This window comes from Rhizophagus irregularis, chromosome 2, assembly GCF_026210795.1.
Source record: "Rhizophagus irregularis chromosome 2, complete sequence".
Taxonomy (NCBI): domain Eukaryota; kingdom Fungi; phylum Glomeromycota; class Glomeromycetes; order Glomerales; family Glomeraceae; genus Rhizophagus; species Rhizophagus irregularis.
The window spans coordinates 970492-1114670 of NC_089430.1; the positions used below are offsets into that span (position 1 = coordinate 970492).

The window sequence follows — 144179 nt, forward strand, 5'->3', positions numbered from 1 at the left end:
ATTGTCCGATTTAGCAAATTTTATGAAAATTTGGGAAAATGCTACATTATATCTCAAATGTAACATTTCGTAACATTTCATAACATTGTTATAACATTGTCATTAAAATCAAATTTTGCTTTTTTTTTGTCAAATGTTCCAATTTTCTTGCAAATGGTGCATTTTTATGAAAATTCCACATTTTATTTCAAATGTAATAACATTTCATAAAATTGTTATAACATTGTCAATTAAAATTAAATTTTGCTTTTTTTTTGTCAAATGTTCCAATTTTCTTGCAAATGGTGCATTTTTATGAAAATGCCACATTTTATCTTCAATGTGATATCATTGTAACAACATTTCATAAAATTGTTGTAACATTGTCAATTAAAATCAAATTTTGTCAAATATTCCGATTTTCTGGCAAATGGTGCATTTTTTTTATGAAAATTCTATATTTTTTGTCAAATGTTGCATATTTTCAGCAAATTTTATGTTTTTTTGGTCAAATGTTTCATTTTCGTCAGAATGTTAAAATGTTACATTTTTTTTTGAAAAATGCTCAATAATATGGCATTACACTGGAAAATGTAGCATTTCACCAAATTACACTAAAAAGCATCACAATTATCACATTTTTTGGAAAATTCCACATTACACTAAAAAATGTAGCAATATACTAGATTATGTAGCATTACACTAAAAAATACCGCAATTACACTAGACGATGTAGCATTATACTAAAAAGTACCACAATTATCATATTTTTTAGAAAATTTCGCGTTATACTGGAAAATGTAACATTATGCTAGAAAATGCAAAATTGCACTAAAAAACGCGGAATTGCACTAAAAAACACAAAAAAAATACTACAATTACACAGGATAACGTAGCATTACACTTAATTACATTAGATAATTTTTTATTTATTTGTAAAATTACAGACATTATTAAATTTATAATATTTATATTCTAACGTATTATTTAACATTAAATTCACATTGTTAATATTAACAATGTATCAACACGATGTGTTGTTTAATTTATATATACGAAACCTTATTACTGAAGACTCCCTCTTTTTGTCACTATAAACAGGCGGAGGGAGCAGCAATGGCTCTCCCCCTATAGGTACTTTATGGCCTCTACCTGTTTACAGAGAAGGGGCTTTTCGTAAAGTTATTAGATAGATATATATATATGTATATATATAAGTATATATATACATCTATCAAAAATTATAATAAAAAAAAAAAATTATTTCGGGGAAAAAGCCCCTATTTATATAAATTTTATATCACGTGCATCACGTGATATTACTTAATAATTACCGCAGCTTAGCTGCGATATAACGAAAAAAAAAATTAAGCTTTTTTTAGCAAAAGCTTAATTTTTTTCTCTTTTTTTTACGGCCTTAACCTTTACTTCCCTTCTTTCGCCATTTCACCTTCCCTGTTTCTCTCACCTTCCCCTTCCCCCTTTCCCTTTCGTTCTCCCCCTCCCTTTTCGTTCCATTTCCCTTTCCTTTTCGTTCTCCCCTCCCTTTTCGTTCCATTTCCCTTTCCCTTTCGTTCTTTTCGTTCCATTTCCTTTCCCCTTTCCTTTTTGTTTCCCCCTCCCTTTTTGTTTCATTTTCCCCTTTCCCCTTTTGTTCTTCCTCCCTTTTCGTCCTTTTCCCTTTCGTTTTCCCCTTTCCCTTTTCGTTCTTCTTTTTCCCTTCCCTTCCCCTTTTACTGTAAATTAGAAATATTGGAAATTTCCTTTCAGAAAAACAAAAGGGTAAGTTTCGAATTGTTCGATTCGAAACTTTAATATTTTTTTTATTTTTTAGGAAACGTTTCTAACGTTTCCTATATCTTCTTTATTTGGAATTACATGAGGTAAATTTTATTACACAAAAATTTACAAGAATTCATTGCAAGTTTTTAATTTTATTTTATTTTATCAAAGGCATTGGATAATATAGCAATAGCAGATAGAGATTTACAACAATGAGAATTAATTGATGCTCTTTTTTTTATAGGTCTTTTCGCCGTATTCAACTTGGAAAAATGAAACGGTAAGTTTCGAGGCGTTCGCCTCGAAACTTTTTTTAAAAAAATCTTTTATTAGGAAACATTACTAATGTTTCCAATAATTCTTTTTTTTTGTAGGTTTTTTTGGCGTACTCGACTTAGAAAACGAAATGGTAAGTTTCGAGGTGTTCGCCTCGAAACTTTTTTTCTAAATTCTTTTTAGGAAACATACTGACGTTTCCTTTCTTTTTTTTTTATAGATTTTTCGGTGGTTTGACTTTGGGAAACGAGAAACCGAAAGGTAAGTTTCGAAGCATTTCGCTTCGAAACTTTTTTTTAAAAAAAAAATTTTTTAATTTTTTGTAAGGAAACGTTTCTAAGTTTCCTTTTCCTTTTTCTTTTTGTAGGAACGCCGGACGTTTGGATAATGTATTTCGAAACGAACGGTAAGTTTTGCAACGAATCGTTGTGAAACTTAATTAATTATTTTTTTTTTTTATTAAAAGAAACGATTAACTAACGTTTCTTTCTTTTACTTTTGTAGGTTCCGGACGTTTGGATAATAAATTTTGAAACGAGCCGGTAAGTTTCGCAACATGTGTTGCGAAACTTTATTTTATTAATTTTTTTTTAAAGAAACGATACTAACATTTCTTTTTTTTTCCTTTTTTTAGATTCCGGACGTTTGGATGATGAATTTCGAAACGAACCGGTAAGTTTCGCAACATTGTGTTGCGAAACTTTATTTTATTAATTTTTTTTTTAAAGAAACGATACTAACGTTTCTTTTTTCCTTTTTTAGATTCCGGACGTTTGGATGATGAATTTCAAAATGAACTGGTAAGTTTCGCAACATTGTGTTGCGAAACTTTATTTTATTAATTTTTTTTTTTAAAGAAACGATACTAACGTTTCTTTTTTCCTTTTTTTAGATTCCGGACGTTTGGATGATGGAATTCGAAACGAACTGGTAAGTTTCGCAACATTGTGTTGCGAAACTTTATTTTTATTTATTTTTTTTAAGAAACGTTAACTAATGTTTCTTTTCTTATTTTTGTAGGAACGCCGGACGAAATTTTTGGGCGAAAGGTAATATTTTCGTTTTTTTTGTTAATAATTTTTTTCTACGAAACGTTAACTAACGTTTCAGTTTTTTTTTATAGATCCATGGCTTCGCCTCCAGGACGAGATTTCGAAGGTAAATATTTACCTTCGAATCAATTTTGTTTTTTTTTTGTTTAACGAAACGTTAGTAAATGTTTACTAACGTTTCGTTTATCTTTATTTTTGTAGTTTATTTTCCGGTCGCCTTCTGTACGGAAGAATTTTGAAGGTAAATATAAGAACCTTCGAAGTTTATTTGTTTTATTTACAATGAAATGTTTACTAACTTTCGGTTTTCATTTTTTAGGTTCCAGGATGCCGTTTCAACATTTCAAAGGTATTAGAACTTCGAAATTATTGGATTTTTGTTATGTAACGAAACATTGTTTAAAGTTTCGTTTATTTATTTATTTTTTTTGTAGGTTAAAGGAACGGAAAAATGAAAGGGAAAGGTGAAGACGAAAGGGGAAAGAGAAAGGGGAAAGAGAAAGGGAAAACCGAAATGGAGTGGAACATTTCGAAGGTATACTTCGAAATGTTTGTTATACCTTCGAAATGTTTTTTTTTTTTAGGTTTGGACATACCGGAATTCAATATTTTGAAGGTATATTATACTTCGAAATATCTTTTATTTTGATTTTTTTCAACGAAACATATATTAACGTTTCGTTTTTTTTCTTTTTTTAGGTTCGGCGGTCCTTGTATGGAATTTAACATTTCAAAGGTATATAACTTCGAAATGTTTTTTATTTTGATTTTTTTCAACGAAACGTATATTAATGTTTCGTTTTTTTTCTTTTTTAAGTTTTCACCAGCTTTTACTTCGGCACTGGACATTTGATACATGAATGAATTAGAGGTGTGGATTATCCATAGATCATCGGATATCTGATGAATATAGATCAATATAGATTCTCATCGTTAAATAATAATTGTGCATTTGTTAATAAATAATATTGTAATAAATTATGTAAAATTATTAAATCAGTGTTTTAAATTGTCACAGCGCTTATACTAAATTGTTTAAAATTATTACTAAATTTCACACAATTGTCCAAAATTATTGCAAAATTTCACTAAATTGTCTCCGAAAATGTTGCATTTTATACCGTTTACACTCAATTGTCCAAAATCGGTAAAACATTTTCACTCAATTGTCCGAAATTATCCTAAATTTCACTAAATTATTCAAAGATTTAACTAACATTTACCGAAAATATGCAAAATTCACCACAATTTTCCACAATTTGCATTACGTTTGCACAACATTGCTAAAAATTCGCCTAAATTTTCAACAATTTACATAACATTACTAAAAATACACTACAATTTACCACCATTTGCATTACGTTTGCATAAAATTACTAAAAATTCACTATAATTCACCACAATTTGCATTACGTTTACTAAAAATTTGACTAAATTTACCACAATTTGCATTATGTTTACATAAAATTACTAAAAATTTGACTAAATTTACTACAATTCGTATTACGTTTACATAAAATTACTAAAAATTTGACTAAATTTACCACAATTCGTATTACGTTTACATAAAATTACTAAAAATTTGACTAAATTTACCACAATTCGTATTACGTTTATATAAAATTACTAAAAATTTGACTAAATTTACTACAATTTGCATTACGTTCACTGGTAAAAAAATGATTTATCCTACATATATCTTACACATATTGGGTACTCAAAATGTAGAAAATCATACACAAATAATACACATATCATACACATATCGGGTACTAATATATATATCATACATATATCAGGTACCTGATAGGTATACTATATATATAAGTACCCGATATGTGTATGATATGTGTATTATTTGTGTATGATTTTCTACATTTTGAGTACCTGATATATGTAAGATATGTGTAGGATATGTGTAGGATAGACCATTTTTTTACCAGTGGTTTACATAAAATTACTAAAAATTTGCCTAAAATTCACCTCAATTTACATTACGTTTGCATAAAATTACTAAAAATTTAACTAAATTCACCACAATTTGCACTTCGTTTGCATATCATTACTAAAAATTTGCCTAAAATTTCCCACAATTTAATGATAATTTACTGAAAAATTTCTCAACATTTGAATTAGGAATTCTGTAGGAATTCCGCCATTTTGACAAAATTTGCCAAATTGTAAGTCCTCCATTATCCCAAAATTGTAACACAATTTACCCCAATTTACTGGGATAATTCTCAATTTGCCAGAAAAATTCCAGGCAAATTTTGCGACAATGACATCTGTTTGACCTGTGTAACGGAATTCCACTTAATGAGTTACCTTGTTCTTTCCCTTCGGATTGTAGTTCAGACATATTTAGTTACAAAGCGTAATGTATGCGGTTGTTAAAAAATGAATATACTCTCTGTTCGGCGACTATAATCTATAAGTGGCAAGAAATCTCGATGACCGTCCGTTAAATTTTCTTGGTATAAAGATATTCAACTAATGACACAAAGTACCAAATTGTTATACACAGACAGAACACACGATAAACGGAAAGTAGTAGACTATTTATTCGTAGGCTCTGCTAGATGCAATAAAAATTGTGCTTGTGACCCTATTAACATAATTAAATTCTGGAGAAAATCTCTCCTGTTGATTTTAGTGCTAATCTATTTATAAAGTATAAAACGGTGACATGTCACATAGTTGCATACTGCTTATGGCATGTTACTTCAGAATGATGGTGTGTATACAAAAAATACAACAAAATCAAACAAAGAAAAACCATTAGTATGAAATCAAGTTGCGCAACGTGTTCCATATGGGACTGATTTCTTCTCGTAGATTTGATACTTCTTGTCATAGAAGTTTTGTCCTTTATAATTTCCTTCGCTTAACTCACGCTTTAGCGCCTTACAGGGGAGCGTGGTCTGACAAATCCATCCTGCCTTTTGTTTTGCATAGGTGTAGTGTCAGTCCTTCTCATTATAGATTTGTAATACAGTCTCGTGTTTTTTATAGACTTCTGGTCGTTCAAGTTACAAATTTGTGAGGATAGTGATAAAAACTCGTGAAATTTAGAATCTTAATCGCTAATATGCTAACTGTGTTATATCACGCAATTGTGGACACGTTTTTCGTATCCATGCGAGCTAGAAATGATCTAACATGCGGCTATCAACAATGATGCACAAAGATATATCGAAGATATTAATCGATAACACTGCAGGTTCCTTTGTGTGTTAATTCCTTCAATGAGCTAAACTAGAACAAGAATTCTCAGCTTTTTTTGGAAACAATGATGACATGAGATAAAAATATCCTTGGTTATTCATCCGTAACTCAAAACTTCAAACGAATAAAAAGCAAACTGATGTTACATTTGGGCTTAATTCAACTGCATTTATGGTCATTGACGGCAGTAAGTGATTCTTTACTAAGCTTATACGGGATCCCGTTTACTAGTAAGAACCCACCAGCTAAGTGAGAGGATGTATGAGTCATTACTTTTCAGTAACGATGACAAAAATAATACTACATATATTATACTATACAATAGTTCCATATTAGTTACTATTCCTCGGTAACGACAGAAACATTTTATACAATACCATTACACGGTATGCGATGCAGGGTCTACTTGGGTTATTACTTTTCACTACATAATATTCTATACAAGTTATCTCAATAGTTACTTCCTCGGTAATAATAGACTGGAGGTATTACTACCTTCGTAATGAAAAATATACAGATATACCGTTGCATAATATATCGGTGCTATCCGTGTTCTGCATAAGTTTTACTCATCAATAACGATATGGAAATTGTTACTACATAACAAGTAATGTTCCACACAATGGATACGTTAGTTTAGGGATGGTAAATTAACCGTTAATTAACTGTTAATTAACCCAATTATAATTTCTGGTCTATTATAACAAATTTTTATAATTTTTATAATTTATTTAATTAAACTTATATTTTTATTTTATATTTATCAAAATTTATTTATTATTCAGTTGCTAAATCCGTAATATTTAATTCTAACCCGAATATTCTATCATCATCATCATTATTGTTATCGTTACCAGTATTATTATTATTATTTATATCATTATTGTTATTATCATTACGCCGATCATGTATTAATTTTCTTTTTAACCCCTTTTCGTACAACTGAAGATTTCCGTAAATATAAACCAACTTCTTAACACGTTCATTTTGCAATCGATTACAGATTTTATTATTAATAAACCCAAACGTAGAAAAATTTCTTTCAGCGGCGGCAGATGACGTTAGAATTGAAAGAATCTTAATAGCTAGTTGTTGAAGGCTACTATTTGGCCAAGATTGCCACCATACAGACGGACTAAGGTTAGTAGATGATAACCAAATCGTTTTATTATCATATGGTGAATTTTTTTGACGAAATTTTACTAATTCTGTAAACATAATCACAGATTCCTCTTGACCGAACCTTTTACTTGTGAATTCTGTGAATTCTCTATATCTCGTTGCCTCTATATCAGTATTTTTGCTTTCTTCTAAAAAACATGGATCTAACATATAAGCAGCCATCATAACAGGATGGTATGTATAATCCCACCGTTTTTGAACAAGTTGTTGAATATTGTTGGAAAAATTACAAGAGATTTCACTAACTCAATGCATTAATTTTTTGAAGTGAAAATAAACAGTTGAAAGAGTAGATGTGTCTGATTCAAACAATTTTAACGCTATAACTATTGGCTCTAAAAATTTTATAATTGTGTCCAACATATCCCAAAAATTTTCTGATAATACAAAATTTCTTACTGTATTATTTATTTTTTTACAGATATCAGGATCCATTAATGTTTGTTCAAGAGCAGTTTTTGATTTTTGAAGTGACTGAAAGCAGCTAAGATGTGATCCCCATCGTGTAAGTACTGGTAAAACCAACGCAATCTCTTTATTATAATTTTCACCTTGAATACGTTTTAATTTTGCTGCTGCTTGTACATGAGACTTAAAATAATTTACTATCATTTTAGAATTTTCAACTATGGGTTTAATTTCATTAATCTTTAAAACATCCCCAATTAAAAGATTAATAACATGAGAGTTACACCCAAGACAAACAACATTGGAATATTTTTCCTCAATTCGTCTCCATGCTGATTTCATTACACTAGCTGTATCCATAATAACAGCTGAAAATTTTTGAACACCAATAGCTTCTATTTGTTGAATAATTTCATTTAAAATCCATTCTCCTGTATGGGATTCTTCACCTGAAAATGTAGCATTAAAAAAAACTGGTTTAGGAGTACAAATGATAAAATTTTGTACTGATTCTTGATTAATATTAGACCAACCATCAGAAACCATATAAAGAGTATTTGCTTTGGAAATTTGTTCATCAGTTTGTAATTTTACTTCATCGTAAACATCATTTAATAAATCTCCAGCAAGTTTTCTCCTATTTGGCAACTTGAAGGATGGCCGAAGACATTTAAAAAATTGAATGACAAGCGGATTTTCAACAAAGGCAAATGGTACTCCAGCTGAAAATAATGCTTGTGCTAGTTGAAATTCAAGGTCGTCTTGTTCTTCTTCGCTTATACGATCAACGAAATTCTCAATCTTAGATGTTTTAGTTATTTTAATTCGTTTTACAGGTATATTTGTATGAGTAGTATTTGGAGTAATAGTTGGAGTGTGAATAGTGCTAGTTGTGGAACCTTGTAAATTAATATTTTTTTTAGACTTTGCATTATCCGGTGCTCCTAGACATTCTTTATCAAGATGATTTTGCATTCGTGCAGGAACAGCTCTATTCAAAACTTTAGAACAATAATTACATTGTACAGTAGGATGGGAGTTGTTTTTATTACTTTCTGTTTGGTTTTGTGTAATAATAGTCCAATGTTTCCAAACAGCACCTTTTTTTTTAGTCATTGTTAAATTGAAAAATAAAAAAAATTATTGAAAAAAAGATCGATAAAAATCAGAAAATCGGTCACGTGACTGTGATCACTTCTTTTAATTGGCTAATTTATAATTAACCAAATTAACCGTTAATTAACCAAATTTGCTTAATTATAATTAACCGTTAATTAACCGCAGTTAATTAACCATGGTTAATTAACCCCCATCCCTACGTTAGTTACTATTCCTTGGTAACGATGCAAAATAATACATAGGATATCCTTAATTCCGCACGTATCCATTCCGCATGAAATAATATTGTTTGGTAATGATTACAAATATTCTGTAATTATCACTAAATATTATCCGCTGTAATAGTTACTACTTTTATCAACGATTGTTATATAATACTGTCACAATGTGTCTCGTCTTCATCTACGAAAGTTATTGCAATGATAGAATGCGACTGCAATTTACTATATGACAGATAAACCCTCATCACTATGGATCCTTACATAAAAATATGAACGACCTGGTCGTGAATGCTAGTTAATATAGTAAATAGATAGTAAATGGATAGAAGTAGAGCAAATAGGGCTTTTTCTCCTGACTGATTAAATGGTAACTATATTTTGTATGTGCATTTTCGGGCTTTTTGGGTATTTCCTAAATACTAATGTTTTTAAAATTGAAGTCAGGAACCTTATTATAAATCAATGGACGATTTTACAATACTTTTAGTGAAATTAAAGGATTTGATCGACTTATCGACTGGCAATGGGAGTCCCAAGAGTAATACCTCTTCGAATAACTTTTCATTGCCAAATTCCGACGAGTTCAGTGAGGTAGTTTAATGGTTGACGTTACTATTGGCTAGAAAACCACAATTATGTAAGCAAATATGGAAATCAATAACTGAAAAAAAAACGTACTTTCTGCTAGTGACAAAAAATCCAATGAAACAAAAGGACGAGATAGTTTTAAGATGTTGACCGAAATGATAGTACACATTTGCTTCACAGCAAGCAACATGTTACCTGATGATGTAGAATCCACGAATACTGATGCACTGATGGAAGTTGCCCTACTGCGAGATACAAGTGAACAATTTGGAAAAATTCTGTTAAAATGGACGGAAAATAACAAAAGGGAATATATGGATGAACTTAAATGCGAATCCCTTATCAAAATGATCAGCTCTCAGATAAACAAACCCATCTGTGATTCATCAAAATTATCACTGAAGAATAGATTAACACAACTGACAGAGGTTATCCAACAGATCTACCATCATTGTATACTACATGAAATATTAGTCGACAACACAAAAAACAAAGTATGAATTCCCTACTTCATAATAGTGTGGCAATCAACAGGGTCATGCTGTAAAATACTGCCGAAGCAAATGGAAAAAGAAATGACGTATTTGTCATTACCAGGACTACACCTCCTTATCCCAGAGGGTAAATGACTTTTCCGCTTCTCTGTGTTTTTGTCCTTAGTATTAACCTATGCTACTTGCCGAAAAAAATATCAGCGTACACGAGACTTATGATAATAAAGGTGGTATCGTTATCAGCCTCCTTTTGTTCCAACCTAGTATTCCTTTTATGGAATTACGTATTCGTCGTTCAAGTGCAACTGTTCATTTTTTAAGAATCTCGCTAAATTACTTGTTTTAGTCCAACTGCAATAACCGGTTAATAAACGTATATAAGCCAGATCATGATCTTGGATTGTCTGTTCAGTGAAACTGATTATACACACAGTACGAATTCATAAGACTTTCGAATCCTACTAACATGCGTAGTAACGGATATGTGACCTCAGGTGGAAGCCCCCATAGACAATTTTCTTCGCTTAGCTCAGAACGCCTTGCCACTCTATTGCACCTTGTTTATAACGTATAATTATTGTTATCGACAACAAAATATTTTATGACGACGATTACATTTTTTCTAGAACGTATCCCTAGTCATTCCAGTTCTACTTCGTACCTAGAGGTACTACGTAGTATAATCCGGATTAATTACGTTCATCAGTTATTTTTTACCATTTATCAGCATAATCAATTATGTAGAAGAATATTATGCGAAATAGTAAGATGCTTATATATGACTTATGTTCTTACGCTTTAGTGCCTTCAGGCATAATAGTGCTCACATTTTTTACGAGACCAGCACATACGAAAATACATTAATCATGAACGCAGAAAAATCCCTGAAAGGGCTATTCCGGAAGAACTCTTCAGAGTAGCATGCATGATTTTCTGAACAGAGTAAAAGATTCTTTAGCCTGTTTCATAGGGAAAACCATGGAGGTTATTTCGTATACAATCTGTCTCTACAGTAAGAAACTTGTATATTAATATGTATGCGAGCGACATGAGAAATTTTATACAGAAGCAAAGCCCAGAAAATCAGTCCATGGATAGACCTTCCAAACTAGAAACGTAGTTTCTAAGACTTCCTCTCGAGTTATAAACCATTTGGTTTTATGGAAAGTGAGTCGAAGAGATGGAAGAAAATACGGTCTGCATAAAAAAAACCATGATCTTGTGAAATTTTTTACCTAGTTTGGAAACATCGTATGAAGTCATCAAAGTTTAACATTTCAGAGTTATAGTATTCACCAATCTGTTTGGCATGACCTTCTACGGGTGTCTTCTGCTTTAACAGAGGACGAATCAGTCGTATTTGTTATATGCAAAACGCATCCCATTTGCTCGCACAGTATATCGGTATCGTTTACTAGTGTTATCAAGAGAGGACAGGCTTTTAACTAGTGTCACCAACAAGTACACATCTTATGCTTTAGCCGAATTCAGGGTTCGGAACAGGATATACTACATCGTCTATGGTTACTGCCACTGGTCGAATGAAGGGCTACCGGGTAAATTTCATATACCCGATAGCCCTATTATATGTTTTCGATTTTAACCTGAATGGCAGCTGATCGATCCACCCGATTTGTGACCGGTTCTCGGCGCAGATCAGGTATAAGTCATGTGACTTTCAGGTTAGAACATAACGGTAAAGTGCTATATGAATATCGGGAGAATTTCAGCAATCCGATATTTCTCCGAACTATTTATAATATTAGATGTATATTTGCTACATCGAAACCCGAAACTTATTATTTATTCATTTATATATACTATATATTATTCATTTATTTATTTATTTAACATAATAACATATATATATATTTATTTTATTTATTATATTTTTAAAAATTATTTTTAAAAATTCGTTAATTTATCCTATTCTATCTATCTACATTATGTTGTTAATGGTTTGGAATATTATTCCAGTTGGTTCGATTCCAACAAACAACTATTTTTCCCAAAGTTTTTATGCCAACTCTTCCGAACTATTGCCTACTAATACCAAACGAATTAAGCAGAAGATGGATATTAGATTGTGGTGGATTAGGTTGATTTTGACTTGGTAAAATTGTGAGTGAAATATTATTTCGTTCTCTATAAAAAAAAAGAACGTTTAGTAAACGTTCTTAACGAAAAATATTAAAAAAAATAAGTTCTGGTACCTTGTGTCAATTTCATCTTGAGCGAATTACCTACAAGAAAACGAAAAAAGTAACGTTAAAAATGTTACAAAAAAAAATAGAAAAACCCTTCTATTTACCTTTCGTCCAAAGTCCAGTTCGTAATCTTGTCTGGCGTTCCTACTAAAAAAGAAAGAAACGTTAGTACGTTTCTTTAAAACAATTAAACACCATACACCGCATTATCCCATATACCTAAGTCCAGGTTCTCCCAAATTCCTAGGAGTCCGGTAATCTAAAAAACAAAAAAAGAAACGTTAATACGTTTCTTTAACATAATTAAACACCAACGCTATACACTTCCCCATATACTTTACCGGGTTCTTCCAAATTCCTAGGAGTCCGGTAACCTAAAAAAATGAAAAAAAGAAACGTTAATACGTTTCTTTAATACAATTAACGCCATACACTCCTCCCATATATTTTACCGGATTCTTCCAAGTCCGGTAACCTAAGAAAATGAAAAAAGAAACGTTAGTACGTTTCTTTAACACAATCAAACGTCATACGCCACCCATATATTATACCGAGACTTCCAAGTTCCTAGGAGTCCGGTAACCTAAAAAAATTGAAAAAAAGAACGTTCGATACGTTTCTTTAACAGCCCCCATATATCTAAATCCGATTTATTGAAAAAAAATATTTAGTTTCGACAAAAAAACTTACCGAATTTAAATACCGAGCTCAACAAATCCTACAAAAAAAGAAAAAGAAACGTTAAAACGTTTCTTAATAAAAATAAAGTTTCGTAACGATTTTCGTTACGAAACTTACCATTTCGACCTTAGAGTACCGGAGCGGCGGAGCCTACAGATTCTACAAAAAAAATAATAAGAACGTTAGAAACGTTCTTTGAAAAATAAAAAAAATATTGAAAGTTTGAAACTTACCCTCTCTTAGGCCTTAGCATCCCAGTCCGGTATAAAAGTCGAAGGGAGCCTACAAAAATAAATAAAGAAACATTAGTAACGTTTCTTTAAAAAAAAAATAAAAAAAAGAATCGAAGTTTCAAAACGAAACTTCGAAACCTAACCGAAATCCAATATCCAGAGAGTATCTACAAAAAAAGAAGAAACGTTAATATAACGTTTCTTACAAAAAAAAGAATAAAAAAAGATTGTTTCGCAACGTTTAAACTTACCGTTTCGAAACACCGAGCCGAACACTTGAACCTACAAAAAAGAGAGAAACGTTAATATAACGTTTCTCAAAGAAAAAAATTTTTTAAGTTTCGTAACGTAACTAAACGTCGCGAAACTCACCGTCATTTCGAATTTCACAAGGCCGAAATACTTGAACCTACAAAAAAAGAGAGAAACGTTAATATAACGTTTCTTACAAAAAAATAAATAAAAAATAAGTTTCGCGTTGTGAAACTTACCATTCGAGGTTTGCCATTTCGAAGCTCCCCACTTGAACCTACAAAAAAAGAGAGAAACGTCAGAATAACGTTTCTCAAACTCTCAAAGAAAAAAATTGTAAGTTTCGCAACGCGCTGCGAAACTTACCGTTCGTTTCGTTGAAAAATGAAAAAAGATATTTTGAAGTATACTTGAAGTATATCTTCGAAATGTCGAATTTAATTTCGTCCGTCTAAGGAGCCGCCCAAAAGAAACCGAACCTAAAAGAAAAAAAACGAAACGTTAATAAACGTTTCGTTGAAAAAAAAACAAAAAAAAATATATTTCGAAGTATACTTCAAGTATACCTTCGAAATGTCGAGTAAGGAGCCGCCCAAAGAAGTCGAACCTAAAAAAGCAAAAAAAACGAAGCGTTAATAAACGTTTCGTTGAAAAAAAAAACCCAAAAAGAAAGACATTTTGAAGTATATATACCTTCAAAATGTCTTATTGATTTCCGTCCGTCCAAGAAGCCAAGAAGCCGCCCAAAGAAGCCGAACCTAAAAGAAAAGAAACGAAACGTTAATAAACGTTTCGTTAGTCGAAAAACAAAAAAATAATTATTTCGAAGTATACTCGAAGTATACCTTCGAAATATCGAGTTCCGTCTCCAAGGAGCTGCCCAGCCGAACCTAAAAAAGCAAAAAAAACGAAGCGTTAATAAACGTTTCGCTAGTCGAAAAAATAAAAAAATAAATTATTTCGAAGAAGTATACCTTCGAAATGTCAAATTCCGAACCTATACCTTCGGCGTTCTGGACCTAAAAAATAAAAAAGAATATTAGTGCTAACGTTCATTAAAACAAATAAAAAAAAATTTTTTGCTTACTCCGGAAGACTGGAACTAATTTAGATACCGGTATATGTCTTCGGCTTCCTTAAAGTCTCCAAGAGTCCGGCATTTCCTTCAAAAGAAAAGAAGTCCGGAGACTACTAAAGTGAAACTTTTTAATCCGTTTCTGCATGTTGCAGATTATATTCCGAACGTTGGACGAGCTTGCCAGAAGTTAGAAATTTGATTTCGAGTTAAATATTTGGTTCTTCAAAAGGTGTGATAAAAATTTATTTATTTAAAGTATTGTAAGAAAAAAGTTAAAAAAAAATTAACTTTAAAGTGTAAAAAAAAAAAGTTTATCAATTAAAAAAAAGATCGAAGATTTTTGTGGGAATAGAAATAATTACATGCCGTAAATTATTCCAATGACCTATCAGACTACTGATAGGTATAATAAAATTTTCTGATATTTTAATGATATGTCTTTAAAAAATCAGATTTTTTTCATAAAATATTATTAAACATTTCAGATTACCGATACTTGTAAATGTTTAATATTGCCTATCATGCCATATCGGGTTTCTGATTATTTCCTGATATTTGACCAATACGTTATTACCCGATATTTCATCATTTGACCAGTGTGCCCTATCATCGTTTGTCAAACTACCGGTCACTTTAATGCTTACCTTGGGTTTAGAAGAGAAATTGACAGGTTCGAGTTGCTCTCCTATAATACAGGCGATTGTGTTTAGTTCTACGTCTGTGTCAGAACTCTTTTTGGTACTTTGAGTACTTACGTGATTAGATGAATTATTTGGCGCCGAGTTGTCATTCTCATCGTCCTCCACATTGTCTAATACATCCTCTGGGTGGACTTCAGTGGGTGTAACATTCCAGAGGTCGAACATGTCCAAGTTTTCCCTGTCGATGGTCGAGCTGAGAGAGAGATAGGCCCAGAAGACTTGGTGGTGTCTGACATTACTTTTCATTCGTCATACGACTATAACCTGTTCTACAAATTCTAGACCATGTAACATGGTCGCTGCTTTGTATGTGGTATGTTTCCTGGAATCTGTGAAGTCATATTTTAGTACTATCTCATCAGTAGCTTGGAAGTCCGTGAAAGCCTTTTTATCAGTATGCTGCATACTATTTGTTCCTCTGGGGTCAGTTACTGAAGAGGCTGAACTATTTTGTCTCGGAGAGTTGGCACTATTCTGGTGGGGGCATTTTGTTTTCGATGAGTTTGGATCGTTTGTTTTCTCAGTCTGCGTTTTATCTGAATTTCCCATTAAGTCGTGTATCGCATTCCCAAAAGACTATCTTTTGTAGTCTGGTATTTTTTGGGAGGTTAGACACGGGTTTATTTTTTTCGTCAGTGTTTGGTGGACCATCACCTTCTGGCTCCGTTGCTGACGGATTGGAGATGTTATCGTTTTTTACATTTTTTTCAGGGTGCTTTGTTGGACGATTTCCAGGCATGTACTTATCTAGCAAATGATTGTGGCATGTGTTCAATTGCCTGTCAAAAAATTTTATGTCCCCGCCTGCTTTCGAAATCTATCTATAACAGGTAGCATTGCTATGTTGGAAGCGGACGAGGAAAAAAAAATAATTATGTCTGATGCCCGTGGAAGGCGTAAATTGACAGCTTTCTTCTAGTTCAACAGAACTGTTACCGAAATATAGTTGCTGAGAAACTGCTAGGAACATGATGTGAAATGAAATTGACCACGGCAATACAAGCGAGCATTTGTTTTAGCCTATCGATTTGATAGAATACGCAGTGTATTGTTGAGTCCAAGGAGGATCAAAACAGACCATTGACAGCACTAAATACGCAAACCTTGTGTCTATTAAGAACTCATAGTACGGTGGTGATCAGTCCTCCATTATTTCATGGAATGGGCCAAAGGCCCCTCGTTCCTCGAAAAATCATTTCCCTTGGAAGGTCCATACATGGACTGGAGATTAATTGGTATACAAGTCGTCAGGCTGGATGTGGGAGGTGCAAGCACCACCCACCTCCAGGTCTACGACCCGTCGCAGTACCTATATGGCCCCTACGGGGCTCAGGAATCCCCTATATCTGTCACCATCTGTCATTAACATCTGTCATATAACAATATACTAAAAAAGGATAAAATAAGGGAAAAGAGAGGAAAATACAATAGAATCAGAGAGGTATGACAGATATGACGGATATGACAGATGTTTCAGAAAAATTGGGAGAGGATATCTCCAGAAAAAAGTTTTGATTTTACCCCCAGATCTGTCATTCTGTCATAGTTCTGGGATTCAGTCTATTCATCTGTCGGAAGCAGTGAGATAGCAAACCAGGTAAGTTAGCAGGTAAGCCCCTAGAAGGTTTATAGAGCCAGTAAGACCAACCCTGTCCCGCCCCCATCAGAAAAAATAAGTAATTGAACAATGGGTATAATATAAGTAACCTATAAGGACAGATAACATGTATACCCCGCACGCAGTATCAGTAATTCCCGAACTTGTAGGCCATATCCCGGAACTCATTCCAAGTAGCAATTTTGGGTCACATCTTTTAGAAGTCAGCCCAATCTGGAAAGCCGAAGCTGAACGAGTACTCTGGAAGCGGCATAAAAAAGCCAAGGAGGCATACGACAGGGCAGTAGAAAAGAAGGAAAAAGCAAATGATGCTCTTGGTCGATCGGAGGAGGAGGATAATAGAAATCGTGACCTCCGTGAACTTGAATGGATGGCGTATCAAAAGGCTTGTAAAGAGTTAACGGACACTAGAAAAGAGCTAACTATAGTAAAAGGAGCTCTTGAGCGGTTTGGATTTCAGATATATGTAGTTTGAAAAAGGGGAAGGGAAGATTTAGAGCAGTCGTAAAGGTTCGTGGTTTATAATTTTTTTTTACCCCTAGAAGATAACCAGATATGACCGGAGGACCACAGAACCGCAGGACTATAGGACTACAGGAGGTAACCAAGTAGGAGTGCAGATCTTTGGAAAAATTATTCGGCAATTGAAGATTAGGTAACTATAAATTAGTACTTGATTTGATAGAACAAAAAATGACTGCCCAAACTAGCACTCAAGCTCAAGTTATCCCCAAGTTCAGTGAACAAAAGAAGGCTTTTAGTATTGATGAGCTTAAACGGCTCATTAACGCTGCAAAGAATATAAGGGATCTCAATCAAGCTAAAGGTTATCTTTGCAGTTACTTTATCCCCTGCTCCAACCCGCATGGAGTCTTCAAGTGGCGATCAGAAATCAAAAACCTTGAGCACATCCCTGATAAAAATATTAATAAACTTATCCGTCCAATTACCAAAGTCTTTTACACACAATCTGAACAGGGTCCTTCACAAAAGGTTGAATTTAATATCAACAAATGGTTTATGATCGAATATAGTACTGTATGTGTAGCTACCTGTGACCCTCAAAAATTCCGTATCTTTAAACTAGGTGGCCAACTTTATCTCAATATCTTTCCAGGATTCCTCCATATCCTGCGTCCGATATCTACTTTTGAATCTACAACCCACCTCGCGGTTAAATTTATCTTCTCTCACATTCAGGATATCTGGTGTTCAGGCGATTGGAATCTTACTGAGTATATCATAAAGTGGTTGGCCGGTGTGGCAGCTGGAAGGAAAATGTATTCGATTCTCTACCTGAAATCTGGACAGGGTTGGGGTAAGAGTATTATAACAGATTTCATTCAACGTAGTGTCTTAGGTACTCAACTTGTTTATAAGACCAGCGATCTTCAAACGATTCTTGGAAGTTTCAATGGGCAATTACAAGGTAAGGTTCTTCTCCTTCTCGAGAAAATGCCTACAGAAAAAAGCCAGTGGAATAATCTGTATCGATCGTTAAAGGATAAGGTAACAGGTGACATAATGGAAATCCATGAAAAATACAAGACGCCAACACATTACAAAAACTTTATATCCACCATTGTACTCACTAATGAAAATGCTCTCAGAGTGGAGAATGACGATAGGCGCACAGTGTTCTTGGATGTGTCACCATCCCGCAAGGGAGACCTCAACTACTTTAAGAAACTCAGTGACGCTATGAAATACCTAGGCGCCAGTGAGGCATTCTATGCTTACTTGAGAGCCATTGCAGATGCTTACCCAGACTTCAATGGGAGTCGTCGGGCTGGATGTGGGAGGTGCAAGCACCACCCACCTCCGGGTCTACGACCCGTCGCAGTACCTATATCCCCCCTACGGGGGATCAGGAATCCCCCATATATACTACTACCATGGCCACAGTGGCCATGGCTGGTCACACTACTTTCCAACTCCTTTTTTTTATCCATTTTTTCTTATATATAAAACTACTATGACCACTATGACCACTATGACCAGACTACTAAAAAGTGGATAAAAACGCGAATAAAGCTGAAATCAGACAGAATATCCGGTCATAGTACTGGCCACAGTTCAAAAAACTTATGATAATACTATGGCCACCTTAGTTAGCCCCTCAGGCTCCAAAACCCGATTTAAGCTATGACCACCCTTTATCTACTTACCTGAGACACCGAACTATGCCACCGAACTATGACCGCCGAACTATGACCACCGAACTATGACCGCCGAACTATGACCACCCTTTATCTACATACCTGGGACACCAAACTATGACCGCCGAACTATGACCACTTTCCCCGTCAGAAAAAATAAGTAATTGAACAATGGGTATACCATAAGTAATATACAATGATGAACTTACACGCAGCCACTTATCTTGCCGAAGACCTCGGACTTGATCTTGTAGACATCTATGGAATCCGTAAATGGATCCAAATGCGGGCATCGCCCCTCAACGACCCGGATATAGTAGCAGAAATAGTCAGAAACCTTCCGGCCAAAGAATTCGGAAAGCACCTCAAGATAAACAGACTCTGGTACAACTGTTGTAAAGCCGAGTTGTGGAAGCGATATGAGAAAGCCGAGGAGGCATACGACAGGGCAGTAGAAAAGAAGGAAAAAGCGGGGGATGCTCTTGGTCAATCATTTGAGGAAGAGGGTATTGGAAATCGTGAACTTCATGAGCTTAATTGGAAGGAGTATCAAAAGACTTGTAAAGAGTTAACGGACGCTAGAAAAGAGCAAATAATGGTAAGGTGGGCTCTTGAGCGGTGTGGATTTCATTAGATATACGTGGATTGAAAAGGGGAAGGGAAGATTTAGAGCAGTCGTAAAGGTTCGTGGTTTATAGTTTTTTTTTACCCCTAGAAGATAACCAGATATAACCGGAGGATCGCAGAACCGCAGGACCATAGGACTACAGGAGGGTAAATTGGTAGGAGTGCAGATCTTTGGAAAAAATATTCGGCAATTGAAGATTAGGTAACTATAAATTAGTACTCGATTTGATAGAACAAAAAATGGCCGCTCAAGTTTCAGCAATCTTTAACCCCAACAACCGTTTCTTCTACGATGACCTTCTTAAAAAGTGTATAGGTACACACACAAAAGAAAGCATCAATTCAGCAATCTCAGCTTCTGTGGCTTTCATCACCACGAAGTCCGGCATGTGGATCAGAAAAAAGAAGGCTTATAATGGAAGCATATACTTCGAGTTTGCTGCAGATCTCAAGGAAATTTCTACTAAGCACAAGGTAAGTATTTGGTCAGATGCAGGAGAAGATGATGGTATGACCACATCCATCAAGTTAAAGGACCTTCTTATCCAAGCCTCAGTCACAAAGATCTGTTATACAGATGTTAATTTCATGCCTTATCCCCCAAATGCACTAAAGTATAATCCTGAATTCTTCAATCTCTTTCTAGGTTTCAGGGCTCAACCCGCTGAGCACATCAAACCGAACCTAGTTAATCCAATCATTCGACATGTTCATGAGGTATGGTGTGCAGAGGACAAGCAGTTAACCACGTACATCCTCAACTGGCTCGCATTTCTGGTTCAAAATCCTGACAAAAAACCCAGTACAGCAATTATTATGCGCAGTCCCCCCAGATGTGGTAAGAATATCTTAACCGATTTTATCGGAGAACATATTCTTGGTCGTGAAAACTTTCTCTCCACTACCCGTCTTGAAGATGTAATGGGAAGGTTCAATGCAGCTGTTCGTGCCAAAAAACTCATTATCCTCAATGAATGTGATATGACAGGAAAGGAATGGCATGGAGCAAATAACCGACTTAAGAGTTTAATCACTGAGCTTTACATCTCTATCAAGGAAAAGGGAATAGATGTGAAGGTTATTGATGACTTTGCTGGCTACATGATCCTGAGTAATCATGCTATGCCAATCCGCATAGAAATGGGAGATGAAAGATTTGTAGCTCTTAACGTCTCAGCCAAATATAAGGGCAATCGAGAATACTTCAGTTCTCTAGTAAAAGTATTAGAAAACACAGATACAGCCAGTTCCTTCATGTCCTATTTACTTAGCCGAGACTTAACTAGCTTCAATCCCCGATCTATTCCTGATACTCAAATGAAACAGGAGCTAATCGAAGCAAGTATTCCAAATCCCCAGCGTTTCATACAATATTACCTTGAAATGATGTGGCCCGACAATTGTGATACACTTGAAATTCCTTGTACAAATTTCTATAGCACTTACCAGAATTGGTGCAGTGAGAAGGGCGAAAACAAAACACTTAGTGATAATAAGTTTGGTATGGAGATTAAGCAATTCATTCCTAAAACTCGCCCAAGACGTTCAGGTGCTAGAATAAACTATTACATACTAGATAAAGCAAAAATTGCAAAGAATTTTAGTAGAGTAATCCAGGAGACACAAGACATACAGGAAGCACAGGTAGATCAAGAGGAAGTGGAGCCAGTTGTTGAGAAACCTGCTGAGGAAAAACCCGCTCCTGTTGAGAAGAAGCCTACTGAAGAGACCAAAAAGACTCCACCACCAGTACCACTTAAGCCCGATTGCTTGAAGGTAAAACCCGCACCTGTCATCAAAGAGGATCCTATTCCTGAGGAATCTCCAGCTCCTATAGAATCAGATACTGATGAACCTATAGATAGCTTCTCGAACTGTTATCTATCTGATGAGGAACCTGATCAAGAAAATGAGCCGCCTGCTGAGGAACCTGCATTTAAAGCTGATGATGACTATGACGTTTTAGATGACTTGCTATCTGACTCAGATTTTACAACTGTGAACCCAGCTCCTGAACAACAACCCGAGTCTCCCGCAGAATTTTCTGCATCTGTCACTAAGCCTGACCCAGAACCGGCTCCTGAAAAACAATACGAGTCTCCCGCAGAATTTTCTGCATCTGTCACTAAGCCTGACCCAGAACCGGCTCCTGAAGAACAACCTATCCCAGAACACGACACAGAACTAGAAGTTGACTGGGACCCTGAACCAAAGGAAGGTACTCGAGCACACTGGGCTTGGCATGAAAGGCACCGATGGGATCGTAAGCCATGGGTCAAGAATTCAAAGGACCAGGTCTTCAATGATCTCTACAATACAGGTAAGGATTTATGGGCTAAGTACCAAGACGTGTCAGACGACTATGACTGGGAAATACTCGCGTTTGAAGTAGAGGAATGTCCCACAACACGTATTGAGGACGAGTACCAGTACTACCTTAGGGAGGTAGTAGACCGCTTCAAGGACTGGATAGAATATAATGGGTACTTACCTAAAACACCTAGCCGTAAAGAACTCACAGATCTAATAAGAGCATATAAGGAGGATCATGATGCCGAGATTATCCCTACCACCTCCGGTTATGAAACTATGAAGATGAATAAGGGTAAAGCACGAGAGATCCCTGAGGAACGTCCAAAAACTGATATGGAACGTGAATGGGAAGCCGCCAATGGAATTGTCGACGACTGGGATGAAGAGGATCTTGATCGTGTATGCAGCAAGATTGACTCCTTTTAATAAGATAAGCACTTCTTAGTTATCTTATATTTTTTGTATAAATAACCTATATTACAACTGAACACAATTCATAAATACATCAAATGGTTTATTCAGAGATTGTCCGTGCTTTACCTACAAGACCGGATATCAAAGAATTACAGTATTCAGGCGCAAGATTTTCCAGAGGAGCAATAGCAAGACTTGGACAGCGACTCCAATCCCGGTATCCGACACATAAATTTCAGATTCTGCTCCCCTATGAAGACTGGAAACCCGGTGGATGGACATCAGGAAACCAACCAGCCAGCCTCTTCTCACTCTTGGACCACTACGACGAAGCACAACTACCGGATGACGCAGACCCTGATTATTTTGAACGATTCATAATTTATGTGAGAGATGCCCCACCGGTTGCAGATGGTTGCAACGGGGAGCTAAATGATTGCCTGTATGAATGCCTAAAATATATCTACGGCACATTCTCTAAAATGCCAAAGTCAATCGAAAAGCCCGAGTATATCAAAAAGGCATTAGGTCTCAATCGTGATGCTCCAGTTCCAGTCTCATATATGGATAAGGTTGAACAACTTGCAGGAAGCCTTGCACTTAATATTGTAGGGGATTCCACTCGAATTTCCAAGAGCAAATCTGACAGACGTGCAACACTTATCCTGTCTGAAGGCCACTACTCTCTTGCACTGAATCCCGGAAGACTCCACCCTAGCAAATTAGATAGAAAACAAAAGTCTCCCTTTGTTTATCGTGAAGATGGGGTTAATAATGTAGTAACAATATACAATGGTAAGACAGTTAAGTCTCTTACAGTTGGACAGTTTCAGAAAGGTAAGAACTCTGATAGTTACTCCTTCATCCCTATCGAGAAGAATTGTAAAACTGGAATATATGAAACACTTGAGGAAACATACCAGAGGATCCATGAAGAGCGGGATTCCTTCCTACAGGCTACAAAGAAGTTCGGTCTAGGAATCGACTTATCTTACCACAACTGGTCGTACAAGAGAACTGCACTCTGGCTTTTTGAACGGTTTAGTGTAGGGGTTCCAGCCAATGATCCTCTTGACCCAGTCGAAGCAGAGTGGATAAGTGATGCAATGATGGGAGGTCTTATCTGGGCAGATAATGAATGGAAGGGCTATGGAAGGCAATACGACGTGACAAGTTTGTATCCAAGTATTCAGCAATCAAATGCAAACTTTCCAATCTGACAAGGTAAGTTTCAAATACTCAAAGACTTTGTAGACCATAGAGGTTATGCCTTGTATGGATTATTTCGTGCTAGCTCCCAGGAGCGCCCAAGGGCAAGATAAGTGGTAATGACATTCTCTTCCGACAGAATAAGAGGGGAGTCTATACATTCATTGACTTACAACGAGCAAAGAAACTTGGACTCGATATACAGTTAATCCAGGATGGAAAGCCAAATGCCTTGATATATGACAGAGAAGCAAGAATTCCTGGGACTGTAATATTTGGTGAGTATGTCCACTTTCTCTTTAATATAAAGAACCAGGGTGGCGTGGCCGGTCGTGTTGCAAAGAGAGTTCTCAATACACTATGGGGAGCATTCTGCCAGAGGAAACGCAATTACAAGACACTCACCACAGATCAAACAGATCCATTCAAGTTTCCAGAAGGCCACACACTTGACTCCATCGTACCAGTAGGATCTGACCAGTGGCGATTCCAGTTCACAAACCCAGGTAGTCCCTTCAAGGATGAGTATCCTAGGATCGCTCCATTCTTATTAGCACATGGACGGAAGATGACTTCAGAGTTATTAGAACCATATAAGGATAAAGTACGACGCATCCATACAGATGGATTTATTCTAGAGGAACAGCCGAGTAGTCCTACACTTATCACTTGTCCAGAAAATGCATCCAAAGCATTGAAAGCTCTCAAGTTTGAAACCGCAGGATACTGCCATGTGAAAAATGCAAACAAGGTTATCTGGATATGATTGCCAAGAATGCGGTTGGGTTTACAGTAGGTATATATATTTTTTCTTGCTTGAATGTAAAGTCAATTTGAAGATTCCTATTTATTACAAAGTACAAAAAAGTATAAGGAATTATGTCAACATATACCGAATTAGCAAGCATTATTAACAGCACTGACAGCATTAGTGATAAAGTTATTTATGATGCATCATGCAATCAGTTCACCATTGTTTCTGATGAAACTGTCTTCAAGATTATCCGTGCATTGAAAGACACTATAGTAGTCGCATTAGTATCTGGGTTTAGCAAAACCAGCTACCTTGTCCAGGATCATGTGAAGTATATCAAGCGAATCCAGACGGCAAATTCTCCTGTATCATATGTGAAGTTCGTGGCCAGAAAACTCTTCCCAGATAATGCGGCATATACTGCTAAGATAGCAAAAATCTGTGAATCATACAAGAATAAACAAGCTCTCCTAGATAAGCTTGAGGTCCTCTTCGAATTGTATTATAATGCGACTAAGGACTCATCAACCGGTCCCCCAAAGCGAGCTATTACTAAAAACGAGGCTGAGAAAACCTTAGCAGAACTTCTTGCATAAGCGGCTCCTGTACGAATTTAGTTTATATTTTTTATCCATTTGTAATGTGCATACAGTAATTGAAGATGGCTATAGTATAAGTAACATAACATCATGTTGGACCGATTACCAGTAGAAATAGTCGAACGTATTGTTGCAAAGATCCCAGATACTGACCTTATTGCAGCGAGTAAAGTAGATAGTGTGTGGTGGCAGGAGGTTCGTCAAGAAGCATATAAGAGATGGAAAAATTACGCTACTACGATCGGGGATGTGTACTGGGAAATCCAGGCTCTTGGAAAGCGGTTTGAAAAGAGGGATATTGAGTGGATGACATTTGAAGATGTAAACGACACCTATAAAAACTGGATAGACCGCCTCACCGAGGATCAGCTTTATATTATGGAGAAAATGCTTAGGAATGAGATGGTTGTGAACCCCCAAGAAAGGGAAACCATAGAGCATGCATTAAGTGAACATAGATGGGGAGGCGATCCTTGGGGAGTGGAATGATTGGACTCAACAGGAGTAAGCATTTTGTACTTGACTTTCGTAGGAATTACCCTGCAGAGTCATATTTTTTAGATCCGGCCGGCATTACCGCGTAATCCCAAATTACCTAAAAAGGAAATTTATGTTACACAGGGTTCCAAACGCATTCTTACCAAATCGATTTTTTGTGGAACGGGTATCGCCCAAAAAGGAAATGATCTACGTACCGCATGAAATCACGTGACACTCTACACATTTGTTCAGGGTATCACGTGACATGAACTCCGTTCACATTTTCTGTAATACTGTATAATCCATAGTTTTTCCATGAATGCATTCTAGGCCAATAACCCAGTAACCTTATCATCAGGTATCCTTGCATTTTTTCGACAAGGACTGATGACCATGTAACCTTATCATCAGGTATCCTTTCATTTTTTCGACAAGGATTGATGACCATGTAACCTTATCATCAGGTATCCTTGCATTTTTTAATAAGGACTGATGACCGTGTCACTTGGTTATTGTAAATTGAAGAAAACTATTAGGTATGTAGACACGTACAGAAAAAAGACATGTCTTACCCTTATATAGCTAACCCTATAACTGGATGTCCAATTATTATCGGTGGAGATACCTTTAATCGAATAGTTATGGAATCCCATGATTATATTGATGGAAGGCTTGTCCGTAGACAAACTGCACCTCCACCTGAAGAGCAACCTGTATATTTGAATACAGATACAGGACGTTATGTTCGACGTGGTACTAGAACATATCATAGACTGATTGAGAGTGACTATGAGGTAGTTGAGGATTACTACCTTGTCCATTATGAAGAAGAGGCGCTTATAAAGGAAATCATCAATGAAACACGCTATAATGAGGAAAATCTTGATGGGCAGCGGTTAACTTTCAATGATATACAACAAATCAGGGCCGCTATTCAGGCTGACCAAGATGAATATAATGATTTTATCTTACAGCAAGATATGACTAACGGGACACCTTCCTCTGGTCCTTCCGGTCGTCCACGAACTTTGGAGGACCATACCCCGAGACTTGCAGAGCTTAATATTGAGTTGTGTAGGGAATGTCTCATGCCTGTAAGCCCAAGTGACTTAACGGACAAGTTGTGCAAGGACTGCTCCGAATAGTTACTTAATTTTGAATAATTCTTTTTTACATAAAGAAAGATAGCCATGTCAACATCAATCGTAATAAACCAATGCCAAAACTGTGGAGTAATCACTCCAAAAACAGCATATAGAGGATTATCCAGCGTGTTGTATAGACAGATTATAAAGAAGATTGGCGACGAGAGTGAACCTTTACAAGCCTTGGGACTTGCTAGGGATAAGTTAGTTCAGATCATTCGTCGGGGAAGTAATGTGGACTTTACACAATTGTTTACACAAAAACTGGATATGAATATTATGGATGGAGAGCCATATGAAGATATTAGGAAGTGGCTTCTCGAACAGCTTATAGCCATAGGTTATGACAGTGGAGAAATTGCTTTATATCAATTTCTAAGGGATACATATCCAGATGGTATTGACAAGCCTTTCACTACATTCTATGAGAACTATGTAAATCATATAAGTAATCCAATGACTAAGAACTTTGCTTCTCGTGCTTTAGGAGCAATAGGGTTGAAGGCTAAGATGTTAAGGATTGACTTTGAAGGCCGTAAAAAAAGTGCTATGATTCTTAGAGCTTCTGCAGACGAATTACTTGATATTCTCACAAGATACTATTAATCCCTACTTGTAATGCTCGATGGTCCATGTGGCTCTTAGAAAAGATTTGTAGAAGGACTTCAATACCTTCTATTATTTGTTTATTATCCAGAGGGCAACTAGACTTCAGGGCTTCATATCGGGAGAATAACTCCTTCACATTCTCAGTTTTCAGAGTTTCAGTCTTTGCAGTCCTACCCTGTACTTTTGCTAAGAAATCCTGAAAGTCAGCTCCTAGGGTCTTACCAGAGAGTCCATAAGCTTCCCGAAAGACATATTTAATCCAGGTATCTGCATTCTTGGCTAAGACACCAGGTACAAGTAAATGTTGACATTCTTTAGGGGATGGAAATACCCGAGCAAATTCAATCAAGTGTCCACCTTTTTTTGCTTCAAATACAGCTTTCTGACCATAGGGACTAAACTTGGATCGAACTGTGATTGAACTGGGTTCAGACTGAGATCGAACTGGATTCAAACTTGGATCAAACTGAGATTGAACTGAGATCGAACTAGGATTGAACTGAGATTGCTCTGTGATCGAACTGAGACTAGTATCCCATCTTACTCGAATGGACAGTGGATCACTTTTGGACCGTCTAAGATCAAACACTACAAATTCACGTTGCAGAGTAAGATCATCAATTACTGGTGCTAATGACTCTGATTCTTCTGTATATAGGCGGATGATTCTCTTGGTATCTGTAAGGCTCCCATGACCTCCATGCAGTGAGATGTAGTTAACATTTTCTCGAATAGCCTTCACTGGTCAAAATCTATGCTATCGGGTATATATCGGGCACCTATATATCGGTAATAAATCGGATATATATCGGGCAGTTACATATATCGGGTACACATCGGGTACCCAATATATCACCGATACACACTTGTCAAAATCTATGCTATCGGGTATATATCGGGCACCTATATATCGGTAATAAATCGGATATATATCGGGCAGTTACATATATCGGGTACACATCGGGTACCCAATATATTACCGATACACACTGGTCAAAATCTATGCTATCGGTTATATATCGGGCATCTATATATCGGTGAAAAGTGAAATGTTTCGGCATAGTATGTCATATATATGACTTACAGTACGGTATAGGTATGCCCCGAAATCCATCAGAAAATTGGGATTGAATCCGTTCAATCCGATAATTTTTTTATTATTATACCGAATTTTTTTTTCGGATTTTAATTCAAGCCATAATATATTCATTAGTTTATAGTTTATTATATAGTAATATGAAATTATTTATTAATTTGAACCAAAATAAAATTATTATGTTTGTTTAAAGTAAACCCACCCCACACACTACCCATATCCCAATAAAAAAGAAACATTAGTATGTTTCTTCAAAGTAAATTCCGAAACTCCCTACACATTTACCCAATATCCCAAATAATCCAGGAAGCTGAAATCTACAAAAAAGAATAAAAAAAGAAACGTTAGTATGTTTCTTCAAAGTAAATTCCAAAAGAACCCACCCTCACACACTTACCCAATATCCCAAATAATCCAAGAATCCAAAATCTACAATTGTAAAAAATAAAAAAAGAAACGTTAGTACGTTTCTTCAAAGTAAATTCCGAAAAAACCCACCCCCACACACTTACAAAGAACCCGGAAAGACGAAATCTACAAAAAAGAATAAAAAAAGAAACGTTAGTACATTTCTTCAAAGTAAATTCCGAAAAAACCCACCCCCACACACTTACAAAGAACCCGGGAAGATGAAATCTACAAAAAAAGAATAAAAAGAAACGTAAGTTCGTTTCTTCAAAGTAAATTCTGAAAGAACTCCCACACATTTACCTAATATCCCAAATAATCCAGGAAGCCGAAATCTACAATAAAGAATAAAAAAGGAAACGTTAGTATGTTTCTTCAAAGTAAATTCCGAAAAAACCCACCCCCACACACTTACAAAGAACCCGGGAAGACGAAATCTACAAAAAAGAATAAAAAAAGAAACGTTAGTACGTTTCTTCAAAGTAAATTCCAAAAGAACCCACCCCACACACTTACCCAATATCCCAAATAATCCAAGAAGCCGAAGTCTACAAAAAAGAATAAAGAGAAACGTTAGAAAAATAAATAAATAAATAAAAACAAAAAAGAAACGAAATCCCCTCCTCCTAACTTACCTTCAAGCCGAAATCCAGTTCCAGGAAGGTGTTCCCTTAGAAAAACGAACGTCCTAAGCCGTTTAAGCCGAATTCCGAAGGGGAAGACCGAAGGAGAATAAAAAATATTTTTTTTTAAAAAAAAAATAAAAAAAAATAGGATTTGACCAGATTATCTGATCAATCCGGTCAATCCAGTCATCCGTGTAACATCCGATCTAGGATTGCTTGCCGAAACTAGGGTTTCGCAAAATCACCCGAAGTTTCGGTTAGGATCCAATCATTTATTGATCGTTGATAATCTAATAAAAATCAATACTTAAAAAAAAAATATTTTATTTTTTATTTTTTTTTGTAGGTCGGACTCCTATTTTTTGTAGAATGCCGGACCTTGGAGACCAGGACGAACCGTCGAACCAATAAAGGTAATGTGGGAGAAGGAGACCGGGGTTATGTGTTTTACTGTAATTAAGAAACGTTTTTAACGTTTCTTTCTTTTTTTTGTAGAACTAGGACGCCGGACTCTTGGAAACGAACCCGGACTTGGAATGTGTGTAAGGAAAGAGGAAGGGTTAATATTAAAGAAACATTTTTAACGTTTCTAAAAACGTTTCTTTCTTAATTTTTTTTATAGAACTAGGACGCCGGACTCTTGGAAGCGAACCCGGACTTGGATAATGTAAGGAATGGGAAGAGGGGAAATGTTTTTTTAATATTATGTAAAGAAACGTACTTACGTTTCTTTCTTTATTTTTTTGTAGGGCTAGGACGCCGGACTCTTGAAAATGAATCCGGACTTGGATAATGTTAGGAATAGGGGAGGGAATTGGTTTTTTGAATATTAAAGAAACGTACTAACGTTTCTTTCTTTGTTTTTTTGTAGGACTAGGACGCCGGACTCTTAGAAGGTGGACTTACACTTGATGTAAGTTGGGTGGGTGTAATGTGTCATGTGTGTTAAATAAGAAACGTTTCTAACGTTTCTTTCTTCTTTTTGTAGGAAAGCCAGACGAAATTACGAACCGAACTTTTGAGTGAAGGTATTAATGGGAGAGAAATTTACTTCTCTTAGTAATATTACTAATGTTACATTTTTTTCTTTTATTGTAGGAACGCCAGACGAATTATACGAACCGGACTTTAGTGAAAGGTAAATGGGGAAGGGGAGTTTCACGTTTATTTTTTTTCCTTAGTAACATTACTTTTTTTTTCTTTTGTAGGTTCTTGGAGTTTCTAAATAAATATTTATTATTTGATATTACGAAAAATCAGTGATTTTACCATGTTGACTGGTATGCATGATAGGTGACAAATAGGCTACCGATAGGTACCCGATTTGTGACTAATTGGTATATTTAAGTAGGGTTTTGTATTATTTAAAGCGATAAAGAGTTTAACTTGCAGTGTAATTCTAGTATAAATAGTATAAATGCATTTTTTTTATTAATTATAATAATCCGGTTAAAATCCATGGCCCAATCAGAATTTGTTATTGTAATCAGGCGATTGATCACATGATTTCGGTATTTATATTTCGCACTTTGTTTATTTTTTTTTTCTTTCGTAAAAGCCCTTTCTCTTAAACTTTTTATTTAAAACAAACTCTTTACTTAGTTATTATGAAATAATATTAATATATATTTTTTTTTTATTTTTATATTTAGAAATAAACATAAAGGTATATTTTCATTATGCTTGTTTTTTTCTTTTTATATATACATTTTCTATTGACGTTCTAATACTTTTTTTTCTTTTCTCTCACTAATGTTTTCTACCACTTAACATTTTCTATTAATATTAAATACTACTAACATGTTTTTATTAACATTCTCCTATTAACATTTTCTATTTTACTAACTTTTCTTTCTTCCTACTAACATTTTTACTAATATTTTCTATATTTACCACTAACGTTTTTATTAACATTTCTATTTTATTTTCTCCTATTAATTAATATACTTACTAATATTTTCACTGATATTTCTTTTAAATAATAAACAGATATAACAAAACAAGCAAAGAGGTAATTTTATTATCATTGCTACTTTCAGTAGAACTTAACATATTACATAGTATAATTATGTTCAACTTTATTTGATTTTACGTAGCAGATAGTGTAAGATTTGTATTATTGCTTTTATGTAAATAAATTTATAAATTTTAATAAAATTGAATTTCATTTAGCCCAAATTAAAATAAAAAAAAGAGATATAAATCTATTAGTTTTAATATGAAATTGTCAAACGTATACAATAAAAATATATATTACCAATATTTTACATATTTTACTACCCGATATATGTGTGTTAAATGTATGATATCTATAATATATATCACTGATATTTTACTACACGATATGTGTGTGTTAAATGTATGATATCTATAAGATATGTCACTGATATTTTACTACCCGATATGTGTGTGTTAAATGTATGATATCTATAAGATATGTCACTGATATTTGACTACCCGATATGTGTAAGATGTATATATGATGTTTACATGATGTGTCACCGATTTTCTACATTTATACTACACATATCAGGTACCAGATATGTGTAGTATTGTTAAATATCATACACATATATTACATATATTATACACATATCAGGTACCCGATATGTATCCAATAGCACCAATTTTGACCAGTGCTTAGGAATGGCAAAGAATCTTTGAGCTACATAAATACATGAAATATTTTTGTGTCGTCCATGTGTAAAGTAACCAGTGATGAGATCCTGGATTTTTTTAGGTGCATCCATCAGATCCTCGAAGATTACCACAGTAGCTTGAGTAGGGTCAAAGGAGTCAATCTCTGGAATCTCACTATGGGTTACTGCAGTGAATGGGATCTTCTCCTCTTCGAAAAAAATCATGTACAACTGCCCACTTCGGCTCGTCAAGATATCTGCCAACTAAAAGTACTGCATCACATAGTACATACCGATTACCATCCTCCTTTGCTTTCTTGTCACCCATTAACAAATTAATGATCATAGTTGTCTTACCTGAGTCTGAGCTACCTGCTACGGCTAATCGAAAGGGCCATGATGGAGCAAACTCATTGCCTTGTCTTGAGTCGGTCGTGTATTCGTCCAAATTGTATACATAAAGATCCATTTGAATTTTATTCTAACTTAGTTTAAATACTATGTCGACATCAACACCAATTCCAGTTTATACTCCTTCAGAACCTACTGGACCGCCTCCTGCACACTTGGTCAATGAAAAAGACGATGATGAATTAGTTAGAATACTAAAGGCTCATGCAAATTTATTGACTACCAGGGGTCGTTTAACTGTTGATTCAGAGATACAGGAGGCAAATAATCAAATCAAACATATTATTAATATATTAATGTATCGCTGTAAAGCAAAACATGAAGAACTTGGTATTACAAAAGATTTGTTAGTTTTTGCACAAGGTAAGATAAATGCATTTGATGAAACGTTTACTAATTTAGAACGTCAATTAGTTATTATACGTGCTGCCAATGATAATTTCATAGAAGAAAACCATAACCTGCAAAGAGATTATGATACTATGGTAGAGCTTCGTCGACGGGCTATAGGTGAACGTAATCAGGCACGACATGAACGTAATGTATTACAAGCAGATTATACTCAAGCAGTAAGGGATCGTAATGAGGCTCAAAATGCTGTGAATCGTGGTAATATCCTTTTAAATCATTGGCGGCTGAGGGCTACTCGGACTGGAGGATAACTTGTATTGGTTAATGCGCAACTTGGACAGGTTAATGCACAGCTAGCACATGCTAATAATAGGGTGCGTTTTGGGATTCAGACATTAGGGAGACTTAGAAATAGACTTTTCCAACAGATAGCTGCTCTTAGAATTCAGGTACAATGGTTTCGAATTAGACAATTGAACCCTCCTCCACCTATATTAAACAATCCACTAGAGACGATATGGCTACCACTGCGATAGGATTGCCGATTTTTGAGGGTAAAGCTACTGATGATATTGATACATTTGTTAGGCTTTATATGGGTTATCTTGATACTATTAATCTTAACCCATATGCTGCTGGAGGGCCACCAGAGTCTTGGAAAAGAGCTATGGGTATACTTAGAAGCTGCATGGCTGGTGAAGCGGCTGAATGGTTTGATCGAGAAATTACAGGAAAAAATTGGGAACTTTCTGGTATCACTTCAGCTGGTGGAGCTAATTTAGCTGCTTTTGTAGCATTAGTAATACCAGAAGCTGCAGGAGGACCAAATGCAGGTACCTATGTAAATGGGTCTGAAGCACAAATCTATTCAAGAGATCCAGTTAATGCATTAGTAACTATTAGAGCAGCATTTATTCCTACTCATGATTTAATGGGTGGAGATGAAGCTTGGAAAAGAGCTGGTGCTCGTTTGACAGATAGAGCTGCTCCGGCTACTGCAGATGCTGGTGTTGCTGTTAATAATAATCATCCTATAGTTTTTCCAGGTATTAAACCTAATCAGGCACTTTATTGGCTTAGAACACAATTTCCAACTGTTTTAGATGAAAAGAAACGTATCCGTTTTAACAGTCTTTACCAGGAAAATGAGCCAGTTGATGCATTTTATAGAACTGTAAAGAGGGCTGGAAAATTATTAAGACTAACTGATGATCTTATTATCGACCAGTTCTTTAGAGGTCTTTCGGCTGATAATATTTTTGAAGCAGAAAGGTTTCACAATCTTAATCCTGATGACTTGGTTAAACATCTGAGAAATTTAAAACGGAGAAGGGCTGAAATGCGCTTGGGGTTACAAGATAGAAATCGGCGACTTTGAGCAGATTACAGTAATGCAACTCAACCTCCATTAGGAAAACAGGAACCTGTCGTACTGACATCAAAGTCAACTGAGGTTACTCAAGAACAATTACAAGAGTTGCTTAAGGCTCAGGCTGAAGAACTTACCAAGAATTTTCAGGTGCAATTTAAACAATTACAGGCTCGGCCAGTTCGTAATCCACCAGTCTATAGACAGCAGATTAAACCTGTTCGACCAAAACCACAGAGACGTGTTATTCAGGATCCTCAGGATCCTGATTGGGATGATGGTTATGTAGATCATGATGTTGGTGATGATCCTGATGCTCCTGAGTGGACTTTGGATGATCATCAAAATGCTATTGATCTTATTATGGGATATAAACGTGGGACGTCTAAAATACTTACAAAACAACTTCAGAAGGCTAAAGATAGACGTGATGATCTGGATTTGGCCTGAGCAATGAGAAACCTCGATCTTAATGATGATGCTATGGACATTGATACTGCGAGTTTTGGTGAAAAGGTAGAATTGAGAGAAAAAGATGGTGATGTCTATATGGTTCGTGTTGGGTCAAAAAAAAAGTAGGTTCGAGTATCTCAAAACTTCTTAAGTCGTCCCCAAATAAGACAGCAGTTAGCTCTTCTAGTGTGCCATTGAAAGGCAAAGCAACCCCTGTTAAGATTCCTGTGAAAGTTACTGGTAGTAAGTCTACACCTGCAAAAGCTGTTACTAAGAATGACTTATTAAGCCTGTTAAGGTCTGCAGACTTTAGGAAATTACTCCGTGAGATTCTTCAGGAGGAGTTATTGTCTGCTAGAAAAGTCACAGAGATTCCGGAGGACCTAGTTGAGGAGGAACAAGAAGAGGATATCAGGGTAGACGATCCTATGGATATTGACATAGCTCGTTTAGAGAATACTAAAGATCTTTTAGCACTGGATGGGGAGGTTAATGGAATAGCAATTCAGTGTTTAGCAGACACTTGTGCTAATGCGTCTTTTATTCAGAGAGAAGCTACTGAGGAATTAGGGTTGGATATCGACAAGAGTATTACATACAACATATTTGGTGCTTCAGGAACAGGTAGGACATTCAGCATGGTAAAGGGAGTGTTAATCAAACTTACCCCTGATTATGCTATCACTGAGGATCTTGCAGTCTTAAGTGGTTACAAGCATAGGGAAATTGGGTTAAGCCGAACGTGTCTGAAACGTTACAATTATAATATCCATGAATCACGTAAACATATAGCCTTTACCTGTGATGGGAAGAATGTTTTTATCCCGATAGTTCCTGATGCTAATCGAGAGGATAAAAAATAAGACCCTTTAATTCTTCTATTTTTTTTATTCCCAAAATTTGCAAATTAAGTCAGGGACATCCTCCTTCAATTGGTCAGCAGGTTCCCAAGTAGCCTCAGTGTCTGGATAGCGCTCCCACTTAACCAAATACTGGTCTTGACCTTTTCTAATGCGATGCCGAAGTATCTGCTCAGGAACAAATCTTTCAGGTTGTCCTCTTATCACAGAGTCAGGTGGAGGCTTTTCATTAATAGGAACTACTTGCAATTCCTTTCGGGTATATGCACATCTGGATACACCTAATCGACCATGTGGTCCATTAAGGAGATATGTAGGAGGCTGTTCGGGTGAGAGTATCATTTTTTTGATTACACGAATGTTTGGGTTCCATCTTATGTCTCCTGTACGGAATTTTCCGTGAAGTTTATTACCAAGTACTGAGATAGGTTCATCTAACTTGACTCTGACACGTGCTCCTTCAGAGAGGAGATCCGTCTTTTTTGACACTTTGGGTGACCCTGTCGGAATGTCTGGGGGATTTCTCTGCCAGAGTTCATTTACTTTACTCACTATATTATGGAAATCTTCTGACCATTCCACGGATGTCACCCCAATTTTCAACTCCTGTGCTACCATTCGTTTAAGAAGGGGTTCTTGGATGGCTTGGATAGCTCTTTCAGCATAAGATTGCTGTTTATGCCTTCCTGGCTCTCCGAACCTCATCATTACCCCTAGGCTGTTCAGGAAAAAATCACGTACCTGGTCGTTAGTGAATTCTGATCTGGAGTCTGTCTCCAGTCGGTGTGTTGGAGGCTTGATACGATTTCTTTTGTAGATTTTGACAAACCCGTTTAGAACTCTATTTGCAGTCTTATCCTTTAGGGGTTCTGCATCAACTCTCTTTCCTGCAACTTCTACCACTACGAGAAAATAGTGGAATCCTTTGGGGTCAACTGGCATCTCTGCAAGATCTGCCTGATGTGTTGCATTTGGTTTCCATACAATTACCTTTGGGCGTTCTGTTGACTTCTCCTTTAGGGGCTTTTTGTATAGGTTGTAGTGCTCCTCACCTTTTAGAATTCGTGCTGGTACTCCAGAGAGATTGTAGTATTTGTAATAATTCTCTAAATGCGACATATTACGACAAATTAAAGGAATGGTTTTAGACTTCAAATCTTAAAATGACACGTTTTTACTGCCTAAAGTGCAAGAAGGAAACTGAGACGGCTAGTGAAATACAAGATATGACTACAAATGGGCGTTACCGGCTGCATAATGACTGCACAATTTGTGGTATGCATAAGAATACTTTTACTGGAATAGACTGGGTGATCAAGAAGAAGACTAAGGAGAAAAGGAAAGAAACCGCTGCTAAGAGACAGCAGACGGCTTATAATCGGCAATGCAAAAAACTTGGACAGAAAATCTTAGATTCTGATGACGCGTGTAAACAGTGTATTGATAAATGCCTTAAGGAGGCAAAAAAGAGGAAGACGGATTAGTACTGTCTTCTAAACTTATCTGGATATGCTCTATTCTCAATACCCATTGTTCAATTACTTATTTTTTCTGACGGGGAAAGTGGCCATAGTTCGGTGGTCATAGTTCGGCGGTCATAGTTTGGTGTCCCAGGTATGTAGATAAAGGGTGGTCATAGTTCGGCGGTCATAGTTCGGTGGTCATAGTTCGGCGGTCATAGTTCGGTGGCATAGTTCGGTGTCTCAGGTAAGTAGATAAAGGGTGGTCATAGCTTAAATCGGGTTTTGGAGCCTGAGGGGCTAACTAAGGTGGCCATAGTATTATCATAAGTTTTTTGAACTGTGGCCAGTACTATGACCGGATATTCTGTCTGATTTCAGCTTTATTCGCGTTTTTATCCACTTTTTAGTAGTCTGGTCATAGTGGTCATAGTGGTCATAGTAGTTTTATATATAAGAAAAAATGGATAAAAAAAAGGAGTTGGAAAGTAGTGTGACCAGCCATGGCCACTGTGGCCATGGTAGTAGTATATATGGGGGATTCCTGATCCCCCGTAGGGGGGATATAGGTACTGCGACGGGTCGTAGACCCGGAGGTGGGTGGTGCTTGCACCTCCCACATCCAGCCTGATGACTGGGAATCCACCACCTATGACAACATCTAAGCAGGATCACATTATATCGACTCTTCCACCCCTATTTCAATTCATAAAGGACACTTACCTCATAGTAAAAAATCATATAACCGACCTACCTGTTCAAGAATTTTATAGGGTATATACTTCATACTGTGAAACTCATTGCATCTCACCATTATCAAAGATAAACGCTTCTAGAATCCTATCAAATGAGTTGAGTATAAATAGTAATCGGACTTATATAAATAAAAAGTTAACCCGAGTATATAGCATATCCAGGGAGGATCTTTACAAGAAATATCTCGGCAAAAAATGGATCCACGAAACAGATGAAATCAATATAGAAGGAATAGATGTAGAAACTCCTGAGAAGCCCGCATCTGATCCAAATGCCTTGGTGAAATTCTTGGCAAATATATATAATCCAGCTAGTAAATCACAAGTAGATCAAGAGGAAGTGGAGCTAGTTGTTGAGAAACCTGCTGAGGAAAAACCCGCTCCTGTTGAAGAAAAACCTACTGAAAAGCAACCAGTTGCTCAAAAGGCTCCTCCACCAGTACCACCTAAACCTGATTACTTGAAGGTAAAACCTGCACCTGTCATTAAAGAGGATCCTATTCCTGAGGAATCTCCAGCTCCCATAGAGTCAGATACTAATGAAATTATAGACAGTTTCTCAGACTGTTATCTATCTGATGAGAAACCTGATCAAGAAAATGAACCGCCTGCTGAGGAACCTGCATTTGAAGCTGATGATGACTACGACGTTTTAGATGACTTGCTATCTAACTCAGATCCTACAACTGCAGACCAAGTTCCTGAGCAACAACCCGAGTCTCCTGCAGAATCTTCAGCAAAATCCAAATCTCTCGCAGATTCCAAATCTTCAACAGAACCTTTAGTAGAACTGACTCTCAAAGAGCAACCTATCCCAGAACCCAACACAGAACTAGAAGTTGACTGGGATCCTGAACCAAAGGAAGGTACTCGAGCACACTGGGCTTGGCATGAAAGGCACCGATGGGATCATAAGCCATGGGTCAAGAATTCAAAGGACCAGGTCTTCAATGATCTCTACAATACAGGTAAGGATTTATGGGCTAAGTACCAAAACGCGTCAGATGAGTATGACTGGGAAATACTTGCGTTTGAAGTAGAGGAATGTCCCACAACGCGTATTGAGGACGAGTACCAGTACTACTTTAGGGAGGTAGTAGACCACTTCAAGGACTGGATCGAATATAATGGGAACTCACCTAAAACACCTAGCCGTAAAGAACTCGCAAATCTAATAAGAGTATACAAGGAGGATCGTGATGCCGAGATTATCCCTACTACTTCTGGTTATGAAACTATGAAGATGAATAAAGGTAAGGCACGAGAAATCCCAGAGGAACATCCAAAAACTGATATGGAACGTGAATGGGAGGCCGCCAATGGAATCATCGATGACTGGGACGAAGAGGATACTGAGGGCGCTATCAACGACATATTGTAAGTGCTATTTGAGATTATTTCTTTTTTTTTCGTATATATATAGAAAGATATTATTTATAGTTGAAAACAAATCATATACATAAAAATGCAATACTCAAGAATCGCCCGCACTTTACCAACACGACCTGACATCAAGGAACTTCAGTATTCCGGTACCCGCTTTTCCAGAGGAGCTATTGCCAGACTCAGTCAGACTCTCCAGGCGCGATTTCCAGATAGAAAGTTCCAGATCCTACTTCCTTATGAAAACTGGAAACCCGGTGGATGAACATCAGGAAACCAACCAGCCAGCCTCTTCTCACTCTTGGACCACTATGATGAAGTACAACTACCGGATGATGCAGATTCTGATTACTTTGAACGATTCATAATTTATGTGAGACATGCTCCACCGGTTGCAGGGGGATGCAATGGGGAGCTAAATGATTGCCTGTATGAATGCCTGAAGCATATCTATGGTATATTCTCTAAAATACCTGAGACTATAAAAAAGCCTGAATATATCAAAAAGGCATTAGGTCTCAATCGTGATGCTCCAGTTCCAGTCTCATATATGGATAAGATTGAACAACTTGCAGGAAGCCTTGCACTTAATATTGTAGGGGATTCCACTCAAATTTCCAAGAGCAAATCTGACAGACGTGCAACCCTCATCCTGTCTGAAGGCCACTACTCTCTTGCACTGAATCCTGGAAGACTTCACCCTAGTAAATTAGATAGAAAACAAAAGTCTCCCTTTGTTTATCGTGAAGATGGGGTTAATAATGTAGTGACAATATACAATGGTAAGACAGTTAAGTCTCTTACAGTTGGACAGTTTCAGAAAGGTAAGAACTCTGATAGTTACTCCTTCATCCCTATTGAGAAGAATCGTAAAACTGGAATATATGAAACACTTGAGGAAACATACCAGAGGATCCATGAAGAGCGGGATTCCTTTCTACAAGCTACAAAGAAGTTCAGTCTAGGAATCGACTTATCTTACCACAACTGGTCGTACAAGAGAACTGCTCTCTGGCTTTTTGAACGGTTTAGTGTAAGTGTTCCAGCTAATGATCCTCTTGATCCAGTCGAAGCAGAGTGGATAAGTGATGCAATGATGGGAGGTCTTATCTGGGCAGATAATGAATGGAAGGGCTATGGAAGACAATACAACGTGACAAGTTTGTATCCAAGTATTCAGCAATCGAATGCTAACTTTCCAATCCAACAAGGTAAGTTTCAAATACTCAAAGACTTTGTAGACCACAGAGGTTATGCCTTGTATGAATTATTTCGTGCTAAGGTAAGTGGTAATGACATTCTCTTCTGACATAATAAGAGGGGAGTCTATACATTCATTGACTTACAACGAGCAAAGAAACTTGGTCTTGATATACAGTTAATCCAGGATGGAAAGCCAAATGCCTTGATATATGACAGAGAAGCAAGAATTCCTGGGACTGTAATATTTGGTGAGTATGTTCACTTTCTCTTCAATATAAAGAACCAGGGTGGCGTGGCTAGTCGTATTGCAAAGAGAGTTCTCAATACATTATGGGGAGCACTCTGCCAGAGGAAACGCAATTACAAGACACTCACCACAGATCAAACAGATCCATTCAAGTTTCCGGAAGGCCACACACTTGACTCCATCATACCAGTAGGATCTGACTAGTGGCAATTCCAATTCACAAACCCAGGTAGTCCCTTCAAGGGTGAGTATCCTAGGATTGCTCCATTCTTATTAGCACATGGACGGAAGATGACTTCAGAGTTATTAGAACCATATAAGGATAAAGTACGACGCATCCATACAGATGGATTTATTCTAGAGGAACAGCCGAGTAGTCCTACACTTATCACTTGTCCAGAAAATGCATCCAAAGCATTGAAAGCTCTCAAGTTTGAAACCGCAGGATACTGCCATGTGAAAAATGCAAACAAGGTTATCTGGACATGATTGCCAAGAATGCAGTTGGATTTACAGTAGGTATATATATTTTTTCTTGCTTGAATGTAAAGTCAATTTGAAGATTCCTATTTATTACAAAGTACAAAAAAGTATAAGGAATCATGTCAACATATGGGGACACGCACAGCAAAACAAGGGGATAGGATTTAAAAATTTTTTTTTGAGACTTCATTACAACTGTAATTTTTGGATAAATTGGAGCATAATTATCATATAAACTTAAGAAATTTTTTTTTGAGGCTATCCCCTTGTTTTGCTGTGCTTATCCCCATATACTGAATTAGCAAGCATTATTAACCGCACTGACAGCATTAGTGATGAAGTTATTTATGATGCATCATGCAATCAGTTCACTATTGTTTCTGATGAAACTGTCCTCAAGATTATCCATGCATTAAAAGACACTATAGTAGTCACATTAGTATCTGGGTTTAGCAAAACCAGCTACCTTGTCCAGGATCATGTGAAGTATATCAAGAGAATCCAGACAGCAAAGTCTCCTGTATCATATGTGAAGTTCGTGGCCAGAAAACTCTTTCCAGATAATGCAGCATATACTGCTAAGATAGCAAAGATTCGTGAATCATACAAGAATAAACAAGCTCTTTTAAACAAACTTGAGGCCCTCTTCGAGTTGTATTATAATGTAACTAAGGACTCATTAACAGGTCCCCCAAAGCAAGCTGTCACTATGAATGAGGCTGAGAAAACCTTAGCAGAACTTCTTGCATAAGCGGCTCCCCGTACGAATTTAGTTTATATTTTTTATCCATTTGTAATGGGCATACAGTAATTGAAGATGGCTATAGTATAAGTAACATAACATCATGTTGGACCGATTACCAGTAGAAATAGTTGAACGCATTGTTGCAAAGATCCCAGATACTGACCTTATTGCAGCGAGTAAAGTAGATAGTGTGTGGTGGCAGGAGGTTCGTCAAGAAGCATATAAGAGATGGAAAAATTACGCTACTACAATTGGGCATGTCCAAGCTCTTGGAAAGCCGTTTGAAAAAGGGAATATTGACTGGATATCATTTGAAGATGTAAACGACTTCTATAAAAGATGGATAGACCGCCTCACCGAGGATCAGCTTTATATTATGGAGAAAATGCTTAGGAATGGGATGGTTGTGAACCCCCAGGAAAGGGAAACTATAGAGCATGCATTAAGTGAACATAGATGGGGAGGCGATCCTTGGAGATTGGACTGGAAGTGGAATGATTGGACTCAACAGGAGTAAGCATTTTGTACTTGACTTTCGTAGGAATTACCCTGCAGAGTCATATTTTTTAGATCCGGCCGGCATTACCGCGTAATCCCGAATTACCGAAAAAGGAAATTTATGTTACACAAGGTTCCAAACGCATTCTTACCAAATCGATTTTTTGTGGAACGGGTATCGCCCAAAAAGGAAATGATCTACGTACCGCATGAAATCACGTGACACTCTACACATTTGTTCAGGGTATCACGTGGCATGAACTCCGTTCACATTTTCTGTAATATAATCCATAGTTTTTCCATGAATGCATTCTAGGCCAATAACCCAGTAACTTATTTATCAGGTATCCTTGCATTTTTTCGACAAGGATTAATGACCATGTAACCTTATCATCAGGTATCCTTGCATTTTTGATAAGGACTGATGACCATGTAACCTCATCATCAGGTATTCTTGTATTTTTTGATAAGGACTGATGACCATGTCACTTGGTTATTATAAATTGAAGAAAACTATTAGATATGTAGACACATACAGAAAAAAAGACATGTCTTATCCTTATATAGCTAACCCTATAACTGGACGTCCTATTATTATCGGTGGAGATACCTTTAATCGAATAGTTATGGAATCCCATGATTATATTGATGGAAGGCTTGTCCGTAGACAAACTGCACCTCCACCTGAAGAGCAACCTGTATATTTAAATACAGATACAGGACGTTATGTTCGACGTGGTACTAGAACATATCATAGACTGATTGAGAGTGACGACTATGAGGTAGTTGAGGATTACTACCTTGTCCATTATGAAGAAGAGGCGCTTATAGAGGAAATCATCAATGAAACACGCTATAATGAGGAAAATCTTGATGGGCAGTGGTTAACTTTCAATGATATACAACAAATCAGGGCCGCTATTCAGGCTGACCAAGATGAATATGATGATTTTATCTTACAGCAAGATACGACTAACGGGACACCTTCCTCTGGTCCTTCCGGTCATCCACGAACTTTGGAGGACCATACCCTGAGACTTGCAGAGCTTAATATTGAGTTGTGTAGGGAATGTCTCATGCCTGTAAGCCCAAGTGACTTAACGGACAAGTTGTGCAAGGACTGCTCCGAATAGTTACTTAATTTTGAATAATTCTTTTTTACATAAAGAAAGATAGCCATGTCAACATCAATCGTAATAAACCAGTGCCAAAACTGTGGAGTAATCACTCCAAAAACAGCACATAGAGGATTATCCAGTGTATTATACAGACAGATTATAAAGAAGATTAGTAATGAGAATGACCCTCTACAAGCCTTGGGACTTGCTAGGGATAAGTTAGTTCAGATCATTCGTCGGGCAAGTAATGTGGATTTTACACAATTGTTTACACAAAGACTGGATATGAAAATTATGGATGGAGAGCCATATGAAGATATTAGGAAGTGTCTTCTTGAACAGCTTATAGCCATAGGTTGTGATAGTGGAGAAATTGCCTTATATCAATTTCTAAGGGATACATATCCAGATGGTATCGACGAGCCTTTCAATACATTCTATGAGAACTATGTAAATCATATAAGTAATTCAATGACTAAGAACTTTGCTTCTCGTGCTTTAGGAGTAATAGGGTTGAAGGCTAAGATGTTAAGGATTGACTTTGAAGGCCGTAAAAAAAGTGCTATGATTCTTAGAGCTTCTGCAGACGAATTACTTGATATTCTCACAAGATACTATTAATCCCTACTTGTAATGCTCGACGGTCCATGTGGCTCTTAGAAAAGATCTGTAGAAGGACTTCAATACCTTCTATTATTTTTTTATTATCCAGAGGGCGACTAGACTTCAGGGCTTCATATCGGGAGAATAACTCCTTCACATTTTCAGTTTTCAGAGTTTCAGTCTTTGCAGTCCTACCCTGTACTTTTGCTAAGAAGTCCTGAAAGTCAGCTCCTAGGGTCTTACCAGAGAATCCATAAGCTTCCCGAAAGATAAATTTAATCCAGGTATCTGTATTCTTGGCTAAAACACCAGGTACAAGTAAATGTTGACGCTCTTTAGGGGATGGAAATACCCGAGCAAATTCAATCAAGTGTCCACCTTTTTTTGCTTCAGATACAGCTTTCTGACCATAGGGACTAAACTTGGATCGAACTGTGATTGAACTGGATTCAGACTGAGATCGAACTGGGTTCAAACTTGGATCAAACTGAGATTGAACTGAGATTGAACTAGGATTGAACTGAGATTGCTCTGTGATCGAACTGAGACTAGTATCCCATCTTACTCGAATAGACAGTGGATCACTCTTGGACCATCTAAGATCAAACACTACAAATTCACGTTGCAGAGTAAGATCATCAATTACTGGTGCTAATGATTCTGATTCTTCTGTATATAGGCGGATGATTCTCTTAGTATCTGTAAGGCTCCCATGACCTCCATGCAGTAAGATGTAGTTAACATTTTCTCGAATAGCCTTAGGAATGGCAAAGAATCTTTGGGCTACATAAATACATGAAATATTTTTGTGTCGTCCATGTGTAAAGTAACCAGTGATGAGATCCTGGATTTTTTTAGGTGCATCCATCAGATCCTCGAAGATTACCACAGTAGCTTGAGTAGGATCGAAGGAGTCAATCTCTGGAATCTCACTATGGGTTACTGCAGTGAATGGGATCTTTTCCTCTTCGAAAAAATCATGTACAACTGCCCACTTCAGCTCGTCAAGATATCTGCCAACTAAAAGTACTGCATCACATAGTACATACCGATTACCATCCTCCTTTGCCTTCTTGTCACCCATTAACAAGTTAATGATCATAGTTGTTTTACCTGAGTCTGAGCTACCTGCTACGGCTAATCGAAAGGGCCATGATGGAGCAAACTCATTGCCTTGTCTTGAGTCGGTCGTGTACTCGTCCAAATTGTATACATAAAGATCCATTTGAATTTTATTCTAACTTAGTTTAAATACTATGTCAACATCAACACCAATTCCAGTTTATATTCCTTCAGAACCTACTGGACCGCCTCCTGCACACTTGGCCAATGAAGAAGACGATGATGAATTAGTTAGAATACTAAAGGCTCATGCAAATTTATTGACTACCAGGGGTCGTTTAACTGTTGATTCAGAGATACAGGAGGCAAATAATCAAATCAAACATATTATTAATATATTAATGTATCGCTGTAAAGCAAAACATGAAGAACTTGGTATTACAAAAGATTTGTTAGTTTTTGCACAAGGTAAGATAAATGCATTTGATGAAACATTTACTAATTTAGAATAACAATTAGTTATTATACGTGCTGCCAATGATAATTTCATAGAAGAAAACCATAACCTGCAAAGAGATTATGATACTATGGTAGAGCTTCGTCAACGGGCTATAGGTGAATGTAATCAGGCATGACATGAACGTAATGTATTACAAGCAGATTATACTCAAGCAGTAAGGGATCGTAATGAGGCTCAAAATGCTGTGAATCGTGGTAATATCCTTCTAAATCATTGGCGGCTGAGGGCTACTTGGACTGGAGGACAACTTGTATTGGCTAATGTGCAACTTGGACAGGTTAATGCATAGCTAGCACATGCTAATAATAGGGTGCGTTTTGGGATTCAGACATTAGGGAGACTTAGGAATAGACTTTTCCAACAGATAGCTGCTCTTAGAATTCAGGTACAATGGTTTCGAATTAGACAATTGAACCCTCCTCCACCTCTTTTAAACAATCCACTAGAGACGTTATGGCTACCACTGCGATAGGATTGCCAATTTTTGAGGGTAAAGCTACTAATGATATTGATACATTTGTTAGGCTTTATATGGGTTATCTTGATACTATCAATCTTAACCCATACGCTGCTGGAGGGCCACCAGAGTCTTAGAAAAGAGCTATGGGTATACTTAGAAGCTGCATGGCTGGTGAAGCGGCTGAATGGTTTGATCGAGAAATTACAGGAAAAAATTGGGAACTTTCTGGTATCACTTCAGCTGGTGGAGCTAATTTAGCTGCTTTTGTAGCATTAGTAATACCAGAAGCTGCAGGAGGACCAAATGCAGGTACCTATGTAAATGGGTCTGAAGCACAAATCTATTCAAGAGATCCAGTTAATGCATTAGTAACTATTAGAGCAGCATTTATTCCTACTCATGATTTAATGGGTGGAGATGAAGCTTGGAAAAGAGCTGGTACTCGTCCGACAGATAGAGCTGCTCTGGCTACTGCAGATGCTGGTGTTGCTGCTAATAATAATCATCCTATAGTTTTTCCAGGTATTAAACCTAACCAGGCGCTTTATTGGCTTAGAACACAATTTCCAACTGTTTTAGATGAAAAGAAACGTATCCGTTTTAACAGTCTTTACCAGGAAAATGAGCCAGTTGATGCATTTTATAGAACTGTAAAGAGGGCTGGAAAATTACTAAGACTAACTGATGATTTTATTATCGACCAGTTCTTTAGAGGTCTTTCAGCTGATAATATTTTTGAAGCAGAAAGGTTTCACAATCTTAATCCTGATGACTTGGTTAAATATCTGAGAAATTTAGAACAGAGAAGGGCTGAAATGCGCTTGGGGTTACAAGATAGAAATCGGCGACTTCAAGCAGATTACAGTGATGTAACTCAACCTCCGTTAGGAAAACAGGAACCTGTCGTACTGACATCAAAGTCAACTGGGGTTACTCAAGAACAATTACAAGAGTTGCTTAAGGCTCAGGCTGAAGAACTTACCAAGAATTTCCAGGTGCAATTTAAACAATTACAGGCTCGACCAGTTTGTAATCTACCAGTCTATAGACAGCAGATTAAACCTGTTCGACCAAAACCACAGAGACGTGTTGTTCATGATCATCAGGATCCTGATTGGGATGATGGTTATGTAGATCATGATGTTGGTGATGACCCTGATGCTCCTGAGTGGACTTTGGATGATCATCAAAATGCTATTGATCTTATTATGGGATATAAACGTGGGACGTCTAAAATACTTACAAATCAACTTCAGAAGGCTAAAGATAGACGTGATGATCTGGATTTGGCCCGAGCAATGAAAAACCTTGATCTTAACGATGATGCTATGGACATTGATACTGTGAGTTTTGGTGAAAAGGTAGAATTGAGAGAAAAAGATGGTGATGTCTATATGGTTCGTGTTGGGTCAAAAAAAAGTAGGTTCGAGTATCTCAAAACTTCTTAAGTCTTCCCCAAATAAGACAGCAGTTAGCTCTTCTAGTGTGCCCTTAAAAGGCAAAGCAACCCCTGTTAAGATTCCTGTGAAAGTTACTGGTAGTAAGTCTACACCTGCAAAAGCTGTTACTAAGAATGACTTATTAAGCCTGTTAAAGTCTGCAGACTTTAGGAAATTACTCTGTGAGATTCTTCAGGAGGAGTTGATGTCTGCTAGAAAAGTCACAGAGATTTCAGATGACTTAGCTGAGGAGGAACAAGAAGAGGATATCAGGGAATACGATCCTATGGATATTAATATAGTTCGTTTGGAGAATATTAAAGATCTATTAGCACTTAATGGGGAGGTTAATGGAATAGCAATTCAGTGTTTAGCAGACACTTGTGCTAATGCGTCTTTTATTCAGAGAGAAGCTGCTGAGGAATTAGGGTTGGATATCGACAAGAGTATTACATACAACATATCTGGTGCTCCAGGAACAGGTAGGACATTCGGCATGGTAAAGGGAGTGTTAATCAAACTTACCCCTGATTATGCTATCACTGAGGATCTTGCAGTTTTAGATGGATACAAGCATAGGGAAATTGGATTGAGCCAGACGTGTCTGAAACGTTACAATTATAATGTCCATGAATCACGTGAACATGTCGCCCTTACCTGTGATGGGAAGAATGTTTTTATCCCGATAGTTCCTGATGTGAATAGAGGAGACAAAAAATAAGACCCTTTAATTCTTCTATTTTTTTTTATTCCCAAAATTTGCGAATTAAGTCAGGGACATCTTCCTTCAACTGGTCAGCAGGTTCCCAAGTGGCTTCTGTATCTGGGTATCTCTCCCACTTAACCAAATACTGGTCTTGACCTTTTCTAATGCGATGCCGAAGTATCTGCTCAGGTACAAATCTTTTGGGTTGTCCTCTTATCACAGAGTCAGGTAGAGGCTTTTCATTAATAGAAACTACTTGCAATTCCTTTCGGGTATATGCACATCTGGATACACCTAATCGACCATGTGGTCCGTTAAGAAGATATGTAGGAGGTTGTTCAGGTGAGAGTATCATTTTTTTGATTACACGAATGTTTGGGTTCCATCTTATGTCTCCTGTACGGAATTTTTCGTGAAATTTGTTACCTAGTACAGAAATAGGTTCATCTAACTTGACTCTGACACGTGTTCCTTCAGAAAGGAGGTCTGTCTTTTTTGATACTTTAGGTGATCCTGTCGGAATGTCTGGGAGATTTCTCTGCCAGAGTTCATTTACTTTACTCACTATATTATGGAAATCTTCTGACCATTCCACAGATGTCACCCCGGTTTTCAACTCTTGTGCAACCATTCGTTTTAGGAGAGGTTCTTGGATTGCTTGGATGGCTCGTTCGGCATATGACTGCTGTTTATGTCTACCTGGTTCGCTGAACCTCATCATTACCCCTAGGCTGTTCAGGAAAAAATCACGTACCTGGTCGTTAGTGAATTCTGATCCGGAGTCCGTTTCCAGTCGGTGTGTTAGTGGCTTGATACGATTTCTTCTGTAGATTTTGACAAACCCGTTTAGAACTCTATTTGCAGTCTTATCCTTTAGGGGTTCTGCATCAACTCTCTTTCCTGCAACTTCCACCACTATGAGAAAATAGTGGAATCCTTTGGGGTCAACTGGCATCTCTGCAAGATCTGCCTGATGTGTTGCATTTGGTTTCCATACAATTACCTTTGGGTGTTCTGTTGACTTTTCCTTTAAAGGCTTTTTGTATAGGTTGTAGTGCTCTTTACCTTTTAAAATTCGTGCTGGTACTCTGGATAGACTGTAGTACTTGTAGTAATTCTCTAATTGTGACATATTACGACAAATTAAAGGAAAGATTTCAGACTTCAAATCTCAAGATAACACGATTTTACTGTCTAAAGTGCAAGAAGGAAACTGAGACTGCTAGTGAAATACAAGATATGACTACAAATGGGCGTTACCGGCTGCATGGTGACTGCACAATTTGTGGTATGCATAAGAATACTTTTACTGGAGTAGACTGGGTGATCAAGAAGAAGACTAAAGAGAAAAAGAAAGAACCCGCTGCTAAGAGACATCAGACGGCTTACAATTGGCAATGCAAAAAACTTGGACAGAAAATCTTAGATTCTGATGACGCGTGTAAACAGTAAGGTTGCTTGTTAAACCTCTTCAAAATCCTACGATTAGTTTCGTCAAAATTTTACTATAGATTTATTATAGTTTTGGCAGAGTTTCGGCAGTTTCGGCATTTATAATAAGTTTTGGCATTTTCACCTTTCTCCAAAGTTTCGCCAGTTTTTTAATATAACTTTAATATAGTTTCAGCAGAATTTCGCTTTTCGGCAAAACGCCATCTTGCCTAAACCCCTAGGTTTCGGCAAGCAACCTTAGTAAACAGTGTATTGATAAATGCCTTAAGGAGGCAAAAAAGAGGAAGACGGATTAGTACTGCCTTCTAAAAGTATTCTTTATCATCTGAATCGTCTTGGTATACCCATTGTTCAATTACTTATTTTTTCTGACGGGGGCGGGACGGAGTTGGTCTTACTGGCTCTATAGACCTTCTAGGGGCTTACCTGCTAACTTACCTGGTTTGCTATCTCACTGCTTCCGACAGATGAATAGACTGAATCCTGATCATATGATAGAACTATGACAGAATGACAGATCTGGGGGGTAAAATCAAAACTTTTTTCTGGAGATATCCTCTCCCGATTTTTCTGAAACATCTGTCATATCTGTCATATCTGTCATGCCTCTCTGATTCTATCGTATTTTCCTCTCTTTTCCCTTATTTTATCCTTTTTTAGTATATTGTTATATGACAGATGTTAATGACAGATGGTGACAGATATAGGGGATTCCTGAGCCCCGTAGGGGCCATATAGGTACTGCGACGGGTCGTAGACCCGGAGGTGGGTGGTGCTTGCACCTCCCACATCCAGCCTGACGACTACAATTTGTCTATTAATCCTTTACGGTAAGAAATTTGTGAATCCGGATAGTACGAAATAATGTGTTTTAGAGGAGGTTCTAGAAACCTACGTTCATAGGCTTGAAGAGCAAAATTATTCTCCTTTCGGGAGGTTCTACTGGAATGACGAATGTGGGAAAATGGCTTTATTAGACGGTTTTTTATGCCTAGATTCCATCTAGAACTGGAGTAACTAGGACTTCGTCCTAGAAGAGATGCACCCATTAATGGGTTTGTGATAACCATCATTTATATGTTATGATTAATAAATCAATGGTTGCAAAAAAATCTCTATGATTTTTCGAGGAACGAGGAAAATTATAGAGGGTGGATCCTTTTTGCCTATGAAAAGTAAACAGGTTTAATAGGGTAGTTTTCTCTAACACAAAAGCTAGTAACAGTATTATACCTGCATCAGTAAATTTTTTGGAATATGGATCCTTAAAGATTCCATAAATTGCTTTAGAATCCTTAAGGATCTGTAATTTTATGGATTCTTTAAAAATCCATACTGATTTGTAAAATACCCTTAAGGAATCTATAAGTTTACAGATCCTTAAAGATTCTTTAAAGATTCCATATAAAAAATCCTTATATATTCCTTATATCTAAATCTTTAAAAAATTTTATTTTTATTTTAAAATTAAAAAATTACGTGTATCACGTGTTATAATCTTAATGTTTAATGATCAGCCATCTGATATCTTGATATGGAATTTTTTTTTACATAACTTTCGTCTTTATTCCCTCTCTCACCTTTTCCCTTTCTCGTTCTATTTCTTTACCCTATTCTTTCCCCTCTTTCTACAAAATCCATAATGAAACATTAAATAATGTTTCGCTATTTTTTTAGTTAGCAGTCAGATTTTGGTAAGGTTTTTTTTTATATATTTATCAGGTTCTAATTCATTTTTTTGTTTTTTTTTTCTAGACAGTTCTTTTGGATTACTTTGAAGGTGATAGGGATTGAAATCGATTATCATTATTAGAATCGATTTTAAAATCGATTAATCGCGATTAATCATTTCGCAAAATTTTGATTCTATAATTTGATTTTCGATTTTTGATAATCGGATTTATACTTCAAAAACAATACTATTTTATGTCGCTAGCATCTTGTTAAACGTTTTAATGAACTTTTTATTTTCTATAATTTGTAATTATAGAATTTTTTTATACTTAAAATAATGTATTTTTTATATTTTAAATTTAAAATAATGAATTTTAAAACTTATTTTTCGGTGTAACAGATAAATTTGATGATGATCATTTAATAAACTACTTTTATTATCAATACTGCTATAGGTGTCATCGAAATTAATTACGGATTTTACCACGATTACGGCACGTGCCGCATTGCCAACTGTAAAAACCGTAAAATTTTATTACAGCAAAATTCAAAATATACGGGACACTTGAGAATTTTGATTGTTGGGTTGTCGGGTAGCCGGGTTACTCGGCAGTAGGTTATTATATAATCTGATATACTACTATTACACTCATGTCACGTGTTATTTATAAAATAACCTATTGCTGAGTAACCCGGCTACCCGACAACCCGACAATCAAAATTCTTAAGTGTCCCATATATTTTGAATTTTGCTGTAAGGCATTAAGTTCGGCCAGAGTTAAATGATCTTCATGATAATTTCCTTTTTTGGAATATGGTGTAACCATTGTGTAACTCGATTCTCCATTTTTGATGGAAAGCAAAATTTCCTTTTTTGGAATTTTGTGTAATGTCACGTAATATAACAACAAAAATTCGGCCGGCATTACTGGCATTACCGGCATTATAAACTTATTTACGGCATTACAGATAATTTACGGATTTCGCCGAATTAATTACGGTATAGCCAAAATGCCAAAATTCATGAATTTCGACGACAAGTATAAATTTCGATTTTTGTTCAATAATCGATTTAAAATCGATTCTTATCAATTTTCGATAAATTCGATTATTGTAAAATCGATTCCGATCCCTAGAAGGTGATATTCTGGTAAGTTTTAAACTTTTTTTTTCTTTCTTTTAATGAATGGTTTCTAACAGTTATTTCTTTTTTAGACGGTTCTTTCAGATTTTCTTGCGGCAAGTTTTTTTTTACAATTTTTTTTATTTTAACGGAACATTAACTAATGTTTCATTTTCATTTTTCTTTTTTTAGATAGTCGGGTCTTTTCTTTTTAGGTTCTTTCAGATTTCCTTTGCATGTGGCATTTCGGTAAGCTTACACTTTAATTTTTTATTTATTTTAATGATATGTTGCCTTAACTAACGTTTCATTTTATTTCCTTTTTTTAGACGTCCTTTTTTTCAGGTACTTGAACATGGATTTCGGCAAGTAAAAAAATATTATTCATTTTTTCATATTAATGAATATTATTAACTATTCTATTTTTTCTTTTTTGGGTTTGGATATTCGAATAGGACTTTTACAAGTAAACAAAAAAAATTTCATTTTTTTATATTAACGAACATTACTAACTGTTCGTTTTCTTTTTTAGGTGATTTTGAGCCTTTTTGGACGTGAAATACTGGCAAGTAAGAAAAAAAAATTATTTTTTTTCTTTTTATTTATTTTAATGAACATCACTAACTGTTCGTTTTCTTTTTTTTAGGTGGTTTTGAGCCTTTCTAGACGCAGAATACCGGTGTGTAAAAAAAATTATTTTTTTTCTTTTTGTTTATTTTAACAAACATTGCTAATTGTTCGTTTTTTCTCTTTTTTAGGAATTTTTTTGATGTGGGATACCAGTAAGTTTCATAAAAAATTTGTTTCAATTTTTTTTTTTATTTTGACGAATACTAAATATTCATTTTTTTTTCTTTTTTAGGTGTTTTTTTCAACTTGGATACTGGTAAGTAACAAAAAAAGAAGTTATTTCAGATTTTTTTATATTAATGAGCATTACTAACTGCTCATTTTCATTTTTTTTAGGCGTTTTTTTTTTAAATATCTCTGGACGTAAAATACTTACAGAATAACGGCAAAGGAAAAAAGATATTGAAGATGACATCTTTCGGATTAATTTCAGTATTAGACACGCACTATAAGTTATTTCAACAAGTGTATTGAAAACAAAAAAAATCAATTTTTTCTTTTCTTTAGATGGAATGGGTCATTAATGCGTTAGAAACTGGTGGGGAATTATTTAAATTTTTATTTTACTGTAGCGAAATATCTACTAATGTTTAATTTTTTTCTTTTTAGATGGCCATTTCTTTTGATTTCTTTAGACGTGTGGGAACTTGGTAAGTGAAGACTTCTTTAAATTATTTATTTTAATAAAATGTTTATTAACGTTTCAATCTTTCTCTTTTTTTTAGACGAGTAGGTTTCAATAGAGGAATACTATCGCTTGCTATAGATCAGCTATTAGTGAATCCACAAACAGATTGATACTTTTTCAATTGGAAATCACCCGGATATTGTAAAAGCCATGCAAGCAATTAGGATTGATAACCCTCCTGCTTCAAAATCAAATGACGCTATTGACATTATACTATGATCTGGGGTATCGATTAGAGAGAAAATAATTTAATAATAGGTAAGTTTCATTGCGAAACTTCAATTGCTTCCTTTTTAATAAAAGCGTTAAATAATGTTTAATTTTTTTTAGGTTGTCTGGATATCAACAGAAGAATTAAGGAAAAGCAATAAGTTTCATTGTGAAACTTACATAATTATTTTTTTTTAACTTTATTTATTAGTTGTTTTTGTATTTTATATTTAAATTATTGTTTTATTTTTATTAACTGGAGAAATACATAATATATACAATAATATTAAAGATAAATAAATACACATTAAATATATAAATTAATAAATAGATTTTAATAAAAATCAATAAATAATATATTAATAAAAATTAAATAAATATCCCTAAGGATTCTTTCCTATCCTTAGGGATTCTTTAAACTTTTTAATTCCAAGGATCCGTTGAGGTGGGGAAGGATCCACGCAAATCTTTACTATTTACGGAAAATAAGGATTTCACGTGGATCCTGACTCCTAAAACATTACCGATGTGGAGGTACCTTTGGTGTGTTCGTATGGAGGCACAGATATCACTGGTATAATTGTTTACGCTGTTTATTATGTCAGAAGACAAAAGCCTATCTAGTCAAGTATTTACCTTCTCATGTGCACAATAGTATGTACAATGCATTACTCTCCAGGTTTTTTGCTCTATTCCTCTGGGTAGCATTAACACATGAATCCATTACCATGGACATCTAACTCATCGGTACCACGTATTGCCAAACGGTTCAGCTGATCTATTATATCCTGATTGATCTGATTCATTTTAGCTAATTCCCTATTTATAGATAGAAGCAAGGAATCAACGATAACATGTGTACAGCCTTCTTTTGGTAGCCTTTCTTCGTCATCCCAAAAATCTTCAACCTTTCCTCGAAGCTTTATCATATTTTTCATTTTATCGTTATTCAAGACAAGATAAGAATATTCTTCACCGTTATTATCAATTTCTACCTTTCACAAACTTAAGTCATCGGCTTCAATATCAAGGAAATCATTATTTGTCATCTTGACTTTTCGTAAATTTTCTCTTTAAGATCATCAATATAATTGGTGGTGTGGATAAGAACGGTGAACGCTTTAGAATTTTTTTCGATACATTTGAAGAGTCAGCAGATCAACTTGACGTCCACCATGATTCTGTAATTATTGCCCATGATTAATGCTACTTATTTATGATTCAATTATCAATCACCCATTTCACCAAGTGATCTGCTAATCACTGCGGTTAATGATATGGGAAAATTATGGTACTTTCATAGGGAGTAAAAGATTGTAGACCCTGATACAATTGTAGGGTTTCCACACACTAACAACATATGATTTTTTATTACTAATATCATCAAGAACTGATAAACCCTTCCCTTTTATAGAATACTCAGGTTGCCTTCTGCGAATGTCCTCATTGAAAAAAATTATGTGTATTTCTTTGAAAGAGTAATAAATGTATGTGAAAATTAATATCACATCACACAGGACAGATGATTTTGGTAAAAAATTATCCAACTGATGGAGTCACTTTGGACTAGCTGGTTGAATGACCCTTAATACTGCACATAAAACATATTGCGGTAGAATACCCTCTATTTCATCTATTGAATCGATAATGAATCGCACATGTTGGGATATATTCCTATTCAAAAGTGGATCAACGAGTGATTAGCCTATACACGTAATTTACATGCACTAATATTAATAGGATGGTAAAATCTACCGTTTATCTGGGATCTAGATTCTAATAGCATAATTTCCTTTTTCGATTAATTCTATCAACACAATCGATCTACAAATGTAAAACGACATGTCTTTATTAAAGCTCTGAACGGTTCTGGTTTGAACCGGGAACCGATCCGGAACCGGCAAAAAATTCAGTTCGGTTCTCGGTTCGGTTTTGGACTTGGAACTGTCCGGTTCAGTTCAGTTCTATCCGAAATTAAGAAAAAATGCGAAAAAACGAATATGCGACTATCCAGTGATCGTACAAGGACGAGCCATAGCTCGTTGGAATCCTCTCATCAAGACGCGTCGAATAATGGTAAAATCAAGTCTCTAGCATCGATAGATCACGAGATAGCATATGATGAGTGTTTCTTAAAAAATTTGCATTAGAAAACGATCCATTGATGCTAGAGACATGAATATACCACCATTCGACGCATCTCGACGAGACGAATCTAATGAGCTATAATTCGTCTTTTTACAATCACTGGATGGTCGTGTATTCGTTTTTTCGCATTTTTTTTTAAATTTTCGAACGTCAAAAATTAAAATTCCGATACAAGCGATTAAACGCTATCTATTGATCACACAAAGACGAATTTTAGCTCATTGGATTCGTCTCACTGAGACGAGTCGAATGGTGGTAAAATGATGTCACTAGCATCGATAGATCGTTTTCTAATGCGAATTGTTTAAGAAACACTCATTATGGGCTATCTTACGATCTATCGATGCTAGAGACTTGTCTTACCACCATTCGACTCGTCTCAGTGAGACGAATCCAATGAGCTAAAATTCGTCTTTGTGTGATCAATATATAGCGTTTAATCGCTTGTATTGGAATTTTAATTTTTGACGTTCGAAAATTTAAAAAAAATGCGAAAAAACGAATACACGACCATCCAGTGATTGTAAAAAGATGAATTATAGCTCATTAGATTCGACTCGTTGAGATGCATCGAATGGTGGTAAATTCATGTCTCTAGCATCAATGGATCGTTTTGTAATACAAATTTTTTAAGAAACACTCACCATGTTCTATCTCGTGAACTATCGATGGTAGAGACTTGGTTTTACCACCATTCGACGCGTCTCGATGAGAGGATTCCAACGAGCTATGGCTCGTCACTGGATGGTCGTATATTCATTTTTTCGCATTTTTATTAATTTTGGATAGAACCGAACTGAACCGGACGGTTCCGGTTCGGTTCCATTTCGGTTTTCGTTCTACCCGAACCGCAAAAAAACCGAACCGACCCGACCCATTCAGAGCTTTAGTCTTTATTAGTTATGTAAAACTGTTGCTAGAACCTTCGAGTAAAAATGGCTTCATACAGTATGACGAAATTCTTACATCTTTACTTCTACCTAATTTATGTGCATAATATATACGAAGTGCCTTTCAGCTAAACCGTGTGATACGGACTCATAAAAAAGAAGCAGCCAGAAAAAAGGTTGGGCAAGAATTTTCCCGATATTGCCTGCGCATCTTCAGGTGATCGATTCCGCATGATGAAGTTTCTTTCGCATAAATTACCACGTCATTCAGAAAAAAAGATACGATGATCCAGTATATGAGTGCGATCCACCAGATAATTCACCGACAGTTACTGGGAGATAATAGGACTCATCTTTGGTGAAACTTTCTTTTCATATCTTCTGTCACGATAATAATAACCTCTATTATACCTATTATATCTATTGTATCTATTATACTCATAATGGATCACAGTCTAGTAGTTTGACTATTTTTTCTGTAACTTTCTTTCACTATATGTGGAATATGCATTTCTTCCGTAATCTCCAAGCGACACTTTATTCCCTTTAGAGTTCACTAAAAAACTAAAACAATACTCTCAGTAGATTATATGTTCTCGAAATTGGTTGTCTTTAACTGTTCACAAAAATGGAAAGAGAAGAGTTCCCAGTTCCCACTAATGTTAAAACATTTATTACTAGAAAACGGAAACAGCAAAGCGAAAAAGATTTTTTTCATAAATCTTGTTCGTATGTTGTTATATGATCTATGTGTCTAAAATATTTATTTAGTATATTACAGGGGTATAATTATAGTAGTATTACATATAATCGTGATACTGTAATACACAATTAGTATAAAAAAAAAATAAACTCGATTGTGACAGGGTTAAAACAAATGCTAGTTCAGTACGGTAAATATTCCTTTGGGACGAAACAATTCAGGCATGGAATTTCTATAACTAGTGTTACATGAGATAATCGACACAGTTGGCACATGTCAAATTGACTTTCTTGATCGTTCCATTCCTGTTATGTGAAGAAATAATAAACCTATTAATGTAATGTTGCTCTATAATAAAATAGAGATAAGCAAAAGTTGTGTAGTTATTTTTGTTACGTGTGTGTCTTAAAAAATCCTCTAGTACTATAGTATACTTTTTTCGGAGCAGAAAGCTTTAACTGGAACATTTGACACTATGTTAATAACAGAGTGGAATCGAACGGGAAGATAGTCAAAACTATTAAGAATCTAATGACATTCACTATCTACTAATACCTACTGTTTGTTTTTTATCTGTTGTTCATTATTGTAACAAGATAAACATCTGTCGTTACAAACTATAGACATCTACCGACTTTATCGTTACCAAAAACATGGAGGCTTTATTATCATCATACATATTCGTATTATAATGGAATTAATATGTCATCAACACAAATCATTACGATATTGAGCATTATTTTATAGGCGAAGCCAGTTTCGATATCACTATGGGACATGTTTACGGTCTTACATTGTAACGATGGAATGGGTGAAACTAGTTAAAGCTACAGTTGTTATATTTATTGATCTCATTACGTGCAGGAATCGCAAACATATGATTGGTTCTAGAAACTTTAGTAGAGAATATATCTGGAGGGTATCCTTTGAGATGTATACGAAAAATCCTTGGTCTATGAAATGGTAGCACTCTCCCGCAGTTACTCAAACCTGTTACCATTGGTAACAAGTTTTCCATGTAGACAGTGCCCTCTGAGCACCCTGCAGCACAGCTGTCTACGTTCTTCTTTCGCATGAGCGTCTTGCCCTATGAACTAACCGTCTTGTTCTAGATTCCATCTACCCTTTGGGTACAAAGTAGAACTGGAGTAACTAGGACTTTATCCTAGAAGGATATACCCATTAATTGGTTTTTGATAACTATTATTTATACGTTATGATTAACACAGGTCGAATGAAAAAAAATCGGATTTTGACCCTTTTAAAATAGTTTTGCCGATATTAGCATATACATGCCGATTTTTCGCGTATTTATGTATAGATTTGCCCATTTATGCCAATTTTTAATAAAATCTGATACATCAGTCGGAAATACCAATTTTTAATGGCCGATCTTTGTTAATATTAAATTCGGATGTTGTTATTATTATATAGTATTGTCCGCTTTTCATATCGGAGGTTTGATGTACAAATCGGAATTTGCTCCTTTAAATATAGCCATGCCAATTTCAGTATAGCTTTCGATGAAATCCGATAATTCAGTCGGAAATACCAATTTTTAATGACCGATCTTTGTTAAATAAAACCGATATTAAATTCAGATGTTGTTATTATTATATAGTATTGTTCGCTTTTCATATCGCAGGTCTGATGTACAAATCGGAATTCGCTCCTTTAAATATAGCCATGCCAATTTCAGTATAGCTTTCGATGAAATCCGATAATTCAGTCGGAAATACCAATTTTTAATGACCGATCTTTGTTAAATAAAACCGATATTAAATTCGGATGTTGTTATTATTATATAGTATTGTTCGCTTTTCATATCGCAGGTCTGATGTACAAATCGGAATTCGCTCCTTTAAATATAGCCATGCCAATTTCAGTATAGCTTTCAATGAAATCCGATAATTCAGTCGGAAATACCAATTTTTAATGACCAATCTTTGTTAAATAAAACCGATATTAAATTCGGATGTTGTTATTATTATATAGTATTGTTCGCTTTTCATATCGCAGGTCTGATGTACAAATCGGAATTCGCTCCTTTAAATATAGCCATGCCGATTACAGCATATCTTTGCCGATTTAAAGTATAATACTGTCGCGGTAATACTGCAGACTTAATAATTTTAATATATATATATATATACACTAATGTACCGACTTCATAACAATGAAAATTCGGATAGAGAAGAAAAAAAGGAAGCATTGGAAAATAAGTGAATTAAACCTTCACGATATACTTAAAGATAATAAACTTAGGACCTTAGGTGGAAAATTAGTTAAGTGCTTCTTAACTTAACAAATGGAAATATACTTATACCATATAAGAAAAAGAGAACATAATTATTTAAAAAAAAAATTATTTTAATTTTTTTTATTATTATTATTATTATTATCAGGTAAGTTGGAGCGCGAACGTAATAAGTTTCTCGGATTTTTTAGAGTTTGATTTTCCGCTGAAATTAACAAAAGATATGTTAATGAAATAATATGAAATAATAGGACAAAGATATTTTTAAGTAATAAGGAAGATACTTACATCGTAATTTGCGTATTTGCCGGTGAAGAGTAGAAATTGATTCTACTTCATGGTTCTCCAGCTCCTCAACCCTATCTTCTGCGTCCCAGAGTGCATTAATAGTCCTTTGGTAAGCATTTTGGAGCTCTTGTAGTGCATTAGTAGTCCTACGATGAGCATTTTGGAGCTCTTGTATCTTGGTTTGCGAAGCATCTAATGCTTTTTTCATTGCTTTTAACTCCGCAAGGCATGTTCCCAGGCCTCTGTTATAACAATCGACATTCACTGAGCAATAAAAAAAAATACATATATATAAAAATAATGGGTGGTTAGCAAAAGCTAAGTGAATAAGTCGATAGTCCTTGGAAGCATTCTTCAGGATTGTTCCATTTAAGAACCGAGACTGCCCTGGAGGTACAAGACCTCGTCTTCAGGTGACCCATCTAAGAACCGGACAGCTCTGGGAGTATAAAACTCCGTCTACAGGCGACTCCATTAGAGAAATACAACCATGAACCTTGCGTACGATACCCACTTTTCAAAAATTTTACGGTCGTCATACGCTTCGCTTTGAGCGTCTTAAAACGCTTCTTAGATTTTTTCTGCGAGGTTGTGGAATGGCGAGAACCCATAATGGCGTTAATAAAATATAATTGATGAAAAGACAAAAATTATTGAGCGAAAGTAAAGGGCATGGAATGATGAAAGGTAGACTTTATATAATAAAAATACGCGTCCTGAAAAACACGAACAAGCTGATGAAAATACACGTGAATTTTAGAATAATTATTTTTAGAATAAGGAGAATAGCAACTTTAAATTAGTAATATATTATTTTGAGATTTGAGCCGATTTTTAATAACGTTATTCAAATTTATAGAAAATTCATTTTATTAAAATGTTATTTTTTTATTTAAAGGAATAACTGCCATATAAATTTTTTATCTTTCTCACTTCAACATTAAATTACATGTAATAATACATTATATATTGGTATTATACTATCTCTATCCATAATTCTATATTACATGATTTTATGTCGTTATATACTTGACAATAAAATCTTATCTTGAAAATCATGAATCGGTTTATACCATTTAACTAGTGCAAGTAATTATTTAAATAGACCTGTCCCTTAAGGTCTATAGGTCCGGAATGTCTAAAAATTTGCAAATCACATGAATTTTCACTCTGGACCCACAATGGTTAGTATTTACGAGTGATAGTTTAGCCGTTTCCAAACTGATACATACGCCCAATTGCAACAATCATGATTAAAAAAATACTTTTGTCAATTGATTGGTTACTATAAAATCGCCTTATATTGTTCGACATTCCAATTGTCGAAAACGGCAATAATCGTAGTATAATTATTTGTTAATATTTCACGTGAACAAACAAATCAATAATTATTTATATAAAACTTTCTCCATCCCTTTATCGAATTTTAGAACGATGGTTGATTGATTATTTTGCTAAGTAAATTTTATTTTGCGATTTTTAATAGTGATATATACATGATAATTAATTAAGTGATATCGATGGTATCAATTTTTAGTTTAATTTTAATAGTGATATACACATGATAATTAATTTAGTGATATCGATGATATTAATTTAATTAAGTGATATCGATGATATTAATTTTTAATTAAGAGATAACGATTATGATATTATTTTAATGATGTAAGTAATAGTTAAATAGGTGATTTTTCACCTTTCTTTTCGTTTCAATCTTGTTTCTTTACATTATTAAAATAAAAAAAAAAATAAATTGACGCTTATTCCTATTTCACGTAGCGAATCACATCCTCGTTCTCCTTCTCAGGGTCGCTCTCAGCAATATCATCAATCTCCTTCCTCTCACTCCCATCGATGTCGACGTCGACATCATTCTCGTTCTCTCTCCCCTCTCCCTCCTCTCACTCTCGTCGACGTCGACGTCGACATCATTCTCGTTCTCGACACCATTATGATTCTCTCTCCTCCTCCTCCCTCCTCCTCCTCACTCGTCGACGTCGACGTCGACATCATTCTCGTTCTCGACACCATTATCATTCTCTCTCCTCCTTTCTATCCTCTCACTCTCGTCAACGTCGACATCATTATCATTCTCGTTCTTCCAATTCTCATTCTCAACAATCCTCTCTCCCCTCTAGGGGGAGATCGTTAACAAAAAGTATTATTATTTATATTTTTATTGAAATTATATTTAATATGACCTGTACTAATTACTTGTAAAATAATAGGAAATTTGCCGGATTTATCGGAAGGTGGTTATATATATATATATTATTATCAAATCAATTAAAAATATAATAAATTTATAATATTTTATTAACTTCTGATAGGTGGACAACAGCAACATCATCAAGAAGAGCAATCTTCGCAATCTTTAGGTGAGGACCCATTCATATCATCGCTTCATCAACTTCGCGCTTCTTTGCATAACTGTTTTTCCTATTATAAAATTATTAAATCAAGAAATTCAAGAACTAAAAAGCGCGGTATCACAATTGTCTAGTCGACTGGAGGCTTTGACAGGCAGTAACTCCAGCCATTCCAGTGATAAGACGATCGCGAGTATAACAACAAGTGTTAATCGAAGTCTATCACCCGTAATAAGCAGAAATAAAGGAAAAAAACTATCACCAATGACTCCAGGCTTTAAAAAAACACTTCGTGTAAGTTACACCTCTATTATAAAATATTTATCTTTTATAATCTTTAATCATATTCATTATTATTTTAAATAGGATGAAGTTGTTCAAATCATTAATAATTTAGGTTCCAGAATTTCATTTGATGTTTCACAAACGTTTAGTGACCAGAAGAAATCAATAAACAAAAAACTTTTACCAGCGGTAAAAGCGGCAATGAATCCATCGATTGAAGTATACGATACCGAGATTGTTAATGTAATCAAACAGCTTCATAAGTCTCGCCGAGATATCTGGAAAATAACCCAGGATGGCAAATTAGATACGCACAGTAGACGTCAACATATGACTTCTCGGCGAGACCAAGTACGAAATTTAATAAAATGCAAAATTTGTCAATTATTTCTAATTGTCTATGCAATCAATTAACATTATTAATTAACTATTAATTAACTTTTTAACAGAAAATGACGCGACGTAAACGCGGTTTACAACACATGATTAACACAAAAGACAAGGTTTTAAATGACTGCAAACCTCAAGAAATTACCTGGGACGAGTACATGAAAGATTGTGAAAAAATTGTAGTGATCTCGGAACTTCATTCCGATGAGTGGTCATCGGAAGATGAAAATCTTGCCAACAATGAAAAAAATCTAGAGAAAAGACCAGAACGTTTAGATAAATCGAATTCTGTAATCAAAATACATGAAAAAAAATGGAAATCTACGAGAGTATGTAAAGTTATTTCTTTATCAATATAACATTTATAAATAATATTTTTTTTTAATTAGATTAGGAGAATTCTAAGTAGGGCGGATGAAATCGGGGAGAGTATTGGAACTGGTCTAATCCGTATGCGTCATCGTTTAGATAATGTCATCGATAATAAAAGTAGACCGACAGAAAAAATGCCAGACTGGTGGATTTCTTCCACCTGGGCGCCAGTTAGCGAAGACAGCGAAGACAGCGAAGACAGCAATGAAAGTCATAATGAAGGTGGCGATAATAATGATGACAATAATAATAATGATGACAATAATAATAATGATGACAATAATAATAATGATGACAATAATGATGATGACAATAATGATGAGAATGACAATAATAACAATAGTGCCAATAATAATAACAACGAATTCGATGACAACAACAACAACAACAACAACAACAACAATAATAACCCTTTAGTAGTTTTATAAATATAATATATGTAACAATAATATAATAATAATATAATAAAAATATGATATATCCTTTAATAAAAAAAATTAGTTATAATTTAATCAAATACAAATGTTATATAATTCAAATTCGTCATTCCGATTTACATATAAACAATTTTATATAAGATTCATTTGTTTTTTAAAACGAAATTTTTTTATTTAAAGGAATCACGGCCATATATTCTTTTATCTTTCTCGTTCCAATATTAAAATCACATTTTATAAATTTTCCTAATATATGATGTACCGGTATAATACTATCTCGACTCATATCATAAAACCCATTTGTCCATAATTCTATATTACATGATTTTATGTCATCGTCTACTTGACAAAAATATCTTGTCCTATGATCTTGGACCGGCCTGTACCATTTAACTAGTGCTAGCGAATGAGTTGATGATGAATTTTTTAAATAAATAGTATGTTCAAAATAAAATTGAACTTGACCGGGGTATGTGTCTATAGTTCCATCTTCCTGCTCAAAACGAGCTAATATGTATGATGATTTCTCATGACGAGCTGCCTGAATGGAACCAAATATATCCGCCCCAATTCTTATTCTACCGTATTGTATAATTTTGGAAATTACAACAATATCGTTATTTGGACATGTTATAGAATAAATGGGGACGAAATGTTCTTCATACAAACTATTATAAAACTCAACCAGTAAGTCCAAGACGCGGTTTGGGAGACATGTTTCTTGGCGCGGTTTCATTAACAACCCGGGAAAACGTTCTGTTCCATAAGCCGATTCATTTTCGATAAGTGAAAGCCTCAGAAAATTTTGATACTCATCACTTGTAAAATCGTCAAGTGCAGCCAAGCTTCCTGCAGATTTTCTAGGCTTTATAATGTCCAAAGTGGTGTTTAATATATTGCTATCGCAATTTGTGAGGTAATAGTTTAAAAAGGAACTTTCAACCATTATTTTTAATAGCTCTGGTTCAATGTTACGTTTGCTATTTTTATACGATCCTATTTTCTTAAGAAATAAATTGGTCAATCTGTATAAATTAAAAAAAACAATCTGATTTTCAAATCGGCGAAATTAATATATCATACCTAGAATTCCGTTCATTCGTTCGAAGCTAAAACACCAAAATGAGGATAAAGGTCCATAATCTAAAGCGCATTCACATATGTGAAGGCATAAATGAAGATTTGGGCTTATTTTTTTTTTGTCCGTATTTTTTTTCAATTAATTTATTCATTTCGAGTAGTTTTGTAAATGCTTCGTTTAGATCACTTTTTTGTAGTTCCCGATTTGTTAAAATTTTACAGGAACGTACGAAATAAGCAAGAATTTTTCGATCGATCTCTCCCAAGAGATTCCATGTGATAGGTATTGCAAAAATTAGAACAAACGTTTTCCACATATCCGCCGTAAAATTTGAAAAGCCGTCGCCAGTGGCTATTCTAACGGGACGGCGACCGAGGTCACTTGGAAATTTTATCAAGTCGGCTCGCTCTTGCATTATTTTGAGCTTTTCATTATTTAATATACCTTCGTCGATCCAGAGCTTCATTACAATCCACTTTGCTACCCCGAGAAAGAGGCAGTGCATGGGATCAACTACGCAAAAGCGCACAGAATTAAAATAAGGTAATTGGTATACTTCCGACCAACGAACATGATACTGTGAGACATGAGCCTTACGCGATTCTTCGGTTGCACATTTCTTCCATTCACGTGCCTTCTCCCTTATTAAATTAATATCTCTCTCAACAAACCAGTCGTCAATGTCTTCAAACCCACCAAAATTGGGTTGATTATTTATCAAGTTTGCTGATTTATAGCATCGATAACATGCGATTCGAGCTGATATAAAACCACATAATTTTCGAGTCGCAGGAACGTCACTAGCACAACCTATTATCGCGCCACGGATAAAACGACCGTTGTTATATTCGTAGGTTTTTATATGATACCCTTCCCATAACCGATTCAGCTGATTTATGATGGGGTATAAGTAATTGTTGATTTCATGTTTCTTTGGCTCTTTAGGACCGGGTATAACTGCTAGTGTGAGAATATTGTAGGGCTTGAAACGTTCGCTTCGGGGTAAGTTACAAATAATGGCATATATTACACCAACAGAATATTGGGAATTTATATAGGGTTGAAACCAATCTATGTTTAGCATTAATCCGATATGAGTTTCGGCGTATTCTTTTTTGAAGAATGGTTCTCCTTTGCCATCTTCAAAACTCATCCAAATCCTCCCATCATAGATGTCAAATAAGGCTTCAGTTTCGTTTTCCCTTTCTGCCCACTTTCGACATGTCACTTCAAAATCTTTGCGACCGAAAAATAGGGTTAGTTGGCGCCTAATGTTAACTAATGGAAATGTCATTATCGGACGGATAATTGGATTATTTCCACCATCTTTATTACTATCTATTTTTTTGACTAGAGGGTTATTACATTTTTGTCGAAATCTTTCTATGCTATGATTCGGGTAGTTTATAAAACTACATGTTGGTACTTCGGTTGTGTTTGATATTTCATTTATGTCATACAATTTGTGACATTTATTACATGCGGCATATTTGATAATATTCATTGATATTCCCAATATTTTTTTGGCTACGTACAGGGAGGAAGGAAAAGATGAAAATTTATTTTCATCTACCGTTAAAAGAAAAAACCTTAGAAATTTAAATAAAGAATCTATTGAAACATTAGGAAGCTTATATCTTTGTTGATATTGTAATATCCATAAGATAATCCAGGTATAATTATCATTGTTGATATTAGGAAGTTTTGGTTCACCATCATCAAAATCTTTTGACGCAAAATTGACTTCTTCCTCATAATCATCTTCAAAATCTTCAGAGTCTCTATAATCTTCATCGCTTTCAAAATCTCCAAAATTACTGTCTTCGTCATCATCTTCAAAATCGCTAGAAACACCATTTTCGTCATCATCTTCAAAACTTTCAGAATCTCTATTTTCATCGTCATAGTCTTCAAAATCTCTATCTTGATCATCATTCATATCTCTTCCGTTATCCGATAATAAATTTTCAAGAACGTGATCAGATATTTTCCCTTTCTTTGTGAATTTATGTTTTGCCGATTCATGTATAGGTATCATCTCGAGTAAAGGTTCGCATTCCATTGCATTATTATCGTCAGTATATTGTCTAACATCAGAAGGCCCAGCCTCTTGATAATCATCACCAAAATTATTAGATGGATTAGCATTAGAAGGCTCAGCTTCTTGATAATTGTTACTAAAATTATTATTCGCATAAGATATATTATATTTTAACCCATGTTTAGTTTTCGTTCTTGGGTCCACTAACTTGCCATTACATTCTTTACAAAAGCAGTATACTTTAGTTCTTGTTCTTGTTCTATTAGATTTGGCAACAGCTCGAGGGTTAGACATTTTTTTATCTAGAAAATTTTTCGAAAATTTTTTTTTATATAGGAAATTTTTTTGAAAAATTTTTTTATCTAGGAAATTTTTTGAGATCCTGAATTAATATATTATTTTCTTTAATCCGCATATATTATTATGTTTCATTAGGAGAATTATTTATATTAAAAGTTAATTTCTGATTCACAAAAAGCCGCTAGAACAATCAGCCACATTTTTTTAATTTGTATTAATTATAATATTACAAATATTTACTCAAAATCTTTCGGGATTTTAACCAATTATATATATATATGATTGGAAAATACCACCTGACAGGCACTTTTGCGCCTCTCCCACCCCTAAAATATAGCATAATGAATGTTATTAGCCATTTTTAGCAATAATACATGCTTTATTCATCGAATTATAAATTCCGAGATTAGCCAGAAAGATTATTTTCGCAAAAATGGGCAAACCATCGTTGAATTCTCGCAAATCCTCGCAAAATCGCAAAAAAAATAGAAGAGAGCGAATGCTAAAGGAATTAAAGGGGAAGGATGAGGAAGTTGCCGATTTGCAAGTCCAGTTGCTGGACTTTAAAAAAGTTGTGTACGATTCGGGAGAGAAATTACTTAATAAGTTGGAGAAAAGTTCCCGTGAAAACAATAATTTGGTGGAGTGGTTAAAAATATACGACGAAAAAATAAAAGACTATGAAAAAGAAATTTATGATTTAAATTTACGATTATATTTTTCGCAACAACATCAACAAACGCAGCCGCAACAACAATCGCAACAACAATCGCAATCACCTACATTTAGCAGCTTATCAGAATACTTCAAATTTCACAAGTCATGATTAATCAATTATATTTCATTTTTTCATTTTTTTGGCTTTTGCGTCTAGATAAATTTGAAAATTCCTTTATATTTTGTAAATATGATGTTTTTTTTGGCTATTAAACCAGCTTCTTTTTCATAATATAAGATAAGATAATATTAATACCTTTAAAATCGATTTAAAATGTCATAAATTTTGTATAAAATCTAATAGTAATTAATCATCATACTGCATGTAACAAGTATCTCAACGAACGATTTGTCTATCAGCGCCGAATGATCGTGATAAACTTGCATCTATCATTTTAGTAGTAATACATATGAACTATAATTTAAACAAAAAAGTCAGTCTAGTATGGGGATCATCCTCCCTATTGACATGGGGAACATCTCCCTGTAGATCATGTACGCAGGCAGAATGGAACTCAGAACTTTATTACATCAACGATGTTAAAAATTAATTGATTGAGTTATTTTTAATCAAAATATCAAAATCACATATAAAAGTATAAAAAGTTATTCTTTTATTGCCCAATAAGTACTAATTTTACTAATTTTCTGCCTTGGGCGCAGTTTGTTACTACACGTGACTGGATGACACATAAGCGTCACGCGCCAGATGCATAAATCCTACAAAATCGGAGGTGCCGATCATGATATATTTGTGTATGTTTACCACGCTTTCTTCGACGATATTTATATCGCTTTTTTTCGTTCACATCACAGTTCGAAATATTTCCTCTCTCTTTTCGTTCACATTACAGTTCGAAAATATTTCCTCTCTCTTTTCGTTCACATCACAGTTTCGAAAATATTTTCTATCGCTTTTTGCGTTCACATCACGGTTTCAAAAATATTTCCTATTGCTTTTTCGTCACGTATCGCTATTTCGTCGCGTCACAGATTTCCTACCGGAAAAACACAAAAATATTTCCTATTGCTTTTTCGTCACGTATCGCTATAAATTTCCTACCAGAAAAACACAAAAATATTTCCTATTGCTTTTTCGTCACGTATCGCTATTTCGTCGCGTCACAGATTTCCTACCGGAAAAACAAACTTCCGTAAGTAATTAATTTAATTAAGTTTAATGATATTAATTGGTTATTGATATATTTAATTGATGGATAGTGATGTAGTATATATAAATTTATTGATATGTGATAACGAAGTTAATAATTTATTTTATGTTTATTTTGATTAGGCAATTACGCGTTAAATGATAGGATGATTCAAAATATGTATATAAAGTGCCTTTTTATCTCTTGTCCGATCTTTAATAATAAATACCATAATGAAAAGATTTAAATTTTTACAAATTTCTCGGGATGCACAATACTAGATCTCAACAAAAAGAATCAGATTCCCGTTCTCACTCACATCGTTCTCATCAACGATCCCATTCACGTTGTTTCCATCGTCGTTCTCACTCACATCGTTCTCATCAACGATCCCATTCACGTTGTTCCCATCGTCGTTCTCACTCACGTCATTCTCATCAACGATCCCACTCACGTCGTTCCCATCGTCGTTCTCACTCACGTCGTTCACATCGTCGTTCTCATTCACGTCGTTCCCATCATCGTTCCCAACCTCGTAGTCGTAGTCATTCCCAATCTCGTAGTCGTAGTCATTCCCAATCTCGTAGTCGTAGTCATTCCCAATCTCGTAGTCGTAGTCGTTCCCAATCTCGTAGTCACCGATTACGACAACAACATACCTCTCTATCCCATTCTAGTTCCCCTATCCGTTCACGTCGACATCATCGATCACATAAATCACAATCTAGATCCCACAGTTCTAACCATCATCGATCCTATTATGAAGTATCTGATTCTAATGATCAATTTACCACTCTCTCATCCAAAGATTCATCACCACAAAATAGAGGGAGATCATTAACAAAAAGTAATATTATTTTAAATTAGTCTTAATTACATTTCAAAACATATACCGATTTAACATAATTATTATAGGAACACTTACAAATCAATCTTCGATATTGCAAAATCAACCTTCCTCTTCAATTACTCCGGCTCTAAATAGCGGTATTATTTCCCTCACGCTCCTATTCTGACTTACATGTAAAAAAAAAAAATTTCAAAATGAATTATATTAAATACTGACTTATAATAGGTGGCGTTGAAAACCAAGAAATTCAAGAATTAAGAAATGTAATCTTAAATCTCACACAACGCTTAAATAACCTAACCGAAAAAAATGCTAGTCATGAAGAACCTTTAGTTAATCGTCCCAATAGAAGCTTATCGCCTATTCTTATTAGAGAACAGAAACGTGAGCTGCCACTCATGTCAAGTAATTATAAGAAGACACTTCACGTAAATATACATTTTTATTAAAATTTATCTTTATTAAATTAAATATTTGATCATTTAATGACTGTTTTATTAAATAGGATGAAGTAGTCCATATTCTCAATAATCTTAATCAGTCGCTTCAATTCGACCTATCAAAGACGTACAGTGAACAAAAAAAAACAATAGAAAGAAAACTTTTGCCAGCAGTAAAATCGGCCATGAATCCTTCTATTGTAGCATATGATATAGAGATAGTAAGAATCATAAAACAATTGCATAAATCTCGCCGAGAGATTTGGAAACTGCAAAAAGAGGGTAAAATGCCGGAACATACCAAAAGACAACACATGATATCCAGAAGGGATCAGGTATAAAATTCATTATTTAATAATAAAAACATATACAATTAATTAATTTTTTAATTTACTCTTCAATAGAAGATGTCCTGGCGCAGAAGAGGATTGCAGCACATGATATCGACACGAGACAAACTTTTGACTGAATGCCAACCTCGTAACTTAAAATGGGAAGAATTTATCAAAGATTGTATAAAGGCGACTAATACTTCAGACATACACTCGGACGAATGGTCCACAGAAGACGAGGAATTAGCAAACAAAGAACGCAGTAAAAATACAAGATCAGGTCGATTAATTAACAATAATTCAGTAATAAAGATTTACGACAAGAAGTGGCGGTCGTCGGGAGTATGCGAAGTCGTGATGTTATTAATGAATATAACATTTATGCTTAATAAATTATAAATTTTTATTAGATTCAAAAAATTCTACATCGATCGGAAGAAATTGGTATTAGCATCGGATCTGGTCTAAGTCGTCCACGTTACCGCTCAGATGAAAATTTTGACAAAAAAAGCAAACCAAAGGAGAACATTCCCAGTTGGTGGATTTCGTCAAGCTGGATTGCACAAGAATCTGACGAAGATGGTGATGAAGAGGATAATAGTGACGACGATAACAATGACGATAACAATGACGACAATAACGACAAAGATAAAAACAATGCTAGTAACGATAAAAATGACAATAACGTTAACGATGATAATAACGATAAGAATGATGACGATAAGAAAACCGATAATAATGATTATATTCTTATCGATGACAGCGATGAAAAGGATGATCCATTTCGACTAGTGGTTCCAAAAGAAATTATTAGGGGATCAACTACTAAAAAACGTTCTCTTTTAAAAAGTGAAAGAAAATAGTAAGATGATTATAACACATAGTAATGATAAATATAGCAAGAATATAATAATAAATATATCATAATAATAAATATAGCAAGAATATAATAATAAATATATCATAAACTGCAAAATAAAAAAAACGTATATTACAATGTGTTCATATAAATTAAAATTGGTCAATAATAGAAAAAAACGGGTAATGATGAATTATGAAAAAATCAAAAATAGAAAGATTCTGGCTTACTCGAAATAAAAACAGGCATAGGTTATTTTAAGTATTGTTTTTACCGATCTATGAATCGGCATTCCTTTTCAATTCTATTTGTGATCGAAATAAAAACAGGCATATGTTATTTTAAGTATTGTTCTTACTGATCTATGAATCGGCATTTCTATTCAATTCTATTTGTGATCGAAATAAAAACAGGCATATGTTATTTTAAGTATTGTTCTTACTGATCTATGAATCGGCATTTCTATTCAATTCTATTTGTGATCGAAATAAAAACAGGCATATGTTATTTTAAGTATTGTTCTTACTGATCTATGAATCGGCATTTCTATTCAATTCTATTTGTGATCGAAATAAAAACAGGCATATGTTATTTTAAGTATTGTTCTTACTGATCTATGAATCGGCATTTCTATTCAATTCTATTTGTGATCAAAATAAAAACAGGCATATGTTATTTTAAGTATTGTTCTTACTGATCTATGAATCGGCATTTCTATTCAATTCTATTTGTGATCGAAATAAAAACAGGCATATGTTATTTTAAGTATTGTTCTTACTGATCTATGAATCGGCATTTCTATTCAATTCTATTTGTGATCAAAATAAAAACAGGCATATGTTATTTTAAGTATTGTTCTTACTGATCTATGAATCGGCATTTCTATTCAATTCTATTTGTGATCGAAATAAAAACAGGCATATGTTATTTTAAGTATTGTTCTTACCGATCTATGAATCGGCATTCCTTTTCAATTCTATTTGTGATCGAAATAAAAACAGGCATATGTTATTTTAAGTATTGTTCTTACTGATCTATGAATCGGCATTTCTATTTGTGAGAATGGCATGATTATCGCAGTCCGATTCTGCATGAATCTGCATGGTAGTATAAGTCTATTGTGCCAATTTATAAATCGGCACTTATTTTTTGAAAAATTATTATACGAATCAGTACAATAGGCAGTCTGATTTGGGAGATTATTGAAGAATCGGCAGGTTCTGATTTAAAAATCGGCACTTCTATATGTTATGAATCAGCATGTTTATTTTCATGCCGGCAGTCTGATTGTGATGATATTTTGTAAATTTATTTACAAGTCGGCAGTCCGATTATTGTTTGAATCGGCATGATGGTTTAAAATGCGGCATTCCTATTTTTTGTCATTAAAAAGAGGAATTTCTATTTTTAGCAATTCGTGCCATAAAATCGGCTGAATAAAGCCACGAATCGGACAAATACAGCCAAAAATCGGCAGTCCGATATTTGACTGATTTTTACTTATTTGACGTGTGTAATAGATCAATGATCGCAAAAAAATATCTATGATTTTTCGAAGAACGAGGAAAATTATAGAGGAGGATGTTCTAGGAACCTAGGTTCATAGGGCAAGAGCCCTTAGCTGGGCAAAGCCCACGGTCAGTTTATAGTCCCGTTGTCCACTTATTATGCTAACATAATATATGAAAGTCCCCTCTGAGAGAGTTTCATTTTGACCTATGTTGCCTATGTTATCTCTCCCGAAGCTTTTCACATCTACGTTATTTTTCTGCAGTCACTCAAAGTCATGTGATTTCTGAGACAGCCCGTCCTGGAAATTACGAACGGTATGATCTGTAAAAATTTCAACGACCAGAAGTCGTCAAAGTTACGTGACTTTTATCGAAATTTGTGCCCATTTGGGGCAGTTTCCGACTGGGCTTCGCCCACGAAGTGAATTCTATTCACAGAATTTAATAGTTACCAATAGTTACTTAATATGTACTGCAGCTAATAACGCAGTATCAAAAAGAGTAACTGTTATACCAAACATTGTTACCAAACGATTAATTGATCAGCATAATATTTTTAGTTTGGAACCAACAAAAATCACATATCACAGAATATACATAATATTTATTTCTGATGAAATATTTTGGTAACGATAACGATACATTGTTGATAATAAAGAATGTTTATTCCTCATAAATATCGGGATATTATACTGTCTGACCCGTTATACGCTGATGATGGCACTTTTATTATTTCTGGATCACGTGAATAGTTTACGTATGTGTAAATACGAATTAAATACTTGAGAAGAACATCTTAAAAGAGCTCAACAAGCTAAATGGGAACAGAAACTGCAAGAAGAACATCTCCCAATGGAGGCCACTAAACAAGCCTTGTAAAAAAAGTCGATCCATTTTTTATGTTCCATCTTTTTTCCGTAAAAGGCTCATATTTCCAGAATTAATAACCTTATATCGCGGAATTTATTGAATTATTTACATTTTTCGTGAATGGATCCGTGAAAGGCTCATTTTTACGGAGTTTTACAGAAATAACGGATAAAATTTTTTATAGGGAAGCTGATATAGCTGAAAAGAAAAGTAAAAGCCGCATTTATTGGCACCAGTTGGAATCACGTTCTCATGCGTCAACCAGATTAACATCTCTCAGTAATTATTATCATAATCATATGACACGACATCATAAAGAATATACGAAAGCTTCAGGTGACCGTAAACTTCAAAAGAAATTACGTCAAGAATTGAATCAATTTACCCGGCAGTTTCCTGGTATAATCTTTTATCACATCGTAACCTGATTAAAGAGAAACAGCTCCGCTATACTTTTATATCTGTTTTTTTTTCCTTTTTACCCTTTTCGTTATTTGGAGTCAGTTACCCCTTTTAATATAGATTTTCTATTTCTATGTCAGTATTATACCTTAATGGTTTGGTTTATTTACTTTAACAACTTAGAATAGTGTGAATCATTCCACCTATGACAGTATTTACAGGTGGCAGCTTTTAGTCGAAAGAAAAATACGGATTATTAATTTTATTTTTTGATTGTACTAGAGATTTTCTTTTTTGGTACCCTTTATTATTATATTCCCTATTTGATTCGGTCGGATTTCTTGATAGTTCTCATTATATTTTTAGTTGGGGCTTGATTTCTTTTTTTCAATTTTAATTGAGGCGAAGTTTTATATTGTGTGTCATCAGGCTGGATGTGGGAGGTGCAAGCACCACCCACCTCCGGGTCTACAACCCGTCGCAGTACCTATATAGCCCCTACGGGGCTCAGGAATCCCCATATATCCGCCACAATCTGGGATAACATCTGGAACAAATATATATACCAAATAACTAGAAAACAATAGAAAAGGAAGCAATAACGGATATAATGAGAGGGTTGTCCCAGATGTGGCAGATGTGGCAGATGTTTCAGAAAAATTATGAGAGGACATCCCCCCAGAAAAAGTTTTATTTTTACCCCCCAGATCTGCCACATCCGGAACATCTGGAACAAGTCAGGATTCCATCTAATAATCTGTTGGAAGCAGTGAGATAGCAAACCAGGTAAGTTAGCAGGTAAGCCCCTAGAAGCAAGATCTATAGAGCCAGTAAGACCAACCCCGTCCTGCCCCCGTCAGAAAAAATAAGTAATTGAACAATGGGTATACCATAAGTAACATACAATGATGAACTTACACGCAGCCACTTCTCTTACCGAAGATCTTGGTCTTGATCTTGTAGACATCTATGGAATCCATAAATGGATCCAAATGCAGGCATCACCTCTCAACAACCTGGACATAGTAAGAGAGATGGTCAGAAACCTTCCAGTCAAAGAATTTGGAAAGCATCTCAAGATAAACAGACTCTGGTACAACTGTTGTAAAGCCAAGTTATGGAAGCGGCATAAAGAAGCCGAGGAGGCATACAACAGGGCAGTAGAAAAGAAGGAAAAAGCGGGGGATGATCTTGGTCAGTCATTTGAGGAAGAGGGTATTGGAAATCGTGAACTTCATGAGCTTAATTGGAAGGCATATCAAAAGGCTTGTAAAGAGTTATTGGAAGCTAGAAAAGAGCATTGTATGGTAAGGTGGGCTGTTGAGCGGTGTGGATTTCACTAGATATATGTGGATTGAAAAGGGGGAAGGGAAGATTTAGAGCAGTCGTAAAGGTTCGTGGTTTATAGTTTTTTTTTACCCCTAGAAGATAACCAGATATAACCGAAGGACTGCAGAATTGCAGGACCACAGGACTAAAGGAGGATAACCGGTGATAACGAAGATTATGGTGCAGTAAAAATCACGAGATTCAAAAATCAGATGATTAATTAGTAGATCAATCATTATGTAATCAAATAATTTTGTAGATCTGATTAACGTTACAATTGTTATTTTTGTTATTTATATTATTTATGTTATTTTTATTATTTTTATTATTTCTTTTATTTATTACATTTATTTTATTTACTTTATTTATTTTAGTTATATTATTTTCTTTATATTTTATTTTTATATAAATATCTTTTGATTTTTTTAAGTTAAAGTGTGTGTCAGTGTGTCAGATAGATAAAAAATAGATAGTATAAGTTAGGGATTAACTTGTATTAACTATTTAATAAACTCTTATATTAAAAACGAACTGTGATTGTGTTATATTTTGCATATTGTGTTTTTGCGTGTCTTGCTGATATAAACTACATTATAGCTATTGACTCCCTAACGTTTAGTTATAGTTGACAGAGTCTGAGACGGACCTGTTAACAAAGTGGTGATTCCTGCCAGGTCATAAGAGATTTATGATCATACAAGATCATTTCGAACAACAATTACAATTAACTACTCGCCATACTGCTCAACATCTTTCAAATATAAATCCACCTACTACTGTAGATCATTCTTGTCGTATCTGTTATCCTTCACCTCTTGTTTTACCACCTGCCTTTCAAAATTTCTGGAATTGGATTAGTAACTACTTCTTTGCAGTTAGTTATACCTCCTACACTATAAGGGCTTTACCTATCTTCTGTCAAGCATATCAATTAGATAACAATAGAATCAAAGGACGTTTTAATTCTATCTAGTAAACTACTTTTTAGTATTAGATACCAGCAAAGACCTGATCCTATCAGAAATCTAGTATTTTTCTTTTTCAATCTTACTCATAGAACAAACTATTTTAATAATCCTGTTACACCTCAATTAGTTGCTCAACTTAACACTGATATCCAAACTGAAAGAAATAATAACCCTAATAATCTCATAGATAACCCTCCTGTTTATAATCAAAATATGGCTGACGAAGCTGCTATCACCAATGCTTTGCAAACTGTTTTTGGTAATAATGCTGCCAATCTTTTGAGCAGAGGAAGTAATATTGCAAAAATTGAACCCTTTTCTGGAAAAGAAGATGAAGATCCTATCGAATGGTTAGCTATTTTTGAAAAGGCTGCTGCTACTAATGGTTGGACTACTCCTGAGAGAAAACTAGCAGTTGCAGCTTCTTATTTAAGAGGTGCTGCATCTGATTGGTATGATACTAATTCTGCTACAATAGGTAACTACTGGGAATCTGAACAAAACACTGGCAATAATTTTACAGACCTTTTTAAAAAATATTTTGCAAATGATACTCGCAAAAATAAATGGTATCAGGAATTACTCACCTTAAGACAAGGTAGTAATGAAACAGTAGATGATTATGCCGCTAAATTCCAAAGGTTATTAAAGAGAGTTGATACTACCAATGCTATTCCTGATGCTCAGAAAATTAGAATGTTCCTTTTTGGATTAACTCCTACTATCACTCCTATGGTACATTTACAAGATGCTAATACTTTATCTGATGTCATTGGTAATGCAAGAAAAGTTGAAACCGGATTAAATTACGCACATTTAGGACCAAGTGTTACTGGAATTGCTACTAAAGTAGCTACTGTATCAACCACACCTGCAAAAACTGAAAGTCCTCAAATGGAAGCAATTGAAGCATTAACTCAACAAATGCAGAAACTTTCACTTAACTATGCAAATTTATCTAGTGCTTTATTAGCTCAAACTCAACCCATTCAACCACAACCTGTTAGAAGAATCCAACCTACGAGATATACTCAACCAAATAATTTAACCCAAATTTTCAGACCTAATAGACCCAGAACTGATATAAGAGATATCGAATGCTACAGATGTAGAGAAAAAGGACATTACGCTAGAGATTGTATGTCAGAAAGAAATGCAAGAAGACCTCAAAGAAGAGATGCTCATTATTTGGAAACATATGAAGAAACTTATGATTCTTATGATAATTATTATGAAGATGAATATTATCAAGATTATTACGATGACAATTATGAGGAAGCTGAAGCCTATGTTACTACTCGTTCTAGATCTCAACCAATCACTAACTATAGGCCAAAACCTAAACAACCAAGAGCTGTAGAAAATATTATTTTATCTGAATCACAACAAGAACAGAGATTGAGAAGACCCCAACCAAGACAAAATATCAATATTCCAATGGATGAAGTTATTGAAACAACTGCTACTCCTGCTGTTCCACCAAAAAGAACTGTTAAAAAAACCCCAAGAATGCCCTCAATTATTGAACAGATGCCTCCTTATCGCATTTCAGATGACATATTAAATATGCCATCTTCAGCAAAGATTGGACAACTTTTGAAATATAACGACCAAAAGAAAGATTTTGCCAGAATTTTGAGAAGACCACCTAAGACTCAAGAAACTAACTATGTAGATAGAATCTCTGATTCAGAAGAAGGTGATACTAGAGACACCACTGCTGTGAAATGTGCAGTGAGAATTAAAGGAGATCCTGTTTATGCAATTTTAGATTCAGGAGCTGCTGTTTGTGTTATCACCAAATCTCTTGCTCGAAAGTTGAGATTGGAAATCACTAAACCCTCCAACACTATTGTAGTCACTGCGGATGGGACAAGAAACAGAGCCTTAGGACAAATAGAAAAAGTACCTATAGTAATTCAAACTCTCCTTATCCCTACCACTTTCCATGTTATTGACTCAAAGGATGAAACCCTACTCTTAGGAACTGACTGGTTTAGGCGTACCAGAGCTGTACTTGATTTCAATAATAAATCAGTTCAATTGACTTTCCTAGCTAAAACTATTCTTGCACCTATTTCAATTCATATTGGAGAAGTTTCCAGATATGTATCTTTCCAAGAAGAAGAAATTGACAATGAAATAGACGAAATTTTTGATGAATATGAGTATGAGGATGACCTAATTGAAAAAGAGATTCACCTTCTTAATAGTGAATCAAGTGAAGATGAAGAAATATGGGAACAATGGTATCAACAACCACTAAACTATAACCCTTTGGATGAAAAGGAGGAAATTCCTGACCAATATAATTTATTAGAAGATATTTTAAATGATTACCTAACTGAAGATGATGAAGATAAAACTAATAATCCTGCACTATTCTTAGCTCAAGCAGAAAAAGGAAATGAGTGGAATATCCAAAAAGACCTACATGTTGGACCGCTTACAGATTATCAACAGACACAATTCCAACAAGTATTGAACAACAATGAAGATATTTGTGCAAAGAGCCAGACTGATATTGGGAGAACTGGATTAATTAAACATCAAATCCACACTGGAGACGCTGCACCTCAAGCAAGAAGTCCCTACAGAACTAACCCTAAGAAGAAAGAATTCCTTAGAGAAGAAATAAAGAAGTTGGAACAACAAGGAATGATAAAGAAATCCATGAGCCCATGAGCTGCACCAGTAGTAATAGTAGACAAGAAAGGAGGAGACCTGCGAATGTGTGTTAATTATAGACCGCTCAATAAAGTTACAAAACCTGACGCATATCCCTTACCTCGTATCAATGATTTGCTTGAATCCTTCAGAACTGCTAATTGGTTCTCTACATTAGACCTTGCTAGTGGCTTTTGGCAAGTGGAAATGGATTCTAAAGACAAGGAAAAAACAGCTTTTATAACAGATTTTGGATTATATGAATTTAACGTCATGCCTTTTGGATTGAGGAATGCTCCAGGAACCTTCCAAAGGTTAATGAACTATGTATTACAAGAGTTTTTGGGAAAATTCGTGGCTGTTTATTTAGATGACATAATTATTTACTCAAAGACCTTTGAACAACATCTGGATAATATTACTCAAGTTTTCCAAGCGCTCAGAAATGCTAATTTAAAAATTAAGCTGAAGAAATGTTATTTTTGCCTTCCTAGTATTGCTTTCCTTGGACATATCGTAGGAAGAGATGGTATAAGAGTTGATCCTTCAAAAATAGAGAAGATTAGAAATTTTCCTGCACCCACCTCTGTTACTGAAATTAGATCGGTTTTAGGATTATTCTCCTATTACAGAAAATTTATCAAGGATTTTTCTAAAATTGCGAAGCCTATCTCTAAGTTATTACAAAAAGAAACTTCATTTCAATGGACAGAGAAGCAACAGAAAGCATTTGAATACCTGAAAGAAAGATTAATCTCAGCACCTATTTTGAGGTATCCCGACTTTGAACAACCTTTTATTTTATATACTGATGCTTCTGGAACAGGATTAGGAGCTGTACTCTCTCAAAAAGATAAAGAAGGAAAAGAATATGTAGTTGCTTATGCAAGTAGAAGTTTAAATAAACATGAACAAAACTATGCTGTAACAGACCTAGAATGTTTGGCTATTGTATGGGCAATTAATTATTTTCAGCATTATTTAGGATTATTACCTTTCTCAGTAGTTACTGACCATTCTGCCCTCAAATGGTTACAAACTTCAAAAATTCCAACTGGAAGGAGAGCGAGATGGATTATGCAACTACAGCAATATGATTTTACTATTCAGCATAGAGCTGGAAAAGCCAATGCCAATGCAGATGCTCTCTCAAGAATTAATCCAACAGAAAAACCTATTAATTCAGCTGAATGTTTTCTAGCAATTATTGGCGAAGAAAAGAATATTTATGAAGTACAAAATGATGGATATAGTAGACCACAAAGAATTCCTAAGAAATTCAACATTATTCAACCTGAATTTAAACCTGAATATTTAATTAATGAACCATTTTGGGAACACTCTCAAAGGAAATATCGATTTAATTTCTTTTCCCATCTTTATTAAATTTTCTTTTTTTATTTTATTATTTATTATTATTATTTATTTATTATCTATATAATTATCCAATTCAATTATTAACCAATTAAAACAACAAAACCTTTAATAATAATCAATCAAAACAATATGGAACTACAACAATACCAAAACCTTTATCAATATTTACAATCACAACAACTACCACCAAATTTAACAATACAACAAAAGTGCAAATTTATTAATTTTTCTAAAAATTTTATCATCAAAAATAACTTTATCTACAAAATAGACAAAAGACAACAAAACAATTTACTCAGAGTAATCAGAAATTATGAAGCAGAACCTGTTCTTTTTATGATGCATAATGATCCAACAGCTGGACATTTTGCTACAGATATAATGTTTGAGAAAATACGTTCCAGGTATTACTGGCCTCAAATGTATGAAAATATAAGAGCGTATGTTCAAGCATGTGATCAATGTCAAAGAAGGGGAAAGTATAAAAGAACAGAACCATTACACCCAATACCTGCCTTTGAACCTTTTTATCAAATTGGAATAGATATAGTAGGACCTTTACCACGCTCTAAAAAAGGTAATAGATATATTGTAGTCGCAATAGATTATTTAACAAAATGGCCTGAAGCGAAAGCCTTATCAGAAGCTACAGCAGAAAATGTTGCTACCTTTATTTATGAAAATATTATTTGTCAACATGGATGTCCTTCAAGAATTTTATCAGATAGAGGATCTCATTTCAATAATAAAATGATCGACAGTCTTACCCAGCGATTTCAAATTAAACATCATTTTTCTACTCCTTATCATCCACAAACAAATGGATTAGTGGAACGATTTAATAGAACACTATGCGAAGCTTTAGCAAAAACTGCAACAGATACTGATGAATGGGATTTATTTATCGCACCAATTTTATTTGCATATAGAACCAGTAAAAATTCTTCAACAAAAATAGAACCTTTCTTTTTAGTATATGGACGATCAGCAAAATTACCAATAGATAATGATGATAATTTGTGTAATAATTCTGATACTTTATTAAAACGTGTCAAACATTTAATTGATGATGTACCACAAATCAGAGAAGAGGCACGTGTGCAGATCAATAAATCACAGCAGAAACAAAAGGATCGACATGACGCAAAATTAAAGAAAAATATTTCTTACCAAATAGGAGACAAAGTTCTTTATTTTAATGCAGCTAAAGAAAAACAATGGTCTGAAAAATTAGACCCTAAATGGAAAGGACCATTTTACATCCATCAAGTTTTATTAAATGGATCATACAAATTAAGAACTTTGGAAGGACGAGTTTTAATAACTCCAGTTAATGGAACGTTACTTAAATTATATCATGATCGACAAAATTGGCAACCTATGGTTGTTATAAATAATATAAAAAGACTAGACGTTCAGTAAATAAGAAATAATTTTCAAAATGACTCCAGTAGATATTTTCAACGATTTAATGGAAATTGAACCAATAGAAATAATTTTTCCTGAAGATCCTGTAAATGACGAATCATCATCAGACCAAAAATTTATCCAATACTATCAATTATTACAAAGATATTCACGACTAAAAAGGAGACAATACACTTTATTTTATGCTTATAAACTTGGACAATTATTAGAAAATCAAATATTATCACGTGCTTAGAAAACTTTATTTAGATCTAGAATGACGACACACTTTTATCAAGGATGTATTAGAACCTATCATATTTTTCTTAATATAGGAGTAGAACAAATATTTAGAACAAAATTAGTAACTTTTATGATGTTGAAAAAGTTAAAGTCACAAGAATTTCGATTATTATGTGGAGCTGAATTTAGTTAATGATAATCCTTAAAATCGATAAATTAATCGTAAATGATTGACAAAATTAGAAATCAATGATGATCGACAAATCAAATTAGTTTTTATGTTGAACAAACTGATCAAAAATGATCAGCATGAATATGCGACTCAATGCCCCAGAAAATTTACAAAATTTTTTTAAAAAAAAAAAAAAAAAAATTTTTTTTTATCATATATATATTATATTTATTATATAACAAAATAATAAAAGATGATTACATAATAGAAAAGAAAATTATACGGAAGAAGGAGGATTACGAGAATTATCTCTATTTCTAAGCAAAACTATCATCCCTTCAGCCCTATGGTGTGCAGCATTTCTTTCCCGACGCAACCTATTGCAATCTTCCTTCAAAGCTGAAATTTGCTGACGAAAAGCAAGATGTTCATTTACTCTCTCATTTTTAAGCCGTTGAATGAAATCGTCACATTCCTGGATATCATTCAACATAATTTCATTCTCGGTGACCAGTTGATACTGTTCGGAACTAGTAAGAGGAAGAGGAGGAGGAGCTTGTTGTTGTTCAACTAATTCGTCATGTGACGAAGCTTCTTGGAGTTGCTCCTGGAGCGACGATAATTGTTGTTGCAGTTGTTGAACTTGTTGTTGAAGTTCTTGTCGCACCTGAGATTCTTGAGAAGATTTTATAATCGAAAAATCTTCTCGGACTTGTACTTCCTCCTGAAGTTCTTGAACTTCTTGACGTAGTTGAATTATTTCTTCACGAAGTTCCCTGTTTTGAAGAAAAAATTCAGAGGCCACTCGAACTGCCCTTTGTGATAATTTTTGCGTTTCCTTTCCTTCTTCTTTTTCTTTCTTAGATTTGCGAACAAAAAACTGCTTATTATGGTTTTTTTGAGAACTACATTTATTTTTCTTTTTAGTTAGTCTGATACGTTCTCTTGGCGTAGATTTCTGGTTATTGTATTTTTTGTATACCATGATGACGAGAAAAGAAAGGAGACGAGAAAAATCTTAATTAGGTTACCAGATTTTCAACATTTATGGAAAAAAAAAAAAAAAACTTACAACAATTTTCTGATGATTTACCAGCCCATCCCGATCCCATAATTCATGATTTTCTTTTAAATTGATAATGAATTTCTTCCCAGAATCGATGTCACCCGTGTCCTGATCATTTGATAGCCACATTTGAGAAGGCTAATACCTTAGCTTTACATGGACTTTGGTTTGTGTCCCTTTCGAGGGCCTACTGTTTTGGTATTACATGGATGACCAGTTTTTTTCATTTACTAGCGGGTTGGGAGTGAAGTGAAAAGAAAAGATAAAATTTATTTGGCTTTAATTATTTTTCGTGGGAACTCAAAATTTAGTGAGGGAGATTTGATAACGAAGATTATGGCGCAGTAAAAATCACGAGATTCAAAAATCAGATGATCAATTAGTAGATCAATCATTATGTAATCAAATAATTTTGTAGATCTGATTAACGTTACAATTGTTATTTTTGTTATTTATATTATTTATGTTATTTTTATTATTTTTATTATTTCTTTTATTTATTACATTTATTTTATTTACTTTATTTATTTTAGTTATATTATTTTCTTTATATTTTATTTTTATATAAATATCTTTTGATTTTTTTTAAGTTAAAGTGTGTGTCAGTGTGTCAGATAGATAGAAAATAGATAGTATAAGTTAGGGATTAACTTGTATTAACTATTTAATAAACTCTTATATTAAAAACGAACTGTGATTGTGTTATATTTTGCATATTGTGTTTTTGCGTGTCTTGCTGATATAAACTACGTTATAGCTATTGACTCCCTAACGTTTAGTTATAGTTGACAGAGTCTGAGACGGACCTGTTAACACCGGGTAGGAATGCACATATTTGGAAAAAATATATTCAACAATTGAAGATTAGGTAACTATAAATTAGTACTCGATTTGATAGAACAAAAAATGACTGCCCAAACTAGCACTCAAGCTCAAGTTATCCCCAAGTTCGGTGAACAGAAGAAGGCTTTTAGTATTGATGAGCTTAAACGGCTCATTAACGCTGCTAAAAGTATGAGTGACCTTGATCAAGCTAAAGGTTATCTTTGCAGTTACTTTATCCCCTGCTCCAACCTGCATGGAGTCTTCATGTGGCGGTCAGAAATCAAAAACCTCGAGCACATCCCCGATAAAAATATTAGTAAACTTATCCGTCCAATTACCAAAGTCTTTTACACACAATCCGAACAAGGTCCCTCATAAAAGGTTGAATTTAATATTAACAAATGGTTTATGATCGAATATAGTACTGTATGTGTAGCTACCTATGACCCTCAAAAATCTCGTATCTTTAAACTAGGTGGCCAACTTTATCTCAATATCTTCCCAGGATTTCTCTATGTCCTGCGTCCGATATCCACTTTTGAGTCTACAACCCATCAGGCAGTTAAATTTATCTTCTTTCACATTCAAAATATCTGGTGTTCAGGCAATTGGAATCTTACTGAGTATATCATAAAGTGGTTGGCCAGTGTGGCAGCTGGAAGGAAAATGTATTCGATTCTCTACCTGAAATCTGGACAGGGTTGGGGTAAGAGTATTATAACAGATTTCATTCAACGTAGTGTTTTAGGTACTCAACTTGTTTATAAGACCAGCGATCCTCAAACGATTCTTGGAAGTTTCAATGGGCAATTACAAGGTAAGGTTCTTCTTCTCCTCGAGGAAATGTCTACAGAAAAAAGCCAGTGGAATAATCTGTATCGATCGTTGAAGGATAAGATAACAGGTGACATAATGGAAATCCATGAAAAATACAAGACGCCAACACATTACAAAAACTTTATATCCACCATTGTACTCACTAATGAAAATGCTCTCAGAGTGGAGAATGACGATAGGCGCACAGTGTTCTTGGATGTGTCACCATCCCACAAGGGAGACCTCAACTACTTTAAGAAACTTAGTGACGCTATGAAATACCCAGGCGCCAGTGAGGCATTCTATGCTTACTTGAGAGCCATTGCAGATGCTTACCCAGACTTCAATGGGAATCCACTACTTATGACAACATCTAAGCAGGATCACATCATATCGACTCTTCCACCCCTATTTCAATTCATAAAGGACACTTACCTCATAGTAAAAAATCATATAACCGACCTACCTGTTCAAGAATTTTATAGGGTATATACTTCATACTGTGAAACTCATTGCATTACATCCCTATCAAAGATAAACGCTTCTAGAATCCTATCAAATGAGTTGGGTATAAATAGCAGAAAAATACGTGTAGGTAAGGCAACACCACGAGTTTACAGCATATCCAGGGAGGACCTTTACAAGAAGTTTCTCACCAAAAAATAGATCCACGAAACAGATGAAATCAATATAGAAAAAATAGATGTAGAAACTCCTGAAAAGCCCGCATCTGATCCAAATGCCTTGGTGAAGTTCTTGGCAAATATATATAATCCAGCTAGTAAATCGCAAGTAGATCAAGAGGAAGTGGAGCTAGTTGTTGAGAAACCTGTTGAAGAAAAACCTACTGAAGAGCAACCAGTTGCCAAAAAGGCTCCTCCACAAGTACCACCTAAACCTGATTGCTTGAAGGTAAAACCTGCACCTGTCATCAAAGAGGATCCTATTCCTGAGGAATCTCCAGCTCCCATAGAGTCAGATACTGATGAAATTATAGACAGTTTCTCAGACTGTTATCTATCTGATGAGGAACCTGATCAAGAAAATGAGCCGCCTGCTGAGGAACCTGCATTTGAAGCTAATGATGACTACGACGTTTTAGATGACTTGCTATCTGACTCAGATCCTACAACTGCAGACCAAGTTCCTGAGCAACAACCCGAGTCTCCTGCAGAATCTTCTGCAAAATCTGAATCTCTCACAGATTCCAAATCTTCTACAGAACCTGTAGTAGAACTGACTCTCAAAGTGCAACCTATCCCAGAACCCGACACAGAACTAGAAGTTGACCGGGACCCTGAACCAAAGGAAGGTACTCGAGCACACTGGGCTTGGCATGAAAGGCACCGATGGAATCGTAAGCCATGGGTCAAGAATTCAAAGGACCAGGTCTTCAATGATCTCTACAATACAGGTAAGGATTTATGGGCTAAGTACCAAAACGCGTCAGACGAGTATGACTGGGAAATACTCGCGTTTGAAGTAGAGGAATGTCCCACAACACGTATTGAGGACAAGTACCAGTTCTACTTTAGGGAGGTAGTAGACCACTTCAAGGACTGGATCAAATATAATGGGAACTCACCTAAAACACCTAGCCGTAAAGAACTCACAAATCTAATAAGAGTATACAAGGAGGATCGTGATGCCGAGATTATCCCTACTACCTCTGGTTATGAAACTATGAAGATGAATAAAGGTAAGATACGAGAAATCCCAGAGGAGCGTCCAAAGACCAATATGGAACGCCAGTGGGAGGCTGCTAATGGATTTGTAGACGAGTTGGATATTGATGAGGCCTGTGATATGATTGACTCCTTTTAATAAGATAAGCGCCTCTTAGTTATCTTATATTTTTTATATAAAAAACCTATATTACAATTGAATACAATTCATAGTTATATCAAATGGCCTATTCAAAAATTGCACGTGCTTTACCTACAAGACTAGATATCAAAGAACTACAGTATTCAGGCGCAAGATTTTCTAGAGGAGCTATTGCCAGACTTGGACAGCAACTCCAATCCCGGTATCCAACTCATAAATTTCAGATTCTGCTCCCCTATGAAAACTAAAAACCCGGTGGATGGACATCAGGAAACCAACCAGCCAGCCTCTTCTCACTCTTGGACCATTATGATGAAGCACAACTACCAGATAATGCTGATCCTGATTACTTTGAACGATTCATAATTTATGTGAGAGATGCTCTACCGGTTGCAGGGGGATGTAATGGGGAGCTAAATGATTGCCTGTATGAATGCCTGAAGCATATCTATGGTATATTCTCTAAAATAACTGAGACTATAAAAAAGCCTGAATATATCAAAAAGGCATTAGGTCTCAATCGTGATGCTCCAGTTCCAGTCTCATATATGGATAAAGTTGAATAACTTGCAGGAAGCCTTGCACTTAATATTGTAGGGATTCCACTCGAATTTCCAAGAGCAAGTCTGACAGACGTGCAACCCTCATCCTGTTTGAAGGCCACTACTCTCTTGCACTGAATCCCGGAAGACTCCACCCTAGTAAATTAGATAGAAAACAAAAGTCTCCCTTTGTTTATCGTGATGATATGGTTAATAATGTAGTAACAATATACAATGGTAAGACAGTTAAGTCTCTTACAGTTGGACAGTTTCAGAAAGGTAAGAACTCTGATAGTTACTCCTTCATCTCTATTGAGAAGAATCGTAAAACTGGAATATATGAAACACTTGAGGAAACATACTAGAGGATCCATGAAGAGCGGGATTCCTTCCTACAGGCTACAAAGAAGTTTGGTCTAGGAATCGACTTATCTTACCACAACTGGTCGTACAAGAGAACTGCTCTCTGGCTTTTTGAACGGTTTAGTGTAGGGGTTCCAGCCAATGATCCTCTTGACCCTATAGAAGCAGAGTGGATAAGTGATGCTATGATGGGAGGTCATATCTGGGCAGATAATGAATGGAAGGGCTATGGAAGACAATACGACGTGACAAGTTTGTATCCAAGTATTCAGCAATCGAATGCAAACTTTCCAATTCGACAAGATAAGTTTCAAATACTCAAAGACTTTGTAGACCACAGAGGTTATGCCTTGTATGGATTATTTCGTGCTAAGGTAAGTGGTAATGACATTCTCTTCCGACAGAATAAGAGGGAGTCTATACATTCATTGACTTACAACGAGCAAAGAAACTTGGTCTCGATATACAGTTAATCCAGAATGAAAAGCCAAATGCCTTAATATATGACAGAGAAGCAAGAATTCCTGGAATTGTAATATTTGGTGAGTATGTCCACTTTCTCTTCAATATAAAGAACCAGGGTGGCGTGGCCGGTTATGTTGCAAAGAGAGTTCTCAATACACTATGGGGAGCACTCTGCCAGAGGAAACGCAATTACAAGACACTCACCACAGATCAAACAGATCCATTCAAGTTTCCGGAAGGCCACACACTTGACTCCATCATACCAGTAGGATCTGACCAGTGGCAATTCCAATTCACAAACCCAGGTAGTCCCTTCAAGGGTGAGTATCCTAGGATCGCTCCATTCTTATTAGCACATGGACGGAAGATGACTTCAGAGTTATTAGAACCATATAAGTAAGGTTGCTTGCCGAAACTAGAGGGTTTCGGCAGAATGGCGTACGCGAAACTGCTGAAACTAGTTTCGCGAAATCATCAAGAAATGCCGAAACTGCGAAACCTATCAAAATTGTGAAACTGCCATAACTTGCCGAAACTGTTTCGGCGTTTCGGCAATACTTTCTATATGATTTAATTAGAGTTTCGGCATTTAAACAATTTATAAGAATAAAGATTAAAGACAATATGAATTTTTGTATGTAAATATTTATTTTATAATATTTAATATTAAACTAATAAAATACACGATTAAAAATATAATAAAAATTAAAATTTAATAATATCTTTATCTTCTATGTGGGGACCTGCTTCTACCTCTTCTTCTATCTCTACTTCTGTCCCGTCTTTTATCTCTACTTCTATCTCGTCTTCTATCTCTACTTCTATCTCGTCTTCTATCTCTACTTCTTGATCTACTTCTTGATCAAGACCTAGATCGCGACCTTCTTCTTTCTCTTCGCAATCTATATTCATATCGACGTCGATCATGCGCAGCATGCTGCCGTCGATACTCTCGTCTAAACAGATCTAAAATCCAATAAAAATATTAATGAATTGAATGAATTGCCTAAATAAAATTAATTTAAAATAATAATTAATAATAATTACCGGTTTGTAACCAGAATTCATCATTCATATCAGCAAAACACGCTCTATCGAAACTATTTGGGCTTATAATAGGAATGTCGTCATCATTATTATTTATTATCCTACTAAAATTTTCATAACCTCGTTTGAGGGCATTCCATTTTATTTGGCATTGCCTGGGTTAAGGTTGCTTGCCGAAACCTAGGGGTTTAGGCAAGATGGCGTTTCGCCGAAAAGCGAAATTCTGCCGAAACTATATTAAAGTTATATTAAAAAACTGGCGAAACTTTGGAGAAAGGTGAAACTGCCGAAACTTATTATAAATGCCGAAACTGCCGAAACTCTGCCTAAACTATAATAAATCTATAGTAAAATTTTGACGAAACTAATCGTAGGATTTTGAAGAGGTTTAGACAAGCAACCTTAGCCTGGGTGTCGCTGCAAATCCCGTTGCAACGAACACCCTATTTGCTATTATTGTCCATGCATTTACATGATGACGGTTTGCAATTCTTTCAAATTGCTGATGTAAGTTTCTCCGCTCCGCGATTAATTGCCTAGCTGCGTTAATCGTCCATTGGAATACTGGTGGTGGCGGTGGGACAAAAGGTACTAATGCTGCCATTTTTTATTTTTATGATTTTTTCGTAACTTGAAATTTGAAAATTAAATACAATTTGAAAATTAAATACAATTTGAAAATTAAAATACAATTTGGTTTTGAATTGCGAAAAAAAAATTCAAATTTCATAACATTTATAATAATTTTAAAATTCATTATAATGTTTAAAACATGAACTGATGAACATAATAACATTCTACATAATTAAAGTATTTGTAACAAAATAAACACAGTTTTGATTCTAATGTAATAAATTTAATTAACGCAGTTCTAAATTTTTTTTTGTAACGCAGTTCTTAAAATTTATTGATCTAATGTAATAAATTTAATTAACGAAGTCCTTAAAACTTATTGATTCTAATATAATATGCTTATCCTTATTTCTTAATTAAATTGCACTATTTTTAAAATATAATATGCTTATCCTTATTCCTTAATTAAATTGCAATGTTTTAAAATATAATATAAAATTACAATTGCCTGCATTGCCTGCATAATTATATGTTAACTGGACTTTGATCGCGAATATTTTGCCCTGCATAATTACATCATTTATTTCCTAAATAGTATCATTATTTAAATCACATGATATTAGAATTAATTCTCATTGGATTAACTATTGTAATTATTTCTCATTATTATTATTCCTCATTATCATCATAATTATCATCATTATTATCACCGTCATCCATACCTAATACATCATCTATATTATAATCATAGTCACCTTCTCCGGGTCTCTTGTTATTACCACTATCATCAACTTCATCATCTTCCGCATTATTTTCATCTGAATCATCCAATATATTTCTTGGAATATCGCCGATTTCACTAGTAATTGAATCATGCGATAAATTAACAAATTGATCAATCCATAGACTTTCGATTACTACACGGCAATTGTCTTCGGGTATTATTTCACTGCTTGTAGTTAATCTCTGAGTAGAAGCTTGCTCCTCATTATATTCCTCATCGTCATCTTCTGCAAAAGCTTCTGCAATACGTATATTGATCTCATCATCACTAAGACGAGTATTCTTTTTTTGATCAATTATATAAAATCCAAGTTCAGTTTTTGAATTGGATTTCCAATACAAAATTAATTTGCACATGGATTCTAGTTTATTTTTTTTTTTTTTTTTTAAACAAAGGACAATATTTATTATAAAAGAAAAATATACAAAATTGAACTAATCTAGTTTAAATACAAGATCGAATAAAAACTAATAAAAAAAATGGTGACTTAAGAATATATGTTCAAAAGAACTATCTACCGTCATGCCTGCCCAAATACTTTCACATGCATAAGCACCCTACCGGTATTCGTACATCCTTTGGTGACTAGATCAAAAATATTTTTCTAAAAAAAAAAAACACACTATAAAACAAAAAAAAATTATTCTAAAACCTAAAAAAATTTAGTATATCCTAAATTAATTTACGTAAAACATCTAAAATTTCCGCTAAGACCTTTGATCGTGATGTTTTACGGGACTTATCTTTCTTCTGCTTATTATGCTTCTCAGATTTTGCCTCTTGTGGTTTCTTTTTAGAATTCTTAGAATTCTGTTTACTTTTATCAGTCTGTCGACTTCCTGAAGTTCGTTGCCGGTCCTTGTTGGTATTATTACCAAATGACCTTGTTCGTTGCGATGGAGAATCATGTCGATTCCAAGACAGGTGCAATTGCTCCCAATCAAATTGATTATCTAATGCTGTACGCATATCAACCCACTTTTCAAAATAACCAATAAGTTTACGATCCCCCCTTGCAGTCTGTATAATTTTAAAGCTTTTCAAACCCTTAATCGCAGAAAGGAATGAATGTGGGCAATGGTCTTTCCATAAGGCTGCTATCGTCATCGATTCTGGAATTTTTCGAATTGTAGCTTGGAACTTCTCACGTTGTTTTCTTTCTTTGAGTGTCCACCTTGCTGGAAACCATCGAACCGGTATCCCCCCTAAATCCGTAGTCCAAACAGGATCATCATTACCTTCGAACTGGGTAAGACGCAAAGAATTTAATTCTATCTTCAAACGAACTGTTTGGTATTTCTTTTGTTGTTTCATTTGTAATGAGATAGTATTCCCCCAAAATGTTAACTTTTGCAGAATTTCTTCTGGCGTCCAGGATACTGGGATATCATAAACCAAAATGTCTCTGACTTGTGATGTACCATCATCACCTGGTTTATGACCTGTAATAACTTGCTGAATTATATTTTTATTTGACTTCTTTTTTTTATTCGAAGATTTTGTCAAATTAGATAAATTATTATCTGGTTGTTGTAATAGCTGCGGCTGAGGCATTGTAACATCCAGATTAGATACTGGTTCTACTGGTGTGACGTCCATATCAAAAGGTTGATCAACATGTGATTGAGATCCAGAGGCATCCGCAATCGACCGATTTATATTAACATCTTGATCATCACCTATTTGATCATCATCATCAACAGTATTTCGCATATAATCATCTGATTCATCATTTGTTAATGGATCAGAATCAGAATCAACAGTTTGGTGTTTTTTCTTTTTATTCTTTTTAGCCTTTCTTTTTTTAGACTTATCCTCATGTTTTCTCACAACATTCATTATTTGCTTTCTTTCAGCATATCTCTGTTGTATCCCATCATATACTGCGTTAAAACCATGAGAAGCAGAGTACATAGCAACATGTAAAAAAAATGAGAAACTTTGAGGAGTCATTTGGTAACGAGAGGCTCTATTCTCCCAACTGAGTATGTCTTCATTTGTTAATCCAAAATTTGCTTTTAAAATATTATTTTGAACTTCTGTTGAACGTCCCTTAAAAAATGAAGCACTAAGACTTTCACAATATTGTATATATTGGAAATATGTAGTTTTTAAAAACCTATTTTCATCACCCATAATAAGCATAGGAAACTTATTTTCGGCTATTTGTATTTTTCTTGTATCTTCCATTTTAATAAAAAACTGAGTAAAATAAAATTAAAATTTTACTGCGGAATTGTTATGTTTTTTAATTTTTGAAGGAAGAGTTTTTTTTTTTCTTACATGGATTCTAGTTTATCCACATTAAGATTTAAGCGACGTTTATGAAATAGCCATCCTAAAGTCAAAAATCCACGTTCACAAGTTGCTGAGTTAGGACATATTGCAAATAGATAACTTGCAATTCTTGGCAGGACATCTGGTTCTGGTTCGGTATTAATATATTTCCACCAATTCATGGGATTATCTTTAGCAAAACCGATATCTAGGTCAAATGGCTCTTGCTCATTAATATATTTCTGTATTTGATCACATAAAGTTTCAGCTTCGTAACGGTCAAAACCTAAATTTTTCCCGATTGAAGCTGCACATTTGATAATTCTCATGAGGGCGCATTTTTTAAGTGGCGCGTTTCTAAATCTGGGATCTATAAAAAAACAAGTAATATACTTATCATCATCGAACTCATCAAATCTTTCATTTATTACTTTGATACAATGACTTCAGAATGCAGGATTTAATGACTTTTTTAATGTAGCTGCAAGTCTTGCCAAACTCAGGAAACAATCTGCAAGTGTAGCTCTTCTCGATTCTAATGAAAGTACCGCTTTTCTTAGAGGATCCAGAACAAATCCAAGAACTCGTAAATTTGAAAAAAATTTCTCGATTGAATAATCGGTTTTATTTTATCATTTGTTAGCACTTTATCATGATCGCTGGCCATTTCTTCTAGTGCTGATTTCAAATTTATTACTGAATTTACGGATTCACTAGCAGTAGTTCAGCGTGTCTTGCAATATAATTTTAATCCTCCTCCACTAATTCCTTTTTCTTTAATTATTTGAGCAAGTTTTGCATTAGCCTGATGAGAACTTCTAAAAAAGGTTGTCAAAATATTAACACGTTTTAATAAACGTTCCCCAAACTTCTTCTTGACGATGTCGCATGCAATTAAATTGATAGAATGTGCAACGCATCGCACATTCTCAATCTTTGGATGATTCTCATGTATAATTTTTCATGCATTACGAACATTGGCCGCATTATCGGAAACTACAGCACATATTCGATCTTCTCCAATACCTTCTATAACCTTTTCAATTACCGTAACTAGATATTCTGCAGTGTGCGAATTTTCAGACAAATCAGAAAGTTGATAAAGATATTCTTTACGCGACGAAGTCATTACAATGAAGTTCCAAATTGAATGATGTGTACCAGACGTCCAACCATCAAAGGCTAAATTATAAATTAATATTATATAGTAAGTAAGATTAAATAAAAATGACGTATGATAGTCTATTTAATTTAACAAACCTAACGTTAAATTCGTTTCCTTTTCAAGCTCAGAATTAACTTTGAAGTTCACTTGAGCTAATTCACGTTCAAGTAGTTGATTTACTAATACTTCCCTTATTGGTGTATTGTACCCGGCATTAAGCTCTTTTATAAAATTGATGAAAAAGGGATGTTCTATTACTCTAAACACAATTCCGCACGCAATAAAAAATTTAACTAATGCACGATTAATTCGTGTACATCTTTGTTTGTTAAGCTCTGTTGAATTATGGTAATCATCCATGTTACTTTGACCTTCAGAGTATTTTCTTTTTTTGGATGACTTGGACTTATCTTGCTGTTCCATTACTTTAGTCATATACCTTCTAACAACTGCTGCTGGCGCATCTGGACAATGGTTTGAAAGATGCTTTTCGAGCTTTGAAACTTTACCGCATGACCATGTATTCTTACAGTACTTGCAGGAGGCGGCAAATTTGCCAGAACCAACAGCTTCTCCTTTATTAATATCTTCCCAAATGCTATTAGGTGGCCGACCTCCTCTATTTTTCATTTTAATGGGTGAATCTTCTATGTGATCAGTCATTTGAAACAGTTTATTATTAATATTATTATTAAGAAAACGGAAGAAAGTAAAAGAAACTTTAGTTCAGTGTTAAAGGAGATGACGGAATTGGGTTTATTAAATGCATGTTACGCATTTTCCTTTAATGAATATAAGCCCCTTAAAGAAAAACTGTAAAAACGTGTAATATCATAATATTAATATAGGAGTTAGAAATGAAAATTCTAACACTAGATAAAGCTTAAAAGAACTAAGACGACGGTAAAATATTGAAGTTTAATCTTTTATCTGTAGATTATTTGATCATTTAAATTATATTATTAATTGGTGTAACTTGGCGTAACTATATGCAAATCTTATGATCAACTATGCCAAAATTATGGAGAAACCTATTATAGAGGTTTCGGCATGTTTCGGCAGTTTCTCAATTTTGACAGGTTTCGGCGTTTCGGCGTTTCGGCACTATATAAGAGGTTTCACCTTTCAGCATTAGGCCAAACAGGTTTCGGCAAGCAACCTTACATATAAGGATAAAGTATGACGCATCCATACAGATGGATTTATTCTAGAGGAACAGCCAAGTAGTCCTACACTTATCACTTGTTCAGAAAATGCATCCAAAGCATTGAAAGCTTTCAAGTTTGAAAACGCAGAATACTGCCATGTGAAAAATGCAAACAAGGTTATCTGGACATGATTGCCAAGAATGCGGTTGGGTTTACAATAGGTATATATATTTTTTCTTGCTTGAATGTAAAGTCAATTTGAATATTCCTATTTATTACAAAGTACAAAAAAGTATAAGGAATCATGTCAACATATACCGAATTAGCAAGCATTATTAACAGCACTGACAGCATTAGTGATGAAGTTATTTATGATGCATCATGCAATCAGTTCACCATTATCTCTGATGAAACTGTCCTCAAGATTATCCGTGCATTAAAAGACACTATAGTAGTTGCATTAGTATCTGGGTTTAGCAAAACCAGCTACCTTGTCCAGGATCATGTGAAGTATATCAAGAGAATCCAGACAGCAAAGTCTCCTGTATCATATGTGAAGTTTGTGGCCAGAAAACTCTTCCCAGATAATGCAGCATATACTGCTAAGATAGCAAAGATTCGTGAATTATACAAGAATAAACAAGCTCTTCTAGACAAACTTGAGGCCCTCTTTGAGTTGTATTATAATATAATTAAGGACTCATCAACAGGCCCCCCAAAGCGAGCTGTCACTATGAATGAGGCTGAGAAAATCTTAGCAGAACTTCTTGCATAAGCGGCTCCTGTACAAATTTAGTTTATATTTTTTATCCATTTGTAATGGGCATACAGTAATTGAAGATGGCTATAGTATAAGTAACATAACATCATGTTGGACCGATTACCAGTAGAAATAGTCGAACGCATTGTTGCAAAGATCCCAGATACTGACCTTATTGCAGCAAGTAAAGTAGATAGTGTGTGGTGGCAGGAGGTTCGTTAAGAAGCATATAAGAGATGGAAAAATTACACTACTACAATTGGACATGTCCAAGCTCTTGAAAAGCCGTTTGAAAAAGGGAATATTGACTGAATATCATTTGAAGATGTAAACGACTTCTATAAAAGATGGATAGACCACCTCACCGAGGATCAGCTTTATATTATGGAGAAAATGCTTAGGAATGGGATGGTCGTGAACCCCAAGAGAGGGAAACCATAGAGCATGCATTAAGTGAACAAAGATGGGGAGGCGACCCTTGGGGACTGAACTGGGAGTGGAACGAATGGACTCAACAGGAGTAGCTTATTTATCGGGTATCCTCATATTTCTCGACAAGAACTGATGACCATGTAACCTTATCATCAGGTATCCTTGCATTTTTTCGACAAGGATTGATGACCATGTAACCTTATTATCAGGTATCCTTGAATTTTTTCAACAAGGATTGAAAGGATTGATAGATCTCTTACCGCCGATCTATTGACCAAAAATTTTTGGAAAGAAAATTTTATATCTTCGTACTAACAACTCTTATATTTTACCCAACCCATACCTTCTAACATGTCTAGAAACCTTGCTAGAAGAGGTGGCGGCAGCTATAATCCTAATAGTAACAAGGCTGCTCGTCAAGAAAAGAAAAATAATAAAAAACAACTCTCTGATAACTCTGGTTCTGATAGTGATAATAATTCCCAAAAACGTTCCCGTACACTTACAAAAGACTCCATGGATGAAGACTATGAAGATTTCGTTGCCGACGCGCCGGCTGATGGTGGTTTAGTTGGTTCAACTTTGACCGCTATTCCTCAACAAAATAATTCCCGCAGCACCGCCCAAGAAAATACTCAAGCTTCTACCCCGAATAATTCTGCTGCGCCCACTGCGTCTGGCCAAGACGCGTCCTCTGGAGCTAACGCGTCAATTCATGCACCTCGAAACAAAGAAAATAACTCATCCCCTAACGCGTCCCCTAATATGGATGCAAATGATGGTACATCGCCCGATCATGCTGTCGATCCCTCCCCAACTATTACCATTAATCGTCAAGATTTCCTGGCTGCGGCTGCGCCCAACTCCGCTCCCCAAACTCTAGAGAAACTTAAAACTAATAAGGAAATCATTGATGCCGTTAACAACTTATTTTTAGAAACATACGAATCATATACCGGTCGTGCTCGTATGACTGGTTCAGGGGACGCCAAACGTCTCATCATTCACTTCCATACTGCGGAGGCTCGTGACTTGTGTGTTGGTAGCACACACTCGGAATTTTCAGACCTACAATTCCACCTGTACGATCCCAAACAGCTCCGGTCCGATGAAGACCTCCGTGCTATTCAAGTCACGGATATACCATTCTTCATTACCAAACCCCAATTATAATCCTATTTCAAGAAATTTGGCAATTTGCTGTCCCTTCATCTCTATTCAAGAAAAGGTGCCAAAATGCAACAAGCCCGCATCGTTTATGATCATGCCGATGCCATCGCCCGTTTTACCACCCAATGGGCAGTTTATTGTTTTTCCACCTGTTTGCGCGTTACTCCCTGTCACTATTCAGTGGATCAAAAAGCTGCTCGTCGTGAATTTGTTGCTGTCCTTTCTGGACTCCCTGCTAACACTAAAGACATCCATCTTGCTCCATTAGTTAAAGAACACGGAGCCAAAGCCATTAATATTCCTCTTTCCTTAAACTCATATAAACCTAAACCATGGGCTTATGTTACTTTCAATTCACAAGCGACAATGGATGCCGCTATGGAACAAACGATAGGATTCCAAGGTCGTACTCTTCGGTGGGGTACTTCCAACGATTCGAAAGCCCTTTGCCACAGATGTGGAAAACTTGGATGTGCTCCTACCTCCTGCCCACTCAACCAACGCCGCGGACGCTCACGTACACGTGACCCTGTTGCCGCCCTTAAAGAACGTTTCAACATTGGCCAAAGACCTGCTCAACAAAGATCTTCGCGTAATAGTTCTCGGTCTCGATCTCGTTCTAAATCCCGGGATCGTTCTGCCTCTGCTCAACGTTCTAATTCAAACCCCAATCGCCCTAATAATAATAATAACAGCAATAACAATACTATACCCCCTTCTTCCGGTTTAGCTAATCCTTCTACTTCTGCTCATGGACGAACACCTTCCAATAATCGGAAAGGCAAAGATAGATCTGTTTCCTTTTCGTCCAATGCTCGCACTCCACTTTCCGATTCAAACACTTCTAATGCCCTTGAGGCTGCCCTCAAGATACTTAACGTTTTACAAACTCTTCAACAAGATGTTGCACGAGTGGAATCCCGCATTTCAACCCTTGAACTTAACAACCAACGGCTGTCTGCTATTGAAGCCCATTTAGGCATCAACCCTCCCTCCGCACCTGTTGTCAATTCTGAACCTGATCGGATGGAAGAAGACCCTCCTGAAACTACTGGTACTCTAATTCCACATCCTAATGCTCCCTTATCTTCTGGTGCAAAGAATTCCTCTTCTCCCAAATCTACACCCAATAATGTTCCGCACTCAGTTCCTACGTCCATCTCTAACCCTTCCCTGCAAGATGAATTGAATTCGGTTATCCAAGATCAAAAAGCGATTAAAGATACTTTGCAATCGCTCACTGGTTCCATTCAAGGTTTTATTGCTTCTCTTGGTGGTTCTCCCTCCAATCGAGCTTCTGCTCCTTCGCAATAATTGTTTTCTGTTCCCCTTCCCCGTTCCTGATTATCATTGTGCTCTAATGTCAGACAATTTTAATTATGATACATTTGTTCGTAACCCACCCAACCCCGTAGATACTTATATTTTTTCAGAACATGAATCTTTATTTACTACCTCGAATTCTTCTCCTATCCCTAATTCTTTTAATATTTCATCCTTTAATGTTAATGGCCTTCGCCATAATAGTCAAGTTAAAATTGAGCAAATTTCTAATTTCTTCAATCTCAAACATATTTCCTTTGGTGGTATCGTAGATACCCATTTATCCCCTAAACAAATTCATTTCTTATCTAAACGCCTCCCTAACTATACTGTCTTTTCATCTGATATAGATAAAACCAAACAAGTTAATTCCACTGGTGGCGTTTCCCTTTTCATTGAAAAATCCCTTGCTTCTCATGTACAAGATTTTGTTTCACATTCTTCACGTATTTTATCTGTTGATCTCTATTTCAAAGGCAACATTAAATTGCGTATTTTTGTTATATATATTCCCCCTATCTCTGATTCTAAACTACGGTCAGAAACTATTGATCTCCTATTACAACTCCTGGTGCAAGCCAAACAACAAAATTTTTATCACGCCATTTGTGGTGATTTTAATATGCACCTAGATACATATTACCCTATTTATTTTAATCGCCCTGCTACTGCTTCGCAACGAGCTTATCGTTTGCTTCATCATCTTTTATCTCATGGTTACGAAGAAACTTTCCCTGTTAACGCTTCTAATTCCTTAGGCACCTTTCACCGTGATGACCAAGTTACTCGTATAGACTATGTTTGGTCTTGCCCAATGCTAAAAAGCTACGCTCTCACTTCTTATATTTTTGACGCCCAAGACACCTGCTCTTCGGACCACAATCCTATCATCACGTATTTTGATGATTCACTCTTGGTTGCGTCTATCAAGGTTGCTCGTGCTAAACAACTTCAACGTCAGACTCGACGCGTTTTTAAACTCGATTCCGTCACTACTCAACAATGGGAATCCTTTTCTACACATACTGATTCCTTATGCGACGTTTCTCCTTCAATCTTCTCAACATGGCACATCAATCAACAATGTGAATATTTACATTCCCGAATTGTGAAAGCTGCTAATACTTCCCTTCCGTCCGTTACAGTTGGAAATCAACATGTACCCACGATGCCCAAGGATTTAGAAGCTTTGACTCAACATTATCGTTTCCTCAGCCGTTTGTTGCATTCGATACGCTTATTGCGAAAATATCCTTCCACATATTATAATAGATATGAACGTACTTGGTCCATTCATTTCATTCGACTTCAAAAGATTCTTTATCTTTACAAGAAGGTTATTCCTTCTCCCCCTATTTTACCTACTTCTTTGTCCACATGTAGGCAAGACGAATTTAAATTTTTACTGGAATCTTTAAAGACTATTTCTTGCGCCCTCCATGGTTTCCTTCTTCTCAAAGAAAAAGATTTTCAAGATTCTTCCATTCGTGCCAAATTGGACGATAGGGATACCCATTTTGAAACTGATATTTCCTCATTTATTAATTCTGCTCTCTCAAGGACTCGACGCCGTATCACTTTGGATCGTGTTTTTATTGACCACCCTACACAACCTAAACTTTTAACGGACCCACACGACATTGATGACGCTGTTATCAACCATTTCCAGAATTCCGTACCCATCAAATCGACTCCTCCTGATAATATTTCAGCTCTTCCTGAAAGATGGTCTTCTGCTTATCGTCCTATGGACGATGTGGATTCTTCTATTTATAATTCCTTATTGGATCCTCCTACTCTTGAAGAATGGTTATCTACGGTCTCTTCTATGCCTAATGACAAAGCTCCTGGTCCTTCTATGATCACTTATGAAATGCTTAAGCACCTGGGTTCCAATACTTCAGCTTTGGTTTTAATCCTGGTCCAATCCTGCCTTTACACTGCAGATATTCCTGATTTATGGCGTCAAGCTATGGTTTTCCCTATCCCTAAACCTCACGAATGGAAATGTCAACTTATGAATACTAGACCTATAACTTTACTTGAAGTAATTAGGAAATCTTTGGTCAAACTTTTTTATAATCGTCTTGCTTCCATTTTGGCTTCAAAGGAAGTTTTGAAAGGAGGTAACTTCGCCGGTCTCCCTGGAGGTTCTTGTCGCGACCCTATTGTCGTCCTGGAATCTATTATCCATGATGCTCATGTCAACAAGTCGCCGCTTTGGATTCTCTCACAAGATATTTCGAAGGCTTTCGACTCAGTTGATCTCAAGATGTTGCGTTTTGCTTTAGAACGCATTAAACTTCCTGCTTCTGCTACCAAGTTTATTTTATCCCTTTTTATGAAACGCTCTAATCGCGTTTTTACTGCTCATGGAACTACACCTTCCTACCGCGTTTGTATTGGTATAGATCAAGGCGAAGTTATCTCTCCCTTACTTTGGGTTATATATATAGACCCTTTATTGACTATTCTTAAGAATGAAATGATGGATCCCTACATACTTCATGCTCCTTCTTTATCTAATCCCTTGGCTGAGATTAGTTCAGACGAACTACGCATCAACAACTTGGTCTTTATGGATGATTCTACTTTAATTTCTTCATCCAAACTTGGAATGGAATTGATGCTCTCTATCACGGAAGAATTTTATCAAATCAATAATACTTCCGCTAATCATAACAAATATGTTTTAATTACTAATTCGTTGCCTCCCACTTCAGTTTCTTCACCTTCTCCAGTCGTGTTTGACTTGCAATTATCTGAACTGAATAAAGTTCCCTCCATTTCTATTGTGCCCATCGCCATGAATAGCTCTTTCCGCTTCCTGGGTGTCTGGTTCAATGTCGCTGGTTCTCGCGATTTTGTCAAAAAGCAAGTTGCTCGAGAATGCAACTCTTTCGCTGCTACCGTTCGCCCTGCCAAATTATCTGCTAAACAAGTAGTTTATTTACACAATACCGTCCTTATTCCCAAATTGGAATATCGCATGCAAGTCACTCACCTCTCCGAATCTGAATGTGCCTCGGCAACCAGCAGTATCCGTTCCTTGGTTAAACATAAGGCCAATTTTTCACGTGTACTCCCTGATTCTATTTTGTTTTTATCTCAAGGCTTGGGATTGATTAATTTATTTTTTCATCAATCACAAACACATTTAACTAATTTATTTTTATTAGCTAATTCTTCTTCTTCTTTTATGAAAAATTTATTATTATATAGATTACGTTTAATTCAATTTTCTTTTTTGATTCCTATTTCCCCATTGTTAGTTAAAGATTGGACTATATGGTCTAAACTTTTTGCTTTCAAACAGGATTATATCGCTTGCGCTATTGCTCTCCTGACCACCACTCCTTTCAAGTTGTCACGTTCTCAACTTTCAACTTTGCCTGCCCTTACTATACCTGATGGTCATACACCTTTATTTGAAGTTATGACTCCAAATATTTTTATATCTTATTTCCGACGCCTTAGAAGTCTGCAACTTTATTACCTATCTCAGTTCATCACGCCTCAAGGAACCCATATGATCACTTGGAATGTTTACTTATCCAATTTATCAAGTAGGAAAGGTCATCGAGTCCTCCCGCATAAGTGGTTCAATGACATCCGTCAAAACGTCACTATTCCAAATTCCAATTCTTTCCTTTTGGATCAATTCTCCTCTGATGCTACTCCTTCAAATGTTGACTTGATCCCAGCCTTTGGTTCCTCTAGAAAATCCATGAAATGGATCGTGACTTTGGACGAAGATGGTTCTCCTCTTTTTGGAAAACAACTCAGCAAACAACAATATTCTTGCAAGATTGTCTATTGGACCTCTGATTGTGTGACTCGACCTAATGATGTTATCACGCTCGCTCCTTGTCCTGGTTGTTCTAAACATGTACCGGTTTCTCATACTAAAAACCAACCATCCGATGTTACTCCCTTATGTATCATTCCAAAACTCTCTCCACTTAGATCTTTAATTCTTCCTACAACGCAGGAGCGTATTAGATATGACACCGTCAATATTACTTCTCCCTTCACTTGGGCGGACCTTGATGAAACTGTTCGATCCTATTATGGTCGTTTGGACACTCAACCTAATTTTTCACAAGTAGATGTGGTTACTCTTCCTACTCCTTCTTTTCCTCCCTCTTTGGACTCGGCTGCCTCTTTTGCTTTTGCTGCCTCGCCGTTAGCGACTCCTCCTGATAACCATTATTGTTTTTATACCGATGGTTCTTTAATTAACCTTGGCACTCCTGTTGTTTCTATGGGTTGGTCTTGGGTTCAAGTCCTCGATGGCGCTGGTTTTTTCCAATCTATCGCTGCTCATGCTCATGGAATTATTCACAATTGGCCTTCCTCCACAAGAGCTGAAATCGCTGCTATACATGCTGCCCTTACAGTCACTCCACCCTCTTCAACAGTCACTATTCATACTGACTCTCAATCTGCCATAGATGGTCTTCGTCTATGTGCTACCTTTTCTTATTCCAATAGTAGGCTTTATTACAAGACCACCAATTTCGAACTCTGGGCTATTATTGAACGTCTCATTTCTTCCAAATCTTTATCCGTCATGGCTGTTAAAGTGAAAAGTCACTCTGGTAATTTCTACAATGACTACGCGGACTCTTTGGCCAACTCTGCGCATTCTTCTTCTTCAGCAATTCTTCTCTCTGATCTGGACCAAATATCTCCTCACGATTTCTTATTAACATATGATGATATTTTATGTGAATCCAACCCACGACGCCTATTTAAGCAATATTCGCAAATGCTGTGGATGTATAGATTAACGCGTCTATCGCGTTTTAACTTTACCATTGCTTTATCTTCTACCCCAGATTTCGTGATTGATTGGGATCTTACCTGGTTCTCGTTAAATTCAGAACCTCAGCATGATGCCTTTTTTACTCGTGCTCATGCTTCCTCTCATCACACCTTCAAATTCAAACTCTTTTTGGAAGATTTACCTATCTTGGAACATCTTAAAAGAATTCGCCCGGACTTGTATATCGACATCTTATTGTGTCGTTCATGCCTCGACTCCAAGGAAGATTTCATGCACTTGTTTATGTGCAAATGTAGACGAATCGCTATGGAACAGATTCTCCTCTCCTACCAACGTCATTTTATCAACAAACTTCAAGAAGCTGGTGATCTCGTTAAAAAAGATCCCTCTTTAATTATTAACAAATTTAAATCTCTTCCTTGTTGGTCCTTTTCTTCTTCAAATTGGACTTCATATAGTCTTGTCTGTGGCTGCCTTCCGAAATCCTTTGTTGAATTTTTTGAAGAACTTTCTGTTCCACGTAACTCTGCAATGAAGGTTATCTCTGCCATCCATAATCACTTTATCCAAAAGATCAGAAAACGAATTTGGCTACCGCGCTCCTATGATAAATCTAAATGGGAAGACGCGATGAATATTACTCATAAACTCAAACTCTCTCGGCCTTCAAATTTGCCGAAGCCTACGTACTTACCTTTCTCAACTTTACCTCCTCCGACCCTTTCCAATGACGCACGTGACTCCGACGTTGATTATTTAAAGAACTCGATGAAATATGGTTTGCCTTGGTTTAATCACTATTCGGGTTTTATAAGTCGTCTAACGGTGCAACTTACTAACAGCTTTAGCAGGGTGGTGTGTCGATTTTAATAATGGGCGCATTGTTCGTTGGTTTGTTTGCATAGTTGCTTCTTCTTAGGTTGGAATATATCTAGGCGGGGGATCAGGATAGTTTTAGTGTTATGCGATTTTTTCCTTTTTGAATTAATTTTATAGCTTTATTACTGTTTTGGAGACTATATAGTTTTGTTTTTAGTTAATTTTATTTTTCTTTTTTGTACTTTGAAAATTTTATTTTATTTTTGTAAGTTCGTTAAATAAATTTAATAAAGATAAAGGCTACTATGCCATATTTGCCTCGACAAGGATTGATGACCATATAACCTTATCATCAGGTATCCTTGCATTTTTTAATAAGGACTGATGACCATGTAATCTTATCATCAGGTATTCTTGTATTTTTTGATAAGGACTGATGACCATGTCACTTGGTTATTGTAAATTGAAGAAAACTATTAGGTATGTAGACACATACAGAAAAAGACATGTCTTACCCTTATATAGCTAACCCTATAACTGGACGTCCAATTATTATTGGTGGAGATACCTTTAATCGAATAGTTATGGAATCCCATGATTATATTGATGGAAGGCTTGTCCGTAGACAAACTGCACTTCCACCTGAGGAGCAACCTGTATATTTAAATACAGATCAGGACATTATGTTCGACGTGGTACTAGAATATATCATAGACTGATTGAGAGTGACTATGAGGTAGTTGAGGACTACTACCTTATCCATTATGAAGAAGAAGAGCTTATAGAGGAAATCATCAATGAAACACGCTATAATGAGGAAAATCTTGATGGCAAGCGGTTAACTTTCAATGATATACAACAAATCAGAACTGCTATTCAGGCTGACCAAGATGAATATGATGATTTTATCTCACAGCAGGATATGACTGATATGACAACTATCGGTCCTTCCGGTCGTCCACAAACTTTGGAGGACCATGCCCCGAGACTTGCAGAGCTTAATATTGAGTTGTGTAGGGAATGTCTCATGCCTGTAAGCCCAAGTGACTTAACGGACAAGTTGTGCAAGGACTGCTCCGAATAGTTACTTAATTTTGAATAATTCTTTTTTACATAAAGAAAGATAGCCATGTCAACATCAATCGTAATAAACCAGTGTCAAAACTGTGGAGTAATCACTCCAAAAACAGCACATAGAGGATTATCCAGTGTATTATACAGACAGATTATAAAGAAGATTAGTGATGAAAATGACCCTCTACAAGCCTTGGGACTTGCTAGGGATAAGTTAGTTCAGATCATTCGTCGGGAAGTAATGTGGACTTTACACAATTGTTTACACAAAGACTGGATATAAAAATTATGGATGGAGAGCCATATGAAGATATTAGGAAGTGGCTTCTCGAACAGCTTATAGCCATAGGTTGTGACAGTGGAGAAATTGCTTTATATCAATTTCTAAGGGATACATATTTAGATAGTATTGACGAGCCTTTCACTACATTCTATGAGAACTATGTAAATCATATAAGTAATCCAATGACTAAGAACTTTGCTTCTCGTGCTTTAGGAGCAATAGGGTTGAAGGCTAAGATGTTAAGGATTAACTTTGAAGGCCGTAAAAAAAGTGCTATGATTCTTAGAACTTCTGCAGACGAATTACTTGATATTCTCACAAGATACTATTAATCCCTACTTGTAATGCTCGACGGTCCATGTGGCTCTTAGAAAAGATCTGTAGAAGGACTTCAATACCTTCTATTATTTTTTTATTATCCAGAGGGCGACTAGACTTCAGGGCTTCATATTGGAAGAATAACTCCTTCACATTCTCAGTTTTCAGAGTTTCAGTCTTTGCAGTCCTACCCTGTACTTTAGCTAAGAAGTCCTGAAAGTCAGCTCCTAGGGTCTTACTAGAGAGTCCATAAGCTTCCCGAAAGACATATTTAATCCAGATATCTGTATTCTTGGCTAAGACACCAGGTACAAGTAAATGTTTACGTTCTTTAGGGGATGGAAATACCCGAGCAAATTCAATCAAGTGTCCACCTTTTTTTGCTTCAGATACAGCTTTCTGACCATAGGGACTAAACTTGGATCGAACTGTGATTGAACTGGGTTCAGACTGAGATCGAACTGGGTTCAAACTTGGATCAAACTGAGATTGAACTGAGATCGAACTAGGATTGAACTGAGATTGCTCTGAGATCGAACTGAGACTAGTATCCCATCTTACTCGAATGGACAGTGGATCACTTTTGGACCGTCTAAGATCAAACACTACAAATTCACGTTGCAGAGTAAGATTATCAATTACTGGTGCTAATGACTCTGATTCTTCTGTATATAGGCGGATGATTCTCTTGGTATCTGTAAGGCTCCCATGACCTCCATGCAGTGAGATGTAGTTAACATTTTCTCGAATAGCCTTAAGAATGGCAAAGAATCTTTGGGCTACATAAATACCGTATAGCGCTGCATATAGTACCTGGGGTACTATTCAAAAACGCCAGCCTAAATTAAATAGTACCCGGGGGGGTATTATGTGAGGAGGAGGGTACTATAAAAAGGGGGTACATTGTAAAGGGGGTACTAATCATGTGATAATATTATTAACAGTTAAGTAATCAAAAGAACTCTAACAATTTTCAACCGCAAAATTTAAAATAAAATAAAAAACTTCAGATGTAAAATGTAAAAATTTTGTAAATTCGGAAATTATTGTAATGATGATCGTAATTCAGATCAGAATAAATCATGAAATTCAATCGTGTTTTTCGCGTTTTTATTCTGCAACTTTTATTTCATATAAAATGGGTCCCCGCGCAAACAAAAGAATTAACCGCTAAACAATGACAGAAAAAAAGCGAAGACAATGGAACGCGCGTGAAAAAATTGCAATTATTATGTATCATGAGAACGGCCATAGTAAAAGAAAGACAGCAGACAAGTTCAACATTCAAGCAAAGCAACTTTGTGACTGGATATCTAAAAAACTACAGTTATTAAAGGTACAGCCGGGTGTAAAACGTTTAAATATAGGAGTAAAACCAAAATATCCAGCTTTAGAAACTGCTCTAGTTACCTGGGTTAAAGAAAAAAGAAAAAATCAAAATGCTGTCACACGAAGTATGATTCAAATAAAAGCCCAGACCCTTGCACAACAACGTCAATGGCAAGTTATGTGTTCTGGTATCAGGTCTTTTAGGTTTAGTAATAAGTGGTTAAATGGTTTCATGAGCTGAAATAAATTGAGTAATCGTCATCGCACTACAATTGCACAACGTTTACCTGAAGATTTAATCGAAAAACAGCAATCATTTTTGGCATTCGTCACGTACCGCCGCATACAACATGATTATCCCTTAGCATATATAGGAAACATGGATGAAACGCCAGTATCATTTGATCTGCCCACCAATACAACTGTTGATGAACTGGGTGCACGATCAGTTAGCATCCGCACTACAGGTCATGAAAGAACAAATTTTACAGTTGTATTAACCTGTATGGCAGATGGAACAAAACTTCCCCCACTCATAATTTTCAAACTCAAAAATATTCCACGAGGAAATTTTCCCCCAGGAGTTATTATTCGAACAAACCAAAAAGGATGGATGAATGAGAATGAGATGCTCTTTTGGATTGAAAATGTATGGGTTAAACGCGAAAGGCTTTCCAATCCACAATCATTATTAGTTTTAGATTCATTTTCTGCTCACATCGTGGATTCTGTTAAAAGGCGTTTCATCGAAAAAAAAACTGATATTGCAGTTATTCCTGGAGGGTTGACATCTCGCCTACAACCTTTGGATGTTTCAGTGAATAAATCATTTAAATCAAAGGTAATAATTATTAATTTTCTCTCCATTTTCTAGGGCGACTCTATTTTTTTTAAAAAACATTTTATTTTTATTTTCACCTTATAGATGCGAAGAAGATACAATGAGTGGATGGCAGAAACTATAAAAGATTTAACACCAACTGGCATCATCAAAAGACCCACTTATGAAACTGTAGCACATTGGGTCAAAGATTCGTGGGAAGCTGTTGATGTTAATTTGATTCGGCGATCCTTTAAATGCTGTGGCATTTCTAACAATCGTGATGGAACTGAAGATGGCTGGATTTTTAATTATGATCGTCTTGAACAACAAGCAAGCAAACCTAATGATGAAGTAGCACCACAATCAGATAAAGAGGACGAAAATACAAGTGATGAGGGATACGAAACTGATACAAGTGAAGAGGAACATGGAACCGACGGAAGTGATGAAGAATTTGGAAATAATGAAAGTGATGAGGAATCTGAAAATGATGAAAGTGATGAGGAACATGGAAATGAAGAGGATAAATCTGATGAGAGTGAATATGAGGAGGTGGAGGATGATGGCTATTCGGGTTATTATGATGAACAAGGAACAAATTACGTTAATGTATGGGATGAGTAAAATGGGTGGCTTTGATTGTGTAACCATTGCTAATTGATGGTTTGTTAATAAAATTTCATTTTACGGCAATTGTTTTTTTATTACAATTAATTATATGAAAGTGTACATATACTGTATACATTGAACTATACAGTATATTTATAAATCAAGGTTAAAGTCGTCGGGCTGGATGTGGGAGGTGCAAGCACCACCCACCTCCGGGTCTACGACCCGTCGCAGTACCTATATCGCCCCTACGGGGCTCAGAAATCCCCATATATCCGCCACAATCTGGGACAACATATGGAACAAATATATATACCAAATAACTAGAAAACAATAGAAAAGGAAGGAATAATGGATATAATGAGAGGGTTGTCCCGGATGTGGCAGATGTGGCAGATGTTTCAGAAAAAATATGAGAGGACATTCCCCCAGAAAAAGTTTTATTTTTACCCCCTCAGATCCGCCACATCCGGAACATCTGGAACAAGTCAGGATTCTGTCTAATAATCTGTTGGAAGCAGTGAGACAGCAAACCAGGTAAATTAGTAGGTAAGCCCCTAGAAGGTCTATAAAGCCAGTAAGACCAACCCCGTCCCGCTCCCATCAGAAAAAATAAGTAATTGAACAATGGGTATTGAGAATAGAGCATATCCAGATAAGTTTAGAAGACAGTACTAATCCGTCTTCCTCTTTTTTGCCTCCTTAAGGCATTTATCAATACACTGTTTACACGCGTCATCAGAATCTAAGATTTTCTGTCCAAGTTTTTTGCATTGCCGATTGTAAGCCGTCTGCTGTCTCTTAGCAGCGGTTTCTTTTTTTTCTCCTTAGTCTTCTTCTTGATCACCCAGTCTATTCCAGTAAAAGTATTCTTATGCATACCACAAATTGTGCAGTCACCATGCAGCCGGTAACGCCCATTTGTAGTCATATCTTGTATTTCACTAGCCGTCTCAGTTTCCTTCTTGCACTTTAGGCAGTAAAAACGTGTCATTTTAAGATTTGAAGTCTAAAACCATTCCTTTAATTTGTCGTAATATGTCGCATTTAGAGAATTATTACAAATACTACAATCTCTCCGGAGTACCAGCACGAATTCTAAAAGGTGAGGAGCACTACAACCTATACAAAAAGCCCCTAAAGGAGAAGTCAACAGAACGCCCAAAGGTAATTGTATGGAAACCAAATGCAACACATCAGGCAGATCTTGCAGAGATGCCAGTTGACCCCAAAGGATTCCACTATTTTCTCGTAGTGGTAGAAGTTGCAGGAAAGAGAGTTGATGCAGAACCCCTAAAGGATAAGACTGCAAATAGAGTTCTAAACGGGTTTGTCAAAATCTACAGAAGAAATCGTATCAAGCCTCCAACACACCGACTAAAGACAGACTCCGGATCAGAATTCACTAACGACCAGGTACGTGATTTTTTCCTGAACAGCCTAGGGGTAATGATGAGGTTCGGAGAGCCAGGAAGGCATAAACAGCAATCTTATGCTGAAAGAGCTATCCAAGCCATCCAAGAAACCCTTCTTAAACGAATGGTAGCACAGGAGTTGAAAACTGGGGTGACATCCGTAGAATGGTCAGAAGATTTCCATAATATAGTGAATAAAGTAAATGAACTCTGGCAGAGAAATCCCCCAGACATTCCGACAGAGTCACCCAAAGTGTCAAAAAAGACGGATCTCCTCTCTGAAGGAGCACGTGTCAGAGTCAAGTTAGATGAACCTATTTCTGTACTTGATAACAAACTTCACGGAAAATTCCATACAGGAGACATAAGATGGAACCCAAACATTCGTGTAATCAAAAAAATGATACTCTCACCTGAACAGCCTCCTACATATCTTCTTAACGGACCACATGGTCGATTAGGTGTATCCAGATGTGCATATACCCGAAAGGAATTGCAAGTAGTTCCTATTAATGAAAAGCCTCCACCTGACTCTGTGATAAGAGGACAACCTGAAAGATTTGTTCTTGAGCAGATACTTCGGCATCGCATTAGAAAAGGTCAAGACCAGTATTTGGTTAAGTGGGAGCGCTATCCAGACACTGAGGCTACTTGGGAACCTGCTGACCAGTTGAAGGAGGATGTCCCTGACTTAATTCGCAAATTTTGGGAATAAAAAAAATAGAAAAATTAAAGGGTCTTATTTTTTATCCCCTCGATTAGCATCAGGAACTATCAGGATAAAAACATTCTTCCCATCACAGGTAAAGGCTATATGTTCACGTGATTCATGGACATCATAATTGTAACGTTTCAGACACGTTCGGCTTAACCCAATTTCCCTATGCTTGTAACCACTTAAGACTGCAAGGTCCTCAGTGATAGCATAATCAGGGGTAAGTTTGATTGTCACTCCCTTTACCATGCCAAATGTCCTACCTGTTCCTGAAGTACCAGATATGTTGTATGTAATACTCTTGTCGATATCCAACCCTAATTCCTCAGCAGCTTCTCTCTGAATAAAAGACGCATTAGCACAAGTGTCTGCTAAACACTGAATTGCTATCCCATTAACCTCCCCATCCAGTGCTAAAAGATCTTTAGTATTCTCTAAACGAGCTATGTCAATATCCATAGGATCGTCTACCCTGATATCTTCTTCTTGTTCCTCCTCAACTAGGTCCTCCGGAATCTCTGTGACTTTTCTAGCAGACAATAACTCCTCCTGAAGAATCTCACGGAGTAATTTCCTAAAGTCTGCAGACCTTAACAGGCTTAATAAGTCATTCTTAGTAACAGCTTTTGCAGGTGTAGACTTACTACCAGTAACTTTCACAGGAATCTTAACAGGGGTTGCTTTGCCTTTCAATGGCACACTAGAAGAGCTAACTGCTGTCTTATTTGGGGACGACTTAAGAAGTTTTGAGATACTTGAACCTACTTTTTTTTTGACCCAACACGAACCATATAGACATCACCATCTTTTTCTTTCAATTCTACCTTTTCACCAAAACTCGCAGTATCAATGTCCATAGCATCATCATTAAGATCGAGGTTTCTCATTGCTCGGGCCAAATCCAGATCATCACGTCTATCTTTAGCCTTCTGAAGTTGTTTTGTAAGTATTTTAGACGTCCCACGTTTATATCCCATAATAAGATCAATAGCATTTTGATGATCATCCAAAGTCCACTCAGGAGCATCAGGGTCATCACCAACATCATGATCTACATAACCATCATCCCAATCAGGATCCTGAGGATCCTGAACAACACGTCTCTGTGGTTTTGGTCGAACAGGTTTAATCTGCTGTCTATAGACTGGTGGATTACGAACTGGCCGAGCCTGTAATTGTTTAAATTGCACCTGAAAATTCTTGGTAAGTTCCTCAGCTTGAGCCTTAAGTAACTCTTGTAATTGTTCTTGAGTAACCCCAGATGACTTTGATGTCAGTACGACAGGTTCCTGTTTTCCTAACAGAGGTTGAGTTACATCACTGTAATCTGCTTGAAGTCGTCGATTTCTATCTTGTAACCCCAAGCGCATTTCAGCCCTTCTCCGTTCTAAATTTCTCAGATGTTTAACCAAGTCATCAGGATTAAGATTACTAAACCTTTCTGCTTCAAAAATATTATCAGCCGAAAGACCTCTAAAGAACTGGTCGATAATAAGATCATCAGTTAGTTTTAGTAATTTTCCAGCTCTCTTTACAGTTCTATAAAATGCATCGACTGGCTCATTTTCCTGATAAAGACTGTTAAAACGGATACGTTTCTTTTCATCTAAAATAGTTGGAAATTGTGTTCTAAGCCAATAAAGCGCCTGGTTAGGTTTAATACCTGAAAAAACTATAAGATGATTATTAGCAGCAGCAACACCAGCATCTGCAGTAGCTGGAGCAACTCTATCTGTCGGACGAGCACCAGCTCTTTCCCAAGCTTTATTTCCACCTATTAAATCATGAGTAGGAATAAATGTTGCTCTAATAGTTGCTAATGCATTATTTATATCTCTTGAATAGATTTGTGCTTCAGACCCATTTACATAGGTACCTGCATTTGGTCCTCCTGCACCTTCTGGTATTACTAATGCTACAAAAGCAGCTAAATTAGCTCCACCTCTTGAAGTGATACCAGAAAGTTCCCAATTTTTTCCTGTAATTTCTCGATCAAACCATTCAGTTGCTTCACCAGTCATGCAGCTTCTAAGTATACCCATAGCTCTTTTCCAAGACTCTGGTGGCCCTCCAGCAGCATATGGGTTAAGATTAATAGTATCAAGATAACCCATATAAAGCCTAACAAATGTATCAATATCATCAATAGCTTTACCCTCAAAAATCGGCAATTCTATCGCAGTGGTAGCCATATCGTCTCTAGTGGATTGTTTAAAAGAGGTGGAGGAGGGTTCAATTGTCTAATTCGAAACCATTGTACCTGAATTCTAAGAGCAGCTATCTGTTGGAAAAGTCTATTTCTAAGTCTCCCTAATGTCTGAATCCCAAAACGCACCCTATTATTAGCATGTGCTAGCTGTACATTAACCTGTCCAAGTTGCACATTAACCAATACAAGTTGTCCTCCAGTTCGAGTAGCCCTCAGCCGCCAATGATTTAAAAGGATATTACCACGATTCACAGCATTTTGAGCCTCATTACGATCCCTTACTGCTTGAGTATAATCTGCTTGTAATACATTACGTTCATGTCATGCCTGATTACGTTCACCTATAGCCTGTCGACGAAGCTCTACCATAGTATCATAATCTCTTTGCAGGTTATGGTTTTCTTCTATGAAATTATCATTGGCAGCACGTATAATAACTAATTGACATTCTAAATTAGTAAACGTTTCATCAAATGCATTTATCTTACCTTGTGCAAAAACTAACAAATCTTTTGTAATACCAAGTTCTTCATGTTTTGCTTTACAGCGATACATTAATATATTAATAATATGTTTGATTTGATTATTTGCCTCCTGTATCTCTGAATCAACAGTTAAACGACCCCTGGTAGTCAATAAATTTGCATGAGCCTTTAGTATTCTAACTAATTCATCATCGTCTTTTTCATTGACCAAGTGTGCAGGAGGCGGTCCAGTAGGTTCTGAAGGAGTATAAACTGGAATTGGTGTTGATGTCGACATAGTATTTAAACTAAGTTAGAATAAAATTCAAATGGATCTTTATATATACAATTTGGACGAGTATACGACCGACTCAAGACAAGGCAATGAGTTTGCTCCATCATGGCCCTTTCGATTAGCTGTAGCAGGTAGCTCAGACTCAGGTAAGACAACTATGATCATTAATTTGTTAATGGGTGACAAGAAAGCAAAAGAGGATGGTAATCGGTATGTACTATGTGATGCAGTACTTTTAGTTGGCAGATATCTTGACGAGCTGAAGTGGGCAGTTGTACATGATTTTTTCGAAGAGGAAAAGATCCCATTCACTGCAGTAACCCATAGTGAGATTTCAGAGATTGACTCCTTCGACCCTACTCAAGCTACTGTGGTAATCTTCGAGGATCTGATGGATGCACCTAAAAAAATCCAGGATCTCATCACTGGTTACTTTACACATGGACGACACAAAAATATTTCATGTATTTATGTAGCCCAAAGATTCTTTGCCATTCCTAAGGCTATTCGATAAAATGTTAACTACATCTCACTGCATGGAGGTCATGGGAGCCTTACAAATACCAAGAGAATCATCCGCCTATATACAGAAGAATCAGAGTCATTAGCACCAGTAATTGATGATCTTACTCTGCAACGTGAATTTGTAGTGTTTGATCTTAGACGGTCCAAAAGTAATCCACTGTCCATTCGAGTAAGATGGGATACTAGTCTCAGTTCTATCACAGAGCAATCTCAGTTCAATCCTAGTTCGATCTCAGTTCAATCTCAGTTTGATCCAAGCTTGAACCCAGTTCGATCTCAGTCTGAACCCAGTTCAATCACAGTTCGATCCAAGTTTAGTCCCTATAGTCAGAAAGCTGTATTTGAAGCAAAAAAAGGTGGACACTTGATTGAATTTGCTCGGGTATTTCCATCCCCTAAAGAACGTCAACATTTACTTGTACCTGGTGTCTTAGCCAAGAATGCAGATACCTGGATTAAATATGTCTTTCGGGAAGCTTATGGACTCTCTGGTAAGACCCTAGGAGCTGACTTTCAGGATTTCTTAGCAAAAGTACAGGGTAGGACTGCAAAGACTGAAACTCTGAAAACTGAGAATGTGAAGGAGTTATTCTCCCGATATGAAGCCCTGAAGTCTAGTCGCCCTCTGGATAATAAACAAATAATAGAAGGTATTGAAGTCCTTCTACAGATCTTTTCTAAGAGCCACATGGACCGTCGAGCATTACAAGTAGGGATTAATAGTATCTTGTGAGAATATCAAGTAATTCGTCTGCAGAAGCTTTAAGAATCATAGCACTTTTTTTACGGCCTTCAAAGTCAATCCTTAACATCTTAGCCTTCAACCCTATTGCTCCTAAAGCACGAGAAGCAAAGTTCTTAGTCATTGGATTACTTATATGATTTACATAGTTCTCATAGAATGTAGTGAAAGGCTCGTCAATACCATCTGGATATGTATCCCTTAGAAATTGATATAAAGCAATTTCTCCACTGTCATAACCTATGGCTATAAGCTGTTCGAGAAGCCACTTCCTAATATCTTCATATGGCTCTCCATCCATAATATTCATATCCAGTTTTTGTGTAAACAATTGTGTAAAGTCCACATTACTTCCCCGACGAATGATCTGAACTAACTTATCCCTAGCAAGTCCCAAGGCTTGTAAAGGTTCACTCTCGTCGCCAATCTTCTTTATAATCTGTCTATACAACACGCTGGATAATCCTCTATATGCTGTTTTTGGAGTGATTACTCCACAGTTTTGGCATTGGTTTATTACGATTGATGTTGACATGGCTATCTTTCTTTATGTAAAAAAGAATTATTCAAAATTAAGTAACTATTCAGAGCAGTCCTTGCACAACTTGTCCGTTAAGTCACTTGGGCTTACAGGCATGAGACATTCCCTACACAACTCAATATTTAGCTCTGCAAGTCTCGGGTATGGTCCTCCAAAGTTCGTGGACGACCGGAAGGACCGGAGGAAGGTGTCCCGTTAGTCATATCTTGCTGTAAGATAAAATCATCATATTCATCTTGGTCAGCCTGAATAGCGGCCCTGATTTGTTGTATATCATTGAAAGTTAACCGCTGCCCATCAAGATTTTCCTCATTATAGCGTGTTTCATTGATGATTTCCTCTATAAGCGCCTCTTCTTCATAATGGACAAGGTAGTAATCCTCAACTACCTCATAGTCACTCTCAATCAGTCTATGATATGTTCTAGTACCACGTCGAACATAACGTCCTGTATCTGTATTTAAATATACAGGTTGCTCTTCAGGTGGAGGTGCAGTTTGTCTACGGACAAGCCTTCCATCAATATAATCATGGGATTCCATAACTATTCAATTAAAGGTATCTCCACCGATAATAATTGGACGTCCAGTTATAGGGTTAGCTATATAAGGGTAAGACATGTCTTTTTTCTGTACGTGTCTACATACCTAATAGTTTTCTTCAATTTACAATAACCAAGTGACACGGTCATCAGTCCTTATTAAAAAATGCAAGGATACCTGATGATAAGGTTACATGGTCATCACTGGTAAAAAAATGATTTATCCTACACATATCTTACACATATTGGGTACTCAAAATGTAGAAAATCATACACAAATAATACACATATCATACACATATCGGGTACTAATATATATATCATACATATATCAGGTACCTGATAGGTATACTATATATATAAGTACCCGATATGTGTATGATATGTGTATTATTTGTGTATGATTTTCTACATTTTGAGTACCCGATATATATAAGATATGTGTAGGATATGTGTAGAATAGACCATTTTTTTACCAGTGCATCAATCCTTGTCGAAAAAATGCAAGGATACCTGATGATAAGGTTACATGGTCATCAGTCCTTGTCAAGAAATATGAGGATACCCGATAAATAAGTTACTGGGTTATTGGCCTAGAATGCATTCATGGAAAAACTATGGATTATATTACAGAAAATGTGAACGGAGTTCATGTCACGTGATACCCTGAACAAATGTGTAGAGTGTCACGTGATTTCATGCGGTACGTAGATCATTTCATTTTTGGGCGATACCCGTTCCACAAAAAATCGATTTGGTAAGAATGCGTTTGGAACCCTGTGTAACATAAATTTCCTTTTTCGGGGGTCGTCTAAAGCGGAGTCAAATCACGTGATTTGATATAATATGAGTGAACTAATTTTTTTATGAATCAAGTTTAACATAAACTTGAAAATCATAAAATAAGTGTATTTTAGCCTGCTCTACGAGTTTACTTAAGGTTGAAAGGTAGATTTTGAATACTGGTTTTCACTTTATATATTAGCAAAAGCTTTTTTGCCGATCATATCCAAAAATGGATAGACAAAAATGAAAAGTCAAATAAATCGAAAACGGCATTCAAAACTCATTTTGTCATTCTAAGTAAACTTGCAGAGCAGGCCAAAATACACTTAGTATATATGTTTAAAAGGTCATATATATATTGCGAAAAATTTTATTTAGAAAATAAATTTTTTTCAAAGTCACGTGATTTGACTCCGCTTTAGACGTCCCCCTTTTTCGGTAATTCGGGATTACGCGGTAATGCTGGCCGGATCTAAAAAATATAAACTAATTTCGTACAGGAGCCGCTTATGCAAGAAGTTCTGCTAAGGTTTTCTCAGCCTCATTCATAGTGACAGCTCGCTTTGGGGGACCTGTTAATGAGTCCTTAGTTACATTATAATACAACTCGAAGAGGGCCTCAAGTTTGTCTAAAAGAGCTTGTTTATTCTTGTATGATTCATGAATCTTTGCTATCTTAGCAGTATATGCTGCATTATCTGGGAAGAGTTTTCTGGCCACGAACTTCACATATGATACAGGAGACTTTGCTGTCTGGATTCTCTTGATATACTTCACATGATCCTGGACAAGGTAGCTGGTTTTGCTAAACCCAGATACTAATGCGACTACTATAGTGTCTTTCAATGCACGGATAATCTTGAGGACAGTTTCATCAGAAACAATGGTGAACTGATTGTGTGATGCATTATAAATAACTTTATCACTAATGCTGTCAGTGCTGTTAATAATGCTTGCTAATTCGGTATATGTTGACATGATTCCTTATACTTTTTTGTACTTTGTAATAAATAGGAATCTTCAAATTGACTTTACATTCAAGCAAGAAAAAATATATATACCTACTGTAAATTCAACCGCATTCTTGGCAATCATGTCCAGATAACCTTGTTTGCATTTTTCACATGGCAGTATCCTGCGGTTTCAAACTTGAGAGCTTTCAATGCTTTGGATGCATTTTCTGGACAAGTGATAAGTGTAGGACTACTCGGCTGTTCCTCTAGAATAAATCCATCTGTATGGATGCGTCGTACTTTATCCTTATATGGTTCTAATAACTCTGAAGTCGTCTTCCGTCCATGTGCTAATAAGAATGGAGTGATCCTAGGATACTCACCCTTGAAGGGACTACCTGGGTTTGTAAACTGGAATCGCCACTGGTCAGATCCTACTGGTACGATGGAGTCAAGTGTGTGGCCTTCTGGAAACTTGAATGGATCTGTTTGATCTGTGGTGAGTGTCTTGTAATTGCGTTTCCTCTGGCAGAGTGCTCCCCATAGTGTATTGAGAACTCTTTTTGCAACACGACCGGCCACGCCACCCTGGTTCTTTATATTGAAGAGAAAGTGGACATACTCACCAAATATTACAGTCCCAGGAATTCTTGCTTCTCTGTCATATATCAAGGCATTTGGCTTTACATCCTGGATTAACTGTATATCGAGTTCAAGTTTCTTTGCTCGTTGTAAGTCAATGAATGTATAGACTCCCCTCTTATTCTGTCGGAAGAGAATGTCATTACCACTTACCTTGCCCTTGGGCGCTCCCTGGGAGCTAGCACGAAATAATCCATACAAGGCATAACCTCTATGGTCTACAAAGTCTTTGAGTATTTGAAACTTACCTTGTCAGATTGGAAAGTTTGCATTTGATTGCTGAATACTTGGATACAAACTTGTCACGTCGTATTGCCTTCCATAGCCCTTCCATTCATTGTCTGCCCAGATAAGACCTCCCATCATTGCATCACTTATCCACTCTGCTTCAACTGGGTCAAGAGGATCATTGGCTGGAACCCCTACACTAAACCGTTCAAAAAGCCAGAGTGCAGTTCTCTTGTACGACCAGTTGTGGTAAGATAAGTCGATTCCTAGACCGAACTTCTTTGTAGCCTGTAGGAAGGAATCCCGCTCTTCATGGATCCTCTGGTATGTTTCCTCAAGTGTTTCATATATTCCAGTTTTACAATTCTTCTCGATAGGGATGAAGGAGTAACTATCAGAGTTCTTACCTTTCTGAAACTGTCCAACTGTAAGAGACTTAACTGTCTTACCATTGTATATTGTTACTACATTATTAACCCCATCTTCACGATAAACAAAGGGAGACTTTCGTTTTCTATCTAATTTGCTAGGGTGGAGTCTTCCGGGATTCAGTGCAAGAGAGTAGTGGCCTTCAGACAGGATAAGTATTGCACGTCTGTCAGATTTGCTCTTGGAAATTTGAGTGGAATCCCCTACAATATTAAGTGCAAGGCTTCCTGCAAGTTGTTCAACCTTATCCATATATGAGACTGGAACTGGAGCATCACGATTGAGACCTAATGCCTTTTTGATATACTCGGGCTTTTCGATTGACTTTGGCATTTTAGAGAATGTGCCGTAGATATATTTCAGGCATTCATACAGGCAATCATTTAGCTCCCCGTTGCAACCCCCTGCAACCGGTGGGGCATCTCTCACATAAATTATGAATCGTTCAAAATAATCAGGGTCTGCGTCATCCGGTAGTTGTGCTTCGTCGTAGTGGTCCAAGAGTGAGAAAAGGCTGGCTGGTTGGTTTCCTGATGTCCATCCACCAGGTTTCCAGTTTTCATAGGGGAGCAGAATCTGAAATTTATGTGTCGGATACCAGGATTGGAGTCGCTGTCCAAGTCTTGCTATTGCTCCTCTGGAAAATCTTGCGCCTGAATACTGTAATTCTTTGATATCCGGTCTTGTAGGTAAAGCACGGACAATCTCTGAATAAACCATTTGATGTATTTATAAATTGTGTTCAGTTGTAATATAGGTTTTTTATACAAAAAATATAAGATAACTAAGAAGTGCTTATCTTATTAAAAGGAGTCAATCTTGCTGCATACACGATCAAGATCCTCTTCATCCCAGTCGTCGACAATTCCATTGGCGGCTTCCCATTCACGTTCCATATCAGTTTTTGGACGTTCCTCTAGGATTTCTCGTGCTTTACCCTTATTCATCTTCATAGTTTCATAACCAGAGGTGGTAGGAATAATCTCGGCATCACGATCCTCCTTGTATACTCTTATTAGATCTGCGAGTTCTTTACGGCTATGTGTTTTAGGTAAGTTCCCATTATATTCGATCTAGTCCTTGAAGCGGTCTACTACCTCCCTAAGGTAATACTGGTACTCGTCCTCAATACGTGTTGTGGGACATTCCTCTACTTCAAACGCGAGTATTTCCCAGTCATAGTCGTCTGACACGTCTTGGTACTTAGCCCATAAATCCTTACCTGTATTGTAGAGATCATTGAAGACCTGGTCCTTTGAATTCTTGACCCATGGCTTACGATCCCATCGGTGCCTTTCATGCCAAGTCCAGTGTGCTCGAGTACCTTCCTTTGGTTCAGGGTCCCAGTCAACTTCTAGTTCTGTGTCGGGTTTTGGGATAGGTTGCTCTTCAGGAGCCGGTTCTGGGTCAGGCTTAGTGACAGATGCAGAAAATTCTGCAGGAGACTCAGGTTGTTGTTCAGGAGCTGGGTTCACAGTTGTAAAATCTGAGTCAGATAGCAAGTCATTTAAAACGTCGTAGTCATCATCAGCTTTATATGCAGGTTCCTCAGCAGGCGGCTCATTTTCTTGATCAGGTTCCTCATCAGATAGATAACAGTCCGAAAAGCTATCTATAGGTTCATCAGTATCAGATTCTATAGGAGCTGGAGATTCCTCAGGAATAGGATCCTCATTGATGACAGGTGCGGGTTTTACCTTCAAGCAATCGGGCTTAAGTGGTACTGGTGGTGGAGTCTTTTTGGAAACTGGTTTCTTTTCAATAGGCTTCTTCTTGACAGGAGCGGGTTTTTCCTCAGCAGGTTTCTCTTGTACGTCTTGTGGATTATTAGCAGGAATGCTATATATATTTGCCAAGAACTTTTCTAAGGCTTTGGGATCAGATGCGGGCTTCTCGGGAGTTTCTACATCTATTCCTTCTATATTGATTTCATCTGTTTCGTGGATCCATTTTTTGGTGAGAAACTTTTTGTAAAGGTCCTCCCTAGATATGCTGTAAACTCGTGGTGTTGCCTTACCTACACGTATTTTTCTGCTATTTATACCCAACTCATTTGATAGGATTCTAGAAGCGTTTATCTTTGATAGGGGTGTAATGCAATGAGTTTCACAGTATGAAGTATATACCCTATAAAATTCTTGAACAGGTAGGTCGGTTATATGATTTTTTACTATGAGGTAAATGTCCTTTATGAATTGAAATAGGGGTGGGAGAGTTGATATGATGTGATCCTGCTTAGATGTTGTTATAGGTGGTGGATTCCCATTGAAGTCTGGGTAAACGTCTGCAATGGCTCTCAAGTAAGCATAGAATGCCTCACTGGCACCTGGGTATTTCATAGCGTCACTGAGTTTCTTAAAGTAGTTGAGGTCTCCCTTGCGGGATGGTGACACATCCAAGAACACTGTGCGCCTATCGTCATTCTCCACTCTGAGAGCATTTTCATTAGTGAGTACAATGGTGGATATAAAGTTTTTGTAATGTGTTGGCGTCTTGTATTTTTCATGGATTTCCATTATGTCACCTGTTACCTTATCCTTCAATGATCGATACAGATTATTCCACTGGCTTTTTTCTGTAGGCATTTCCTTGAGGAGGAGAAGAACCTTACCTTGTAATTGCCCATTGAAACTTCCAAGAATCGTTTGAGGATCACTGGTCTTATAAACAAGTTGAGTACCTAAGACACTACGTTGAATGAAATCTGTTATAATACTTTTACCCCAACCCTGTCCAGATTTCAGGTAGAGAATCGAATACATTTTCCTTCCAGCTGCCACACTGGCCAACCACTTTATGATATACTCAGTAAGATTCCAATCGCCTGAACACCAGATATCCTGAATGTGAGAGAAATAAATTTAACTGCGAGGTGGGTTGTAGATTCAAAAGTGGATATCGGACGCAGGATATGGAGAAATCCTGGGAAGATATTGAGATAAAGTTGGCCACCTAGTTTAAAGATACGGGATTTTTGAGGGTCACAGGTAGCTACACATACAGTACTATATTCGATCATAAACCATTTGTTGATATTAAATTCAACCTTTTGTGAAGGACCCTGTTCAGATTGTGTGTAAAAGACTTTGGTAATTGGACGGATAAGTTTATTAATATTTTTATCAGGGATGTGCTCGAGGTTTTTGATTTCTGATCGCCACATGAAGACTCCATGTGGGTTGGAGCAGGGGATAAAGTAACTGCAAAGATAACCTTTAGCTTGATTGAGATCCCTCATATTCTTTGCAGCGTTAATGAGCCGTTTAAGCTCATCAATACTAAAAGCCTTCTTCTGTTCACCGAACTTGGGGATAACTTGAGCTTGAGTGCTAGTTTGGGCAGTCATTTTTTGTTCTATCAAATCGAGTACTAATTTATAGTTACCTAATCTTCAATTGCCGAATATTTTTCCAAAGATCTGCACTCCTACCAATTTACCCTCCTGTAGTCCTATGGTCCTGCGATTCTGCGGTCCTCCGGTTATATCTGGTTATCTTCTAGGGGTAAAAAAAAACTATAAACCACGAACCTTTACGACTGCTCTAAATCTTCCCTTCCCCTTTTTCAAACTACATATATCTGAAATCCAAACCGCTCAAGAGCTCCTTTTACTATAGTTAGCTTTTTTCTAGTGTCCGTTAACTCTTTACAAGCCTTTTGATACGCCTTCCATTCAAGTTCACAGAGGATACCCTCCTCCTCCAATGATTGGCCAAGAGCATCATTTGCTTTTTCCTTCTTTTCACTGCCCTGTCGTATGCCTCCTCGGCTTTTTTATGCCGCTTCCAGAGTACTCGTTCAGCTTCAGCTCTCCAGATTGGGCTGACTTCTAAAAGATGTGGCCCAAAATTGCTACTTGGAATGTGTTCCAGGATATGGCTTACAAGTTCGGGGATTACTAATACTGCGTGCGGGGTATACATGTTATCTGTCCTTATAGGTTACTTATGGTATACCCATTGTTCAATTACTTATTTTTTCTGACGGGGGCGGGACGGGGTTGGTCTTACTGGCTTTATAGACCTTCTAGGGGCTTACCTACTAATTTACCTGGTTTGCTGTCTCACTACTTCCAACAGATTATTAGACGGAATCCTGACTTGTTCCAGATGTTCCGGATGTGGCGGATCTGGGGGGTAAAAATAAAACTTTTTCTGGGGAGATGTCCTCTCATATTTTTTCTGAAACATCTGCCACATCTGCCACATCCGGGACAACCCTCTCATTATATCCGTTATTCCTTCCTTTTCTATTGTTTTCTAGTTATTTGGTATATATATTTGTTCCATATGTTGTCCCAGATTGTGGCGGATATATGGGGATTCCTGAGCCCCGTAGGGGCGATATAGGTATTGCGACGGGTCGTAGACCTGGAGGTGGGTGGTGCTTGCACCTCCCACATCCAGCCCGACGACTTAAAACACATGGAATAAAAATTTGCTTGTAAACATTTTTTATTAGTCCGAAGTGTAACAAAGGACTATATACTATTCGTATCGGTTTCACAAATGTTTGTTGTACATCCGGCACGTGATGATGTGCGATCGGTTTCCTTTTCCTAGTTAGTATGAAGAATTTTTATTAGTAATTATATACCGGTATTTGATTAGTACCGGGTACTATTCAAAATCGGATTTTGATTAGTACCGGGGTACTATTCAGAAATACCCGAATGTAAACTTGAATAATACACAGGTACTATTTATGGGGGGTACTATTTGAGGGGGGTACTGTATGCAGCGCTATACGGTACATGAAATATTTTTGTGTCGTCCATAAGGTTGCTTGCTGAAACCTGTTTGGCCTAATGCTGAAAGGTGAAACCTCTTATATAGTGCCGAAATGCTGAAACGCTGAAACTGCGAAACCTGTCAAAATTGCGAAACTGTCAAAACATGCCGAAACCTCTATAATAGGTTTCTCCGTAGTTTCGGCATAGTTGATCATAAGATTTGCATATAGTTACGCCAAGTTACACCAATTAATAATATAATTTAGATGATCAAATAATCTACAGATAAAAGATTAAACTTCAATATTTTACCGTTGTCTTAGTTCTTTTAAGCTTTATCTAGTGTTAGAATTTTCATTTCTAACTCCCATATTAATATTATGATATTACACGTTTTTACAGTTTTTTTTTAAGGGGCTTATATTCATTAAAGGAAAATGCGTAACATGCATTTAATAAACCCAATTCTGTCATTTCCTTTAACACTGAACTAAAGTTTCTTTTACTTTCTTCCATTTTCTTAATAATAATATTAATAATAAACTGTTTCAAATGACTGATCACATAGAAGATTCACCCATTAAAAATGAAAAATAGAGGAGGTCGGCCACCTAATAGCATTTAGGAAGATATTAATAAAGGAGAAGCTGTTAGTTCTGGCAAATTTGCCGCCTCCTGCAAGTACTGTAAGAATACATGGTCACGCGGTGAAGTTTCAAAGCTCGAAGAGCATCTTTCAAACCATTGTCCAGATGCACCAGCAGCAGTTGTTAGAAGGTATATGACTAAAGTAATGGAACGGCAAGATAAGTCCAAGTCATCCAAAAAAAGAAAATACTCTGAAGGTCAAAGTAACATGGATGATTACCATGATTCAACAGAGCTTAACAAACAAAGATGTACACGAATTAATCGTGCATTAGTTAAATTTTTTATTGCGTGTGGAATTGCATTTAGAGTAGTGGAACATCCCTTTTTCATCAATTTTATAAAAGAGCTTAATGCCGGGTACAATACACCAACAAGGGAAGTATTAGTAAATCAACTACTTGAACGTGAATTAGCTCAAGTGAACTTCAAAGTTAATTCTGAGCTTGAAAAGGAAACGAATTTAACGTTAGGTTTGTTAAATTAAATAGGCTATCATACGTCATTTTTATTTAATCTTACTTACTATATAATATTAATTTATAATTTAGCCTTTGATGGTTGGACGTCTGGTACACATCGTTCAATTTGGAACTTCATTGTAATGACTCTGTCGCGTAAAGAATATCTTTATCAACTTTCTGATTTGTCTGAAAATTCGCACACTGCAGAATATCTAGTTACGGTAATTGAAAAGGTTATAAAAGGTATTGGAGAAGATCGAATATGTGCTGTAGTTTCCGATAATGCGGCCAATGTTCGTAATGCATGAAAAATTATACATGAGAATCATCCAAAGATTGAGAATGTGCGATGCGTTGCACATTCTATCAATTTAATTGCATGCGACATCGTCAAGAAGAAGTTTGGGGAACGTTTATTAAAACGTGTTAATATTTTGACAACCTTTTTTAGAAGTTCTCATCAGGCTAATGCAAAACTTGCTCAAATAATTAAAGAAAAAGGAATTAGTGGAGGAGGATTAAAATTATATTGCAAGACACGCTAGACTACTGCTAGTGAATCCGTAAATTCAGTAATAAATTTGGAATCAGCACTAGAAGAAATGGCCAGCGATCATGATAAAGTGCTAACAAATGATAAAATAAAACTGATTATTCAATCGAGAAATTTTTTTCAAATTTATGAGTTCTTGGATTTGTTCTGGATCCTCTAAGAAAAGCGGTACTTTCATTAGAATCGAGAAGAGCTACACTTGCAGATTGTTTCCTGAGCTTGGCAAGACTTGCAGCTACATTAAAAAAGTTACCCAAATCATTAAATCCTGCATTCTGAAGTCATTGTATCAAAGTAATAAATGAAAGATTTGATGAGTTCGATGATGATAAGTATATTACTTGTTTTTTTATGGATCCCAGATTTAGAAATGCGCCACTTAAAAAATGCGCCCTCATGAGAATTATCAAATGTGCAGCTTCAATCGGGAAAAATTTAGGTTTTGACCGTTACGAAGCTGAAACTTTATGTGATCAAATACAGAAATATATTAATGAACAAGAGCCATTTGACCTAGATATCGGTTTTGCTAAAGATAATCCCGTGAATTGGTGGAAATATATTAATACCAAACCAGAACCAGATGTCCTGCCAAGAATTGCAAGTTATCTATTTGCAATATGTCCTAACTCAGCAACTTGCGAACGTGGATTTTCGACTTTAGGATGGCTATTTCATAAACGTCGCTTAAATCTTAATGTGGATAAACTAGAATCCATGTGCAAATTAATTTTGTATTGGAAATCCAATTCAAAAACTGAACTTGGATTTTATGGAATTGATCAAAAAAAGAATACTCGTCTTAGTGATAATGAGATTAATATACGTATTGCAGAAGCTTTTGCAGAAGATGACGATGAGGAATATATTGAGGAGCAAGCTTCTACTCAGAGATTAACTACAAGCGGCAAAACAATACCCGAAGACAATTGCCGTGTAGTAATCGAAAGTCTATGGATTGATCAATTTGTTAATTTATCGCATGATTCAATTACTAGTGAAATCGGAGATATTCCAAGAGATATATTGGATGATTCAGATTAAAATAATGCGGAAGATGATGAAGTTGATGATAGTGGTAATAACAAGAGACCCGGAGAAGGTGACTATGATTATGATATAGATGATGTATTAGGTATGGATGACGGTGATAATAATGACGATAATTATAATGATAATGAGGAATAATAATAATGAGAAATAATTACAATAGTTAATCCAATGAGAATTAATTCTAATATCATATGATTTAAATAATGATACTATTTAGGAAATAAATGATGTAATTATGCAGGGCAAAATATTCGCGATCAAAGTCCAGTTAACATATAATTATGCAGGCAATTAAGGTTGCTTGCCGAAACCTAGGGGTTTAGGCAAGATGGCGTTTCGCCGAAAAGCGAAATTCTGCCGAAACTATATTAAAGTTATATTAAAAAACTGGCGAAACTTTGGAGAAAGGTGAAACTGCCGAAACTTATTATAAATGCCGAAACTGCCGAAACTCTGCCGAAACTATAATAAATCTATAGTAAAATTTTGACAAAACTAATCGTAGGATTTTGAAGAGGTTTAGACAAGCAACCTTATAGGCAATGCAGGCAATTGTAATTTTATATTATATTTTAAAACATTGCAATTTAATTAAGGAATAAGGATAAGCATATTATATTTTAAAAATAGTGCAATTTAATTAAGGAATAAGGATAAGCATATTATATTTTAAAAATAGTGCAATTTAATTAAGGAATAAGAATAAGCATATTATATTAGAATCAATAAGTTTTAAGGACTTCGTTAATTAAATTTATTACATTAGATCAATAAATTTTAAGAACTGCGTTACAAAAAAAAATTTAGAACTGCGTTAATTAAATTTATTACATTAGAATCAAAACTGTGTTTATTTTGTTACAAATACTTTAATTATGTAGAATGTTATTATGTTCATCAGTTCATGTTTTAAACATTATAATGAATTTTAAAATTATTATAAATATTATGAAATTTGAATTTTTTTTTCGCAATTCAAAACCAAATTGTATTTTAATTTTCAAATTGTATTTAATTTTCAAATTTCAAGTTACGAAAAAATCATAAAAATAAAAAATGGCAGCATTAGTACCTTTTGTCCCACCGCCACTACCAGTATTCCAATGGACGATTAATGCAGCTAGGCAATTAATCGCGGAGCGGAGAAACTTACATCAGCAATTCGAAAGAATTGCAAACCGTCATCATGTAAATGCATGGACAATAATAGCAAATAGGGTGTTCGTTGTAACGGGATTTGCAGCGACACCCAGGCAATGCCAAACAAAATGGAATGCCCTCAAACGAGGTTATGAAAACCTCAGTAGGATAATAAATAATAATGATGACGACATTCCTATTATAAGCCCAAATAGTTTCAATAGAACGTTGTCACCCACGTCTGCCACCTGTGGATAAACACATCTTTCTCATTTAACTTTATTTCTCGTTACTTTGCTTGGTTTAGATTTTATTTTTCTTTTAACTTCTCACTTTCTTTCTCATTTATCCGTAGTATTTATTCTCAATACTACCACTCATTCATAATATTCCCAAAATATTATTCTTTATGTAATATTTATTCTTTCAAATATTACCACTTTATTTCCTATAAACTGCGAGAGTTCTCCTAACTTCTTATTATATTTCATACAACAAAACGAGAATAACTCCTTCACTTTACTTTTCTGGACTTAATAGTATAATATTAATTAATTCTCAAGCGTACAATGAGCATATTCAAGATAACTTTTAATAATTAATATTTATTTTATTAAATTTGAGTCAAAAACTGACTGCAGAATTCCTAACGAATCCCACCTATATTTATACATTTTTAAGAAAATTATTTCTACTATTTCTAACTTTTCTACTAATAAAAATTTAAGAACAATAAGAAAATAAAGATGTATTATCATATGACTATCTCGTGACTAAACTAAACTAAACTATAAATATTATTTTATCAGTTAATTATTTATCCATCAGTTAATTATTTATCCTTGTTCTATTTGGTCTTTTATCCATCTGCTCACGTGATTATCCTGATTTCTCGGGTTACAGCTATCCCCCCAAGAAAAATTTGAGTCCCATCAAATTCTAATTATAACTTCGAAACTTGACCTGTCAATATATTCCTTCAATAATTCTTCATTTATTGGTGTTTTCTGTATTCTTCCCTCCATAGTTTTAATTTTATAAGATCCTTTAGAAATTATTTCATGTATATAACACGGTCCTTTCCATTATTCTTCCAGTTTTCCAGACCATTGTTTTTCTTTTGCTGCATCATAATATAGTACTTTATCCCCTATTTGAAAATTCTTTTTCGTCTTATATTTCTTGTCATGATATTTCTTCTGTTTTTCTCGAGATTTCTCTATATTTTCTCTAGCTTGGCTTCTAATGTTCAGTGGATCTTCCATTAAACTATTAACTCTTTGTGTTATCGTAACATTTTCATCTTCTAAATTTAATAATGTCTTCATTTCTCTTCCATATATTAAATATCCCGGTTTTAACTTTGTTGAATTATTCTTCTTTGTTCTACACGCGAATAAGACCCCTCTTCCTCCATTTAAAATATTGTAAAGGTTAAGGTGTTGTAAGGATTAAAATGTTGTAAAGGTTAAGGTGTTGTAAGGATTAAAATGTTGTAAAGGTTAAGATGTTGTAAAGATTAAAGTGTTGCATCCATTCTAAAACATTCTGATAATTTGTAATTATATATTATATATATTAATTTTCCATTTCCTATCATTAATTTAATCTTTATATTCTCATATTCGTTTAGCCTTCTTCTTCTAATGTTTCATAAAAATATCCTATATTTTTTCTCAATTTATTTGTTTGCCTTTCTACCATCATTCTCTCATCGTTTAGGCTTGTCAATATTTTATTTATTTTAAATTTAGCGACTAATTTTGTCGATTATTTCATTAACATTTCTAAAAATAGATCTCTAATTTTAGTAGATCGCTATATTTAGATTCCATTAACTTAATTTGTTATTTTAGCCCCTCAATCTATCATGTTTTACTATTTAAAATATTTTTCCCTTGTTTTAAAAATAATTCTTCTTACTCCAGAAATTTTCCACATGTCACCATACGTCTTATATTATTATTTCTAATTAATTTTTATTATTATCCAATTATATTTTCTTAATATTGCGCAATTTTTCTTCATAATTTTTCTATCATAATACTCATGTCTGATCTCCTGATTTTATCATTTATCTCGATAAATTCTTCGTCCTCAAAATAATTTATTTTTACGCGTTTTACGTATTTTACGCGTATTATCTTCCATTTAAATATCCATAAAATTCTACTTATTCACACTCCTTTTTCTTCCCACATTATTTCATGTTTATCATTATTATCATTTTATTTTATTTTATTCTATTATTATTATTATTTTTTTTTTTTTTTTTAACTCCATTTTTCCTATACTATTTTATTTCAACTCCTTACGCTGTGATTTTAATTTTCCTTAGGTAAGCAGCGCTAAAGACGGCTGGTTCTATGATGGACTTGGAGAGTCCAAACCTCTGCACATTATACGTGTATACTTTTATAGTCCCTAAAGTATAATAAGATATGTTTGGCTCAGTGCCTGAGAACGTCCCGCTACAGTTTTAATGATACTGCTTATAAGATTGTCAGAAGTCCGAGGGTTTCAAGGAATATCTCGGTTATGCCGAAATGGAATGCGAAACAGATGTCTCCTTCTGACTTGAACGTACTCTCTATTTATTTTAGGTTTTTCGTCCCATATCTCTCTGTCCAACAAAATCACTCTTTTAATTAATCAGCTGACTTGTCGATCATCTAATCTGTTGATCATCTCATCCATTTGATTACACCATTATTTTACTAATTGTAGATCAATTCAATTTTGTAAGTGTTCCTCGTGGTTGTTTTCTAATTCTTTCCTATTACTTCGCAATTCTTATTAATATTTTCTCATAAAATTTTCTACTTTTCTTTTTACTTTTTTTTTTAATTTTACGCTTTATTATTCTTTCAACAATTTCATAATGTCTCTCGTAACTTTCTGTTTCACTATATTTCTCGACTTATTGGTGAGTAATTTATTATTTCAAAAGAAAATGATTATTATTCTATTTAATATTCTGTAATCTAACTTTACACTTTTCAATAATTTTCTTAGTCTCTTCGTTATAATTCTCACGGTATATACTTTTTAGCTTGTTACTCCTCTCTTCTATTCCTATATAGTAAGTATTATTAAACTCCTTTCTCTTTTCTTTTCTTTTCTTTCAAATACTCTTCTTTTCTTTATAATAATCCAACTCAACCAAAAATCATTTTCTATTCTATAGGTATATTTTCTTTATTTTTCACTCTCTTGTCACGTGACTTTTCTTTCAATTAAACTGAATATGCTTTTAGATTCTACAGGTAAGCAGCGCTAAAGTTTTAGATCAGTTTTAATGATACTGCTTACAGTCAATATTCGTATCGAGTAGTTAGTTATAGGCGATTAGATGCCTCGTAAGGGGTTAAGGGCGTAAAATTTTCAATCATTAACAAACTATAACTAACTCTTGCCAACCCTTTAAAACTCTCTTCTTTCTCGCATTTCCCTTTCCCTTTATTATTATTTTCTTCATCGTTGTGCGCTCCTCGTTCTGTACGATGTCCCCATTACTTTATTAGGTATGCGATATTCCATTTCAAAGACTTTTACGAACTCGACCTTCTTCAACACGTGATAATGACATTAAGAATTATTGCATTCCCTCCAATCTTTATATTCATTTTATTTCAGAATAGTCTTCTTTATTTATACTAGTATTCACCTGTTAACTACGTTAACAGTTAGGGATAAATCTGCTTACAGTCTGTATAACAATTCTGTATATTTATAGTAATACGCACTTTTCAATTTTATTACTTAACAATTCTTAAAAAAAAAATTATTTTTTATTTATTCTTTGGGTTTTGCTAACGATCACACCAGTGGTGATTTTCACTATACATAAATTTTATTGGTTAATTTTTTGCATTGACACAATTTTTATTTTTTAGTGATAGCTCTTTTATTTTTTGCCTAATAACATAAAGATCAATAAAAACGCGAAAATCAAGGATAAGATCAAAGGGTAATCACATCCCAAAGATAAAGAACACAAAGATCAATAAAAAACGCGAAAATCAAGGATAAGATCAAAGGGTAACCACATCCCAAAGATAAAGAACACAAAGATCAATAAAAAATGCGAAAATTGAGGATAAGATCAAGGTAATCACATCCCAAAGATAAAGAACATAAAGATCAATAAAAATGCAAAAATCAAAGATCAGATCAGAAATGTTAGTAGTGTTCTTAAATCAAAAAAAAACCAAAAAAGAAACAAAAAAACAAATGCAAATACTCACTTCAAAGCCAAAATCTGGAGTCCAAGTCCGTCCCTAAAGAAAAAGAAAGAAAAGGAACATTAGTAGTGTTCCAAATCAAAAAAGAAAAAGAAACAACAAACAACACAAAACTCACTCCAAAACCGAAATCTTGAGTCCAGTAATATCCGAGTTCATTCTTAAAGAAAAAGAAAGGAAAAGGAACGTTAGTAGCGTTCCTAAATCAAAAAAAAAACAAAAACAAACAAAAAAACAATTGCAAATACTTGCCCCAAAGCCAAAATCTAGTGTCCAGTAATATCCAAGTTTATTCCTAAAGAAAAATAAAGGAAAAGGAACGTTAGTAGCGTTTCCAAATCAAAAAAAAATAAAAATAAAAAATAACGTGAATACTTACTTTAAAGCCGAAAGCTGAAGTCCAGGTTCGAAGTCAAGACAGCTTGCTTTTGTAAAAGCTAGACTCGGAAAGTTAAGTTGCAAGAAAGACAAAAGAATGCGTGGAAGGGATAAAATCCTGAAAAGCGGGCAAACCTAGCAGTGCTCAGTCTCTAAAGAAAAAAAAAACAAAAGTTGCACCATGCAAAATCACGGCGCGGCGCAAGCTTTTTCTGAGATTCTTTCTTTTTTTGTAGGTCGGTATTCAGCATTCTTCTATAGAGTTCTTTTCTTTTTTGTAGGTCAGTTCGGTATTCTCTTTCTTGTAGGATGACGCTCTGGGATTCTCTTTCTTGTAGGACGACGCCTTCAGGATTCTTTTACTTTTTTTGTAGGTCAGTATTTGGTATTCTTTATCGGGTTCTTTTCTTTTTTGTAGATCAGTTTGGTATTCTCTTTTTTGTAGGTTGGTATTATTTGGTATTCTTCTATCGGGTTCATATTTTCTCTTTCTTTCAATTTCCCTTTCGTTAGAAGTTAGAAGTTTCTAACCTCTTTCATTTTTTTTTCTTTAGGTCGGTCCTTTTTTCAGCATCGGACTCCAAGTAGGTAGAGCCCTCTTTCTTTTATTTTCCTTTAGTTAGAGGTTGCTAACCTTTTTCGTCTTTTTTTCTTTAGGTCAGTCCTCTTTTTAACATGAAATTCCAGGTAAGTCTTTCTTTGTTTTCGCTTGTTCTGCTTTGTTTTGTTTCATTTTTCGTTCGTTCTAACCTTTACCCTCTCCATTTAGGTCCCGGTTCTTTCAGCTCTTCAACCCTATGGTACATTTTTTGTTTAGTTTTATTTGTGTTGTTTGTTTTGTTTCGCTTTTTGCTCGTTCTTACCTTTACTCTCTCCATTTAGGTCCTGGCTCTTTGGCTTTAAGGTGCGACTTGTTTTCATTTTTTGTTTGCTTTGTTTCATTTTTTGTTTGTTTTAACCTTTACCCTTTCCATTTAGGTCCCGGTTCTTTCAGCTCTTCGACCTTAAGGTACATTTTTTGTTTAGTTTTGTTTGTGTTGTTTGTTTTGTTTCGCTTTTCGCTCATTCTTACCTTTACTCTCTCCATTTAGGTCCTGGCTTTTCAGCTCTAAGGTGCAACTTATTTTCATTTTTTGTTTGCTTTATTTTGTTTTTCGTTCATTCTAACCTTTACCCTCTCCATTTAGGTCCCGGTTCTTTCGGCTCTTCGACCCTAAGGTGCATTTTTTGTTTAGTTTTGTTTGTGTTGCTTGTTTTGTTTCGCTTTTCGCTCATTCTTACCTTTACTCTCTCCATTTAGGTCCCGGCTCTTCAGCTCTAAGGTGCGACTTATTTTTGTTTTGTTGTTTGTTTTGTTTGTTTTATTTTGTTTTTCATTCGTTCTAACCTCTACTCTCTTTCCATTTAGGTATGCGCGGTGGGTTCTTTTTTTTGCTTTTCTTTTTTCGTTGTTGAAGAAAGGGAAAGGTAATAAAGTTAATTTAAAAACGCGTAACTGCCTTTATTAAGATCGCGTCATGTGTGTCATGCACTGCGGTTACACAATTTGTAAATAGTTATTTATGTGGGTAGTCTAAACATAACGCCCACGTGATTGCAGTGTTTTTAAATATATAGATATTTTATCTTCTTTCTCATTTACAAAATCGTTATTCTATATCATAATAAATTTTCATATCGCTTCTTCTAAATTTGAATTATTCCGCGTTATTCCAGAATTTTCCAGATTTCTTAATTTTCCCGTTGTAATAATTTCAAATATGATCATCATATTTTACTTTTCTATTAACATCTCTTCTTTCTAGTTTTCTTTATCTTCTTGTATTCTTCACAACTTTATTATGTATTACTCATATTTCTGTATTATATATATCAATTAATAAAGTATTAATTTTATCATTAATTTGTTAAATATGAAATCTATGTGTGGTTCTGTTTATCATCATAACTCTAATACTTTTATAAAAATAAAGTTTTCTTTTAGCGATTTTAATTATTTTCTCAATAATTTTCGCATTCAATTATTACCCTCTCATTCTTGATAGTACATTCATATTTTAATAATTTTACCTCTTAGGAATCGTCTACTTATTTTTTTCTTATCTCGTAAACATCTCTTCATTATTATTCACGCTTTGTAAATTACTCTTCTTATTGTATCATTATTTGTACTGTCCAGATATTTTATTTTGTTCTCATTTCATCTGTTTGCAAAATGATCATACTTTGCATTTTCCATTTGTCCATATATAAATTCTCATTACTGGTATAAATCTTACTCTTTTTATATTTTAAATATTCTGTTCCTTTCATCAATTAATCTTTCGTTCATTACACATTTCTACTTCAATTTTTAAATGCTTTTTTAATCAAATCATTTCTTTTGTTATTTCTATTATCATTAATCTGATCTTCAGTCGATTAATTTTGATTTTCTTACATTGTCTTGTTGATCGTTCATCTCCATTGTTATGTCAATCATTTTTTTTTTTTTTTTTTTTATCTTATCAAATTCTCCATTTCTTTTCTTTTTACTAGATGGATAACTTTCTTCTCCATCTTTTCTTATCAGTATTATATATTCCATTAATTTTGCATACGTATTTCTGTTATAAGGGGATGGCCAGAAATGACGTAATTTAAATTTTAGGATTTTTGACCCCCCCCTCCCCATGTCATCATTCATTTTAGGAAATGTAAAATTAAAACACAATTCTGGCTAGAATTATATTAACTACAAGTGTCTAAAAATGGAAGATGTGTAACATCATTATGGTCTTAGCCCCCCTCCCCCCCTTAGGAAATGACATCATTTCTGGCAGTCCCCTAACTCATTGCTTTCAGTATTACTTTTTGAAAAATCTTCCAAAGTTCTTTAAACCAATTTCCTATCTCTATTTCGTCAGTATTATAACATTTTAGACATAAAGGGTTTACTTGATATTCTTCTCTTGATTCATTATATTTCTCTATTTCATGTCTATTCTTAATCTCTTCTAATTCATCATATATATCAGACATTTTAACTTATTTTATTTACTTATTTATTTGCAAAATGATTTCATTTCGTATTTTTATTTTTATTCATGTAGTAATTATTCATTTATTATTTCAATCTTTATTTCCTTATATTTTTACGTATATAACTTCTTATTACATTTCTTTATTACACTTTCTATTACATAACGTTCTATTACTCGTACTTAATATTCTTTGACTTCATTAATCCTCAATTGATTTAATGTCTTTTCAGACAACTGCTTGTCCTTTAATTCTTATTATCCAAATATTTCTCAATTAGCTTATATTCCAATCTTAACCACTTAATTTCATTACATTTATTACCCTTCTTATAATATCTTTTTATTTCAATTATTATCTTTTTTAACATTTTCAGACACTTATTTTGTCCTTTAGCACTCTTTCTACTTTTTCAAATTTTATATTCTGTCTGTTCATATACTTTCTGATTATTCCTATATGCAGCTATTTTGCATTCTCCCATTTGCAATATATTCATATTTTTGTGTTCACATCTTTCTTCATATTCACTAAGATATTCCATTCCTTTTCGAAAGTACTCTTTACATAACGTTTCTATTTTATTTCTTAAACTTTCTTCACTTTCTTCCCTGACTTCAAAATAATTAATTTCTCGTAACGTTACATTCTCTATTTTCTCGCAATATTTACATTTCACTTCACCGTCTATTCTAATAAACCCTTTTCCATTTATATTTTCAAATATCATCATTTCCATTTCTAGTATTTTATTCAAAATTTCTTATTTATTATTATTTTATTTTGTCATTATTCATTTTCTTTTACTTTTATAATAATCGATTACTCAACTTCTATTATCACTTGAGTATCTATCAATTATTCTAAATTTTAAATTCAACCATTTAATCTCATTTTTATCCCAATCTGCAATACACATTCCTTCATTTTCAAACCATTGTAGCACATTTCCTAACAAATGTGTCTTCACAATTTTAAATATTCTTTTATCATCTTTAATTCCTATCTTTGACAGATATTTTTCTACTTGATCCGTCCATTCTTTCGGATTTTCTCTTATTACACCATAAAATATTGGTATTTCCATTTTAACGCTCTATTTTATCTCCCAAATATAATTACACTTTTATTCTCTTTCACAATATAAATTTGCACTTTTTATAATTTACTTTAAATATTTTATTTCTTTATTTATCAATTCTTTCATTTATTACATATATTTCTCATACTTCTTCTAATTTCATTTCATTTAACTCTTAAACTTCATCTCTATATATTTCAACTTTTTATTCTTCCATTATACTATTTCTTTCTTCTTCTATTTCATTTATTTTTCTTATTAATTCATCAACTTCACCTTTCTTTTCTTTAAGGTTTATTATTGTATTCATACTGGTATTTTTCATTCTATTTATTTTACTTCTTCCTCCTATTCCCTTAAATAATTTGTAAACTCTTTCAGCTCTTTCAATCTTACTTTGTATCGCTTTTCTGCTAAATCCTTTTAATCTTTTTGTTAATTCATTATACATCTTAGTTCTTATTGACTTTTCTTTTATTCTTAATTTGTTTCTTTCTTTTTCAACCTTGTTTCTAACAGCTTTTCCTACATCATACCAACATTTTATTGCTTCCTGTCCCACTTTTATTGCCTTGGTAAACAATCTTTCTAATGTCACCTCTTGATCATTTTCTTCACTTTCTAGTGATTCTTTTACTGTTGATACACTAAGGTCTTTTAATAATTCATAAAATGCTTTTGATCTTTCCATTACTACTTCTTTTTCAATTTCTTCCTTATCCGTCCCTGATCTATATTCTTCACTACTGGTATCATCTTCATTATTTGTTACATTTTCTTTGTGATTACTGTCATCATTTTCTCCAATATCTTCGTCAGTATCCATTTCTCCTTTGTTATTATAAATATTATCATTACTTTCTTCAACTTCATCATTTATTTCTTTTATTTCTTCAACTTTTCTTATTTTGCATTCTTTCCTACTATTAACTTCTTTTATTACTATTTCATATGTAACATGCCATTTTTCAATTATTACATCCTCTTCATTATAAATATCTATTTCAATATTATCTTCTGTACTCAACTTATTTTTAATTCTCTCTAATTTTTCTTTCGGTATTTCAAATTTCAATGGCATATTTTATGGCTTTTACTTGTATTTTATTTTTGTTAATTATATATCAGAATTTATTTTATTATTATTTTTTTTTTTAATTTCGATCTCCTCAGCTCTGAGGACGTCCTATATATATTATTTCTATGCTTACATAATCAATCATGTGACTTGTACTTTCTCTTATTTCTTTTATCTTCTTTCTTTATTTTCTCAACACGTGATCTGTATCACTCCAAAAATTATAAATACACCCCCTTTTCCTTTTAAATTTCAATTTTTCGCATTTTATTTTTATTCCACTGCATCAAGGTATGTATTATTTATTCTTTTTGTCACTTTACTGTGCTTTATGTAACCTACTTTTTCATATGATTTGTACTACTCACGTGACTTCTTACATAATATTCTTATGTAATCTCCTCAGCTCTGGGGAGGTCTATATTCTCATATAACTTTTATTTTTCTGAAAATAATCTAAGTCCACAATCTTCTCAGACCGGGGAGGTCTATATATGTATTTTACTGCGCATTCACACAATTTACCTTACAACATTTATTTATTAAATTCTTTTAACAACATCATTTTCTTTATTTCATTTTATAATTTCTTACATTGCTATTATCATTCTCTTACTTGACCAGCAAGTTCCTTCAAAAATAAATTAATATGAGGGTTTAACACCGCTTTACCCACAACGTACAATAATAATAATGGGGTTTCTTACAGTTTAACCCGCAACTTACAATCTAGAGGGTTTATTACAGCTTAACCCACAACTTACAATCTTATAGTGTTTTAAAGGTTCCCACATAACCACTAGTGTTTTTCTTGTTAGGTTCCCACGCAACCTCTTGGGTTTATAGTTCACCCGCAACTTTTTGCATTATTTCTTTTATTAGATTTACTTTCTTACCGTGAAATCTCAATACGGTCTTATTTTCTTCTATAGTCAATTATTATGACTAACTTAACTCCAATAATTCTTATAGAATTATCTCCTTTTATTTTCAATAACCTATACTAGGCTTACCTCTACCTTCACATCGAAGTATGTTAGTTTCTAGGTTTGTCATTAACAACTTTTATTTCTTATTTATCAGGTTTATACATCGTTTAATGTATTTTTCTTTCATTTCATGTTAGTCCTTTTTCATACTAACATATACTTCTTTCAACTTCTTATAATAAGCTTCATAATTTCCTGATAAATCTCCTAATCACAAGCAACACATGCTTTGATTATCCTTCATTACTTGTATTTCTTTTATTTCTCATTGTACACTTAATAACTTTTTCTTTTTATACTCAAGTCCAGATCCTCTAGGAATACCACGCAGGTACCTAACTATATGAAGATAGTCAGAATGATCATATTTCATTCCTTTTATTCATTGATCATTTCCTTTCTCGAGAGCATTGCACCAAATTGTCACCCACGTCTGCCACCCGTGGATAAACACATCTTTCTCATTTAACTTTATTTCTCGTTACTTTGCTTGGTTTAGATTTTATTTTTCTTTTAACTTCTCACTTTCTTTCTCATTTATCCGTAGTATTTATTCTCAATACTACCACTCATTCATAATATTCCCAAAATATTATTCTTTATGTAATATTTATTCTTTCAAATATTACTACTTTATTTCCTATAAACTGCGAGAGTTCTCCTAACTTCTTATTATATTTCATACAACAAAACGAGAATAACTCCTTTCACTTTACTTTTCTGGACTTAATAGTATAATATTAATTAATTCTCAAGCGTACAATGAGCATATTCAAGATAACTTTTAATAATTAATATTTATTTTATTAAATTTGAGTCAAAAACTGACTGCAGAATTCCTAACGAATCCCACCTATATTTATACATTTTTAAGAAAATTATTTCTACTATTTCTAACTTTTCTACTAATAAAAATTTAAGAACAATAAGAAAATAAAGATGTATTATCATATGACTATCTCGTGACTAAACTAAACTAAACTATAAATATTATTTTATCAGTTAATTATTTATCCATCAGTTAATTATTTATCCTTGTTCTATTTGGTCTTTTATCCATCTGCTCACGTGATTATCCTGATTTCTCGGGTTACAGCGTGTTTTGCTGATATGAACGATGAATTCTGGTTACAAACCGGTAATTATTAATAATTATTATTTTAAATTAATTTTATTTAGGCAATTCATTCAATTCATTAATATTTTTATTGGATTTTAGATCTGTTTAGACGAGAGTATCGACGGCAGCATGCTGCGCATGATCGACGTCGATATGAATATAGATTGCGAAGGGAAAGAAGAAGGTCGCGATCTAGGTCTCGATCAAGAAGTAGATCAAGAAGTAGAGATAGAAGACGAGATAGAAGTAGAGATAGAAGACAAGATAGAAGTAGAGATAGAAGACGGGACAGAAGTAGAGATAGAAGAAGAGGTAGAAGCAGGTCCCCACATAGAAGATAAAGATATTATTAAATTTTAATTTTTATTATATTTTTAATCGTGTATTTTATTAGTTTAATATTAAATATTATAAAATAAATATTTACATACAAAAATTCATATTGTCTTTAATCTTTATTCTTATAAATTGTTTAAATGCCGAAACTCTAATTAAATCATATAGAAAGTATTGCCGAAACGCTGAAATAGTTTCGGCAAGTTACGGCAGTTTCGCGATTTTGATAGGTTTCGCAGTTTTGGCATTTCTTGATGATTTCGCGAAACTAGTTTTGGCAGTTTCACGTACGCCATTCTGCCGAAACCCTCTAGTTTCGGCAAGCAACCTTAGTCGTCCATGTGTAAAGTAACCAGTGATGAGATCCTGGATTTTTTTAGGTGCATCTATCAGATCCTCAAAGATTACTACAGTAGCTTGAGTAGAGTCAAAGGAGTCAATCTTTGGAATCTCACTATGGGTTACTGCAGTGAATGGGATCTTCTCCTCTTCGAAAAAATCATGTACAACTGCCCACTTCGGCTCGTCAAGATATCTGCCAACTAAAAGTACTGCATCACATAGTACATACCGATTACCATCCTCCTTTGCCTTCTTGTCACCCATTAACAAGTTAATGATCATAGTTGTTTTACCTGAGTCTGAGCTACCTGCTACGGCTAATCGAAAGGGCCATGATGGAGCAAACTCATTGCCTTGTCTTGAGTCAGTCGTGTACTCATCCAAATTGTATACATAAAGATCCATTTGAATTTTATTCTAACTTAGTTTAAATACTATGTCAACATCAACACCAATTCCAGTTTATACTCCTTCAGAACCTACTGGACCGCCTCCTGCACACTTGACCAATGAAGAAAATGATGATGAATTAGTTAGAATACTTAAGGCTCATGCAAATTTATTGACTACCAGGGGTCATTTAACTGTTGATTCAGAGATACAGGAGGCAAATAATCAAATCAAACATATTATTAATATATTAATGTATCGCTGTAAAGCAAAACATAAAGAACTTGGTATTACAAAAGATTTGTTAGTTTTTGCACAAGGTAAGATAAATGCATTTGATGATATGTTTACTAATTTAGAACGTCAATTAGTTATTATACGTGCTGCCAATGATAATTTCATAGAAGAAAACCATAACCTGCAAAGAGATTATGATACTATGGTAGAGCTTCATCGACGGGCTATAGGTGAACGTAATCAGGCACGACATGAACGTAATGTATTACAAGCAGATTATACTCAAGCAGTAAGGGATCGTAATGAGGCTCAAAATGCTGTGAATTGTGGTAATATCCTTCTAAATCATTGGCGGCTGAGGGCTACTCGGACTGGAGGACAACTTGTATTGACTAATGTGCAACTTGGACAGGTTAATGCACAGCTAGCATATGCTAATAATAGGGTGCGTTTTGGGATTCAGACATTAGGGAGACTTAGGAATAGACTTTTCCAACAGATAGCTGCTCTTAGAATTCAGGTACAATGGTTTCGAATTAGACAATTGAACCCTCCTCCACCTCTTTTAAACAATCCACTAGAGACGATATGGCTACCACTGCGATAGGATTGCCAATTTTTGAGGGTAAAGCTACTGATGATATTGATACATTTATTAGGCTTTATATGGGTTATCTTGATACTATCAATCTTAACCCATACGCTGCTGCAGGGCCACCAGAGTCTTGGAAAAGAGCTATGGGTATACTTAGAAGCTGCATGGCTGGTGAAGCGGCTGAATGGTTTGATCGAGAAATTACAGGAAAAAATTGGGAACTTTCTGGTATCACTTCAGCTGGTGGAGCTAATTTAGCTGCTTTTGTAGCATTAGTAATACCAGAAGCTGCAGGAGGACCGAATGCAGGTACCTATGTAAATGGGTCTGAAGCACAAATCTATTCAAGAGATCCAATTAATGCATTAGTAACTATTAGAGCAGCATTTATTCCTACTCATGATTTAATGGGTGGAGATGAAGCTTGGAAAAGAGCTGGTGCTCGTCCGACAGATAGAGTTACTCCAGCTACTGCAGATGCTGGTGTTGCTGCTAATAATAATCATCCTATAGTTTTTCCAGGTATTAAACCTAACCAGGCGCTTTATTGGCTTAGAACACAATTTCCAACTGTTTTAGATGAAAAGAAACGTATCCGTTTTAACAGTCTTTACCAGGAAAATGAGCCAGTTGATGCATTTTATAGAACTGTAAAGAGGGCTGGAAAATTACTAAGACTAACTGATGATCTTATTATCGACCAGTTCTTTAGAGGTCTTTCAGCTGATAATATTTTTGAAGCAGAAAGGTTTCACAATCTTAATCCTGATGACTTGGTTAAACATCTGAGAAATTTAGAATGAAGAAGGGCTGAAATGCGCTTGGGGTTACAAGATAGAAATCGGCAACTTCGAGCAGATTACAGTGATGTAACTCAACCTCCATTAGGAAAACAGGAACCTGTCGTACTGACATCAAAGTCAACTGGGGTTACTCAAGAACAATTACAAGAGTTGCTTAAGGCTCAGGCTGAAGAACTTACCAAGAATTTCCAGGTGCAATTTAAACAATTACAGGCTCAGCCAGTTCGTAATCCACCAGTCTATAGACAGCAGATTAAACCTGTTCGACCAAAACCACAGAGACGTGTTGTTCAGGATCATCAGAATCCTGATTGGGATGATGGTTATGTAGAACCTGATGTTGGTGATGACCCTGATGCTCCTGAGTGGACTTTGGATGATCATCAAAATGCTATTGATCTTATTATGGGATATAAACGTGGGACGTCTAAAATACTTACAAATCAACTTCAGAAGGCTAAAGATAGACGTGATGATCTGGATTTGGCTTGAGCAATGAAAAACCTTGATCTTAATGATGATGCTATGGACATTGATACTGTGAGTTTTGGTGAAAAGGTGGAATTGAGAAAAAAAGATGGTGATGTCTATATGGTTCCTGTTGGGTCAAAAAAAAAGTAGGTTTGAGTATCTCAAAACTTCTTAAGTCGTCCCCAAATAAGACAGCAGTTAGCTCTTCTAGTGTGCCCTTAAAAGGCAAAGCAACCCCTGTTAAGATTCCTGTGAAAGTTACTGGTAGTAAGTCTACACCTGCAAAAGCTGTTACTAAGAATGACTTATTAAGCCTATTAAGGTCTGCAGACTTTAGGAAATTACTCCGTGAGATTCTTTAGGAGGAGATGATGTCTGCTAGAAAAGTCACAGAGATTTCAGATGACTTAACTGAGGAGGAACAAGAAGAGGATATCAGGAAATACGATCCTATGGATA

The 144179-nt window shown here is 35.3% G+C and overlaps 29 protein-coding genes across 29 annotated transcripts; 16 read left to right on the plus strand and 13 right to left on the minus strand.

Annotated features, from left to right (window-relative positions):
• Positions 1–8139: 8139 nt before the first annotated feature.
• Positions 8140–8879, minus strand: OCT59_011654 (uncharacterized protein; the record flags this gene model as incomplete). The annotated part of the gene is made up of 2 exons (XM_066133911.1): positions 8140–8144; positions 8291–8879. The coding sequence occupies 2 exons, from the start codon at positions 8877–8879 to the stop codon at positions 8140–8142; spliced, it is 594 nt and encodes a 197-aa protein (XP_065989227.1).
• Positions 8880–9975: 1096 nt separating this feature from the next.
• On the plus strand, positions 9976–10332 carry OCT59_011655 (uncharacterized protein; the record flags this gene model as incomplete). Its single annotated transcript, XM_066133912.1, has 1 exon — positions 9976–10332. The coding sequence occupies one exon, from the start codon at positions 9976–9978 to the stop codon at positions 10330–10332; it is 357 nt and encodes a 118-aa protein (XP_065989228.1).
• Positions 10333–12551: 2219 nt separating this feature from the next.
• OCT59_011656 (uncharacterized protein) lies at positions 12552–13334 on the minus strand (the record flags this gene model as incomplete). Its single annotated transcript, XM_066133913.1, has 8 exons — positions 12552–12569; positions 12638–12680; positions 12753–12792; positions 12875–12907; positions 12986–13008; positions 13085–13116; positions 13237–13251; positions 13332–13334. The coding sequence occupies 8 exons, from the start codon at positions 13332–13334 to the stop codon at positions 12552–12554; spliced, it is 207 nt and encodes a 68-aa protein (XP_065989229.1).
• Positions 13335–15283: 1949 nt separating this feature from the next.
• Positions 15284–15643, minus strand: OCT59_011657 (uncharacterized protein; the record flags this gene model as incomplete). Its single annotated transcript, XM_066133914.1, has 1 exon — positions 15284–15643. The coding sequence occupies one exon, from the start codon at positions 15641–15643 to the stop codon at positions 15284–15286; it is 360 nt and encodes a 119-aa protein (XP_065989230.1).
• Positions 15644–15727: 84 nt separating this feature from the next.
• On the minus strand, positions 15728–16027 carry OCT59_011658 (uncharacterized protein; the record flags this gene model as incomplete). Its single annotated transcript, XM_066133915.1, has 1 exon — positions 15728–16027. One exon carries the CDS (start codon positions 16025–16027, stop codon positions 15728–15730), a length of 300 nt encoding a protein of 99 aa, XP_065989231.1.
• Positions 16028–17202: 1175 nt separating this feature from the next.
• Positions 17203–17571, plus strand: OCT59_011659 (uncharacterized protein; the record flags this gene model as incomplete). The annotated part of the gene is made up of 1 exon (XM_066133917.1): positions 17203–17571. One exon carries the CDS (start codon positions 17203–17205, stop codon positions 17569–17571), a length of 369 nt encoding a protein of 122 aa, XP_065989232.1.
• Positions 17572–19451: 1880 nt separating this feature from the next.
• OCT59_011660 (uncharacterized protein) lies at positions 19452–19889 on the plus strand (the record flags this gene model as incomplete). Its single annotated transcript, XM_066133918.1, has 1 exon — positions 19452–19889. The coding sequence occupies one exon, from the start codon at positions 19452–19454 to the stop codon at positions 19887–19889; it is 438 nt and encodes a 145-aa protein (XP_065989233.1).
• Positions 19890–22704: 2815 nt separating this feature from the next.
• On the plus strand, positions 22705–24584 carry OCT59_011661 (uncharacterized protein; the record flags this gene model as incomplete). The annotated part of the gene is made up of 2 exons (XM_066133919.1): positions 22705–23782; positions 23911–24584. The coding sequence occupies 2 exons, from the start codon at positions 22705–22707 to the stop codon at positions 24582–24584; spliced, it is 1752 nt and encodes a 583-aa protein (XP_065989234.1).
• Positions 24585–24697: 113 nt separating this feature from the next.
• Positions 24698–25168, plus strand: OCT59_011662 (uncharacterized protein; the record flags this gene model as incomplete). Its single annotated transcript, XM_066133920.1, has 1 exon — positions 24698–25168. The coding sequence occupies one exon, from the start codon at positions 24698–24700 to the stop codon at positions 25166–25168; it is 471 nt and encodes a 156-aa protein (XP_065989235.1).
• Positions 25169–25261: 93 nt separating this feature from the next.
• Positions 25262–25660, plus strand: OCT59_011663 (uncharacterized protein; the record flags this gene model as incomplete). The annotated part of the gene is made up of 1 exon (XM_066133921.1): positions 25262–25660. One exon carries the CDS (start codon positions 25262–25264, stop codon positions 25658–25660), a length of 399 nt encoding a protein of 132 aa, XP_065989236.1.
• Positions 25661–37708: 12048 nt separating this feature from the next.
• OCT59_011664 (uncharacterized protein) lies at positions 37709–39214 on the plus strand (the record flags this gene model as incomplete). Its single annotated transcript, XM_066133922.1, has 1 exon — positions 37709–39214. The coding sequence occupies one exon, from the start codon at positions 37709–37711 to the stop codon at positions 39212–39214; it is 1506 nt and encodes a 501-aa protein (XP_065989237.1).
• An 84-nt stretch (positions 39215–39298) lies between these two features.
• Positions 39299–41900, plus strand: OCT59_011665 (uncharacterized protein; the record flags this gene model as incomplete). Its single annotated transcript, XM_066133923.1, has 5 exons — positions 39299–39401; positions 39489–40498; positions 40595–40667; positions 40896–41140; positions 41517–41900. The coding sequence occupies 5 exons, from the start codon at positions 39299–39301 to the stop codon at positions 41898–41900; spliced, it is 1815 nt and encodes a 604-aa protein (XP_065989238.1).
• A 94-nt stretch (positions 41901–41994) lies between these two features.
• OCT59_011666 (uncharacterized protein) lies at positions 41995–42411 on the plus strand (the record flags this gene model as incomplete). Its single annotated transcript, XM_066133924.1, has 1 exon — positions 41995–42411. The coding sequence occupies one exon, from the start codon at positions 41995–41997 to the stop codon at positions 42409–42411; it is 417 nt and encodes a 138-aa protein (XP_065989239.1).
• A 12373-nt stretch (positions 42412–54784) lies between these two features.
• OCT59_011667 (uncharacterized protein) lies at positions 54785–55015 on the minus strand (the record flags this gene model as incomplete). The annotated part of the gene is made up of 1 exon (XM_066133925.1): positions 54785–55015. The coding sequence occupies one exon, from the start codon at positions 55013–55015 to the stop codon at positions 54785–54787; it is 231 nt and encodes a 76-aa protein (XP_065989240.1).
• A 5173-nt stretch (positions 55016–60188) lies between these two features.
• Positions 60189–60571, minus strand: OCT59_011668 (uncharacterized protein; the record flags this gene model as incomplete). The annotated part of the gene is made up of 2 exons (XM_066133926.1): positions 60189–60280; positions 60364–60571. 2 exons carry the CDS (start codon positions 60569–60571, stop codon positions 60189–60191), a joined length of 300 nt encoding a protein of 99 aa, XP_065989241.1.
• Positions 60572–62217: 1646 nt separating this feature from the next.
• OCT59_011669 (uncharacterized protein) lies at positions 62218–64207 on the plus strand (the record flags this gene model as incomplete). Its single annotated transcript, XM_066133927.1, has 7 exons — positions 62218–62521; positions 62592–62615; positions 62694–62741; positions 62827–63026; positions 63099–63368; positions 63467–63736; positions 63797–64207. The coding sequence occupies 7 exons, from the start codon at positions 62218–62220 to the stop codon at positions 64205–64207; spliced, it is 1527 nt and encodes a 508-aa protein (XP_065989242.1).
• A 2565-nt stretch (positions 64208–66772) lies between these two features.
• On the minus strand, positions 66773–67632 carry OCT59_011670 (uncharacterized protein; the record flags this gene model as incomplete). The annotated part of the gene is made up of 2 exons (XM_066133928.1): positions 66773–66824; positions 66887–67632. The coding sequence occupies 2 exons, from the start codon at positions 67630–67632 to the stop codon at positions 66773–66775; spliced, it is 798 nt and encodes a 265-aa protein (XP_065989243.1).
• A 439-nt stretch (positions 67633–68071) lies between these two features.
• On the plus strand, positions 68072–68464 carry OCT59_011671 (uncharacterized protein; the record flags this gene model as incomplete). Its single annotated transcript, XM_066133929.1, has 1 exon — positions 68072–68464. One exon carries the CDS (start codon positions 68072–68074, stop codon positions 68462–68464), a length of 393 nt encoding a protein of 130 aa, XP_065989244.1.
• A 1309-nt stretch (positions 68465–69773) lies between these two features.
• OCT59_011672 (uncharacterized protein) lies at positions 69774–71991 on the plus strand (the record flags this gene model as incomplete). Its single annotated transcript, XM_066133930.1, has 6 exons — positions 69774–70353; positions 70422–70493; positions 70582–70784; positions 70862–71131; positions 71201–71431; positions 71539–71991. 6 exons carry the CDS (start codon positions 69774–69776, stop codon positions 71989–71991), a joined length of 1809 nt encoding a protein of 602 aa, XP_065989245.1.
• Positions 71992–75675: 3684 nt separating this feature from the next.
• OCT59_011673 (uncharacterized protein) lies at positions 75676–76113 on the plus strand (the record flags this gene model as incomplete). The annotated part of the gene is made up of 1 exon (XM_066133931.1): positions 75676–76113. One exon carries the CDS (start codon positions 75676–75678, stop codon positions 76111–76113), a length of 438 nt encoding a protein of 145 aa, XP_065989246.1.
• Positions 76114–87547: 11434 nt separating this feature from the next.
• Positions 87548–89237, plus strand: OCT59_011674 (uncharacterized protein; the record flags this gene model as incomplete). Its single annotated transcript, XM_066133932.1, has 4 exons — positions 87548–87669; positions 88065–88288; positions 88388–88746; positions 88842–89237. 4 exons carry the CDS (start codon positions 87548–87550, stop codon positions 89235–89237), a joined length of 1101 nt encoding a protein of 366 aa, XP_065989247.1.
• Positions 89238–91913: 2676 nt separating this feature from the next.
• OCT59_011675 (uncharacterized protein) lies at positions 91914–93431 on the minus strand (the record flags this gene model as incomplete). Its single annotated transcript, XM_066133933.1, has 2 exons — positions 91914–92200; positions 92663–93431. The coding sequence occupies 2 exons, from the start codon at positions 93429–93431 to the stop codon at positions 91914–91916; spliced, it is 1056 nt and encodes a 351-aa protein (XP_065989248.1).
• Positions 93432–96135: 2704 nt separating this feature from the next.
• Positions 96136–96606, plus strand: OCT59_011676 (uncharacterized protein; the record flags this gene model as incomplete). The annotated part of the gene is made up of 1 exon (XM_025329014.2): positions 96136–96606. The coding sequence occupies one exon, from the start codon at positions 96136–96138 to the stop codon at positions 96604–96606; it is 471 nt and encodes a 156-aa protein (XP_025164346.1).
• A 93-nt stretch (positions 96607–96699) lies between these two features.
• On the plus strand, positions 96700–97115 carry OCT59_011677 (uncharacterized protein; the record flags this gene model as incomplete). The annotated part of the gene is made up of 2 exons (XM_025329015.1): positions 96700–96804; positions 96993–97115. The coding sequence occupies 2 exons, from the start codon at positions 96700–96702 to the stop codon at positions 97113–97115; spliced, it is 228 nt and encodes a 75-aa protein (XP_025164347.1).
• Positions 97116–118300: 21185 nt separating this feature from the next.
• Positions 118301–118771, minus strand: OCT59_011678 (uncharacterized protein; the record flags this gene model as incomplete). Its single annotated transcript, XM_066133934.1, has 1 exon — positions 118301–118771. One exon carries the CDS (start codon positions 118769–118771, stop codon positions 118301–118303), a length of 471 nt encoding a protein of 156 aa, XP_065989249.1.
• Positions 118772–118884: 113 nt separating this feature from the next.
• On the minus strand, positions 118885–120765 carry OCT59_011679 (uncharacterized protein; the record flags this gene model as incomplete). Its single annotated transcript, XM_066133935.1, has 2 exons — positions 118885–119615; positions 119688–120765. 2 exons carry the CDS (start codon positions 120763–120765, stop codon positions 118885–118887), a joined length of 1809 nt encoding a protein of 602 aa, XP_065989250.1.
• Positions 120766–123683: 2918 nt separating this feature from the next.
• Positions 123684–123968, minus strand: OCT59_011680 (uncharacterized protein; the record flags this gene model as incomplete). The annotated part of the gene is made up of 1 exon (XM_066133936.1): positions 123684–123968. The coding sequence occupies one exon, from the start codon at positions 123966–123968 to the stop codon at positions 123684–123686; it is 285 nt and encodes a 94-aa protein (XP_065989251.1).
• Positions 123969–136690: 12722 nt separating this feature from the next.
• Positions 136691–137017, minus strand: OCT59_011681 (uncharacterized protein; the record flags this gene model as incomplete). The annotated part of the gene is made up of 1 exon (XM_066133937.1): positions 136691–137017. One exon carries the CDS (start codon positions 137015–137017, stop codon positions 136691–136693), a length of 327 nt encoding a protein of 108 aa, XP_065989252.1.
• Positions 137018–137564: 547 nt separating this feature from the next.
• OCT59_011682 (uncharacterized protein) lies at positions 137565–138440 on the minus strand (the record flags this gene model as incomplete). Its single annotated transcript, XM_025329267.1, has 1 exon — positions 137565–138440. One exon carries the CDS (start codon positions 138438–138440, stop codon positions 137565–137567), a length of 876 nt encoding a protein of 291 aa, XP_025174064.1.
• Positions 138441–144179: the final 5739 nt, after the last annotated feature.